We start from the raw sequence: 144,179 nt of genomic DNA on the forward strand, positions 1-144,179 counted from the left end.
TATGTTCGGATCGTGGAGGTGAGCATCATGGACTTAAATCTCTTGTCAAGTCTCATGGAATTCAACATCTTTTTTCACCCCCACACACACTCCACGACATGTTGCCTTAACTGCATGTTGAAATTGGACTCACTTTGTTACACAAAGCTTCCATGTCCTCTTCTCTTTGGTCTCATGCATTACAAATTGTTATTTACTTAATCAATTGGATGCCACTCCTATTCTTCAATATAAATTGCCCTTTGAGTCACTATTTCATACCACCCTATGTATGCAAAATTGTGAGTGTTTGGTTGTTTGTGGTTGGTAGGTTCATCAACTAGACATTAATAATGCCTTTTTGCGTAGCTATCTCCATTAGGAGACTTACATGTTACAACCTCTAGACTTCATTGATGTCACCAAGCCCACTCATGTATGTCGCATACAAAAAGCCCTTTATGGCCTTAAGAAAGCCCTATGGGCGTGGCACAATGAGTTGAAAGAGTTTTTAATTTCCTTCGGTTTCATCAATTGTTAATTTGACATTTGGTTGGTTTTTTATAATTTCAATTTCATCATCGATGTACTTTTTGGTGTATGTAGATAACCGTCACAAGAAGGTCTACCACTATTGTTTGAGAATTTTTCAAACACTTGCCTCTAAATTCTCTGTCAAGGACCTTGGCAATCTCGACTTCTTCCTAGGCATTAAAGTCATTCCCACATCACAATTTATCCCCCAATAAACACATATGTGATCTCCTTGAACACGCCAAAATGATTGGTATAAAAAATCTAATCGCATCTACGTCCACCTTAGCCAAGTTGGTTCTTATGAATGAAACCCTAAGGTGGTCATATATTCACTACGGATTGAGTTAATGTTAATAAAGATTAGTAGCAATAAGTATTCTCAATAGGGACACCATGATATCTCATGGTATTGAGACATCATTCCCCCTTAAGTGATTCTAAGGATATGTCATAAGAAAAACTATGATCATAGTAATTCATTTAGTGAAATTCAACATATGCTCTTTATAAACTAAAGTATGTTAATCAATCATATAATAAGAGAATTTGTAAGAATTGAAGAAATAATCTTAAGAAGTTGATAGTTATTGTACGCAAACTCCTTAAGAACTTGTATTTGTAATCTTACAAAGTAATTCTATCAAGGTAGTCCATCTCTTTTATGCATATATTTCAAGGTGATGCAATAGCAATACTCTTATTTGAAAAGGATTTGGATTAGATTTAGGCGTATATATAATGGAAGGAAAGAGGGAGGTTAAGCCACATCAAGGCGCATAGTTCTCATTTGACTTTAGTTAGCCGACCCTTGAGTACAAAAAACCTTAGAACTAATGTGATTTAAAAGAAGACAACGTATTATAATAGCATTATTTAAGGTTACACATAGATCCTGTAGGCCCCTTTGGTCCAATACAATATAGGCTTCATCACTCCCGACTCAATATAATGTAGGTCCAATCACTCTTAACCCATGCATTTTTATTCTTATTCTTATTTCTTCTTTATATCTTTTTTCATTTTATCTTTGTTTTTATTTTACTTGTACTTTTATTTTTATTCCATCTTCAATTTTCAATTTGCATTTGTACTCAATGGATTTGTTTTATCTTGATGGGTTTGTTCCCATTTCAATTAATTAATGAGCAAGTTTGGATTTTAAGGACTCGGCCCAATTCAATCGACGAATTTTAATACACAAAGCTTAGGCTTATTTATTTTATTTTGGATCTTAAAACTTTATTCTTAGATATTAGATTTATTTGGATATAATGCTTGAACTTGGATTACCTTAGGCTTTAATGTTTTATTTGCATAAATTTGGCCATAGGTTTTAGGCTTGGCATATAATCATTAAAATTACGCTTAATTAATTTTAACTATTTCATGTGGATCATTGGATTGAACATTGGATTTTAATTATTTAATTTGGGCCCTTATTGATTGGATTTAGAACATAGATTACAATCGATTTTGGGTTGGAGTACTTTTAAGTTAATTTGGGCTTTTCATTTGGACCATGGATTTGGGCCTTAGATGATTACTTTGGGCTGTGCTTTTGGTCAACTTAATTTGGACTTCCTTTAATTGATGGTAGTCTGATTCCAAGGTTCACATGCCAACTGCTCCCATTTTGTTCGTTTATGTTATTCATCGTATCTTTGTAGGCATCTTTGCATTATATACAATATTGGATTTCATTTTCATTGATTAATTAATTGAATCTTTATATTTCCCTCATTTCATTAGTAGATAGGGATGATAATGAAGTAAGTTTTTTCTGGTACCCACCTCACCCTACCCTGCCCTTAATGGGACGAGTTTGAAATTTAAATAAACAGATTAGAAGATTACATTGTCCACGCCCACCTTTCACCAATTATATATAAAATTAATTTTAAATTTTAATTTAATTTTTTACTTTCCTATTTTTAATATATAATAATAATAATAAAATATTTTTCAATAAAATAAGTTATAACAAATTATAATATTTAAATTATTTATAAATTATATTTATTTTAACATAATTTAAAAAAAAATTCAAAAAAAAGTAAAACAGGTGGGATGGAGCAAGTATGAGAATTTCACATATCAATCATACCCCATTTAAATTTTTAAATGGGACAATAATAGGAATTATTTTGAATAAATGGGGCGGGGTTGGGATGAGGGCGTCCCAACTCGAACCCACCCCATTATTATCCCTCTTAGTAGCGAGCAAATTGAACTTATCTTAGTAGATGTATCTTTATGTCTTCTTCAAATTATATTGCAGTTTCGCAACTACTACTTTATTTTTCTCTAAACGTTAAATACGTTTTAAATTTTCTTATTTTGTTTGTCTCTTTTTAAAATAAAGTAAAAATATTTATCTCTAGAGGTTAATTAGGTTTTTAATTTTCTTGTTCTGTTTTTCTCTTTTTAAAATAAAGCAAAATTAGGAATGACTTCAAGATTTTCAGAAATAAAAAGTATTTTCCAATAAATGAATAAATAAAATAAATAAAAAAAGATGCCTACCTATCTAGGCTAATTCATAAAATTATGGAAGCTCATCAAGCATGTTGGGAAGCTGATCATCAGCCCAACCCCACATAGAAGCCTACCTATCTAGGCTCATCCATCCCAGCTCGTATAGAAGCCCACAATTCAAAATCTATTACTTTGTCATCCAGATTTGTCACAGTTCAACATCATTTATAATTCTCCATAAATTATAAAGGGATTGTCCTTTTTCACACTTTGATTCAAATATTGGTTTAAATTTAGATTTTAAAAAAAAACAACTTTGAATGTGTGGCTTCAAAGTAGAATTTCTCAAATACCTTCCAAATATAACGGTCATCGGTTTTTATTTTTTATTTTAAAGAGATGTTCGCATAGCTATTCATAATTTTTTACATGCAGTTGTAAAGTACTATTGTAATTTCGAACTTAAACAATAAATGTTTTTCTTTGTATTTTAATCTTATTTTTGTTGTATCAATAAGCATTAATACAAGCATATTAATAGAAGAACACAAAAATAAAATGATTCATAAAGGTACATGAAATTCTTATGTGGTTTAATCAACTATACTTATATTAACAAATAAAATAAATCATTTCATTATACTATAAAAAAAACATTATAGGGATAAAAAACAAACACAATTATTAGGTCTCAAAATATCTTATATTTATATTTCGTCATTCTTTATATCTATATCATGAACCATTAGCCCTCTTACTACACTAGGTATCTCCATTCTCCCTCACATCTCTATTAATCTCATAGTTTTCACAATTCATCTTCATATCATCTTATAATTTTTTCCCTTCATGACCTAAAAGTTTTATAAAATTATTTCTACTAAACTACCTTATTCTATAAGGAATTTAATGATAATCACATATGAACTCTAGATATATTCTATATAATAATCTTCTTATAAAAATTAATATATACGAAGTAAGAATTTGTGACATTTCCAAGTTCCCTTATGAGTTACATTCGTAACTTAATGTCATATTCATGCGATGATATTCTATCTTTCTAAGAGTACTACCCAATCATCATCATTTCAATGACTCATAGGGTTTCCCTAATCTTAGTCTTTTTGGTTCTTCAGAATGATCGTCACCTCACCCAAGACCAGAATGATTATCCTTGCCAAATGAGTCTACATCCATCCTAAAATTCAAAGTGAAATTTATTATTTGCCCATTCCTAATTGTCCCATCTTAAATCAATTTTTCATTCATCTATGATACACATCTTCCTTTTATTTCTTGCTCTCCTCATGTCCAAGGTCCTGTCATGCACCAAAATTCCCTTCTTAGGTCATCATGAAAAAACCATTGATTGAACTTTTAACTACAATTCTTTCTACAATCCACTTTTATGTTTTATCCTCTTTACTTTTCCTGAAATCTTCAAATTAGGTTCTTATAGACATCTTCAACCAAAGTTCATCCCAACATCTTCAACCAGGCTTTTATATATATATATATATATAATATAAGTTATAATGCAAATTTTAACTATTTTATCCAATTTTTTTCAAGTATTTACTGAAGTGTCATATATTGCATTTAATACTTTTTAAAAACATTTTAAACCTATTTCAAACTATTAGATGATTATTTATTATCATAGATATATGAATATAATTGTAGACCCCCATTTTGGGACTCGGTTTCATGCATTTTTTTGTAGCGCATATTACCAAGTGGAGGGCTCTTAATGAGCCAGATGCTGCTTCCTGGTTAGGTGGTCAGTGAATCAGGTAGTGGGTTGGAAATGCAATGGGGTGGAGACACCTGTTGGAGGATATTCAGAAGAGCTTTTGGGCTGTTAGAGTGGAGTTTGGTTAGGCTTTCAAAGTGTGAGGGCCCCCCCCCCTCCCCTCTCTGACCATGAATCCCGACCAGATGGGACGCGCAGCCAGGAAGCTGAGGGCTGGATGCCGGCTGCAGCAGGCGTGTAGCAGCAGGGAGAGTGGTTGGGCAAGCCATGCTTGCTGACCAGTGAACAGTAGGGCAGAAGGAGGATACCAAAGAAAAAAAAAGAAGGGGAAAGAAAAGAGGAAAGATACCAAAAAAAAAAAGCAAAGAAAAAGGGCGGAAGAGAAAGGAAGACAAAAGGAGTAAGGGGGAAAGCATTTTTTTGGAGAGGTAAGAGAAAGATCAGTCAGGTTTGATTATCTCTTACTTTATCTTATCTTATTTTTTTAGGATCACCTTACGTTTCTTGTTGATATTCAGATGATGTTTTGATTACCTAAGGAGGCAAACCTATTTCTGACTTTTATTTGTTTGATCTTTGTTTTCTCCCGTATGAGTTGTATGTTGGATATATTTTGTGTTTGTGTGTTAAGTTCATTGAGATCCTCCCACCAGGCTTTTTTGAAAGCTCTTTTGGTCTTCGTGATGCAGAGCTTGGTTTTAGTGGTATTATATCCCCTTATACATTGCTCTGTTCTTCTTCTTTTTTTTGTTCTTTTTCTTTTTCTTCGCTTTTCCCCCCTATTCTTGGCATTTTCTGGAGAGGAGATTCGTTAGCTTGAGGGTGAAGCAAAGTAGCAAACTGCCTGGGTATATTTTGCAGAGTGAGCAGGGAAAGAGCTTGTTAGTTCGATCCAGTTTAACTTGTCCTAGCAAAGGCTTCATGTTCTCATGATGAATAACACAGTTACCACATGCCTACACCTTCTTCACTATTCGCGTCAACCATACCCACTTCCTCACTTAAACTTGCAGGAATCAAGCATCCTCCACCACGCCCATTTTCCTCTCATTCATTCTCCATCCTACTCCCTCACTTACATGGAGTCTCACGGGTGCATGCTATCCTTCACTCCTTCACATACCCATTAAAACCAGTCACCCAAGCCTCCATATCCATACAACCCACCAAACTCGTTTCTCTCTCTCCCTTGCACATGCAGACGGCCTCCCTTGCGACGCGCGACATAGCTCATTCCACCCGGGGGAGAATCCTGTCCGGCTGACATTCCACCTTCTTCGGATGTCTCACATCCGGAATCCTGTCTGGCTGACATTCCACTTTCTTCGGATGTCTCACATCCGGAATCCTGTCCGGCCGACATTCCACTTTCTTCGGATGTCTCACATCCGGAATCCATTCCACCTTCTCCAGATGTCTCACATCCGGAATCCTGTCCGGCTGACATTCCACCTTCTCCGGATGTCTCACATCCGGAATCCTACCCGGCCAACATTCCACCTTCTGCGAATGTCTCACATCCGGAATCCTATCCGGCCGACATTCCACCTTCTCCGGAAGTCTCACATTTGGAATCCTGTCCGGCCGACATTCCACCTTCTCCGGATGTCTCACATCCGAAATCCTATCCGACCGACATTCCACTTTCTCCGAAAGTCTCACATCCGGAATCCTGTCCGACCGACATTCCACCTCCTCCGGATGTCTCACATCCGGAATCCTGTCCGACATTCCACCTTCTCCAGATAACCCACATCCGGAATTCTGTCCGGCCTGCGTTCCACCTTCCTCGCATATTTCGCATCCGGCGCTTGACGCCGGATAGGAGAGGGGGTGATTCAACTTCCCCCGTCAGACATGTCCGGATCCTCTGATGGCGCTTACCCGGAGAGCATCCGCAGCCGACAATTCAAATTCCCCGAACAGCTTGACTCGTCAGACACTCGCGATTCGTTGAATCCATTTCCGCCCAGAATTAAAAATAAAAATAAAAAAAAAGCAAACTTCGATAATACTGACGACCAAATCTCCTGAACTGTCACTCTCTCTATGTTTCATCCTTATTTGTTTTTTCTATGAATAATCTCTCATACTCCTATTTCTTACATCTTTTTCAAATTCAAGATTTTAAATAGTTTTCCAATCCCTAAACCCTTTCAATAATTTTAGTTTTTTTAAATTCTCATCCTTAGGGTTTTAGGTCCTAAAAATCACATTTTTAATAAAAATTGGTTACCACTTTCTTTCTGGCAAGCCATTTTCGCACCTCCTCTATTTTAAAAATGTTTTGAAATAAGCAAAGAATCAAAATTTGTAATTCTGAATAAAGGAATTTAAGGATTTGGTCCATGCAAAAATAATCGGGCTTTGGTGGGGGCCCCACATACATGATCTTATGATCGATTGATTGATCTGATTGGTTGAGTTGATTATCATACATGATTTATTTATCCTGCTCTCTGACATGCGTGTTATTATTCCCTAATTGTGCACTAACCTCACTTCTTGATAGCGCATTGTGGCTCGTCACCCAGGTACGTATCTATTCCCATTCTGGTATTTCTATATGCATGTTTTGATTCTCATATGTGCATGATAGTTCAGAGTATTCATTGATTTCCTCATCAATTATCATGATTGCTTCATTTTAATAGTAGAAACCCGATTTTAGGGGCTTAGAGGGGTGCTACGGTTTTCACCGTACCTTCCCGATAAGTAACCTGACCTCTAAACCTGATTCGATTTTTCACAGACCACCTCTTCCAAAACAAAGAGTCACACTTAGGGTTTTTCTTTCTTATTTTGTTTACCCTTTAAAAATAAAACAAAAATAAGTGGCGACTCCAAGTCATTTTCTTAATCAATAAAAATCAATTTTTCAAATAAAAATTGAGTTTCGCCATCGAGTGGGAAACGCATGAGCCGAAATGCGTAGTCCACAAAAATAAAATTAAATATTAATATTATGTAAGCAAATGGGAAAATGTATAGAATTATTTATTTTTAAAATTAATATTAGGTAAAGCATCATAAATTTAAAATACAACCTATATTGAATTTATCCTTCAATATGAAAAAAAAAATACATTTATATGTACATATATACATATATATAAAAATACATGAATATGAATTTATTTATTTATTATCCACAATACATGATATAAATTTATTTTTCATTTATTAATGTAGAGAGTTACTGATAAACTCTTTTGTATAAAAATTTTCTATTATGTTTTTAAAAATATTTAGAAAAATTATGTTTAAAATTTTTTTCTATTATATTTTTGTAAAATATTTAAAAAGGTATATTTTATTATCTGAAATATATAAAATGATATAATAGATCATTTAATTAAAAATATGATATTAATTGATCAATATATAAACAAATATATCAATATATTATCCTATAATAGGATTATATTAATAGAAAATATGTAATAATATATTATTTTTTATGTTTCTTTTAATTATTTTATAATTTTTATAATTAATTTAGTTTTTATTCTTATAAATGAGATTTATTTTACAAGTTATATATTTTTTTAATTCAGGACTTTTAATCAGTACTTCAAACAAATTCATAAAAGTTATGGTAATTTTAATTATAATAATTTAGTGTTTTAAAATTAATATCAATAATTTAATATTCAAAAATCATTTTTAAGTTTTAATAATTAATCTACTGTTGTTTTTTAAATCACTCTTTCAATAAATAAGAAAAAATATTAAAATATTAACATAAATCATCTAAAAATTTCTGATAGTAATTTAATTTTAAACGCATTCTTATTCTCATGAATAGTAAAATAATAAAATAAGAATAAAGATAATTAGTAATAAATATTTCAAAATAAATTTGAAATTTATTTCTTTATAAAATAACGTCAATTAGAGGAAAATTTAAGGGAAAAGTCGAATTTGATTTACTATTATGAAAATATATGAAAAAAAAAAACCCTAAATTTTTTAAATTAGTATTATCTTCGTTTATTTAAAAACAATTTAAAATACATACACTTTTTAACGAATCAACTAATTATTCCCAAAAATGTCATTTTACTTGTCATGTCATTCAAATCAATTGATAATTAGACTCCATTTCTTTTAATATTTTATTATTATTATTATTATTATTATTATTATTATTATTATTATTATTTGTTATTTTATTATTTGGGATTTTTTTCTAGAAACAAACACCTCGTGGAATTCTTATTTTAGTTTCCTAAAAATTTAGAAAATATTGTGCAAAAAAAATCCTATTTAATAAGATTAATATTTTTTTATTTCCTAGAATTTGAAGAGAAAATATTGTCAAACAAAGCTTATTTAATCATAATTACCAATTCAAAAAGTAATAAGTTTCTTTATTAAATAATAAATAATACATTTAATAATATATATTTATTTTAATTATGATTAATTTATTTAATATAAAATAATTATTTATTTATTTTTATATTATATATCAAAGTACGACCATATTATAAAACATTTTATATTTGAAAAACTCTTACAACACATTTTATTCTCTATTATATTAAACAATTATTAATATTATATAACAAATACAAATTTATTATTGTTTTATTTATTACCAAGAATATGAATTTATTTTTAACTTATTAATACTAGAATAAACATTTTTTTTTCTCTTTCAAATCCCTAATTTATAATGTTTCTAGAGAAAAAAGAATTTTTTAAATAATAAAAAAACAATAATAATAAAATATCTAAAAGGAAAGGAAACATCTACATGACAAGTAAATGGATATTTTTTTAAATAATTGGATGATTCATTAAAAAGGGTATGTATTTCAAATTATTTTAAAATATATGAAAATAATACTAATTTAAAAAATTTAAATTCTTTTTTTCATATATTTTCATATTAATGAATCAAATCCCACTTTTCCCAAAAATTAATATATAAATATACTACAATTTTGAATCACAAAATCAATCCATGCAAAATAATGTTCATCACTTTAATCAACACTCAAAAACTAAATGCTTCATAAGAATGATGAAAGAAATAGAGACCATTGAAGAGAAGCATTAAACGCAAATCCGTCAAAGTGAAATGCTACACTAGAGAATGTTGAAGAGAAAAAAAAAAAGTAAAAACTCAATACAAAATCAAATGATGAGAAAGTGACGTGAGATAAATAAAAGTTCAATGCCCTACGGGTTGAAAATAGGGGATAAAGTTAAAATACATTAAATATGAAGTTGAAAAGAGATAGAATTCTTATAGTTGGAATGAAAAGACATTAAGAGATACGAATTGAAAATCACTTAGGTGAAAAGAATAAGGTGGTATTTATTTTTTGATTAAATAAAAAAAATTAAATTTTTTTTTTATTTAATTAAAAATATCTCATTAATATTAACCCATATAATTAAAATAAACTTGTTATCAATAAATTTAGTTTAATTATATCGATTAATGTTAATGAATTATTTTTACCTGAATAAAAAAAATCAAATATTTTAACTTTTTCTATTCAACCAAAAAACAAATACCATATAATTCTTTAAATCTCTTACTTTAATGATTTCACAACTATTTGCATGTTTTAATAAAATTCTATAAATAAATAAATAAAAAAGTTGTGAATCTATTTTAAAATATATATATATTTTTTTCAAAATCATCCGTTAAAAATACAATTTTATTACAAAATTATAGAGATTTTAGTGAGATGAAAAATATTACCTTTTTGATGACTAATTTTTTTTTATGTTTATTATTTAAATTTTTTTCATAATTCAAATAGAAGTTAATAAATCCTAGATTTGAAATTTATAAAATATGAATGATATTTGTGTATAATTTTTAATTAATAAACTGATAAAACGAGAAAGAATGGTCAAAAGTAAAATAAAAATACAAAGAATAAAATTATAAGTAAATTATGATAATTTTTTTAAGAGAATACATGAAGAATAAAAATATAAAATACATGAAGGGTTTAATAAATAGATTAGTTATGAAATATTATTATTTTTAATTAAATTATAATAATATTTTCAAAGAGAAACATTATCTAAACCAGAATTTTAAGTTGTTTCATAGGTTTACATTTTTAGAAATAGAAAAAATTAATAATCTATTTTTGTAATCCTAAAATTTTGATAATAATATTTAACTTTTCATATTAAAATTATTTTAATTGAATTATGATAATTTTTTTAAAGATAAACATTATCTAAATTTAATTATTATTATTATTATTATTATTATTATCATTATTATTATTTCTCTATAAATTCTTTACCGTATTTTTTGTTGTGTAATTAACATTATCCGATTTTCCTCCATTGGATTCAGTAATTTTATAAAATATTTTTAATATTTAAAAAAAAAATTAAATATTAATAATATTAAAAACACTTCCACTAATTATTATCGAATGCGATTAAAAGTGATAACAAACCTTAACCATGGAAAACAAAGGCTATTGGGTCCAACTAAGGGCCCTGGATTTGCAAATCAATTGCTAAAGAATTGAGGTTCAGTTGCCCTAACTCGATACTTGTTTTTTTTTTATGGGCCAAAAATTAAATTTGATGCGTGTATAGATTAGACTATAACTTTACAACTTAGCGTAGATGTAGCTTTACGATCAAGTATAGATGTGCTTGCGGTTATGCAGCTCAACTACTCATATGTAAACATCAAAATGTTATTTCATTATCAAATTATTGTTAGAACATATAAAATCATTTTTTTATTATTACATATAATTAAAAAATATGTTCCGCCTTTAAAATTGATAAATAAATAAATAAGATGGTATCAAAAATATTTAGAGTTTGTTTAATAATATTTTTATTCCAAATGGTTTATATTGTTTTGAGAAATCATCCTAAGGGATTTTTCAAAATTTTAAAAGTATTTTTTAAACTTTTCAAATATTTTATTTTTAAAAAAAATTATTTTTTTAAATTAAAAATATTTTTATAAATACTGTTAAACAAACTCTTAATATTTATAAAAATTTAATATATAATTAAAAAATAATTTATATTTTCCATTTTGAAAAATAAAAATAGGATGATAGAAAAATCAGTTCCAAAATTATTTTCAAAACTTTAATTTGAAAAAAAAATTAAGAAAACAAAAAGGTAATAAAATATACCTTCATTGGTAAAACTGCTTCAAATAATTTTGGAATTTTTTTCAGAAACATAGAATAAGATAATATTTTCTCATTTTATTCTTAATTAAAGTCTAGATATTTATGACTATATTATCATATATGAGCAATAAAGAGAGACATTTAATGAAAAGTGACAATTATGACTCCCTTAATTAATGAATTAAGGCTATTAAAAATATCACAAAACCCTCAAAAATAGTAAAATTGTTCATGTAAAATTACTAAAAAGTCCCAAGACTAAAAAAAAAGGGATTTCATATATTGAAAAAAAAAAAGAGAGAGAGATAATTCTTAAAAAAAATTCAAAATAAATAATTATGTTCCTACGTTGTCCAACATCCAAAGCTGGCGCGTGTTTTAAACTCACACGCGTCGTCTCCCCTTGTACTGTTCGTTCTCTCTTGTATATAACCTCTCCTCTCTCTTCTAAAAGTACCAGTTTCTTTAACGAAAATACTAAAAACCCAGTGGCTACATCCTCAGGCGATAACAATGGGCAAAAATTCCAGATGGTTCCGGCGACTGTTTTCCGGAAAAAAGTCAAAGAGCTCGCCGGCGGCGGAGTCTGTTGGGTCAGACTCAAAGCAGGCGAAGAACAAGAAGAAATGGAGCATCCTCGGATCTGGAAACGCAGAAGAAATTAAGGAGGAGCCGTCGAAGGAGGTCGAGACCCGAATATCGTGTGCAGAGCCCCAGTCAGGTTCACAAGTGGACGCGAGCAGGCACGCCATAACTGTGGCGGCGGCGGCCGCAGCGGTGGCCCAGGCTGCTGTAGCGGCGGCACAGGCGGCAGCGGAGGTTGTGCGGCTCACGAATAGAGGGAAGTGTAGCGGGAGCGGCGGCCGGCGGATGGACGTTGCAGCGGTTATAATACAGTCTGCTTTCAGAGGCTACCTGGTAATCATGAATATTTTTATTTCCTACAATGCCCTTAGATTTTGGAATTAATTACGTTACTTTACTTTACTTTAATGCATGGCTGTGTTGTTGGATGTTTGATTTGATGACTTAATCATTGTGAGCTTTCTTCTTCACATGACATTACATGAGGAAATGTGTAATTTTATTTTTTTTAAATTAAAAATATAATTTTATTTAAAATTTTCTTTATTTAGATATAATTGCTATTACTACGTACTGACGGCAACGAGGATTTTGAAATGATAAGGATCGATATGAATATATTTCGTATTTTTATTTTTAAATAAAAAATAATAATAACCTTATGTAAGATACAAAAATTTGAAAAAGTTGTGGTTTTAAAAACTATTTAAAATATTAAATCATCAGTAAAATTTTATCATCTCAAAATTTCAAATTTTTTTAAAGTGATTTTTAAAGGCATTAAATAAATCTTCTTCTTCTTTTTGTAAATACTCTATTTTTATATAAACTTTTTTATTTCAAAAACAAATATATATCCAAATTAACAAATACTAAATGTTTTTTAATGTACATGAACAAATCCTGTTTTAAAAAATAGTTATTTATTCTTAAAAATAAAAAATAGAATATTTTTATTAATTTTATAATAACTGTTTTAAAAAATAATTATATAAATATAAAAAATAATTAAAAATAAAATAATACATATAAAAGTTATTTTAAAAATATTTTAGGTTGTTAAATAGATTTTTATTTTATAAAACATTAAAAACAAATTTTAAAAATTGTATTCAAAAACCATTTTGGAAAACGACTACCAAACTATAATTTTATTTTAAAATTTGAAGGTGAATTATAATTTATATTTCATGTGAGATAGTTTGAAAAAGAATGTGAAGTACTAGTCCTTGTATGAAACAAAGTAAATAAATATGACAAGAATTGTAAGTCGGTGTGTAATTTCATTTGGAAGAAAAGGCATAATTCTTGGTGGTTGAGGGTCATTATTAGTCTTAGCTTTGAATTTGGTAAGAAAAGAAAGGAGATTTGGAAGGTGGTGGGGGCACTCATTTGTAGTGATGTGTGTTTTCTGCATCAAAGACTAGTCATTTCCTATTGTCCACGGCACACTCTTGCATCATCTATTTATTTCAACATTTTGAGGTCCATTTATTATGTCTCTCTACACCTCTTTCCTTCTACCAATCCAATTAGAATCATTAAGGTCATACCCAAAAATAATACAAACATTTCTCTAAGATGTGGTTGGGATATCTTTTAGGACTTTTTCCATTCTTTTGTCACCCAAGGGGGCTTTGGCCTTTGGGGTTTGCAAAAATGAAGTGGAGACCTTTTTTGATTGTTCCACCTACCATGAATAGATTTGGGTAGGACTAGATGCTTTGGCCCCACCTAATTTGTATTAGTCCTTAGTGCTTCAAACCAAATATTTAGAGTAAAATGGAATGGAATGGAATGGTAGTATAGATTTTAATTCCATGGCATGTTTGGAAATGGGAAGTGTTGATCATATCTGCAGTGATTATGGCATTAAAAGTGGCTTTAGGGTTATTGGGTGTAGTTATTTGTAAAGTCTGTCTCACCAAATTCAGTCTTGTCATGCTATGCCTTTCCTGCTTTCCTTTCTTTTACAATGCAAAGGCATCTCCTCCTGCTTTTCTCTAGTGGTTTTGGGCTTGTAAAGGGCAAAAGTTACACTGATTTAGTAAGAAAAATGCATACAAATTCTCAACCAAATAATAGGTATGTGTCTTTTGGGCACTTGAATCATTGAATGTGGCCTTACCCACCCATGCCAGTTTTTGGAAAAGCACTTATTTCACCTCCCCTTTTGAGACTGGATTCAGTACTTCTGGGCATTGGTTATTTCTGCAGCTAAGTTTTTGGCATCATATCTCTCTTTTACCTGCCCAAATTTGAACTCTGCCATCTACCCGCCATGAATTCATATCCAAAAACCATATTTATTGCAAAAAGAAAAAAAAAAGTTTTCATTGGTCACAAATTTGTTACATGAAGATCTAAATTTAATTAGGGTATAACAATGCTAGTTTTAAAGTCATGAATGGTCATCCAAATGAAAATTCTTAGAACAGACGATGTCGAGTCGTTGGTGCCCATCAATTAGTTTTTAAATGAAATGATTTTAATTTTATTTTAGTATTAGTTTATTTAACATATAGCAATGTCAATTTCAAGGTCAAAAATGGGTTACCCGAATGATAATTCTTAGAACAAATAAATGGGGTGTGATATTAAACATTGTATTAAGTTTAATCTATTGTCGTTGAATATCAATTGATTTTTATATTGAACCGTCAAAGTCTTATAATGTCATTTAGTATATTTCTTACATCAAACAAAGGGATATGATATATAATATTATAAAAGATTTAATCAATCAGATTTGGAATGAGATGGTCAAAACTTTTCATATTAGTTTTGAACAGTTTTGATCTCTAAGGGGAAAAGGGTGATCTGATTATTTGGGATAATGTGTAGGCAAGGAGGGCACTGAAGGCACTGAAAGCGCTGGTGAAGCTTCAGGCACTGGTGAGAGGCCACATAGTGCGGAAACGAAGTGCAGATATGCTTAGGCGCATGCAGGCGCTGGCCCGAGTCCAGGCTCGTGCCCGTGTCAGTAGGGCTCGTGCTATCTTAGAGTCCTCCCATTCAACCCGCAGATTCTCCCTATCCCACCACATGGTGAGCTCTCCTTTGTCCTTCCTTGTATCAAATTCAAGTTTTTCAATTTCCATTACCATTAGGCATGCCATGGCATTCTTCATTTAATGACACAGAGATGGGGTTCGAATCCAAACATCAGCGATATCTTCAACCGAGAAAAAGCGCAACAGGATTCCAGCTGGTTAGAGCAGTGGATGGAAGAATGTTCCTGGAACGACAGGAGGAGGGACTCTTCACTGAAAACCAGGGATCCTGATCATCATGATGATGAGAGCAGAGACAAGATTCTCGAAGTAGACACCTGGAAACCTGACCCCAACTCCATGGGAAGCAAAAGAATGCACCAGAAATCAACTCCACAATTTTCCAGCTACTACACAAAACCTCAAAAACCAATCTCATGCCAGTCAATGGGGAGGGCGCCCTCATCTTTAAGCTCACTTCAATGCCCGTTTGAAGTAGATGAAGCAGCTGTGTACACTGCAGACAACAGCCCACAAGCTCTTCCTTCTTTGACCAGGCTTGGAAGCAGTAGCGCTAGGAGGAGGAGTACTACAGCCTTGACCCCTCCAAGGACTGACAGCTCCACAAACTTCTTCTCGGACCATCCAAAATACATGGCTAATACGCAGTCTTCCCAGGCAAAGGTCAGGTCCCAAAGTGCCCCCAGGCTCCGGCTTAACTTCGACAAATTGGGTTCTTCCAAGAGATCCTTCCATGGATGCTGGGACCCAAACAGCAGTCCAAATAAGAGCATAATAAACAAAGGCCGATCAGGGTCAGGCTCCGGTTGCTTGGATAGGGTTGGAAGTAGTACTAGATTGAGGTGACTAATTCATGCCAGCATGCTCTTTTTTGTTTTCTTGTCGATTGAAGGCAGCAGATGGTAGAGTACATGGCATTTATGGATGGTGGATATGGAAATTATGTTAGTTGCAGAGAAATCGAACAGTTTCAAACATTAATATAGTGTAGCTGTTTCTTGTTTGATCTATACTGACCTAGTTTATAAAGCATTTTACTCTATGATCCTGCTACCATTTCTGAGAATTCAGTGTTGACTATGAAGCGATGTTGGTGACAAAACCATTACTTCAACATCAACTTTAGATTTCTTGTCTTTTGTTTGGAGTTTTCGTGGGGTAGAAGATTGAAGACATGTTTTCAGGTCGTTCCAAATTTCATATCCTCTACACTGTGGGTTCACGGAGAGGGGATCTTTCGGCTTGTTTTCATCTACTTTTTTATAGGTTTATTTGTCTCATCAGTAGCTTGTCCAGAACGGCTATAAGACGGGCCAAGTGACGAGAGAACACACCAAGCAACCAAAATCAAGCAAATGCAGCCTTGGATGCCGGGCCCTTTTAAAAAAATACCATAGTTTGTTTTATTATTATTATTATTATTATTATTATTATTATGATTTCACTGTAAAATATTAAAGATATTATTATTATTATTATTATTATTATTATTTTACTGTCAAATATTAAAGACTTCAATAAAATATATTAAAATTAAAAATAATAATAATAATATTTAATTTCAATAAAAATAGAAAATTATGAAAAAGAAATAAATTAATTTATATCAAAAATATATATATTAGAAAAACAAATAAGAGGGAAAAAATAAATTCTTGAACCTAAATAATGGCACGATTTATTCTACGTACAATAATGTGTTGAACTACTTCAACAAGTCTACATATGAAATATCCAGCATTTAATGTTTGTGCAACAATATCTACAAATTGTATCTTCAAAAAAAAAAATTAACTTATACTAAATTTGTCAAAAATCTTTTGATGCCCATTCATGTCTAGTGTTTTCTCCTTTTTGTCTCAATTTTTGGCCCCAAGCGACCAGGTACAAGACAGGATGAAAGCTCTAATGGAATAATTGTTCATTTTTTGTAGGTAATTTGATGGAAAATGATAGCTAGTTTGAATGATAGCTAGTTTTATATATTTTCTTAGAAAGCTCCAAAATACAAAGATATGGATCCCGTCATTTATGGCTTCTGCATTTATCAAATAGGTTCAAATTTAATAATATTTTATTTGAAGTTTAATTACTTCTTTTCCGAATTTTGAGCCAAATGACCCTTTTTGGCCAAAAATTATCAAATATCAGCATTCATCAAAACTTATATTCAATTTAGTCCATTATAGCTATGGAGATGTCATGTTCGTTTATTTATTTGTAATTTTATATCGACATTTTAAAAATGTGATTTCATATTTTGCATTCAATTTGTATTTTGAAAGTACAACTTTCAATTTAATTCAAAATTGAAAAACAAAATGAATGAGGTCCTAATGGGTAGCATAAGGGTTAATTTGAACAATAAATTCAAGAGGAAGATTAAAGATGAATTTTACAAATCTTTCTTTTCCAATCATGGTATATTAGTGAAATGTACTTTTTTCTAACAGATTCTTAAAAAGTATTATCAATAAGATAATGTCATGCATACAATTCAAATTTCATTACTTTGTACTAAAATTTCATTCTTTTATACAACATACAAGGTCTCGTTGTTTTATACATTGGTCTCATTTCATCATTTCTTGTCCTATTTTTTGTATTTTGATCACTTTCCTTGATAACTTAATTTCATTTGTTTGAGTTCGATCTCATATATTTGTGCCTCTGCTCAAGGTCCAAATTTCACCATACTAAATTCAATTTATTGTACCAAATTCAAAGTTTGGTAGATTTCAATTATGATACCTTATCATTTTCTCTTTCTAAAATTTAAGGAGAAATTGATATAAAATTATGTTTGGCAAGTGGGGATGCATCTCATTTATTTCACTTTACTTGATAACTTAGTTTCATTTGTTTGAGTCTTATCTCATATATTTGTACCTCTGCTCGAGGTCCAAATTTCACCGTACTAAATTCAAATTATCGTACCAATTCAAAGTTTGGTAGATATCAATTATGATACCTTATCATTTTCTCTTTCTAAAATTTGAGGAGAAATTGATATAAAATCATGTTTGGCAAGTAGGAGTAGATATCTCACTCATTTTTGTGTTCATTTTCATGTTTGGAGAGTTCAAGTGCAAATGAGAATGGAATCAAGAATGATTCCAATGAAGTATTTTGATTCAGTGGTGCAAGTTATTTTTTAAAATGTTTTTCAAAAATTATAAACTCAAAATCTTTTTTAGATAAGTTGTTTTTATTTTTATTTTATAAAAATTAAATTGCAAATTTAATTTATATAATATAAACTAGATTTAATTCAAGTAAATAAAAATAAAAATATTTTTAATTATAAATAAATTTAAAATAGTTTTTAATAAAATATGAATAGTAATATTATATTAAAATCATATATTATATTTTTTATAAATATTATAAAAATATGGATATTAATATTATAACAACAAAATTAATTCATTTTTAAATAAATAATAATAATTCAAAATTAATAATTTCTAATACTATTTTATTTTAAATAAAATTAATAAATTTTAATTTATTAAGATATAAATGACTCAAAATTAACATTTCATACATACATTTAATACCCAATTACAAATATGATATTCTGAAATTTTTTATTCAATATATCTATTATTTTTTATACTCATTATATATTTTTGAAAATTTTCAAACAATTTTTAAAAATTATTACTTAATTTGAAATTCTTTTCTCTAATAAAAAAATTATTTTTAACTATATCATTATTATTCATTCTAACTTTTAAAATAAATTATTCTTCAAACAAAAAAATAATCATTATACCTTACATTCTTATATTCATCCAAACACGAAAATTTGAAACACCAAATTCATTCTTATTCAAAGAGAAATAAAACTAAAAACAAAATATTCATTCTCATTCCTCGTTCTCAATGTACCAACATGGCCGAGAAGTATCATTCATATTTCACATTTATGATAAAAATTAAACTTTAAACTTTCTATGTATTTAAAAAAATAATATATAAAAATAAGATTTAACTTAAAAGAAATAAATGCTACTCAAATATCTCCTAACCCTGCAAGATTCCAAGCAGAAACCTAAATAAATAAGATGGACCGTCCACCACACTCTTGACTCTACCATCAATAATGGGAAAAAGAAGGTTGATTTGCAATTCTAAATCCAACAACTCAAGTACGGATGAATAATTGCAGTGTTGTTCAACGCCTATTTACTTATTTAGTAATGGAAATAAAAACTATTTTCAATTTTCCTAAAAAAGGAATGAAAATGGAAACAGTACGATTCATCATAAATTTTCAAAGTCAATTCTAAAATATGTTCCTCCATATTTTGCTTCTAAAACAAATCGTCACTTTCAAAGACACAAATCACCCCAAAATTAGAATCATTTTCAAGTTGTGATAGCTACGAAGAAAAGTAATATAGAACATATTTGGAGGTTGTTCTTAGATTTTGTTTTGTGGTGATTTTAAAAAGCGTTTTTAACTTAAAAATTATTTTTAAATAAAAACTAAAAACATTTTTAAAAATATGAAAATCATTTATAATGTTAAAAAAATAACTAACGGTATTTTTTAAAGAAAAATTTAATAAACAATTCTCTTAAAAAAATTAAAAAAATTTAAAAAAAAAACATTTTCATTGAAAACACTCTAAATAAAAACATTGAACTCACTTTTAATCATGTAAAACGGTTTTTAAATTTACAAAATATTTTTAATAAATTTTTATTAAAACCAAAATTTTAAAAATAGATTGTTAGATTTTTTTTTTCTAGGTATTTTTTTAAGAATATTTCAAAAAATAATTAAATATATATATATATATATATATATATATATATATATATATATATATATATATAAAACTTTAGAAGCTTTCATATCAAATGAAAGTGCATAATATTATAAGGAATAAATAAATAAAAACTATTTTGTATATTTGATATCTCAAACAAAATTCATTTCTATAAATAATTGAGAATTAATTTTAAGAAGTGTTCTTAAGAGTTATATTTTGAAAACTATTTTAAACAACATGTCAAATAACCCACTAATGACAGGTTAAATCAACAAAAAAAATTAATGGTTTAATATATAGTTTATGGATACATGGGAGAACTCTTCCAAATATAACTTGAAAGGTCAAGAGGGATAAATTTTTCTTTGCGTGTTGGAATATTTTTATTAAAACAATTTTTGACTAAAAAGAGCATGAACAATTCTTATAAAAATATTTTAAAATTATTTTATATTTAATAAAATATTTATAATAAAAATATCATCTTTAGAGATTTGGCCAAATATTTTTATAGAAATAAAGATAAAAAAGCATTTAGTATCAAGTGGACGTATATGCATGAAGAGGCATTTATAGTGCACTAATTTTAATCTATAGTTCTACAAGGTACCCAAATTTATAACATCATCAAATCCTCAATTTTACAAATATTATTTTGGTTTTCCCAAAAGCAAAAACAAAAACAAAAACAAAAAAAAACAAAAAATAGAAGTTGATTTATTTATTAAAACTCCTGCCCACTGCAGCTTGATACAAGCTTTTCTTATTGTGAGTCTCTGGCCATCAATCTGCTGTCACCCTTTCACTCATTAGATGCCGCACCATCCACCCTGCAAAAATAGCATCATCTTCTACAATTCATTGTACTTCTACTAAGATTTTTAAATGTCAATAGATAAGATGTTGTTAAAAGCATTTTTCAAGCATTTTCTAATAAAAATTTAGATTTTTATAAATATCTAAAAATTACTTCAAAATTTTAAAAGATTATTTAGCGGTACCATAATCACTTGATAGTTGATTCTTTCAAAAGTTATTTTTAAAAACCGAAATAAATTAAAAGTGTTTAAATCAAAACCGCTTTTCTATCGGACTTTGATTTGTTTATGTTCATGTCAAAACCTAGCTAGATCGAATTATCTTTATACTAATCAAGTAATAACTTTAAAATTATATTTGATTTTTAATAAAATTAAGAAAAAAAATACAAGAAAAAGAAAATAAAAAAGTAAAAAAATAGATTTAAAATTAATAAAATATTGTTATATGTTACTTTAAAGGCACTTTACTTATTTTAACTTTGTATTTTCATTATATTTAATTTTCTTGCATATTTTTTTATATAAAAACCAAAAAAAGAAAATCATTTTCCTTGAGCATGTTTCGTCAAAACCAAGGAGCTATGGACCTATTTGGGCCAGAAAAAGCAGGGGAAGCCCATCATGGGCCTACTCATAAAACCAATCCATGAATTATGAAGAGAAGAAAAAATAAAACCAAAGGGGTAGAGTAGAGAGAGAGTTACAAGTTGCAGTCAGTATTGGGATCAAGATTGAAGCCGAGAGAGATGCCACAGAACCCAGGCAATGTAGCTATGGCAGTAGCATTAGGATTGTAAGTAGCAATGAGGCCCATTAAGCACCGGCAAACTGATCGCCGGTTATCAATGGAGTCCGCGATGCTGTTGAGGCCCACCACAGCATCACAGCAAGGGGAGCCAGGGATGGGGTCTGGGGCACCGTAGGTGATGAAGGTGGAGCAGGCGGAGACCAGCGCTGTCACGGTACTGCAGTCTATGGCAGCCATTGTTGTTTGGGCCCATGATAGCACCATCAAAATTCCCATCACCTTCACTGCCTTCTGGCCGCCCATTTCATGAGAAATCACCATTCTCACCATCAATACTATTAGTTTATTGTCGAGTGAAATATGGAAACCTTATAGGGCTGATGGGATGGGTTGATAGGAAATGAAGAACGTGTGTTCTTCATGAAGATGGGATGAGTTGTCCAGTACAGACATGCAAATCCACTTTTGGACTCATTACTTAATTGGGCTGATCCACAGCAAAGCGGTGTCGTGGTGTAGTTGGTTATCACGTCAGTCTAACACACTGAAGGTCTCCGGTTCGAACCCGGGCGACGCCATTTTTTATCATGCAAGCACATTTTTTTTCCCAACTGAATAGGAATTAAAGAGTAATGAGATGGTGAAGCCTAATTCTTGTTGGTCATCTCAACAGAATTCAATAAGAAATCTTGTGTAAGAGCAAATACAACAGTAACAACACCCACTTATACATACATCAAAACAAGCCAACAACTTGAAACTTGGTTTAGGCTCTATCTACTGAAGCTATCACTATGCAATTTACACACTAGCAAAGATAGGGACAGGGACAGGGACAGAGAGAGAGAGAGAGAGGGACCCCTCCTAAAATTGAGTCTCATCGCATTTCCAGCTAGAGGTTGGGACACAGCTGAGGTAGTGACACCAATGGCAGTGTTCACTCCCATTCTTTCCCTTGTACAGCATCACTAATCCAACTGTAAATCTGTTCAAAGCAAGAAAAAGACGATTGCAAGTTAGTTTTCTATCATCAGAATTGATTTTGAAAGCAAAATATGACACGTCGTTTTTAATGTTCAGAATGTAACTCACCCTGCAATCAGCAGAACAAGAGAAACCAGCCAGCACACATATTGGTAGGCCTTGTATTTGGATTTGACACGGACATCAGCTGGAAGGTTCCGACCCTCTATCCACCCAAACTGAGGTCGAGGCATCAAAATAAAGCCCAGGAAGAAACCTGTCACGAACCCACCAATATGGGCAAAATTATTGACACGTGGCAGAATCCCAACGGTTAGATTAACCGCAACAATGACCAAGAGTGTGAGTAGTGCTGCAGCCTACAAAAGCAACAAACAAGGCTAATTATCTCAAAGGGTAAGGAGTAAGACAACAGTGGGCTAGATTGCTCACCCTGTTTGTATACATGGACCAGTTTGTAATAAGCTCTGAAAGCATTGCTCCCAAAAGCCCAAAAAGAGCACCAGAAGCCCCAACAGAGATGCTATTTTGAATAAATAGAGATGAAAGAACACTCCCTCCAAATCCTGACAACAGGTAAATTACTCCTATCCGCACTGCCAAAACGATATCCCTAGTCAGGCCAAATCAAGATATAGCTAACAAAAAAGAACCAGAGAAGGACTCTTACAAAGAAATTCAAACTAGGAGGATCATGTCAGAGTTACCATACCAAGTGCCGTTAGCTATGAGGCTCATAACATGGGAGTTCTAAAGAAAATGAACAAAAATAAAATAAAATGATATGGAATGGGAAGATAACAATGTCCAGAGGCAAGGGAGTCGGATCAGCCTAAGGTGAATGACAACACACTAAAAGCAAGAGAACCACATACCAAAACCAAATTGCTGTTCGAGTCGAATACCAATCAAGACCAAGCTCAACATGTTTACAAGCAGATGAATGATACCAGCATGTAACCAGATGCAAGTGACAAGCCTCCATCCTTGATGCTTACTGACAACTTTTTTCCACTCAAGAGCTCCCAACTTTTCCAATCTTCAAAAATAAAAACTCAATTTCAGTTCAACCTCCTTTAATGATAAGAGAGTTTATAAAGCTCATAGAGTAATGACTAAACCAATTTATAATTTTTTTTAACATCAGTTTCCAATCTATGAGATCGCACAAGACTAAAGTGTGCATTTGCTCACAAATGCCTTGCAGGCAGCAGGATGAAGCATAACAAACAAACAATAAACAGGTAACGTGAGGTAAAACATAAATTTCCACAGCTCTTTCTCCTGCATAATTTCTTTGTGAATCACCAAAAGTTCCAATTCATAAGGCACAGGGAGTCGTGAACCATGTTCAACAAATCACATTTACCTGAGGTTTGATACAATATATCCAAAACTTACAACCACCACCCAAGAAGACTTGATCTTTACTTGATTTACAGGTCCATTAGAGATATTTCATGAAATTGTCAAACCCAAAACCTAACTGTAATGAGAAATCAATCTAGCTTCTACCTAATCTACTTTTAAAAAAAAACATTGAAGTCCAAGTGTGCTCACTTGTTGAGGTAGTAGTCAGGAAAGAAGATTGATCCCAATAGATAATTGTAACAGAAACCAAAAATAACTAAGCCAAACCCACCTCATCAAACTCCCACCTCAAAACATGTAGGCCTTTCCAAGAAAATTCTCAAAGTGACCTTTTTTTAAGCACCTTCCTTCATGTTTCCTCGTGTTCTCCAAAAACCCATCAGAGGGTCTAATAAAAACAAATTAATTTTAAAGAAATAAAATTTTAAACCACACACTTGAGAGTCAAAAACCATGCCAAGAGAGATCCCATAAATGAATTTCCAAAAAACAAAGGGAAAGTAAGCAATGAAAGGTAAAACATCTGATCAATCAGGAACCCACAAAAGTCAGAGACTAAGAACCCCAAAACTCATGCCGGATCAGTACTAGTTCACGAATTATTAAAAACAGGGAATAAATCGAATAAGAATCTCAAATGCATACCAGATTGATCCCAACTTACCCTAAAAATCAAGAAGAACAGGAACAGGACCAACTGGGGAAAAATGAAACTATGGGTGTAAAATAATATCATCCATTGAGGTGATGATACCAAATTCATACCATGCAATCAAAACCAAAAAGAACGACAAGAAGCAGAAATTCAGAGATGGGTATCAAGAATCAATCATCAAGTTAAGGAAGAATTCCAAATTCATGTCACCCCAATGCCGAGTCGCAAATTTTCACAACAAAAACCAGAAAACCCACGAAGAGAGATCAAGCATCAAAGAACCATTCTACGGAAAAAAAAAACTCATTTCACCAATCATCAAATACACAAAAACACAGCCCAAAACTTCCAATCACGCAAAAAAAAAACATGAACCGAACACACCCAGAATCCATTCCAGAACAAACCCAATTACCAAATTCCCAAAATAAAACCAACAAAGACAAAAAGACGGGTATCAAAGAACTACTCCTCACGTCTTGGAAGAAGGGCCAAACAGAGGATTCTCCTTCAGAGGCTGAAACGAGAACCTCCCAAGAAACCCCGCCACACACTTGCCTTGAACCCTAGAATTCTCCTTGGGGCAATTATTAATATACATGGCAACGACAAAAACAGCAACGTTGGCCACGACAAACATGGGCACAAGCCATGAAGTCCATTGGGTCTCCGAATCTTCAATCACAGAAGACGATGTGTAGCTGCCTCCCCTGTTTTTGGCTCCCCTGCTTTCAAGATCTTCACTTGGAGGCATGGCTATTCCCCTGTTTTTTCACAATTCAACTATAGGTTTCTCACTCTACAACTCTTTCTCTCTCTAGAATACACGTGAGAGAAGAAGGATACAGAAGATTCGGTGCAGTTGGTGAAGGGTTTAATGAGAGAGAGAGACAGTAGAGAGAGAGAGAACAGAGGAGGAGTTGGTGTGATTTGGGGGGGTGTTTCAGTTTTCTAACCGCCGCAGTGAAGGAAGAAACCACTACATCTGCTGCGGCAGCTATCAGCATTCCCTCATATTTCAGCCAATGGGAGTTTGCCACATCATGAAAACGAAAAAGCATTTTTTGAGCATCGCAATTTCTGCCATGTGGCACTTATTGATTGGAAATCCATAACCCAGCCGTGGTGTTTGTAGCACTGAATCACTGGTGATCTACCTCATCTCCTACCGGGAATGTCCGTTTGCGATTAATAAAACAGTTTCGGGTGGAGGCTCTTAGATTTAAATGGAATGGAACGGGTCGGGTCGGGTCGAACTCATTTACCCGGACTTTCATATTAAATAACACATTTTTAGATTTTTAACATAAATTTCAAAAAACAAAAATAAAATATATTTCGATAACAATATTTCAAAATATTATGGGTTGTTTGGAACTATATTTTAGAACAATTTTATGTTTTTTAGAATAAAAAATACAAAAAACACATTTTCACAATTAAAAACTATTTTTTAATATTCAGAATAAAATATAATGCATTTTCAAAAAATATCTTTTAATTGTTTTATATTATGCAAATAAAATATTAGATATAAAAATTATTTTAAAACATATTTAAAAATATTAAAAACATTTTAGGTTTTCAAACAATTTTCAAAAACTAATTTTTGAAGACGTTATTACTAAAATAAATAAAGTGATAAAATGGAATTATAGTCATTAACGTGCCATTTAATACAATTTTGTTTTTACTACCTTAAAAGTTGATAGATAAATAATTCTTTACTTATGTTTCTAATTTTGATAAATATTAAACATGTTTGTTAATTTAATTTTGTTTCTTGTCTTCAAAAATTAAAAACAAAAATTTTGATGCATAACCATATTAACAACTACCAAAAGCACTTTTTTTAATTTTTAAAATATCTTTGATGAATTTGAACATATTTTTAGAGATAAGTATTTAATTTTACTTTTTAATTTATAAAATGTGTTTTTATACACCCCAATGAAAAAAATCTTAATTCGGGAACACAAATTTATAAAATACAAATTTTAAACAATAATTTAAAAATAATTAACATTTCGGGTACTATTTTTAACCATTCTAGATATTATTTTTAACCAATTTAGGTATTATCTTTTAGCTGATAAGTGTATGAAATTTAAATTATTTTTAAAAAAATTTTATTTTATGATTATTTTTATATGAGTGCATGAAAACTCACATATCGGTCATTGTGATGGTATACTATTTACAAATTCCTAAAATTATAAAACTTTTTTATCTTTAGACCCGTTTCACTTTGTATCTTCAATTAGAACATGTGTTAGGTGGTGTTTATTTTTTTGGCTTTTTACTGAAAGCAATTTGTTTTCAAAATTTAGGTGGTTTGTTTTTCTACTTTTTCATAACTTATTATAAACTTTTTACTAAATAAAAAAAACCAACAAATGTAGCTTTTGCTAAATAAAAAAAATAACATATTAGTTTTTCTTTACTTTTTAATACTTAATATTTAACACTATTAAACATTAAGGTTTTATTTAAAATTAAGTAAAAACAAACAAACACCACCTAACTTAGATGTTGACCATTATTCAACCACAAAGATATGATTTTGTAGTTCAACTAGATTTTTTTGTTGAGGTCTTTGAAACAACCTCTTCTCACCATAAAAAGCCTTTCTTTTTTGTTTTTGAATTATTTTGTCCAAAAAAATTTTTAATCAAGTTTTGATGATAACAAAATTAGGTTAATAGTATTAATGGTCCAATCAAATTAGTTATTTTTGTGTTTTCAAGATATTAAGGTTAATTCAATCCAAATCAAGGGACAATCATATTTAACAAAAACTTGATCATGTTGAAAATCTTTGAAAATTCATAAACCATTGTAAGATTGATTTTGTTGGTGCACTTAAGTTAATTAAAATATTTTTTGTTTTTAATTATTTTAAATTCATCCTTTATTTATTTTAAATTGAATTTTGTTCGTAAATTTGAAGGAGTTAATGTTTTTCAATAAATCCTAATTTAAATTCTTATAAGAAAATGTTTAAAGGGTATATGATGTGCTAGAAGCCTTCTCGAGGTTTCTCGATTAATCTTAATTTGATTTTGAATCTACAGATACACTCAAATCAATCAAGGTGTAAGAAAACCAATTGAATTGGTTGTGCACCTGAGGTCCAAAATCTTAATTGTTTTTTGCATTCTATTTATTAAATTAATAATTTGATTTTTCATATGATGTTAATTAGAATTATATATTATTAAGTAAATATTTAATTCTATATATCACAAATTATACTAATTATAATTTGGTATTATTTTCTCTTCTCCTCCTTGACATCTTTTTTTTTTCTCAATATAATTATTACTTACATAGTTAAATTAGTAACTTATGTATTCCATTTTCACTATTTAATTTAAAAAATTATATATGTTTGAAAGTTTTTTTATTTATTTTTAACAATAAAAAATAAAAAAATATTCGGTTGTTAATTTTGTATTTTAAAATTTAATACAAGAATCTTATTCTTTAAAATGAAAGAAAACTTATACTTTCTCATGAATGAAAATTAGAGTTAATGTAATTATTTTAAATTAATGTAATAATTTTTTAATTATGTTAGATATATATATATATATTAATTTAGTATAAATTAAAAATAATAGCATATTTCTAAAAAAATTAAAAAAAATAATAAGGACATAAAAACTATAGATAGTAAATTATTTTAATTATTTTTAATTAAGACAATGATATATTTAATCATTAAAATTTTTAATAAAAGACTTCATATATCATAGTGTCCTAATACATATTTTAATATTTAGTTCAATATTAATTTTTAAATAAATTTGGGATATTGTATATCAAATAATATTAAATCAGTGAGGTTTTAACACGTAAAAGCTAAATTAATGAACAATATTTATTTTATTTATGTAAATATTAATAATAATTTATTAAATGATTATAAAAATTAAAAGTATATTCTTAATCATTATTCTTAATTAATAATATATATATTAAATTAATAAATAATTTTTAGATATTTCTTTAAACTTATTTTACTTATATATGACAGAAATTATTTATAGTTTTTAATTTTTTTTTTTTTTTTTTTTTATGACAAACTTAGGTTAGCAATTCGAGCGGATGGTAATTTGGGCAGATTAGGTGGACCGGAAGGCTATGCACATCAAACCCATCTACTCGTCTGTCCAAGTCATGTCAAACACGGATTAGACCGGCCCAAATTGCTGGCCAGATGAACCACACGTAAAAGATTTTTTTTGTTTTTTTTTTTTCCTTACTTTTATAATTATACTTTACAGAAAGCGTTTATAAATTGACATCACATAAAGCAATGGAGGAGATGAAAATAGAGAATGGACAATTCAAAACGCGGTCGTTTGTATTTTTGACTGGAGAACAAGTGGACAGGGAGTCAGACGTCGCCGTGTGGAAGATGAGGTGGAGACGTCATGATGGAGTGAATGGTTGGCTCAGACAGTTGGAGTGGTTCTGTCGCTTACATCCTACTCATCCTTTCCCCTTTCCTTCCACCTGGCTATTTCTACTAGTGGTCCCCACCATATTCAAGTGGGACCCTATATCCCCCCGCTAGTCCACCAGTTAACTTGAACCACCCATTGCTTTTATTTTGAAAAGAAAATGGGAAATTTGTTTTTTTTTTTTTTTTTTCTCAAAAACTTGTGTCATTTTCATCTAATTGATGGAGGAGAATATAAAAAATTCAAAGATCTTACAATCCCATCTCATGTACCCAAGCTGGCATGATGCCACATTTTGTAAACGTAAACATCATTAACTGGTTTCACCAAGCATCCTTACTTTTTGGAGCCATGCCTTCCAAATCAACTGCCTCCCAACTCCTTTTCATGATGCCCAATACCAAGCGTGATTTTAAAATCTTAACCTAAAAGTACCTACCTTAATCCATAATCCATAACTTAAATAATTGAAGGTATGGAAAAGCATCTCGCATGTTCGGTTTTTCTCTTGTTCGAATTTCACACATACCACTTTTCATTATGTAAATATTATCCATTCTTGACATAATAATCTTTCACGATTTTAAAATCTATTTATATGATTAAAAAAAAAAGCCGTAAAACTTTTTTCTCTATTCAACTTGAAAGTTCACTGAATGATTCCATGGAAACCAAATCTACCCATAGCCTGCATATCAAGCTTCATCCATGATGCTAGAAACCCAATTCGTCTACCAGTTGTTGGAGTCCGACGGTAGAGTTGGTGATATCATTGAGCTCAAAGATGCCTCATCTAAGCATGTTGGGGTGAGCACCATCGGAAGTCCGATGTCTTCAATACACCAGTTACCGAGGAAAGAGATTGAAGAAGTGGGCCACTTGGCCGACCTAAGTGGGTCCGAATCCTAGAAAACCCGACAAAGGCCCTAGGCCCAAAGCCTAGCAAGGAGTTGTACGCCATGAGACGTGAAAATCCAGCCTTATGAAGATCCGCTATTGCTTTGTAACCCGAGTAACAGTACCCTGCCATACATCCCTAGATCCTATGTGAAATTACCTGTTTGCCTTCTTCGTCAGCAAAAACCTTAGAAACAACACATATGATTAAAGAAAGGAAAGATTTCACAACAGAGAGCATCTCCTAAAAATCCCTCCAAAACTGAAGTTGTAATCATTCGGATAGAATGCATAGTTGGAAGCAAAACAAGAACACAAGTCCATAAAAGAATACAAAACTCAACCACTTTCAACACAAATTCCACCACAGGAAAGATCCTACACAGACCTTAGATCAATCTCAATTCATACAAAATCTCCAGATAATGCCAAATATGAGTCTGTAATTGAGGCAAGAGGAGGGTTTTCAGCGCTTTCCACCTCCTCCTCCAAGCTTGGGGCCCTTTGGTGCAGCCCCTTTAGGCACACCCTTGCTCTGAGTTTTCTGCGTCTTGGCCATTACCTCAGCCTTCTTGGCTTTCTTTTCATCCTTGGTTTTCTTGATCCTCTCTTTAATTTCACTGCAGGTTACAGAATAATGCAATTCAGAATGGAAAATTTCGCCCACTGCTAAGTGCTAACAATAGGTATTTGGGAGACCCAGCAAATTTAGAAAGTTCAAGGAATGATACCCACCGGAGAGCAGCCTCCCTAGCAGCATCTCGAACTTCAGGTTTCTCGGTTCTTCTCTTCTGTATAACCTCCAATGTGGCACCCACTATGGACCTTGAGTATGGCTTCTTTGCGGTGCGGCGCTTCTTCTTAACAGCTTCTGCTGCAATGTCCTGAAAGTGAGAGCAGAAAAAAGAATCAGCTGAATTAGCCACTTCCCAAACAAATAGGGTAGAAGTGAAAATGCACTTTCACCCACAATAAAAAGGCAAAAAATGAGTTGATAGCCAAACAATTTTAAAATTTGATTACCTTCTTGTGCTGCTTTCTGTACATGGCTGTCCATGTAAGCTTCGATGGCTTAAGCCGGTTGTGGAAGTACCTCTTGCATTTAGAATTGGCAAAGAGAAAAACCTGATATAAATGAAACAGATGCTATTCAGTTACAGTAATTGAAGTAAAATTAAGCCAATACAGGGAAGCGTTTGAATGTAGGATATGCTCTGAATGATACATGCCCCTGACAGAACCAAATTGAAAATATCATCACATTTTACCTGGGAATCAGACCGAACAAATCTGATACCCTTACCAGGGTATATCTTGGCCCCACTGAAGCGGCAGAGTTCAGTCCTGAAATCCATAAATTAAAGTAATATAAGAGATTTTTTAGATGATTGATGCAATTATATTTTATCCTATTATGTACTAATTCAAGAAGGGCTGAAATATTAGCCACTTACATCTCAAGGCTGGAAAAAAAAACATGAGATAAAAATTAAGCATAAATGGGTGTACTCCGATTTAAGTCTACCATAATGTTCATATTAGAATACCAAGCTAACATCAACAGAACAAAGATGTTCTTTTCACCAAAACTACAGGCCATCCATACTGCACTCCCGTTCTTGATAATGTAGCACTTACACTCTCTCTCCAAGTTCTTGGTAAAGTCAAGTCATACTAGATTACTAGCACAACATTACACTCAAAAACAATTTAGTAGTCATGGGGAATAGTCTGATAGAGGAGAATTCAAGTAAATTTTTTCATCTGAAAGGAACTCATTCAGTCACACTCATCATAAAAATTGATGCAAACATGAATTACAAGTTATTGATAAACAAACAGTTACCAAAGAGGAACCTAGGTTGCGTCAAGCATCATATAGTCAAAATTTGGTCAAATTTGAACCAACAAGAATTTACAGCTTTGGTTCACCTCACTCCTCTTCGGGGTAGCAAATGCATTTAAAATTTACAGGGCTCATATTAGTAATTATGATGTTTTCTATAAAGTAAAAGGGTGTGTTTGGGTACCCATAGAGATTTTGGGTATTGGCACTTCTATAAGGTTTTTACAAATCAGTAATACATAATAAACCCTATGATTGGAGGTTTGCTAATGAGAGAGATGCATTGTGGAGGAGTGTAATTAGTCTAAAGTATGGCGTAGAGGAAGGGGGGTGGTGTACTCGGGATGTGTTGGGAAGAAATGGAGTTGGGCTTTGGAAAGCAATTAGGAAGAAGTGGGGGCTATTTGACGGCAGGGTAGCCTAACATTTGGGTAATGGGCAAAGAGTGAAATTTTGGAAAGACAAGTGGTGTAGAGATGGGCCTCTTTGTGAGTCTTTCCCTTCTCTTTTTTCCATATCCATGTCAAAGAATGCTTGGGTTTCGGATGTGTGGAATCCGGTTGGTGATGGGATTGGCTGGACTCCTCTCTTTGCAAGGGCGTTTAACGATTGGGAGATTATTTTGTTGGAACGGTTGTTGCAGAAGATCCAAGCTTTCAGGGTTCAAAGGGAGGAGGAAGATAGAGTGATATGGACAGCTTCAAAGGATGGGGTCTTCTCAGTTAGATCCCTTTATTCTATGATGGAACCGGGGGGTCTTTCTTTGTTTCCTAGTGAAAGAATTTGGAGGGCAAGAGTGCCTCCCAAGGTAGCTTTCTTTGCTTGGGAGGCTTCTTGGGGCAAAGTTTTAACTCAGGAGCAACTTCAAAGGAGAGGGTTCTCTTTGGCAAATAGGTGCTTCCTCTGTTTATCTGAAGAAGAAACAGTGGATCACCTCCTACTGCATTGTATCAAGACGCGGGTCCTATGGAACCTTCTTTTCTCTCTTTTTGGTATATCTTGGACTCTCTCGTGTTCAGTGAAGGCAACCCTTCTTGGGTGGAATGGAGGGTTTGTGGGAAAAAGACGCAAGAAGGCTTGGCAAATGGCGCCGTTATGTATTTTTTGGACAGTATGGAAGGAGAGAAATAGGTTAGCGTTTGGGGATGAGGACCTTTCGCTTCAGAGGTTGAAACATTCTTTTGTATGTAATCTTTGGTATTGGGTCAGGGGTTCCCTAGCAGAGAGTCATTCTTCTCTTGTAAGTTTTATAGACTGGATAGGCTCCTAGTTAGGAAAGGTGGTGTGTATACTCCCTGTATACTTAGAGGGCACCGATTTTTGGTGTTTCCTCTTTTCGTTTAATATACTTCTTTTACTTATCAAAAAAAAAATAATAATAAACCCTATGATCCAATTTCATGGGATAATAAATGCACCTAAAGAGAATGTGTTTATCTTAGTTTCAAAAAATCCTTAAACATTCCTTTGGGTGGTTAATCCTCCTCTAAACCAAACCCAAAGTTCATCAAGCTCATAAACCAGACCAGGATCTTCCTACTAAGCAACGGCAAGAAGCTGGAAACCAAATTGATATCCACTTATTGTATCCAGTCTAAACAGGCAGGCAAGCAAACTGTAAACCTCATGATGATGCTTTGGCATTCAAGAAAATCTAGAATGACATTTATCAATAAAGTACAAATGGATCTCCTACCCAACCAAAACTAATTATATAAATAATATTTCTTTGGATGAAATTTGAAATAACAAGCACACAACATTTTTTTAAAATTTTTTTTGCAATCACACACCAAACCAACTAAAACTAATTTTGGGCTACAACAAATCAAACAGGCATGCCCATCAATTAAATAGAGGCCAAAAAAGTGACCACCTATGGTAATCAAACAGGCAAAGTACATTTCTCAAGAAGGCAAAGGTTAAGTGGCTCATTGAAGGATAGATGGCTCAGATGCATCAAGAACAATTTTTTATTGGCCCCCCACATCAGAAACAATTTTTTGTCTGTTTGGTTGCTAAGAAAAGAAATGAAAATATCAGTCTTAGAAATTTCATTATTTCATAAAGTAGTAAACTACCCTCCAAGCAACCAAACCTAATGCAACTATTTGATATAGTTGAGTTGTGTTTTTCATTTTTCTGGATGCCAAATGCAAAAAACAGTTCCTTTTCCTTTCCACCATTTTCTCAGCCCGCAAAAAGGTTCAATAACTAATTATAGAGAACATTTCCAAGTCCAAAATGGGGTTTGATTAAAAATAAACAACCATCCAACCAACTGAGCCTGATGCAACCATTTGACTTGCCTGAGTTGGGTTTTTCATTTTCTAAATCCAAAACAACAAGAGCCATAAGACACATTTTCTTTTCTTTTCCCCCATTTTCCCAGCGGCCAAACAGAGGGTTCAATACCCAATATACATTAAAATCGAAATGGGGTTAATTACAGAACAAAACAACCCGCAATCTACTGAGCCCACTTCACGTAGTTGAGTTTGGATTTTCAATTTGTCCGTCTTTGCTTGGAAACCAAACCAATAAATATCCGAATGCAAACGTTTCATTTTCTTTTCCCTATCTTCTCGGCAGCCAAACAGTGGATTCAATAGGCAAAAATAGACTAATACATAACCCCCAACCAGGGTTTTATGGGGGAAAAAAACCTAGATTATTGAACAGCATGTCTGAACAAGAATACGACTTACAGATATTAACAAAACAATATTCTGGAAACCCACATAAAGCATATCAAATGTATAGAAATGTAAAGAAAAAATAAATAAAAAATAAAAAATAAATGAACTTACTTGAGAACCATGGTTAGTGCTGGCTGCCGCAGAAGACTAAACCCTAGAAGAGAGATTTCAAGCTATATACGAATCTAGAGACGGGATGGGCCGGCCGGAACCCACGTTGAACACAGGAGTTTATTGGGCTTCAAGGGGCCCAATAAAAGCATCTAATCTTATTCTCTATTTAGAATCCAAGTCCAAATGCAAGGTTGTACCTTATCTTCCATATGATTGCTGATTATTGGGGGCCCTTGTAAGATGGGGGTAGTGATTGACTCATCCTTGTGAATTTAGCCCATTGATAGGATCACATATATGTAACTGATTTCTTGATCTCATTTTCATATGATTGTTTATTACTATGTCTTCCATATAATTGTTGATGTTTTTAGCCTACCGAAGAAGAAAACTTTATTATTTTTTTTGTTATGAACCATTTTATTATAATATTATGCTTTTATTTCATAAATATTAATTTTTTTTTAATAGGTGTTTTTATAGAGAGTCTTTCATATCATTGAAGCAGTTTTAGTTAATCATCATTAAATGAAGATGAAAATATAAAGTTCGAGACTAAAAGAGCTTTAAGAAAACGATCAGTTGTGTTTTTACTTCCATTATTAAGTGACTCGTCTATTAATAAGCAACGAGTATCTACATCATCGTTTGCACATTCATTTTTTATTTTAGAACTTTTAGATGGTTCATTTAATATATCTTATAAGTTTATATAGATGGAAAAACATGGATTGATTTCTTTATGCCATGTATTTCGATGAAAATGTTGACTTGCTGATAGTAAGCATTTAAATGATGAAGAGAAAATGTTTGTTTTTAATGACTATTAGTCCAAATCATAAGAAGCAGTTAATTAAGAATAAATTTCAACACCTGAGTTAGATAATGCATAATATATGACATGTAGTACTACCATCTCGTCTCTTCAATTACCATTTTTAAAAGATGAAGTTCAATACTACATCTACACACCACATGTCAAATAGAACCCTATCCCAAGAGAATCATCCCACAATGTTAGCAACCACCTTCACAATATTCATGTAACCACATCCTATGTTGTGAAAAAACACAACAAAGAATAATAATAGAGATAAATGAATAAGAGAATGAAAATAATACATATAACCATTTACGTGGTTCGACCTGAAATTTGCATTTATGGGTGAAGACAAAGAAGAACTTCCACTATTGTTGAAGGAGATTACAACCTTACACCTCTCAAATCTACAAAAGAAAGTTTCATATAAGAAATTAAGTTTACAATGGACTAATATGTCTAAAAAAGATCCCATAAAATATTTCATTTATAATAAAATAGAAAACTCACTTACAAAAATATTTTGTATTAAGAAACTATCTATGCCTTTCCAAATGATTCAAAAATAGAATCTAAAACATTTTCCAACATCCTATGTGGTACTATAAATATAAAAGAGTCAATTGGAAGGAAAAACTAAATTGTAATTGGTAACTTTTATAATGCCAAAGGCTTTGAAGTAAAATTAAGTGGATAAAAAGTAGTGTAGATATTGCAAATGTGGCTTGCTTTGAGCATTTAAGGAGATTTTGCTCCATGAAGAATAAAAAATCTAGCATTAATCTTAGCAAATAATAAAAGCAAATAGCATTAGTCTTTAATCTCAACTTAGTGACTTTTTATGGTTTTAATGGTTGGAAGTAATAATGAGAGTAGCTAAACAAGTTTTTTTGGGATAAAAGCAAAAAATAATAATTTATACCTAATTATATTTTAAATAAAATTATGTGACACAAGCACTCATACTTCCATAGATATCACAATTAAAAAGCTATCAATAAAAATGGGAGAATTATGTTTTAGGGGTAGATGGACCCCCAAATTAACAAAACGTCTATGTAACTCTTCAAATTGAGCCTAAGACTCAATGAAAGTATGGAAATTGAGTTGAAGGATATTATCCTTCAGTATTTCCAAAAATGTCATTTGTTGATTTTGAGAAAAAAATTAATATTTTTGAAAAATACTTTTATTTAATTTAATATTTTTAAAAAATATTTTTGATTTAATTTAATATTTTTAAAAAATAATTTTATGTAATTTAATATTTTTTAAAAATGCTTTTATTTAATTTAATATTTTTTTAAAATAAATTTATTTAATTTAATATTAAAAAAAATATTTAATTTAATATTTTTGAAAAAAAAATATTTAATTTAATATTTTTGAAAAAAAAATATTTAATTTAATATTTTTGAAAAAATAAATAAATTTAATATTTTTGAAAAATACTTTTATTTAATTTAGTATTTTTGAAAAAAAAATTATTGAAAAAAATTATTTAACTTAATTTTATAAAATATTTTATATGTGTTATCGTTACTATTTCATATCCTTCAACTCAATTTAAAAAGTTATATGGACCTTTTGTTAATTTGGGGGCTCATCTACCCCTAAAACACAATTCTCCCAATAAAAATTAGGAGGAAATAAAAATTTGTATAACAAATATGGTATTTCTTTCTTTATGTTTTTACTTAATACCAAATGCAATTTGCTTTCAAATTTTAACTAATTATTTTTCAATTTTTCTTAACTTTCATCTTATTTTTCAATATTTTTAATTGAATATAAAAAAAATTAAAATATGTGATTTTTTTCTTAATATAAAAAATTAATTGATTCAGCAATGCATATCCCATTTTTGTACAGTAGGGTTATGAAAATCCACGAGAAGCTATTGGATATATCATATGTGTCAATTGTCATTTAACTAATAAACTCATAGATATTGAAGTTCCACAAGTGATACTTCCTCGTACCAATTGAAGCAATTGTTTGAATTCCTCGTAATATGCAATTGAAACAATTGTAATAACTTATACTTAATGGAAAGTTATAATATAAGAGAGTAATGCTATAAATCACATAAATCAAAATTTTAAATTTACTTCTTCAAATTGGCAAAAGAAAAAATTATCCTTGGTTTTTACAATAGTTTTCATCTATTTCATTGGAGAAGTAAACATAAAAAGTTCATTTGTATGTTTAGGGAAGTTTTTTTTGTTTTTTTCTCTCTCTCTCTCTCTTTTATTTTATTGATGGCTGGTGTAATTCAAGGATTAAAAACATCAAAGCAAAAGTTCATATAAGCTATGGAGCCATCTATTTATTTACTTATAAGAATTTCCTAGTCCTGTTATGCCTATTGTATGATAATAAAATACAATGTTTGGGTCCCCAAACATTGAGCAACCTACAAAGCAAATATTATTATAAAAAAATATGAAAAAAAAATTAAAATAAATTAATTTTATATATAATGACGATGGATAGGACAAGACAATACATGAACCCGCCTCAACTCTATATCAGGTTTTTCTAAAAATAAAAATCCTAAACACACCCTTAATCCATTTATTTAAATTTAAAATTCATCCAATTAAAAATAAGTGCCAAAAAAAAAAAAAAAAAAAAAACTTGCCTCATTGCTATCCTACCAAGTAGTTCATCAATTTTATTTTATTTTTTAAAATTCTTTATGCTATTGATTTATTTATCAACTTCATCAAAAGTTTTGTAGTTTCATTCGTGATCAATGTTTACATTTCTTATGTATAAAATTTTTCACAAAAAAATTATTAATTTAAGCATTAATTACACTATTATAGAAATGAATGTGAAAAGTAAATAACAAAATAAGTGATAGTAAGAAAATAAATTAACTTTTAATATTATTCTAGAATATTATAGGAAATAATGAATTCAAAATACATGTAAATGGAGATTTAAATTGGTGATGAATTGTGATTTTTTTTTTTTTGGATAAGAAAAAATTAATTCATACTTTGAAATACAAGGTAAAAACTAAATTAATAAATATAAAATATAAGGTAATAACTTAATTAGTATTATAAGATTCAAGATTATAACAAATATAAGATAGTAACTTAATTATTATAATGAGATTATATAATTACTTAAATATTGATATAATTTAATTACTTTATTGATGAAATTTAATAATTTAATGGTAATTTGAGAAAATCAATATTTCACATCAAGGTACCCCAAGAAGATAGCAAATAAGATATTAAGGAATTGCAATAATATAGCAAATTTTGAGCAAGCTATTAATTGACTTAATTAATAATAGTAATTTTACTTTTTAATTCTATATACCCACTTTTATAATTTTTCCCTTTTTCTTGAAATATTGTTTCATATCTCTTTTTTAGGTATGGTTTAATATAATTTTTACAATTATGGTGTTATTTTAAATCTTATCATTTGTGTCATTATGAACACTTGGTTTTCTATACAAATATTTCCTTAAGCAAAATTATAATTTACATGCAATAAATTAAATATATATATTTTTTTATTTGTGATAGTTCAATAAGGATATTTTTAAGATTTTGTTACCATTCTTTTTGCATGCAACAAGTTTCTCATACAACAGGATTATTAAAGAATATAAATCCAACTTTTAGTTTTATATCTTATATTGATTGTAACTATTTTCGAAAATAATTGTAAAAAAATAGTTTACGAAAATTGTTATCTAATTTTTATGGAACAAAAGTTTATTTGAAAAATTAAAATATTTTTAACCTGTTTTTAATGTTTTAAAAATAAAATTTATATCTAATGTTTTATTTTTAATCATTTTACATGTTTATATAATTATTTCTTAAAACATGTTTTCTATTAAAAAAATTAAAAAAAAATTGAAAATACCATGTTTTCTATTATTAGGATCATAAAATGGAAAATAGTTTTTAGTTGTCAAATATTTTTTTTATTCTAAAAAAATAGAAAACTGATGTTAAAAACAATTCCCAAATAGGTCATAACATTTTCTATCTTTTAAGAGTATGTTGGACAACGTTTTTAGAAAACACTTATAGCATAAAAAAGTATTTTTAGAAAAAAAAATTAGGTGTTTTAATAAGATTTAGAAATTTTTTTAAAAAAGTTTAAAAATTATTTATAATGTTTTTTTTAATAAACATTTGATAAGTGATTTTCTTAAAACCATTTATAGTGAAAACACTTTTATTAAAAACATTTCAAATAAAAATACTATCAAACACACTTTAAGTCTTATATCACGATAAGATATAAATATAATTTGAAATGTCTGTATAATTATTAAATTAATACCTAAAGATATTTTTTCGATAAATGTTTAATTTTACTGTCTAAAGGTACCTAAAATTTATTTATATTTAAATAAATATGAATAATATTTATTTTCATTCTTAATATGAAAATTCAAAAAAAAAACATCAAACTTGACCCAAAAAGTGAGTAGTCTTGGGTGATGAATAAATATGATTAAATCCCACTTAAATTGATTTTTTGATACATTTAATTTAAAATTTTGACTTAAATTAAAAGAATAATTTAGAAAATAAATATTGTGAACTTTGAAATAAATGGTGGAGGGTTGACATAATATACTTTAAAAAAAAGAAAAAAAACATATTGATTATTCCTTTTTTATTTTTTGTGAGTAACACCTACTGTTTTAATTGATAATGCTGACAAGGACTGCAGGATTTAGAGACGTTACACGTAGGAAACAGAGGATGTGCCCAAATCCCACTTCGGATCCTGCAAGACCCTTTCTGGATTTTTCAGAATCCCCTGTACCACATTGGGAAATTACTAAACTGACCCGACGTATTCTTAAAAAAAATTCGGAAACGTGTGGGTCCGACTGACATTTTCTGAGGTGTCATGTTTTGATTACAGGCTCAACGACTTGGAAAGGGAGATGGAATCCGTGGTCTCAGACTCTCAGCAAAGCACCAGGGGGGGCTCCCATGCGTTGGTCCACACGCTGGGGGCGCGTGAAGATAAAAATTTAGGACAGGTGTTTTGGGATTTTGTGTGGGCCCCCCTCACGCCACCACCTTCTCTATATAAAGCACACCATTTTCCTCTCCAATTTCCTCAGTTCTGATTTTCCATTTTTGTTGCGAGAAAGCAGATTTTGAGAGTGGATTTGCCAATGATTTTTGCTGCGAGAAAACAAAAACAAAAACAAAAATCAGAAGGCCAGACGTTTTGTTTTAAGGTTTCGTTTCGTTTCTCTGCAGGGTCGACAGAAAGTGTGTTGGAAAAACACTTTCCACTAGTGTTTTCTTAAGCCAGCTTCCCCCATCATCTTCCAGGTATAATTTTTTTGTTTTGGAAAATGATAAAGCTTGCTTTAAATGAGTTATCTTATCTGATCTACTCATTGGTGTGTTTGATGCTTACACATAATGACATGACAAATTTGTTTTAAATATTTTCTTATTAGATTTTTTATTGCTCAATTATCTGTTTGTTTGATCAACTTTGATCATAGCGTTACTATTTGATTTAATTGTTCATTTTTTTTCATGATTATAATAACATTTTCTATGGTTTTTTTTATTATAAGATCACTGATCTTGTATAACAAAACTTGTCAAATTTAAAATTTTCATTTTATATAGTCCATTTTAAAGATTTATAAAACTAAATTTTTTTTGTAAGGATGACAACGGAGGGGGTTTGAGACGCGTGAATCCCATTCCAACTTTGTCATGTTTATTCAAAATATTTCTCATCCATGTCTCATTAAAAACATTAAACGGGGTAGAAGGGTATGAAAACTTTTTATATTCACTCCATCCTACCTCATTTTAATTTTTTATTTTGAAAATTTGTTAATTATATTAAAATAAATATATTAATTAAAATATTATAATTTTTTATAACTTATTTTAAAAATGTTTTATTATATATATATATATATATATATATATATATATATATATTAAAAATAGGAAAATAAATATTAAACTAAATTAATTTTTGAAATTAAATTTTATATATAATGGGAGTAGAATAAGGCCGTATTCGGAACTTCTTTATTTAAATTTCAAACTTATCTTATTAGGAACATGCAAGAACCCAATCCTTAAATTTTTTTGACTATCTTGACCTTTTATTTAGATCTAGTTCATTATTATTGTGATTTTTTTTCCTATAAAAAAATACATTTTTTAGAATAATTATTACATCTAAATTTTGATTGGAATTTTCATGATTCTTTTCATAAAAAAAATACATTTTTTATGTTTAATTATTTTTATAAAAGGATTTGTCACAAGATAATAAAGTTTTCCATAAAAATTCTCTATAAAATAACAAATTTTCTATTAAAAAAAGTTCATTGTTATGTTACCTAAAAATTTACAACAATTGAGGTTATAAGACAAATGTCCGAAGCCTCTTTTTTCGAGGATAAAATTTATTACTATTATTATTACCATTTTTTGGGAAATGATAAATCTTTTAAAATAATTATTAAATCTAATTATTCAACAATAAATCATATCATTTTTCTTTAAAAGTTGAAAGCTTTTAAGACAAGTTTTTTAATAGTTAAAAAAATATAAGATTTGAAGGTGGGATATAATTTTTTAGGGTTTGGACAAATTCTTAAATATTTTAATGTTATTTATCTATATTTTGAAAAGTAAAAAAAAATGATTTTTTTTATTAATTTTCTAAAAAAAAAATATATATTTACACCCACTAATCACTTTATATAGCCACCTAAATTTTTTTAAATACCTAAAATACCCTCTTCATTATTATTTTTTTCTTTTCCAAAGATAACCTATTGGAAAATCCTTTCTTGAAGCTTTTTATTAATTATTACCACAAAATCATTTGAAATAAATTCAATATTCTTCTATATTTTTAAATTCACACATTAATATTATATTTGTACTATATGTTTAAGACTTATGATTTATATAAATTTTATTAGGAATAATTTAAAAGTAATTTAAAAATAAGAAATTTTGAAATATAAATTTAAAAATTATTCTTATTTTTATAAAATTATTTTAATAAAGTTCAATAATAAGAAGGTTTTTCATCTTCAAAAGATGAAATTTTGTAATATTAAATTGGGTTGAAGTTTACATCTGTCTCTCTCTGCAGATCCCAAAGTTTCCATGGAAGAAAAATCTGAAAATATATGATCTGTTTCTCTATCTTTTTCTGTATGTGACACAAGGATGTTTACTTTGATTGGGACTGTGGAAGAGAAAGGTTTGACCTTTCTCCCCGTACAATACTTTTGGCTTCCATTTTTCCGGGAAAGTGTGAAAGCGAAGATTTTTTTTTTCTCTGACAATGGAACGTATCCAGAAGTCCACCTACAGTGTGAATGTAGCGTTTCGGATTCTCCCCTTTTCTTTTTCTTCGCTTTGCTCGTTCATGGTCAACTCCAATGCCTTTCTTCGTTTTCTCCTTTCTGGGTTTCTGCTCAGAAACATGACCTTACCACGGAAAAAACTCCAGAGTTTGTAATGATGAGTCTTCTGTGATGATGTTCTAGGGTTTTTGCTTTTCTAGGTTTTGAGAGAGAGATAGTGTATTTTCTCTTCTCTCCTTCCCTTAAAATGGGTTATGTGGGGTTTGGAGGAAGTGGCTGAATCTGGGCAGTGATGATGAGGTCAAAGGGAGGATGACTGAAAGCGTGTAGAGAGAGTGGAAGAGGGAAGTTGGAGAGAGAAAGGGTTTTCCCATTTTTAGTCAGTTTTGGTGGATTCATCGGTATTGGTGGTGCAAGAGTGGTGGATGATACTCTTTCACGGGCATGACCACGGCCACCACCATCTCTCAGGCACCTCTCAAGCCTGTGTTTAGCTCTACATGCTTCATCTCCCTCTCTCTCTAAAATTTCTGGACAAGGGTCCTGTTTGAAAAGGTAGGAAAAGAAATACAAGCTATCATGATTTTGAATGTTTCTTTTATTTTCTCAGCAACCAAATGACATGTTTTTACCTTGTTGTTGCATATGATCGATTTTGTTCTTAGTATTAATGTGATATTGTTCACCAGTGTCCTGTTTGGGTGTCGAGAAATGGTGGCAAAAGAAGTGGAAACTTTTAAAAATTCCCAGTTAAATTTCTTTTATTTTGTCAGCAACGGAATTGGAAGTTACTTTGTTTTTGCTTCATGATTCTTTTGTTGCCATTACGTGTACTATAATGTGATCTTGTTCACCAGGGTCCATTAATAGTTCGAAATTTAATTTCTTGTAGTTTCTCAGCAACCAAACGGGAGGTTGCTCACTGATTTTGTTGTCAATATGTATATTTTGATTGTGATATTGTGCACAAGGGTCCTGTTTGGATTTTGCAGAAATGGTAGTAAGGGAAGTGCAGCAGACTATTAGTATTTCCAACTTTAATTCCTTTGATCTTTTTCTCAGCGACCAAAGGGAATACTATTGATATACCTATGACTGATTTTGCGCTTAATGTTTGTATCTTTAATGTGTGATATTATCCAGCGGAGTAACATGGAGGATCAACATGAAAGGGTTCCAGTGGATGGAAGAGTTTTAGTGGAGGAAAAGGTTCCAGTGGAGCAACTGGTTCCAGTGAAAAGGGTTCCTGTGGAGGAAAGGTTTCATTTAGAAGAAAGGGTTCCAGTGGAGGAAAGAGTTCTGGTGGAGGGAAGGATTCCAGTGGAAGAAAATTTCGATCCAAGTGTTATGGGGAGGATCAATGAAGATGGGTATGAGAGCATGTCTGGAAGTGGGAACTTAGATGGTGGATTGGAGGATGAGCAAGAAACCTTGGTACTTGAGAGGCCGGCCAAGAAACTGAAATACCATCGACATACTCAAGAGCAAATTAATGAGCTTGAAACGTATGATTTTGCAATCAGTTTTTCCTTTATTTATTGAGCTAAATGCCTCATTTGTTTGAATATGTAAGGTTTTTCATTCTTGTGTGGATTAGAAGAAACCAAAAAAGTTTATTTTTTGTGGCAACCAAATGGAGGCTAACATTGATGAATTTTGTTAATGGGAGTAATATTTCTTTGTTGTGATAGTTGCTTCAAGGAATGGCCTCATCCTGACGAGAAACAAAGGTTGGACCTCAGTAGGAAGCTCAACTTGGAGCCTAGACAAGTGAAGTTCTGGTTTCAGAACCGGCGAACCCAGATGAAGGTAAGTTGGTGTTTCAGTTTTCCTTTCGTACTTGTGGATTTTGTCTGTTGAGCAGAGGAATTGAATGTCAATCACTTCAACCAGAACCAGTTGGAGCGCCATGAGAATGTAATGCTTAGACAAGAAAATGACAAGCTTCGGGTTGAGAATGTTGCAATTAAGGATGCTGTGAGGAACCCAATATGCAACCACTGTGGTGGTGTGGCAATGCTTGGCAACATAACTATTGAAGAGAATCAACTAAGGGTTGAGAATGCCCAGTTAAGGGATGAACTAAGTCGGATCTGTGGCCTAGCAGAGAAGTTCTTGGGCAGGCCTGTCACACCTTTGGCGAGTCCCATTGCTCTACCAAGACCAAGCTCAAATTTGGAACTTGAGGTAGCGGGAAATGGGTTTGGTGGTTTAAACTCGGGGGGCACTCCCTTACCAATGGGGCCTCTTACTAGGCCAGGCATGATGGGTGTCGAAAAGCCCTTTAACAGCTCTGTGTTTGTGGAGCTTGCAGTGACTGCTATGGATGAATTGCTTCGGTTGGCTCAGGCTGATAGTCCCATTTGGATGACAAGCTTGGATGGAGGAAAGGAAACATTGAACCCTGTAGAGTACATGAGGACATTTTCTCCTTGTATTGGCCTGAAGCCCTCCGGCTTTGTAACTGAGGCTTCAAGAGAGACTGGTATGGTAATGATCAACAGTTTAGCTCTTGTAGAGACATTGATGGATGGGGTAAGCTATTTGATAGCTCTTAATGATTACTGTTCAATTTATTTGGTTGTTATAACAATCTATCTATGATTTATATCATTTATTTGAGATAAAACGCTTCATCTTTTTTACAATTTTCATCTTTACTCAACTTATCATTCATGACAAAACCTTGGTTGGTTTTTGAGGTTGAGGTTATAGTTGTGCAAGCTTTTATTACATCCTATATTTGCCATTAGATGCCTTGTATCTTGATTTCATTGGCTAAATCAATTTGTGATTTTTGCATTGCTAGTGTTTGTCTTAGTTTCTTGATTATATGGACTGTTGAGTTTTGAGATGGTGCAATACTAGTGGTTTTGTGTTTGCTTAGTTGTATTATTTGGCTTCCTTTGAATAGAGTCGATGGGCACAAATGTTCCCATGTGTGATTGCTAAAGCTTCTACAACTGATGTGCTATCAAGTGGTATTGGAAGAACTAGGCATGGTGCTCTGCAACTGGTTTGTTTTTTATCCATCATCTCTATTTTGTATTTCCCAGCTGCTGGGCCGAAATCATGAATGTATTATTTTGCAGATGCATGCTGAGTTGCAAGTTCTTTCACCATTGGTACCGGTCCGGCAAGTGAAGTTTCTCCGGTTTTGCAAGCAACATGGGGAAGGATTATGGGCTGTGGTTGATGTGTCCATCGACACTGCTCTAGATGGTGCGAGCATAAATTCATTTGTTAACTGCCGACGACTTCCTTCTGGCTGTGTCGTGCAAGATCTTTCAAATGGTTACACTAGGGTAAATTACTAATACAGATTATTTACTTGCAATTGTCACTTGTTCTTGTCTATTTATTGGGTTCTCATCTGTCAGGATAATCTCATCATCTTGCTATTAGTTTTCATATTACCATGAAAAATATGAAATGCACTAAAACAATGGGCCAGCCAAGTTCGAAGTTTTTATGATTGCAATGTTTTCTAATCGTATGGGAAGTGTTTTGTTCCTTGCTTGATGACAATGCAGTTTATAGTTGGGGGAAACGGATGCTGTGTATTTGTTTAATAGGACTTCTTGGCTTCCCAAATAAACCCTAAATTTGTTCTTACAATAAATGAATTACAATGATTCTGGATACATAATAGCATGTTAGCATATTCTAATTCTAATGGGCGAAATGCAGGTTACCTGGATAGAACATTCAGAATATGATGAGAGTGCCGTCCACTATCTCTACCGATCCTTACTGAGCTCTGGATTGGGGTTTGGCGCACTGAGATGGCTTGCCACCTTACAGAGGCAGTGTGAGAGCATTGCAATCCTTTTGTCATCAACCGTCCCCTGCGAAGATCATCCAGGTCTCTTTCTAGACCTATTGCCACATCACGTTTTCATTTCCCTTGCAAAAATGGCAATTTATATGATTAGATGATACTATCTATGTCCATGAATGGCAGTGCTGACACAAGCTGGTAGGAGAAGTCTGCTACAACTGACAAACCGAATGAGGGATAACTTCTGTGCTGGGGTTTGTGCTTCAACTGTTCGGATGTGGAACAAGCTCCATGTTGCTAGTCTTGGGGAGGATGTCAAGGTCATGACCCGGAAAAGTATGAATATTCCTGGTGAGCCTCCTGGAGTCATCTTGAGTGCTGCAACCTCTGTATGGATGCCTATAATGCATCAACAGTTATTTAACTTCTTGAGAGATGAGAGACAGAGGAGCAAGTGGGACATTTTATCCAATGGTGGGCCAATGCAAGAGATGATTCATATTCCAAAGGGCCAAACAAGTAGCAACTGTGTTTCTCTTCTTCGCCCTAATGTGAGTTAGCAACTACCATTTGAGAATCTACAATTCCCATGGCTCGTTACTTTTAGATGTTTGTTCATGTTGTTCTTTCTTTTTCACATGTCTTTGCAGGCTAGAAACCAGAATGACAACACAATGCTGATACTGCAAGAGACATGGGCAGATGCATCGGGCTCACTTATAGTCTACGCTCCTCTTGATGTAGCATCAATGCGTGCGGTGATGACTGGTGGGGATTCAAGCTTCGTGGCTCTCTTGCCATCAGGATTTGCAATTGTTCCAGATGGTTCTTCTGGTTATGGAGATGATTGGAGTGGGAAACTGGCCAGAGGTAGCAGCAACAAAGGCTCAGGGTCACTACTGACAGTTGCATTCCAGATATTGGTGAACAGCCTTCCAATGGCCAAACTCAATGTGGAGTCGGTTGAGACCGTGAACAGTCTTCTGTCCTGCACAATCAACAAGATCAAATCTGCAGTTTCTTCAGCATAAGCAGCAGGGTTGGTGGTATCAACCTTTCCTTTCCCTCCTCAATACCGCCTTTTTTTTTCCATTCTTTTTTTAAATATAGGAGCATAGACTAAAGGGTATAGAACTGTAGAATGAGGAAAATGAAGAGGGTGGAAATATTGAAACGAGGAGTTTTTGAGCTACTTGTGAGGGCTTTGCTTGATATGTAGACAATGTGGTTTTGGATATCTGGGGACGGGTTGAAGTTAGGAGCATGCAAAGGACAGTAACTCAGCCATGCCCCCTAGCTTGGCTCAGCTCTCAGTGCTCTTTTGTGGTGTGGGATGATTTCTCTCTTTTACTTGGGAAGAACATATTTAAATCTTAGTTTCATTTGTGCTATTTGGGATAATTTCTATTTTATTTGCAGATAGACTAGTTTTGAACTCCATTATGATTAGGGATGTTGAGGTTCTTTTTTGGGCAGTTATAGAGACTAAATATTTGGCATTAATTTATGTTTCGAATTTGGATTGAGATCTTAAATTGCTCGCTTTTGTCTTTTAAAGGTCCCATCGGACGTTTAGGTCTAATTGCTTTGTAGTAAGTTTGGTCATATTGTTCTGTATCTTGATCTTATTGTTTGTATCACGTCAATTCTTTTGTATCTTAGTTTCATTATTTGTATTTTTATACAACGGGATTTGCATATTCAGTAGATATCGATTAGGTATCTTAGAATTTTCCGATTTAAGTTATTACTATGTAATGTCTTTGCTTTCTCACTTGTAGGAGTTGGTTTTTTTTCAGGTATCTCATAGAGAATGGGAATCTATTCCCAAGTCTTGGAGGAGGCGATGACAAGATTTTACATGTGCTCTTTCATGTGAGATAATGTACCATGAATAGATTGATTTCCTTCTTATTTTTGGATATTTAATGACTATTTCATTGTTTATTTTACCGTTAATGTTTATGTATTACTCTGTATATTTATTAGTTAATTATATGAAAATTATTCTCAATTATTTGAAAACGCCCTTTAATTTTGTTAAAAACCAAAAAAAGAAAACGAGAAGAAGGATAAAAAAACGGCTCCAATTAGAGGTGACAGCTTGATACGATTCGTCAATATAACATGAACTCCATACGCTTTTTGCGGGTTTGAGTTAAGTATAAATGAATTTGAATCAAATCCGTGTTAATCTATATAAATTGTTTAATAAATAAGTAATTTTTTACTCAATTTGTAATCTAACCCAAATTAACCTATTTGATAATCTCGTTGTTAATCTAACTATATTTTTAAACCATTTAATCCATATTTGACTTATGTTAAATTTAATTTGTTTTTAAATAAATACTTCAAATGAGTCATAAACATGTTTAGTTGAGACAATAAATAATATTGATATATATAAGACTTAATTTGATTATTAAATAGGAGAATTTGATTATTAAATGAGTTACAGGACCTTTTACCTGTTAATAATTAGATAGTATTTGAATTTATGTTTTTTACATAATTATTATTTGTGTCGAGTTTGGATTGAGCTATATAATAAAATATCTAAGCATTAATGATACAAATTCGACTCACTAATATGAATTGTCACCCCTACCTTCAATGACCGACACAAAGGCAAAACAAATGATAACACTAAAAAATTTATACAATTAAAATATCTTTCATAAAAAAATCTTTCATATAAATTAGGGTTGAAATTTGAACAAGTTAGAAGTTTAACCCACATTAAATACATTTATCAATTAATTAGACCTATGTCAAAGTCAAACTAATCCGATGTAAGGTTGCAAATTTCTAACCCACACTTAACCCCTAGAAAATTGGGTTCCCACGGGTTACCGATGCTTATCAAATAAAATAATAAATAATTAATTTAAAATTATGTAATATAAATTATATTATAAAACAAGAGATTAATTGTTAAATATTTTAAAATAATAAAATAAATCATTTTTTAATTTAGCATAAACAGTTATACATAAACTCAAATTTCAACTATAAAAAATACTTTAACAATTAAATAAAAATGATAAACTCATTAATATAAGTGAAATATGATAAAAATTAGAATTTTTCTCATAATTTTATGTTTGTTCGCATTTGAGTAAAGCAATATATAATATAATTAATAATAAATAAATAAATAAATAGTAATGTGCTCATTTAGGTTTCGGTACCTTCAACTCATGCCAAATTGAGGTATTTATGTCAAAAATGGGTTATGTTTTAGGTCATCAGTCCTGGGCCCAAGCTCATTTCCCGGCCCGGCCCAGCCCAGTCCAGCCCACGACCACAACACCGCTGGTTAGCAAATTTCCATTGAAGCCCCGAAATTACTGAAAATTTCAATCACCTCCACTGTATTTCTGGGATTTACATTATCCTGCACTCCCCTGTAAAGATCATCATCGCCAAAACCCTAAACCCGGGAAACTCATTTCACAAAATGCCAATCTTCTACTCTTCACCGATCAACCCCCTCAAATCGGTGTCGTTTCTTATCCGAAGCCTCACTTGGACGAGACCCATGTCGCAATCCACCTCCATTCCCAAGAAGCTCCAGCGTGTTCGCGATCACGGCTATGACAACTACATGGAAGTCGAGAAGAAGCTTCGCAAAATCCTCAAATTCCAAGACCTCTTTCTCTGCCAACCCCATCAAACCCTCCCAGTCTCTCGCCTGGACACCCTCGCTCGTCGCCTCGACTTCAAACAACACGAAGCTGGTGCATTCATCCTCAAATTCCCTCATGTTTTTGAGATATATGAACACCCAGTTCGACGTATCCTCTATTGCCGCCTTACCCGCAAAGCCCACCTCCAAATCGAACAAGAAAATCGGGCTCTCAATGACCAAATTCCCGACGCCGTCACTCGCCTCCGAAAGCTTCTAATGATGTCGAACACGGGTCGGCTTAGGCTGGAACACATCCGAATTGCTCGGCGCGAATTGGGTCTTCCTGATGACTTTGAGTATTCGGTAATTCTCAAGAACCCCCAGTTTTTTCGATTGTTTGATGCCAAGGAAACTAGAAATAAGTACATTGAGATTGTTGAGAGTGACCCGACTTTAGCTGTGTGTGCAATTGAGAAGCTTCGGGAGAAGGAGTATAGGGAAAAAGGGATTGATGCCGAGGATATAAGGTTTTCATTTATTGTGAATTTTCCACCAGGGTTTAAGATTGGTAAGTATTATAGAATTGCAGTGTGGAAATGGCAACGGATTCCATATTGGTCTCCATATGAGGATGTGTCTGGGTATGATTTGAGGTCATTGGAGGCACAGAAGCGGATGGAGAAGAGGGCCATTGCAACGATTCATGAATTGTTGTCTTTGACTGTGGAGAAGAAGATTTCTTTGGAGAGGATTGCTCATTTTCGGCAAGCAATGAACTTGCCAAAGAAGCTTAAGGAGTTTCTTCTTCAGCATCAGGGAATATTTTATATTTCAACTAGAGGGAATTTTGGGAAGCTTCATACAGTTTTTCTTCGGGAGGCATATAAGAAGGGTGAATTGATAGAGCCAAATGATTTGTATTTGGCCAGGAGAAAGTTGGCCGAGTTGGTCTTGTTGAGTCCTAGGAAAGCAAATGTGGATAGGGAATTGGTTAACTATAGAAGGGACAGGGAAGATGATGAAATGGTGAGGATTCAAAGTGATTATGTTGAGAGTCGATTTGAAGGTTTTGTGGATGAAAACAATTTTAGGCAAGATGGTGAGAGAGGACGAGATTCAGACTTGAATTTGGATAGTGATGCTGGTTCTGATTTTTCAGATGAGGATAACAAATGTGAGGAAACAGTAGATGCTGAGATTTGATTGTGGATCTTGGTGGTTGTCATCATTTGTTGCCCTTTTGCATTGAAGCATCACCATGGGGGAGAACCACCCAACACACTGTCTAACACTTGGGTCTCCTGAAGAAGTATGTGACTTGGATTGCTTAATTATTGTGAGGCTCGTGGAAGAGGAATTTGACCATGCTTATTAAGAATGTATGAATGCAAGTGGACAATTGGGTATTTCCTTAAATGGTCAAAGCACCTGAATGAGAATTGGTTTATTATGAAGACATTGAATGCCTTGGATTTGTTCTTCGCAAAGTTGAATACTGTTTCAAGTTCGAGATGAAGTTGAGTTTTGATGCGGAGTTAACAGAATTTTGTCCAACCCATTTTTGCCATTACTTTTTGTATCAATGCCAAAGAAGTTCAACAGAGAAATTTTACTGATCTAAGGGAGTTGAAGTTAAGCAAGAAATCCCAGATCTGTTGAAGTGGTAATGCTCAGGCAAGCTTCCCATGTATTTCTGTAAGATTTGTCAGATAACTTGATCAAATTCAGATGAACTTGACATTTTGATGGCAAAGCATATGCTGAAAAGAGAATACATACATTATTCCACACATTGAATCTTTTGAGTAGTTTTAATTTTATTGATTGATTCTACTATTCTAGATACTGAACCTTTAAGTAGTTTAGCAATGAAATAGATCAGAAATCTCATAGCAGGCATTCAAAACTCGGAGAATGAGCTTTGAACTATGCATCTATGGGGGCTTTAGAAGTTAGAAGTATGGACAGAAATGATCAGTTTTCTGGAATAAATATACCTTCATAACTAAACCCTCTTTAGATTGAACAAGTAGAATCATCATTTATCTCCCAAGTCTTGTATGTTTTTAGTTTGCATTTGCCTTAATAAGTTGGACTCCCTTTTGAGATCAAGGTTGGCATTGCATGCATCTCAATTACTTTAGTGTTAAAGCTTTGTAATGATCTCTCCCAAGTTTCGATTGCAACACTGGTGGTATGCTTATTCAGTTATAACATTTGCTTTCTAAAGCTGAAGGGCTAAACAGGGTTTGTAATTGGAGTTATAGTATAAGTGAAATGTTTCATTCCTGGCTGGAAGATTTATTTTTATGTATTTTATTTTTTTTCATTTTCCTTGTCTTTTACGATTATTTGGTTGGAAGATCTTAAATTTTGGTTTCTCAGGTGAGTTTATTTCTATCTTTTGTATAGGCAAATGATTATGCATATAAAAGGGGTGTAACTCTTTATCACACAGAAGTATGCAGGAGCCATCTGTCACACCTTTCTACCCTTACCAACAAATCTGTCATACCTAATTAGCCATCCCTGGAGGAGCAAGGCAAGATCCAATACACCTCTAACAAGGAGAAAAGGAAAGGACCACAGACAGCTCACCCACACACATTGTAAGCTTCCTAGTGTCGGGGGAATTGAGTTGATAAACCAAAATTATTCCTAAAAAGTAAAAACAATTTAACATAGTTTTCCTTAAAGATGAACCAAAAGCCTAGTCTAAGGAATTTATAACTGACAATAAGTTTCGTCTATTTGCATTATGGAGCAATAGAGTGTGATCACCTCACAATTGTAGTTGGTAAGTATACTGCACTCACCAAATTTCTGGGTTCCAACCAGTACTTTACTCAATGATATTCTACCAAGTCAACTCGAACGCTCACTACATGTTTGGTTGCTCCTGAATACGCAATCTAATATGAGTTGCTAAGACATGATTAGAAATAAATACCATGAGAATCTTAGTTTGGGTGTACCTACTTTGGGTTAGTATAATCATAAGCCAAGTTTCCTTCCTTGCCACAGTTAAACATGCCTACCAACTTTGCTTTTTTCCTTTTTCCCATTGTGCTTAGTGTTCTTAGTCTTAACAACCTCTGGTTCCTTACTCTTTTCCTTCTAAATAGCTCTATTGAAGCCCTTGCACGAGCTTCCCTCTACTGTGTGGGCGAGCTATTTGCTCTTGTAGCTTCCAAGTGCCTGGCTTTGAGTTCTTGATGATGCTATGTCATCAAACGTTTTAATGTTCTTGTTGTGTCATATCGATCGTCATATGCTCTCACGAGTTGGGAAGGAAACGAATTCCAACTTGGACTTGTTGCTCATCAGTGAGATTATTTCCAGATGTTTTCAGTTTCTGAATCATAATTGACATCATTTTAAATGCTGATTCATAGTTTGATGAACACATCTAATAGGTGTCAAACGTGAGGGTTGACGAGCTCAATCTAGTAGCAGAGGTTCCATCGAACTTTTTCTTTAAGGGCCATTAGCATTGAGTAATTCGATTGTATGTTGGAAGGTTCACCATTGCCTAGGTTAAGGTTTCTAAAGAGGCTTTTGTGGAGTACTATGTCATAATCATCGTCGTCAAATTTCTCTCCCTTCTTTATGTCAACTATCATATTTTTCAAAAAATCTAAAAGAACTGTAATAGCAAGCTGGCCCCTCCTTTTGGCAAACTTTTATCGACACCCCCATGAGCGGTAGCCCGGGTTGGCCCGATGGGTTGTGGACCACAAATGAGGCCTAGGGACCAGTCTGTTCCTTATAGGGCTTGAGTCGGGCTGTAACCCAACGAGCTTAATCATCATTCCTGGACTCTAAATTGTCACTGTTTGGTCTTGATCTTCAATGAGCTTCAAGTATTTCATGGCAGCTACGCAATGTTCTCATTCTGAAGTGTTTGCTTACTCTAGTAGTAACCAGTAAATGCATGAAACTGATCATTCAACCCAACCATGAACCGTGGGCCGGTTTTGCAATACCCACTTTACTTGACAGTTGACAAACATGGTGATAGAAATCATTTTTGAATGCCATAAAAGGTATTGGAAATCCAACATGACCCTTTACACCATCAACCTCACTCTGTCCTCTGGCCCCCATACATACTAAGATCATTGCTTTCTTTTGTTGATTGTAGGTTGGAAGCCATTACTAGGTCACAAAGCCCACACACCTTCACTCTCTCTCTCCCATCATCCCATTAAACCTCAGTTATTAATGCCCCAAGGGATTCAAGTCGGTTCTGGTTTGGTAGGTCCAACTTAAAAATCCATCCCTGCATATCCCATCACCCTAACCCCATCCCACATCTACCCCACTTTTTTTTTCCATCAGGACCACCAAGTTGTGAAGGAAGATTACTGAGTCTCTTAGTACGGTGGGTTTAGCCTATATTAGGGTTTAGCCTGCTAACCCGTCAAACCCATCCAAGTTACAGCTCTGTCCTTGGTGGAGGATAGTTGTTTAGCAGCAGGTTTGTGTGAATTGTAGGTTGGGAAGAAGAATGATAAAAAATGATTGAGTTTGTAATTGCTTTGGAGGTGAGATTGCAGATTCAATTAGATGTGGGGACATGCACTTGAGTCCAAGGCACATCCACCATAACTGTGATTACAAAGACATCATTGATGATATTATATTCAAAATTGTATTGATTGCCAGCAACCATTAATCATCTCAGTGGATTCTAGACGTGTAAGCCATGTCATCTCTACCCCCTTCATTCATATTTCTTTAATATTGTTTATTTTTGACTCATTTGGTATATATATATATATATAATCAATTTTATTTAATGTATGAATAAATCTAAATTTAGAAATCTCTTTTTCTTAAATAATTGTCATGTTTCTTTTTTAGTACAAAAGCTTATCAGGCAATGAAATATAATCCATTTATTTTCTATATTTTTAAATATTTCTTAAAAATAATTTTTAACTGTAATATTTTATTTTTGATTATTTTTCATTTATAAATAATTATTTTTTAAAACAATATAAAAAAACAAAGAAATTAGAAAACACTCTATTTTCATTCATTTAGCCCTAAGAAGCAAATACTTGGAAATATTTTTTACTCTTCTAGTGTGCACTCTTAGCCACATTTAACCAAATTTAAGGATTCAAAAATTAAGGTGTGGACCCCGCATTTCTGCTCATGCGTTCCCCACTCGATGGAGAGCTCGATTTTTATTTTGAAAAATGATTTAATTGGTTAAAAAAATGACTTGGAGTCGCTACTTATTTTTGTTTTATTTTTAAAGGGTAAACAAAATAAGAAAGAAAAACCCTAAGTGTGACTCCTTAGTTTGAAAAAGGTGGTCTACGAAAAACTGGATCGGGTTCGGGGGTCAAGTTACTTATCGGGAAGGTATGATAAGGATCGTAGCACCCCTCTAAGTCCCTAAAGTCGGGTCTCTACTAATAAAATGAAGCTGACATGACAATTGATGAGGAAATCAATGAATACCCGGAACTATCATGCACATATGAGAATCAAAGCATGCATACAGAAATACCAGAATGAGAATAGATATGTACCTGGGCGACGAGCCACAATAAGCTTATCAAAAAATGAGGTTAGTGCACAATTAAGGAATAATTTCGAGCATGTCATAGAGCAGAATAAAATCAATCACGCATGGTAATTCAATCAATCAATCAATCAATCAATCAATCAATCATAAAACACATATGTGGGGCCCCCACCAAAACCTGTTTATTTTTGCATGAATTAATTCCATAAATTCCATCATTTGGAATTACAGAATTTGACTTTTGCTTATTTCAAAACAATTTAAAATCATGGGAGTTATGAAGGTTGCATGCCAGAAAGGAAAATGACATCAAAATTTATTGAAAATGAGATCTTGGGAACCTCAAGAAAATGCTCTAAGGATGAAGAAAAATGTAAAATGTCGGCCAGACAGAATTCCGGATGCGAGATATCCGGGGAAGGTTGAACGTCGGCCAGACAAAATTCCGGATGTGAGATATCCGGAGAAGGTGGAACGTTGACCGGACAGAATTCCGGATGTGAGATATCCAGGTGGAATGACGGCAGAGAAGAATTTCTGGTGTGAGAAACCCGGGTGGAATGTCGGCGGGGAAGAATTCCGGATGTGACATGTCTGGGTGGAATGTCGGCGGGGAAGAATTCCGGATGTGAGATACCCGGGTGGAATGTCGGCGGGGAAGAATTCTGGATGTGAGATGTCCGGGTGGAATGTCAGCGGGAAAGAATTCCGGATGTGAGATGTCCGGGTGGAATGAGCGATGCCACGTTCACAACTCTTTAACTTTATCACAAGACTTCAAGTCTATAATGTGCTGGAAATTCCCATCTCAGGAAACCATCGTCAAACCATCTTCTCCTACTATACTGTTTTTGCATATAGCATCTGAACCAGCGCCAGAGGCAGTAACAGGGGAAAACGACAAAACAGAGTACAAGTAATTGGAGCAAAATGAATACATCTAAGCCTCATGTCATGCATCAATCAATGGACTCTTCCCAGCAACTCTATGCTCCCCTGTTCTTAGTTTCTTCCTCTAGTTCAACCAATACTTTTTTTTTTCTCAAAACTCTTAGAAAAACTACTCTCTCTCCCTCAATGCTGTCCTCCCTTCCCTTCAGAAAAAAAAACCTCCTCTCTTCTTTTTCTTTCTTTTCCCTCCCTCCTCGCTTACATGGAGTCTCACGGGTGCATGTCATCCTTCACTCCTTCACATACCCATTAAAACCACTCATCTAAGCCCCCATATCCATACAACCCATACCTATCCTTCATGCTACTCATAACCACGTTCTACTTTATCTGGATGTCTCACATCCGGAATTCTTTTCCGCCGACATTCCACTCGGACGCCTCACATCCGAAATTCTTCTCCGTCGACATTCCACCCGGATGTCTCACATCCGGAATTCTGTCCGACCAACGTTCTACCTTATCCGGATGTCTCACATTCGAAATTCTTCCCCGCCAACATTCCACCCGGATGCTTCACATCCGGAATTCTTCTCCACCGACATTCCACCTGGATGCCTCACATCTGGAATTCTGTCCGGTCGACGTTCTACCTTACTCGAATATCTCACATCCGGAATTTTGCCTGCCTGACGTTCCACCTTCTCCGGATATCTCACATCCGGAATTCTGTCCGGCCAACGTTCAACCTTCCCCAGATATCTCGCATTCGGAATTTTGTCCGGCCGACGTTCCACTTTTTTCTTCATCCTTAGAGCATTTTCTTGAGGTTCCCAAGATCTCATTTTCAATAAATTTTGCAACCATTTTCTTCTCGGTATGTAACTTTAACAACTTCCATGATTTTAAAATGTTTTAAAACAAGTGTGAATTTATTTTCATAATTCTTAGTGAAAGAATTTGTGAAACTAATTCACCCAATAGTAAACGGGCTTTGGTGGGAGCCCCACATATGTGACTGATCAATTGATTGACTGACTGAGTGACTTGATTATCATACATAATTGATTTATCCTGCTTTTTGATATGTATGCTATTGTTTCTTAATTGAGCACTAACCTTCCTTCTTGATAGCGCATGGTGGCTCACTGCCTAGGTACGTACCCACTTTCACTCTGATTAGTGTCTACGCATGTTATGATTTCCACATGTGCATGATTTATTCTGAGTATTCATTGATTCCCTCATCAATTGTCATGATTGCTTCATTTTATTAGTAGAGACCCATCTTTAGGGACTTAAAAGGGTGCTACGGTCTGTACCGTACCTTCCCGATAAGTAACCTGACCTCCGAACCCGATCCGGTTTTTCGCAAATCACCTTTTCCAAAATAAGGAATCACACTTAGGATTTTTCTTTCTTATTTTATTTACCCTTTTAAAAATAAAACAAAAATAAGTGGCGACTCCAAATCATTTTTCTTAATCAATTAAATCATTTTTCAAAATAAAAATTGAGCTCGCCATCGAGTGGGAAACGCATGAGCCGAAATGCAGGGTCCACATAAGGGTTTATTGGTAATTGTTTTCAAAAATAATTTTAAAAAACAGTTTTTGAAAACCGTTTTTTAATTTATGAAGAACAAAAATCTATTTGGAAGCCGAAAATGCTTTTTAACCTGTTTTTAATATTTTTAAATATATTTTAAAAATAAATTTTATACTTAGTATATTATTTTTAATTATTCTACATGTTTATATAATTATTTCTTAAAATGACATTAAAAAAACAAATGAAAATAATAAAAAATAATTAAAAAGATGTTCTCTAAAAACATCTTAAGAGCAAAAAATAAAAAAATAATTTTTATTCTGTATTTTTTATTTTAGATAGCATAAAACTGTTTTAAAAACAATTCACAAACCGGTCAAACCTTAATAATTATTTATGATGATATTTTTTATTAGGATATATATATAAAATAAAGAATAAGCAATACGAAGAATCTTTAATATTTTGTTGTAATAGAATAAACTTATAGGTAGAATTGATGTGAGTAGTGATGGCAACAACTCCAACAAATTGATTAATAAATTGTTTGCCACCCAGGTGTCCAAAGGTGATGGAGATTGAATTCTATAAAAGTAATATTATTTAATTTATAACAATAGTACAGCGGTTGCTAATGAGTGATGACCATGTTGGACACATTTTTTTTCTTCTTTATTTTTGTCAATGCATGTTACGTAGCACTTGGAAGGAACTAATTCATTGCACTATTGCAATGGTTCGACTGCACTTCACCCAAATGACGTAGGAAGAACAATAATTCAACTTTAATGACACATTCAAATGTTCCATTTTCTTATTTTGACAAATGATTCTCTTTCTATGGTACATGTTTTTCATGGAAAATATGGTCTTGTATAACTTGGAATATAGATGAATGTTTTTATCGCTTTGTCGGGATATTCTTGAAATGTATTTTTTTTAAAATAATGTTTTCCTTATATATATATGGTTTTACTATTAAAAAAAATTAAGGCTCCTACGTGCAAATAAAGAGAAACAAAATTTGGATTCAGGGGAAATAAAGATCATGAAAAGATAAACATAATTTAGATTCAAATGAAATGGAGACCCGCATATAGAGAGATAATATTAAGAAAAGAAAAAAATATTAAAAAAATGTTTTTCTTATATGTGGTTTCACTATAAAAAAAATTAAAGTATGTACTCACACATTTCCCCTAGTATATAAAGAGAAACAAAATTTGGACGCAGGAGAAAATGGAGACCACATATGGAAAGATAGATAAAATTGTATTTAAATGAAATTGAGAGAGACGACTTGAACACAAAAACCCCTCGTCAAATCAAGTTTTAATATTATATTGAACTATTAATTTTTTTTAAAGCTTAAACTTAAAGGATTGAGGTTCGATATGTATATCATGCTTCTTAACAGTTATCAAATCTCTAATATAATAAAAATTGTTTTCTTCTTAGATATTTTTCTCCGGCTGATGAACGAGAACAACCTTTTTTAATAATATAATAAAATTAATTTTAGTGATTGTGATTATAATGATTCCACACCACATACTTAAAAAAAGGGTGGATATTCCAAAATCCTAAGATGCAAACGGATTTGGAGTCGCATTCATATTGTCAATAATAGACCTATAATAATAATAAATTGCAAAAAGACGAAGGAATAAAAGGGCAAGTTGCCCACCTTACACTCAAGGTAACCCTCTCCAATTTTGTATTGCTTCCATTTTTTTTTAAGCCATAGAAAATGATAGTCTTTTGCTTTCAGAAAAATTCTCACCAAATTGATATTGCTTTGAGGAAGAAAATGAAGCAATCCTTAAGACTATTTCTATAATACCCGGTTGCAATTTTTTATTATTTTAATTAATTAATTATATAAAAATTTGTTCTTTAATTCTTCATTGGGTTGTCTCACAACCCACTAATTTAATTATTATTATTTTTTTTGTGAATAATTCCTATAATCATAGTGTTTTATAAAGATTGTAATTTCAATTTTAACAAAATTTGTCAATTGTATGAGTATGTTGGCCACGTATTTAAATTTAATAATTTTTTTGTTCCAAATCAAAATGATGGAATGCATAAGCCACTTTTAATTCTGGTTAATGTGGGATTATTGTCATGGAAAAACATGATGCTTTTTTTTTTTTGAAATTTTAATCTACTTTTAAGAAAAATAATATTGGCTCTTGGAATTAAAAAAAAAAAATTATGGGAAAAAATTCTCCACTATTTTTAGAGCAAAATTTTATTTAAGAGCTTAAATATGAAAACCATATTTTTTTTTGTATAATATAAAAATTATCAAAGTAATTTTCAGGGCCTGAAATTTGAGGAAAAAAAAAATCTCAACCCGAGAGGTTTGATATTTTCCCCTCTAGATTATAAGAAAACCTTAGGGCTTGCTTAGTAACCGTTTTCGAAACACATCTCTAATTGATATTTTGTAAAATAAAAATATGTTTGAAAACTTAAAATATTTTTAATTTTTTAATATTTTTAGGCATATTTTAAAAATAATTTTTATATTAAATATTTTATTTTTAACCATTATTAAATCATCACAAGAACTAGTGAAAACAACCATATTTGGTTGTTAAACATGTTTTTTTAGTTTTTCTGTTATGAAGAGCATAATCCTATTTTAAAAAATAGTTATCAAACATATCTTTAATTATTATAAGACTATTTAAGGCTATGATTGATTCATAAAAGTACTAAACAAAGAAAAAGTTATTTAAAAAAACAATTTTCTCATATTTGATTTTACTATATAAAAAAAAAGTTAAATATAATTAAACTTATAATTTTTTTTTATATTTTTTAAAATTATTTAATCTTCGTATAAAAAAGTTAATATAAGTAAACAAAATTGAAATGATATATAAAAATAATTTATCAAATTTAAATTTATTTTTTTAATTTTTTTTTGCTTTTTCTTTTCTCTTAATTTTTCTAACATTTTATTTTCCTTGTAACTTTCTTTCAAACTTTTCTTGTTTTGCCCTCCCTATTTTAAATTATTATTCTTATTCCTGTTAACTTATTTTCTAACTCGAACACCAACTTAAAATAATATATAAATTTTGAAAAAAAATGTATTCGGAAGTTTGCCAAATTGTATTTTCTAAATTTAAAAATATTTTTTATTATATATATATTTCCGTAATTTTTTTTAAAAAGTTTTCTCATAATAAATAACTCTTTAACTTTACTTTTCAAAACTCATGATTTAGATGATATTAGTAATTCAAATATTCTTCAATCAATTATACAATTTTTCTTATTATTATTTTTTGAATAAAAGTTTTCTACAACAAAGATCTTGTGTAGTTGCAAAAGGAGCCCATAGTTTAATGACGTGGCACAATATGATTGGTCTACGGACCTCTGAAACTCTTTTTGTAATGCAACCAATGGGAGGGTCCACACCCCACCAAACCAAGACCTAATCCTTTGCGTGGCAATCGAGGTAATTCATGAGAAAATCTTGGGTGTATATACTCACACCATTGCACAACGTACTCCTCGAATCATAACTCGAACAGTAACCAGGACCACTGATGATCCTCTACGTGTTAAACTAGTCCACGTGTCCAACGTGCAGACATGATCACCCTGATCTTCGGGCCGCCTGATTATTTCTGAAAAAGGTCGCACACGGAGACGGACTTTCAGGGTCTGTTTGGGTGGTGGGAATTTTTTTTGTTTGGCTGTTTCTCATCCACTAGTTTCCAAGAAAATAATGCCGTGTCAGGCTTAAAAAGGTCAAAGATCTCCACATCCCCTGATTCGAAATTGTCCTCGCTCTGCTTCATCTATAAATTAAACATAAATTTATATTTCATAAATCACAACCATTCAAAGTAAGAAAAAAAAAATGGCATTAATCCCCTCAAAAGTAACTAATACCTAAGTTTAAAAAAAAATAGAATATTTTATTTATTGGATTTTACAATATTTCGTTTTATAAAAATATATACTCATGACTTTAAAATATATTTATATAATTAAAAATAATTGATTCAATTTAGAAGCTTCTTCTCATAATCAGGATCATTAATTAGAAGATTTCACTTGAGAATCTATTTGGATGTAGAAATTTAGAAGCTTCTTCTCATAATCCGGATCATAAATTAGGAGATTTCGGTTGAAAATCTATTTAGATGTAGAAAAATCATTTACAAATTGGAAAGAAATTAGAATTATTAGTATTAAAATACGAGTGGTTTAAATACAATGTATGATGGGGAAGGAGATGAAAAGTAAATTTGAAGGAAAAAAAAAAAAAAAAAAAGGTACCAAATTGGAGAGAGGGCAGGGAAAAGAGTTGTAAAGTGAGGGAAAAGTGGGGACACCCAAACAAGGGTAAAGTTTTTACTTCTGGGCCGGTTCTAATTCTGAATCTCTTCATACCCACCAATTTTTTTCCTCCCAAAAACCACTCACTACTGCACCTCAGACAAAGATTCACTACCACCACCACCCACCCTCCCGCCACCGCCGTAGCGGTGCCATCATTGCCGGTTCTCTCTTTTTATGGTATAATTTTATCTCTGTTTGTTTTCCTGATTGTACTACATTTTTTTGGGGCCAAATTCTATGTTTTTCTGTGGTTTTTTTTTTTTTTTTGATTTTTTTTTCAATTGCAGTTGACCTAATTCTCTCAAGGGAAGCTAGAGAGAGAGAGGAAGACTTAGAGAGAGAAAGTGGTGGTTTGAGAGAGAAATGGGGAATTCATTTGGGTGCTCGGCGTCCGGCGAACGGCTCGTCTCGGCGGCCAGAGACGGGGATTTGGTGGAAGCCAAGATGCTTCTTGACTGCAATCCATGTTTAGCCAAATATTCCACCTTCGGTGGACTCAATTCGCCTCTCCATTTCGCAGCCGCGAAGGGCCACAATGAGGTCGTTTTCCGCTTCTCACTCCTTTGATACTCACTGATTCATCGTTTTTTTGACCCGGTAAAGTGTTGTACTTGCGTTGATTTTTTTTCCTGGTTTTGTGTTGTTGTTGAGTAGATTGTTGCTTTGCTGCTGGAGAATGGAGCTGATGTGAATTCCAGAAATTACTGTGGACAGGTATGATTTTCACCCTTTTTGTGGGTGTTTTTCTGATCTGGGTTTGCTTTACCGTGGTCGATTTTGATGGCAAAATGACATGATGTGTTTCAGTTTCGATTTGTGATGAAGTTATTGTGAGAGTATCTTTTCGGGATTCTGTTTGATATCGTAGCTCGTTTCGTAGAAATAATCTGATTGTCTTCTTTTTAGAGCAAAGAATTGATGGATCTGTGTTGAATCTGATTGTGGACTGGTTTTTGTTTGTAATTGTATTTGAAGACGGCATTGATGCAAGCTTGTAGATATGGGCATTGGGAAGTTGTTCAGACTCTACTGCTCTTCAGATGCAATGTGAGTTTTGGTTTTTGATGTCTTCACCTATTTGTTTTTCTTTAGTAGTTGAAACCTAAAGCTTTTTTTGGTTTCTGAGAAAAACTAGGAGAACAAAGAGATTAAAACTTACAATCTTACCATTTTCATTATTCTGCAAATTGCATAACAACCCAGTATAGAATTTGGCTTATCTGATGACAGTTCTCTTTTGTTTTTTTTTATCCCTTTTTTGAATAACCTACACAGAATAAGAAATGAGCTTCAAAGTTTCCATTATTTTCTTTTCCTTAGCTTTCTCAATAGCCAAATGGAGGAGGATTAGTGTGAATCATTTAATTCTTTGTAATTGAGAGGTAGCTGACTACCAGTGAGCCACTAGGCTGGTGATTGGTTTTTAAGGTCTTTGTTTCTGTTATTTAAATTTATTTCTTAAGGGTTAATTGGTTTTAGTTTATTACCACAAGTGTTCTTTACTTTTAGGTCACAAGGGCAGACTACTTGAGCGGAAGGACAGCTCTACATTTTGCAGCGGTAAATGGGCATGTAAGATGCATAAGACTTGTAGTGGCTGACTTTGTCCCAAGTGCTCCTCATGAAGCTATAAATGTTCAAAATAATGGTGATAGAGGTGACGGTTCCAATTTAAAGAACAAATATGATCAGAGGTATGTAGCATGTTTCTATTTCATTTTTTTTTTCTTTCCATTCTGGACTGATTCCTAACTTATGTCAATAACAAAACTAAAATATAAACATGGACACTAAGAGTTATTATATGCTAGCATTCCTGATTTTTGGAAACTTACTTTCAAAATTATTACAAGCATCAATAAGTTGCATTCTGAATAAAAATTTATGAACAACTGATGCCTTATGACATGGTGCCACAAAGTTGGCCTTTGATGATTTTGTAAACAGGGGTTGCAACCCTTGTAACTTCTGATAGATTTATTCCTTAGAGAGAAGCTATGAGGAGTTTAATATATGCCCAATTTTAGTGATTTTCTGCTTGCTTCAGAGTTATTTCAAACTTGCCTATTAAAAAAACCAAGTGTTGTTAACTGTTCATTGTCGAATTAATTTATCTTACTGCAGTGCTCTGGCCAAGTTTGTAAATAAGGCAGCTGATGGGGGTATCACTGCTCTTCATATGGCTGCATTGAATGGGTATTTTGATTGTGTACAGCTCCTACTTGATATCCATGCAAACGTGTCAGCTGTGACTTTTCACTATGGGACGTCAATGGATCTAATAGGTATGCTGTTTCTTTATTCTGAACAGCTTTTATATATTTATTTATTTATTGTATTTCTTTTTCTTTTTCTTCCTTTTTTTCATTGCTGGTCATTTTCTGATCTCAACTGCTACAATATATATATGTATGTACATTTATTTCTTCTGTAGGAGCAGGAAGCACTCCTTTGCATTATGCTGCTTGTGGGGGAAATTTAAAGTGCTGTCAGGCAAGAACTATTATAACTTAAACTGTTTCTCTCCCTAGTTGTGTTTTATCACAATTTGAGATGATGTGTTCTTATTTCTGCAGATCCTCCTTGCAAGAGGTGCCAGTCGGTTGACTTTAAACTGCAACGGGTATGATCCTGCAGATGGATGGTCTTCTGTTGTTTGCTTCTGTGTTCATTCATGTAGCTAATGTTTTGTTGCTGTAGGTGACATTACTAATTGAAATCTGCATAACTTTTCAGGTGGCTGCCTCTTGATGTTGCCAGAATGTGGGGCCGTCATTGGCTTGAACCATTGCTGGCACCCAATTCTGATTCAATAATACCAGTGTTTCCTCCTTCCAATTGCCTATCTTTGCCTCTCATGAGTGTACTTAATATAGCAAGGTAAATTTTCTATTGACCATATCCCTTGGTGCTAATAAGGTGAAAACTTATGCTTAATACTTCAAAATGAAATATTGAACTCTAAAGACTTGAAAAGGTAAATACTTTAATGCTTGGCTTTTATATTTTATGTCAAAAAAATATGAGGGGTAATTGATAACATTTTTGCTGGATATTATGAAGTTTTATATTACAGAAAAAAAAAATGGGACACAATTAAATTTGTTAATACAAGTTATCATATCACGGTGGAAAAGGAAAAAGAATAAAAGAAAAACGAAAGAATGGGAAAAGATTGAGGAGCTGCAAATGGATTATTCTGTCAAAGAAAGAAAAATAAAATGTAAAAGCTCACTTGGTTCATGAAGGGCAGGGTGGGGGGGTGCAGGGAGTTCATAAGCTCTCTTGTTATTGCTGCAAATACAAGGCAGAACTTGCTTATGTGGAGTTATGGTAGAAGAATTTGTATGAATTCATGGTGCTGCAATGTCCTCGGTATCCTTTAAGGAAATAGAAGATCAAGAACATGTTGCATCACTTGTGTGTGTGATGTTTGGTTAAAATGCTAACCTGCATCAAACATGCCTATCAATATCACCAAACTATGCCAAACCCAACCCAAGAGAATTCTGAAACCGCACCAAAAGTGGTGGGTAACTCAGGGTCCTATGGGTTCCCATGGGATTTTAGAGGTTATCAAACAAAAGGCTCATAATGGAATCTCTTAACAAATAAAATACTTATTTGAAAGCTATAAAATATACATCATATTATAAATAGAATTTTAAAAGCGAAATATATCTTAAAGTAATAAAATATATTATTAGTTACTAATTTAATATAAATGAGAACTCTCAATTCGAGTTACAATATTTAAAAATATTTTAATAATAACAAAAAATGATGAACTTTTTAGTCTCATATAATTAAAAAAATGAAAAAGATGAGTTCTTTCATTATACTTTGTATTTTTTTTTTATATTTTAAATAATATGATAAATGATATAGTTAAAAAAATAATAATATGCGGGTTTTGAGTTGCTTGCACGGTTGCACCTTTTTTTTTATAGGTAAATTTTTGCCCTCATTGGGACTTGAACCTAGAAGCTCCCACAAACCCTCTCCATCCCTCTTACCACTTGAGCCAGGCCTCCAGGGTAGGTTGCTTGCACCTTCAACCTATGTCAACCCTAATATTTTCAAGTTGGTATTTTTCTAACCCTAACCTAACCCTAACTTGTTCACACCTTGCTCATGCCAATTGAAACCTTGGGTTGAACAGGTTGGACTTGCCTAAGTTGTTGCCCTAGATGTTCAAAGAGGATGAGGATTCAAATACCATGTTCTTCTAGTAGTTATGAAATTATTATTGCTTCCTTTGTGAATGAGGTCTTAAAATTTTAAATTTATTCATTTGGAGTGTATGGAAGGAAAGGAAATAGAAGAAGAATGTGGAAGAATCCAAGGCCCTGTTTGGTAACTGTTTTTGAAAATAGGTTTATGTTTTAAAAAATAAAAAAACAGGAAAATACATTTGACACCAGAAAATAGAAATTAGTTTTCTATTCTTAAAAGTAGAAAATAGAGTGTTTTCAAAGAACATCTTGAAGTTATTTTTACTTGTTTTTTGAGGGTTGTTTTAAAAAATAATTATACAAATATAGAGAATGATTAAAAATAATATACTACATATAAAATTTATTTTTAAAAATATAAAAAATAGGTTAAAAACATTTTAGGTTCTCAGATAAACTTTTGTTCTACAAAACATTTGGAGAACATTTTATGCTTTGTGGCTTTTTGCCTTTTATTATTCTATTTCGTGCTTATTTATCAAAAAAAAAAAAAAAACATTGGAGAACATTTAAAAATATTGTTCTCAAAAACTGTTTTTTAAAACTGTTTTAAAAAATAGCTACCAAACAAGCCCTAATCCTCTCCTTTATAATAGAGTTTTTTCTCCTCACTTGTTGGAGTTCCTTTTTAGAAGAATTTATCCATTGATTCCTTTTCCAACTTGCAAGTGGTGGCATGTATTTTCCTATTAATCCATTATTGAGCATAATTGGCTGCCTATTGAAAACAACCAAGCAAGCAAGGTACAATTAGTGTTCATGGGGAGCTTGGGACTGTAAAAATGTTCCTTGTGAGCATTGAATCTTTGGAAATTTACACCTTTCTGGGGGACCTGAATCACTTAAGGCTTGCTTCTGCAGCTGTGGCACCTGCATCATTCTCACACCTTTGGTTCTGTCTTTATGTTATTTTTCAATTTGTGGAGGTTTTATGATAGTTCATATTTTGTTTATGCTTCTCAATGTATAATAAGAAAGCAGGCTGGCTTGCTTGCTGAGAGTTGTGTTATATCAAAGAAAAATTTTATTGACCTGAACTGTTAATGAATTCAACACTAGATGATGTTTTATGAAAATTTTCTGCAGAGAGTGTGGGTTGCAGTCCTCAACAACCTCCTCTGATGAAACAGATATTTGTGCTGTCTGCCTTGAGAGAGCATGTACAGTGGCTGCTGAAGGTTTGTTCTTCTTTTGCTTTCTAACATGGCTAATTGCATTTAAGGTTTGCCTGGTATGCTCAATTCTATACAATTTGGTTCTATTTAAATTACTTCGACCCTAAATATGTGGGAAGAACCTCAGATTATCTGCTCTATCTACATGCTATATTAAGTGTAGTCCTTGATCTGGAAATCTGTTTTGTGGTGATTTTAGTCATTCATTGAGGACTTTTATTGCTTATTTTATTTGTGGTTGATACCCCTGTGAATTTTTTGATGAGTATTTGCAGCAATTAGAGTTAGGATGTGGATTAGAATTGAATTGGTTCCACAAAAGATTAGGATTAGGATGTTGATTAAAATTGGATGGGTTCCTTTCTTACTATTTATTTGTGTAAATTATATTCAAAAGACAGCCAACTGAGCCAATTTATGGAATTTATAAGATTATTATTATTGGAAGGACTATAGTTTCATTAACTGAGCTAACTATGAAGATTGATTTAGATTCTAGACTGCTTGGACAAGGAAGAATTTGAAATGCAGAGAGGTCTATATAAACTCATGAAGAGAGGGCTATATATTTTCATCTCAATTCTTTAATGGCAATAATGATCTTCTCGGGGCAATATTTCCCTTCTGGGGGTTCCTTGAACAATTGAGGCACACAAGAAGCTAATTTGGGAAATTTGTGTGCAGTTAATGTGGTATATCAGTTGAAAACTTAAGTGAACAAAAATCGGAGCAAAGGACATAAGTAGAATTATTTAACTGGGAAGGAAGAAGTTATAACACAATCTGTAAATAAGACATGCTAATGTTGTCAACATAAATTTATATGAAGAAATGGATTTTCTTTTTCTCTGATTAAATATGAAGACAGAATATTTCTTGATCCATAGGCGTGTAATAGAAACCAATGAGAGAGTAGTGTAGAAGGCTAAGCATGGAAACAGCAGCAAGAAAATGCAATAATAATTGAGAAGATATATGATTCCCTTGACATAAGCTGAGCGAAATTATAAGATACATCTCTTCTTACAGCCTTAAGCAATGCTATTTTAATCCTTCTTCTTGTCCATTTAGTGCCTGCACAACAAATCAATTATTAATTTTGAATTTGTTGGCTTTGTTGCATGTCCTTGTTCCTTTTCTTTCTTTCTTTTCTTTTTTTTTTTTAACTATTGACCAAAAATAGAATAGATAAACAGGGAATATAGTAGTCGAATCAACCATGGAGAGGATGAAAGGAGCTAGCCTTTCATTTTGTATTATCAAGAGCAGTTAGCATTACCATATCTGAAAATTCTCCTATAAAATCATTGGGTGTTTGTCAGTTATACAACACTTCCCCACCTCATCTATTCATCTCTAACTTTGGTCGAAGTTTGCCTAAATCCACCCCTTCTAATCAATTTTTCTGGTGGTTCTTTCAATTATCTAATAGTTATCATTCTCCATTATTTCATAGTTTTCACTCCACCTTTTACTGAACTTACAGCTCATATATTCTGGCTCAGTTCTGCTTATCCTAAGGCTGCCATTCCACCATTAATGTACTTTGATCAAGTCATTGGTACATTCTTCTTTTCTAAAATAGACTATATTTATCTTTGGGGAGCCATCTTACATTTTCTCCTAGTTAATAGGGACCTTGTGAATGTCTTTCTTTTAAGCCTTTACATCAATCTAGCACTCAGAGTCCAGCTCAATGCTCCACCTTGCTGGCATGAAAGCCCAGTTGATTTCTTATTATATTTTCTTAGTTCTTTGTTCACTTGACATGGAAACTTGGAAAAGAGAAGAAAATTTGGATTTATGTACCCAATCCAACTGTTGTGGTTATATGTTTGTTATTTTCTTCTGTTCTCTTAACAACCAAAGAAGCACCGAGTTTGTCTTTCTTTAAGAGATTAGCTGTAAATAGTTTACCCTCAGCTTTCTTCAATGATGTACAAATATGAACTAGACTTCTTTTATTTATTTACTTTTCAATTTTTTTTTATTGAAATCTCTTTTGGATTAACTATTGAAACCATGAAAATCTTATTCTCTTATTCTCCAATCTTCCTTACATTGGGCACTCTTAAAGCAATTGTTCAAAGCATCTAGCAATGCAATCATTTTCGTATTTACTATCACACTAAATAGTTATATAAATTTATTTATACTTTCAGGCTGTGGTCATGAGCTTTGTGTAAGATGTGCACTCTATCTTTGCTCAACAAGCAACATCCCATCCGAAATGGTGGGCCCACCTGGGTCCATTCCATGCCCTCTATGTCGACATGGGATTACCTCTTTCGTCAAATTGCCTGGTTCCCCAGCAAAGGAAATCAAACTACACCTGTCTCTTGGCCTCTGCACCCCATGCATGCTGCACCCCCGTGAATCAGACCGGCCATCACCTGCATGTACTCCCGAGATCCGAAAGAATCGTGTGGCTTCAGTTTCTTCAGATATTCTCTGCCCTGTCTCTTGTAGCCCATTTCCTTCTGTCACCATCCCTTTGTGCACCTGTGATGATGGCCCCTGCCCATCTTTTGAACCCCGGGAGGTAGAAACACAAGATGAGTCTCCTCGTCGTTCACAAACCACATCAATAGATCAGGATAAAATGGAAGGAGCAAGACTGGAAAGAACAAGCTGTTCAAGCATGTTTTGGGGCAGAAGAAGCTGTAGCAGGGAGCATCAATGCAACTCCGAAATAAATGCTTGACTGATTTGGTGGATGATCCATTCTGATTTCCTACTCAAATAGAATTTTGAAAACAGCAGTGCTCTTCCTGGTGTTGTGGTTTGATCTCGCAAGTCTCAAACACTGAAAATTTTTAAATCTGTGTTTGCTTCCGGTTCATCTTGGCTGGTTACATAGTGGTGGATCCAGGTGTGGGATTACATCATTTTGCCCACCATTTAGAGTACTTAAGATATTTAGAAAGGTTTGTAAAGTTTGTCTGTTGAGAGTATAGTTTGGCTGTAATTGAATATCATCTAAAGGACAAATATTTTGCCCCAAAATCACATTGAGCTTCTTGGGTATTAATTCTTTGTTTTGGTATTAGTTTGCTAATTGTTCTCAACATTAGTCTTTTTCTATTTATAGCAGAAAAAATGTCAGCATTGATGAAGCTTTTTAGTTCTATTTTTATGTTTTGGATTAGAACAATTTGCCTAGGAGGATGCTAGGGGAAATCTATATGATGGCTTTGGTGGTAATTATTGGGGATGGAGAGCGTTACTCCATGATATGATTGGTGGGCTTTTGAAATCTATACGGTTAACAAGTTTTTCACAGGTTACTTTGTGAAGTATGATCTTAATATAAAAATGGGAGTGAAATGTTCAAGAGAGGAGTATGGGGGTGTTTAGGAAGTAGTCCTCTCCGTGGCAGTTATTTCTCTAGGTGTTGTAATTCATGGTGTACTATCAGGGATTTGGATGAAAGAGAAATGTTGATTGTTGTACAGTGATGAGTTTGAGCTTTATTTGATTGTGAGGAAGCTTCTGGGGCTGTTTGAATGATCTAAATCATGACTGAAGCTTCTCAGCAAATTGCCCACAAGATTCTTGGATTTTCCTCAGGTCACTTTGTAGAGAACCCAGATTGTTTAGGCAGTTCGTTTCTAGCAACAACTGTGGTGGTCTGTGGTAACACTAACTTTGAAACAGGAGCATGTAGGGAAATTTTGGTTGTCAAAGAAAGGCTGTTACTATCTGAAATTGATGGTTTCATCCACCGAAGGTCCTCTACAGGTTCCATTCCTAAAAAGGTTCTTCAGGTTTGGGCACCACACCAGGATGCACAGCAAAGAAGCCGATCTTAGTTTGATCTCTCATCTCATAGCCCAGGTTGTCCAGCACTGATAGGATTTCAGTAAAATCTTTTAGTTTAGCAATATTTGTGGAGCCAACTGTCCAACAAGAACTTATTTATGTATGGTGATAGAAAAGAACGCAATGCAGGGAATCAATAGTGCTAACACTCAACTAGTTTCAGTGAAGAACCCTCTCCTCAACTATGAATGGTCCAGATAGAACAAGCGAATAGAATTATTCTCGTTATCATTAAAACCCCACAAATGTTGAACCTGTTCAATATTATTGGGTGACAAAGATGGTCCCCATCACAATCTCAGTACACAATCATGGGTTGCCACGCTACTAATTGCAGGAGATAGCCCTGCTGGGATCTGCATCCATCAGATTCTTAAAGAAACCTAAAAAGATTCGGGACCCACGTGTCCCAAAACCTGGTAGAGAAACAGTTACCTACCTAACACCCTAGTACAAGTACAGTACGACCTCAAAAGTAAACACACATGCAAACCCTAAAATCATGAGAAATGCTACTCAATAGCATTCTCCTTATCCATTTGGGAGTCATCTTCTTCTTGCTGCAGTTGGTCTCTGTGCATTGAAGTATACTGCTGCCACTGGCGATCCTAAACCGTTGTCTTCTGCAAACTTCCTTGTGTTGAAATGGTCTCTTGAAGCTGGTGGCATCACGGTTTCTCTTCCTCTCTGCTTAAACAAGATGAACGCATATCTGTGGATGCCAATTACCGGCTTTGGGGGCTCGTAGCTCACAATTTCTTTTCCTGTTTGGAATGAAAGAAAGCTGGGTTTAAGCAAAAATGGCCCGCAAACAAAAGGTAAATAGAATTGAAGATCAGAAACTCACCAAAGGAAGCATCAGTGGTACCGGGAATGTCAGCCACAATCCTGGAAAATAATTGTTGTATCTTTAGAATTTTGAGAACCCCATATGATGATTTACATGTTACTTCAGTTTGTGATACTTACCAGTGAAGATGTTCTTTAAGGTATGGATCACTAGGGCTTGGAGCATCCGGGTCTGTCATGATCTAATCATAGAAAAACCAGAGACAGTTTAATAGAGAGTAGTTCTAGTGTTTGATAAAAAGAGGAAAATAGTACATTGTTATTAAAACTTACTAGGGTATAAGCAGCCCTTAAGTCTTCACCACCAACCTCCACTCTAGGTTTAGCAGTAACAACAGAGGGCATCAGCTCATGGCCATTAGCAACTTGCTTATTGGAGTTGTAAGTGACACTCATTTTCACACTTGGGGTGAAACCATCCACTACATCTCCCACCACTCTCCCTACACTGAGAGGCTCCATGTTCCTGGACATAAAAGGACCAAATGGAGAAGGTGTGAGATAGAGGGAAAGAGGTTCTTAGCAGTTGTTTTTTGGTATATTGGGTGCAAGAGTACCAAAGGCTTTTTATAGACATAGAAAGAAAGGGACGTACAATGGAGAGAGCTTGGGTTAGAAGCTCAAAGATTCGGAGATGCTCCAACATACCAAGAAGGGCAAAGGTTTTCTATTTAGGGAAAGGAGAGGTTTGAAAAGTTTTTCAAACTGATCATTGTCATTGTAAAAAAATTGGAGAGAAGGCCACTACAGCGATGGGGTTGCTGAGTTTTTCTTAGGACATCCCACACAAAGCTTAAAGCTTTACATATACAATAATATATGAATAATCTGTCTTGTCTTTGGCTTATTGGCTCAGGGAGAATAGAGAATAATACAACCTTTCCCACTTTAATACAATATCTTTGTGCAAATGGGAATTTGCCTTTTAAGGTGCTTCTCTCCATACACATGCTTTCTCACATGAAAAAGGAAAACTATCTTATCAACAGGCTTGGGAATTGATCAAACGTGTAGTTAATTTAACGGAAGGCAAAAGAGAACTGCAACTTTGTTATCTTATTACAGACTGAGGCTTGGGTTGAAATGGTATCAGGATAAGCGTAGATTACGAACTGTACCATCTTTATGTTTTCATTGGTCTATGTGAGTGATGAATCAAAAAATTACTCTTCTTTTTATCAAACATGAGAAAGTGTCCAATATTTGAAGTAAAGAGGTCTCTTGGAATTTTACCAACTTGGAAATTTGTCAAATTGGTATTCCAAATGATTATTCCTTGTGTCTCGTGCCAGAAGGAAAGATTTTCTATATCTGTAGTTGGAAATTGTTTGGTTGTTGGGTCCTATAATTTTAGGATTTAAGTGATTAATATATAGAAGTGGCTTACCATTTACTCCATCAGCCTTTGGAGAATTTTCCGAAATGTGGGAGAGAGGATAGCATTGGAACTACCAGGCTAGAACTAAACTTTTGTTTACTTAGGTTCCAGAACATCTTTTGGGACCTTTACCTCATTTGCCAATTGTTTTGACTGCACTGTACTGAATCAAATTAACAACGGCTGCCATAATTCCAACTTGCAGAGATTCTGCCTTTTCATTGCATATATTGTTGTTTTCTCATTGGATTATACCATTTAAGCATGACTAACTTGATTATTGTATTTTTATTTTAAACCATGAATTTTTTGGATTTACTTGAAACTATCTAGTGATTGTGTTTGGAATTTATCATATCTTCAACCGAAAGATTAATACTAGTGAGAATTGACAAAGAGAAGAACATCAGTGATAGAGTGAAGATGCCTGCCCTCACACCATAAATCATGAGGATTCCTGGAACTTGCTGTATGATATTCTTTGTAGAGATGAAAACAACCCTTTTTTTTTCTTTTTTAGAAATGAAAATGACTTAGCATGCATAAAAACCCTACATATACCTACCAAAACTATTGATTACTTCCCTTTATTCATTCACAACAAAGTGGGCCATAACTTTATCCTTCTTAAGATGAAAGTGATTGTTTATCAAGATGATTGCAATTACATATATCCCATTAGAAATTCGAGAACTTTATAAGGAAGAATTATGATGGGAATCACTCCCAGAAACCCAATAAGAAAAGGAAGAGAAAAAATAGTTAAGCTGTGAAGAATCAGATGGTACAGTATAAAGAGCATTCTCTTTCTGGATATGTCACAGAAATGTGATTGGTGGCAAACGGGTAAGGAAGCCAGGTCTTGGGCACAACTTTAATGGAGGTAAAAGATAAAGACCAAAGGAATTTTGAGAGGGTGCAGGCACTAAACTGAAGGGTCTGAGTCCATTCAAATGGAATAAGCCTCTCTTAGATTGACACGTCTTAGAGTTTGACACGCAGGCCTTCTCCTGAGTCCCTCCTCAATCATCTCAGCATAAATTCAGGGCAATTTTCCTTTTGCTTTGCTTTTGTGTTGGAACACCCTTTTTATAAGTCAAAATTGCCTTACGTGTTCTTTTCTTCAGCCTGCACCTATAGCATTTTCTTCATTTTTTTCCTTGAACTTTATTTCTCAAATTACCATAAAAAAAAGAAAAATTATATACACAAGAATACTTACGTAAGAGCCTAAGAGGTGTATTATTTAACATTATCTTGGACAATGGAAGGGGGAGTAAGATGATGATGATGATGATGATAATAAGAGCGGATCGACTTTAAAGGAGAGAATCAAGTAGCATAGTATATATTAGTAGGAAGAATGCAGTGAGTAATAACAAAGTCTAAGATTCTTCTCTCAATTGCTGTCTCAGTGTGAGTAACTTTGTTAGTAAGTGGAGAAAGGGTAACCCAAGTGTGAGTATGAACATGGACACATGTCCCCTACCCCAATATTTGGTCCCCACCCCTTTTCACCTTTAGAAGCTTTGGAGATTTTCTTAGTAATAACAACCAGAATCTTCCTTTGGTTTCCCTTTTTTTTTTTTCTCAAAACATCAATGTCATGCTCTCATATTTGATAGGTTATTTTACTTAGATTTTCTTCCCCATTTCCCCTTGTGACTATCAATCTTTCCCCAAGTTCATGTCCAATTTCCTTTTTTTAACTCTTCTACTCCTAATTATAGCTCTACTTTATAATAGTGCCTGCAAAAGACGCTCGGAAAGAAGGAATGATAAAGTACTGTTAAAGAGGATTAGGAATAAGGAGCTAAGGCGGCACCACCCGACTGGCCCACAGTGTTAAGAGTTGGAATAAATTGTTTACAATTATTTAAGGGAATTCTAATTAATACAATTTTATGTGAATTAATGGATCATTATAATGGAGGAATTGGTTGAAAACTTTGTTAAATATGTAAGAGATTTAGAAAAGGATTAGTATGATGTTTATTAGTTTAAATTATGGAGAAGTGGTCCCAGACAATTGCATTATGACTAGAATTGGTTGGATGATTATAGAATAATTATCTCAATGACAACTATTTTAAGATTTGAATTAATGATGTGATAGACTGTCATTGATAGAAGTAGAAGTGTAAAGCATGATCATGGAGGAGTGAGCAGGTTGTAGAAAGAGGAACTCCAACAATCTAAGAAGAGCTGACAAACCTTTTACATTCATCATTTAGTTGCCAATTACATAGTCTTTTTGTTCTTAATTAGAAGTAGGGTAACTTAGTCAGAATTTCATCAAGGGAAACCATCTTTCATTTGTTCACATCCCTTGGTTCTTAATCAATGAATTGATTAAGAGGGTACTATCTAGTCTTTATCATGTCTGAGGAGAAGGGCTTTTATCCTTTTTTTCTCGAGGATTTTTATTATCTTTATCAAAGAGTTAGATCAATATCAAAATATTAATTTAGTATGAATTTCTCTAGTATGACTATGCCACATTAGCAAATAGATGTTATCCAGTGCATACATCAACAAAGGGTGAACATTAGATCAAAATTCATGCTAAAAAGTACTCTATAGCATTAGGTGTGGTCTAATCATTGCAGTGAGTGATGGCTCCAAAGGTTGCTATGAAGTTCTACAATGGAGAATCAGAACTGGGAGATGACCCAAGTAGCAGTATCCAATGCAATATAATAAAGTAATTTCTCAAGGTGAATGAGCCAGTAGGGTTGTGGTACAATCAATGTCCATTTATATAGTAACATCCATCTGTTTATTTAATCAACTCGTATTAGTCTAGTCTATAATTTAACTTAGGTGAGTCAATAGTAAATTGACCACCCATTATCGTGACCAATTTAGTCTTTTATGGTTTACTTTTAGTGTTTCTTGGTCTTGGCTTTAGTGGAAATTCAAAAAATTTAGAAGTTCTACATGCAAATATAGAAAAAAAAAAAACTCATATGCACAATCATTTTGATGAAAAGAGAATTCAGCAACACTCACCCAAACACATCACTCTTTGTTTAGTGGAATTAGAGTATTTTGACTTGGTGGCTTGTTCCTCAAATTAGACTAGATCGATGCTCTTGAGCACGAAGTTGCCCTAACACGCTAACATATCACACCAACAAGTCTACCTTAAATTAGTACCACTTCTTATCAAAAGATCGAAGCTTTTGCCATAACATCTAGTTTTCGGCATGCCCGCTACAACAACTATTGAGTTTACCAAATTAGCATTGGACTATGCCTAGTTTCTAGAACACTAATTGGGACAACTACTAAGCTTGACAAACTATTAAGCTAAGATTCACGTGCCTTAGGCCCAAAAGATACTTACATATAGGTCCCTCTAAAAAAAGACAAATGAAAGATAATAGCTAAAATTTCTTATATGCAACTACAATACTACTAGACAAGATAGACTAACCACCAAGAGTAATTGAAAGAATCTCTAGAAGGACGATGAATATCATGATTGAAATAATGGACACAATAATAGCGTCAATGGTATTTACCTTATCAGCCTACTTGTAGCTAACCCTACCACCATTGTCGTAAGAAACATTATTCCCAAGGGAAAGGGTACTTTGATCGATTGGGTTGTTTTAAGAAAGAATCATCTAAAGATATATATTATAGTCTTAAATATTAACTAATGAAAATGACAACTAATAGTTTCATTGGAATTACTTGAAAAGGGAAAGGGTACTTTGATCGATTGGGTTGTTTTAAGAAAGAATCATCCAAAGATATAAATTATAGTCTTAAAGAACTAATGAAAATGACAACTAATAGTTTCATTGGAATTACTTGAAATGAAATTTCAAAATTCTATTCCTTAAATTATGACCAACAATGTGAAGAAATTTAGTAATTTGTTCTTCTATGTTATTATGTGCACTATTTCTAAGATGACCCATTCCTCGAAGTTTATTTACTAGTTTTGGAATTGCATCCTTTCATATGCATAGTTGATTATGAAAATTATCATTATCCATTATTGTAAGTCTTTTCATTAAAGCACGTTGTTCATAATCTCCTTCATCGGATATTGACCTCTCCAAATAGTTTGCATAATGATATATACTAAAACAATAATTGTTGCATATGTAACACTTTTTTGGTTCATCAATATTAGGGTCTTAATTTTTAAGGCCAATGTTAATTCATATAATGTCAGTCTAAGGTATACATAAATACAAACAAATACTAGGAACATCCACAAGGCTCTAGAATTTAGTTCCAAGAAGAACCCACCCAATAAACCATCCATGTAAAGCTCTAGACAATCAAACAAGAAGAAGTAGGGAACCATCATATCCTGACACACAATATTCCTAGTGAAGATTATCATCAGAACAAGTACTTAAAATTTTCAACTTCTTGGAGAATGTTTTTGTAGGAAACTTTAAATTGATAGGGAGTTTTTATAGAAAAAGAGACATACATTTCATTTAAAATAAATATAAGATTTTTCCCTTATTTGATTCCCCATGAAAAAGTATAAGCATTTAGGTAAGCTTTCTAAGAATATAGCAGAGTCATCACAAACAAGTTCAACATTGTAAACAAAAGATAACACTGCCCTCAAAATTATATCATTTTTTTTGCTTTATGAGCTTCAAGGGGCATAAAAATAATCATGGCCCATGACTACATATGATAATTTACAGAGATGAAGAAGCTTGTAAGAGAAGGTCTGTGAGCTTTGGTTGATGTTATTGATCTCAGTACTTGCACCAACAACACTTAACCTGTGGTTTTTTGGGGAACTGGTTAAATCAACTAATATGAACAACCAAAGAATTAAAAAGTGCAAACACAAGGGAAATATTAAGATTCAATTATGAAGGGAAACATCAGATTTTTCATATCTGTAAAATTTGGATTTCTAGATTTCCACAAATTGAGAAGCAAGCATGAAATCAGGCTTTGTTGAGTAAGTCCCAGATATATAAGTGAGTTCAACTCACACCTGATTCGAGCATATTTGCTAAATTTAAAGAATAACATTTCAAAGAAGATAGGTTTTTGGAGACATTAGAAGGTGGTTGGAGCGATGGCGATGATCATTGAGAGCGGTGGGAAGAGATTTGGTGGAGAGGAGTTTCGGTGAATAAGAGGATGTGTGAGCCCAATAAATTTTCCCATAATTTTTTCCTTCCTTTTCACGCATATTTTCCTCATTTATCTTTCAAGTAAAATGCTAGGAAAATATTTTAATATTTTCATTAGCATTTGCCTTCCCTTTTTTCTCATCATATTTTCCGTGTCATCCAAATTAAGGAAAATGATGTTCCAACATTTTTTTCCTCTTCCTAACATTTTATTGGAATTAAACATACCCTTCAGTTTTATTTGACAATTAATTTATAAAATAGGTTTCTGAAAAAAAAAAAATGAAAAAGTGCCCAAGTGGTTTGATCCAACCCAACCCAATAAATGAGGAAAATAAGGGGAGCGGTTTCTAAGAGTTTTAAAACTACTCAAAAATTTTCACTATTAAATAAATAAATAAATAAATCTTCAAAAGAACTCTCTCTCCCTGAAATATTAAGGGTCTTGTACAGTGAGAAAAGAATGATAAAAGAATGATTCTCATATTCGTAATTTCATTCATGACTTGAAGTGAGAAAATTGGTCAAAGAAACAATTAATTGAGATTCTTGGATATTTTAGAAGGTAACTGGAAGCATTATTTTTTTATCGTTTGATTTTGGATATTTGTTTTGAGTTCATGTCCTAATAAACGGATCGAAAACATGGAGAATACATTGGAAACATTGATGAGATATTCTGACATTTATCCTTATGGCTTTGATGGGTCTCCTCCCAAGTTTGAAAGGCGCAAAGGGCGGCCCTGTTTAGAATAAATTTGCTCCTACGATCTGACTCCAACCCACCCAATTGAAGGTTGTTAGGTCTGCACGGATTCCATTGGTGTTTTTTCCTTGTAAAGCCCAAACCCAATCCTATTCAGGCCTAGATCTGGGCCAGTGCTTATGACCCAGGGAACATTTCAATTGGGCCAGCCCATGCACTATAAGGCAAAGGCCCTTGGGACTTTGCCACAAAACCCTAAAATGGCAAACAATGCAACCAAACATAGTTATTAAAATTATTTAAACTCTTTTTATCTTTTATGGGTTCCTTTCCAAGGAAAAGAGAGAGAACCCAAATTACTATTCAAGCTAAATTTAACTTTTAGACCCCCCTAAAAATGCTTGTGATATACCTAAAGACAAGAATGTGAGGTTGAAAGATTTGATTTATTAGGGTTCTTAAAGGCACCAAGGCACTACCATCTCCTTTGGGCTTATGGACTAGACGTCGACACTTGGGCTATGAAATTACCAAAGTTAAAGCCTCGTTTGGGAGACTGTTTGAAGATTTAAAAAGATTGGGTGACAATAAAACATTAAAAACTCTTTCAAATGAAAGACATGATGATGATTTGACCCACCAGGCAAATGGATGCAACCAACGGTCAAAAACCAACCACAAATGGCCATAACCCACCGGATGTAGAGACGAGACGACACAAATCACCATCACATTAATAAACAAAGGAGTCTTCTTCACCTCACCTCAGCCATCTCATTTCAATCACTTTCACCATCACCATCACCCCTCATTAAACGCAGCGTTTTAAAGTAACCTTCTCCCCCTCATCAAATCAAAACATAACTCCAAATAAAAGCATGTAAATCACGAGAGCGACAGAGATGGAAGGGTGAAAGCGGAGAAGGAGTGCTGTAAATAAGGCTTTGCTTTTGTCACGCAAAGTCACTTCACAATCTTTCTCAATCTTCTTTCTTTCTTTCTTTCTTTCTTTTCTTTGCTAAAGCCTAAAGGCCGTAAATCTGTGGGCTGTGAAACAGTCTGAAACTGCCATTTACAATCTCAAAGCGTGCACGTCACAGTGACTCCATACCCAAAACCCAAAGCCAAAAACCCCGTTAAAACCCTAATTGGGTATCCCATTTCTCACTCACTTTCCTCTCTGGTTTCCTCTACTCTGCCTTCCTCTTCTGCTGCCTGCTTGCAATTTTCATGTCTACACTTTACATCCCCACTTTCTTTTTTTCTTTTTTTTTTGTTTTTATGTTTTTTTTTTCTTCTTGGACACTTTTGCCCCTCCATTTTCCTTTTGTTTACATGGTTTATCCTTCTTCTCTGGCAGTGTCAAATATTAATATTAATATTACCACAGTGAGACAGTCAGAAAAAACCTAAAAATAATGAAACAGGGGTATAATCGTCATTTTAATTACTTGGCCATGAAAATCACTTACGGAAGTCGGAAACCGCCAACTCTGATTCTCTGAGTCTTCTGTCCTCCAGTTTCTTCCCTTTATCACTGTTGCCAAACAGGCCCGGTCATCAGAACGTCAGAAAATGCCAATCTTTGAGATTCCCCACGCGCGTGCCTAAATATTATCCATCACGCGCCTGAATGCAATCCGTGGAGTACCCGTGCCCACGTGCTCCAGAGCGCGTGGAGTAAGAAATGCTTAGAGCAGTAAATGAAAAGTGACTATTCCCCATTTTCCCACGCTTTTCTCTCTGGACAAATTTGTTGGAATGAGTATAAAAGGCCAAAACTTTCCTTAATTAGCAAAAGAGGTCTGGCAGTAGCAGCTTTTTATTTATATGCTTCTAAATTTTTTGCATCTGTGCCCTTTGATTTTATTGTTTTTCCGCATGGCCCTTACATTTATATGCTTTTTTTTGTACCAAAAATACTATTTAAAGTATTAACTAATTATTTATAAAAACATATAAAAATAAAAATAGAGCTTTATATTATCTAATTTTAGATTTTAAAGGGGAAATTATTTTAAATATTATATGGTTGAATTACATTAATTAGTTTAGAGAATTAATCCAATCCAATATGCTATTGAGTTATAATAATCCATTTATATTTCTAATGAATTTTGAAATTTCTCTTTTAATAAATAATTAATCATTTTATATGATTCTAACTTTTTTCTTGTATATATAAATATAGAAATCATTACTATTAATATTTTTTTTTTAAAAAAAAAAATGTATTTGAATGACAAATTTGTTGGAATGAGTATAAAAGGCCAAAACTTTCCTTAATTAGCAAAAGAGGTCTGGCAGTAGCAGCTTTTTATTTATGCTTCTAAATTTTTTGCATCTGTGCCCTTTGATTTTATTGTTTTTCCGCATGGCCCTTACATTTATATGCTTTTTTTTGTACCAAAAATACTATTTGAAGTATTAACTAATTATTTATAAAAACATATAAAAATAAAAATAGAGCTTTATATTATCTAATTTTAGATTTTAAAGGGGAAATTATTTTAAACATTATATGGTTAAATAAAATTAATTAGTTTAGAGAATTAATTCAATCCAATATGCTATTGAGTTATAATAATCCATTTATATTTTGTCCCATGAATTTTGAAATTTCTCTTTTATTAAATAATTTATCCTTTTATATGATTCTAACTTTTCTTGTATATATAAATATGGAAATCATTACTGTTAATATTTTTAAAAATTAAAAAAAAAATGTATTTGAAGGAAAATTTGTTGGAACTCATATAAAAGGCCAAAACTTTCCTTAATTAGCAAAAGAGGTCTGGCAATAGCAGCTTTTTATTTATATGCTTCTAAATTTTTTGCATCTGTGCCCTTTGATTTTATTGTTTTTCCGCATGGCCCTTACATTTAAATGCTTTTTTTTTTGTACCAAAAATACTATTTAAAGTATTAACTAATTATTTATAAAAACATATAAAAATAAAAATAGAGCTTTATATTATCCAATTTTAGATTTTAAAGGGGAAATTATTTTAAACATTATATGGTTGAATTACATTAATTAGTTTAGAGAATTAATCCAATCCAATATGCTATTGAGTTATAATAATCCATTTATATTTTGTCTAATGAATTTTGAAATTTCTCGTTTAATAAATGATTTATCATTTTATATGATTCTAACTTTTCTTGTATATATAAATATAGAAATCATTACTATTAATATTTTTAAAAATTAAAAAAAAAAATGTATTTGAAGGAAAATGTAGAGAAAAGATTGGCCTAATTATGAAGATGAAAATGATAAGAACACTTTAAATCCAATTGCCTATACTGAATAACCCACAGTCATTCACTCGCAAAATTCCAAAATATAAAAATGGGGGGTGGAAGAGACAGGTCATGTTACTGAGAGGTCTCATCAGCCATGTACATGTACATGTGCATGTACAACAGTACAACATGATATCAGCCCTCTTCCTCTTTGGATGCAGCTGCCAATGCCATAAACTGGCCGACTATGGTAATGTTTTTGTTTTTTATGCTTCTACTTTTCATATTTCATAATTCCAATAACTACTCCTGAGTCCTGACTCAGTCCTCACCCCACTATATCACTTTCATCAGGGTCTGTCTCTCTGCCCCCATATTTGTTCCTTTCTCTTCTCTCTCTCTCTTTTTCTAATATCCCCAAAATATACTCTTCTTTCTGTCCACAACCCCCATACCACTAACTTATTTCGCCATATGTTCATTGTTTATTTATGGGTTCCACCATTGCACCCACAAATATAAAATCATCATTGTAGGGAGACAAATTTTATTTTATTTTTCCACTTATTAATTGCTTTTATGTCAATAATGAACTAATAATATATTGATATAACAATATAAATAATTTAATAAATAAAATAAAATAAAAATCATAATTATTATAATTAAAATTAATAATTATTATCATAATAAATAAGATAATTATCTTTAAAAAAAATCAAAGAATAATATCAAAATAAAATTCTCAAAATTATAAATAGAGGTTCCTCTTATTTAAAATGGTACTTCAAAAGAGCAAAAAAAAATTGAAGAGCTATTAAAAAAATTTCCCTCAAAAGAATTTAAAATTTTCTTCAAAAAAAGAAGACTTAAAGATATTTTTTGTATTTGAAAATTGTATGATCTATTATTTATTAAAGAAACCCATTTTGATTCAAAATTAAGCATTAAATTACTTAGAAGAGTGTTGTCGAGAATAAAAGGTACATCGAAGTTTGTTCCTTCAAATTATCAAATTTACAAATTCTATAACCAATTTTATTTATTTGAAGAAATTTGTGTGTACAATGGTCAATTATTACTCCATTGTTTAATTTTTGACATGAACACCCTTCACCATTTCATCCTTTTAAAAAGAACCCTTTCACCACAAATTAAGAACATATTCAAAGTGATTTTATTAGAGTTGGAAGTGTTTTATAATATGTGAAAATATTTTTCCCACGAACAAACACAGTGAAACACACTGCCAAAATATCCAAACAATCACTGTCATGTTTATTTTGACTGTTCACAAAAATCATAGTTCCATAAATCTTGGATAGACTTTAGAATGTTGAAGGTGGGCATGTGCATGTGTGACATTCAAGTTTTTAATTAGTTTTAGTTATATTTAATTTTTTATAGAAAATTAAATATAAAAAAGTTTTATTTAATTTTTTTTTAATATTTTTTAGGAATTAAATATAAATTATGTGACTGGAGTTTCAAATTCTACTTATTCCACTATTAATGGTACGAAAAGTAGGGAAGCATGTAATATTAATTTTCGATGTAAAGGAGCCTATGGTTTGTTTTGTAGTAGAGGAAGGTGGCAAACAGGCTCTTAGAGTCCAATTTCTCCAACCAACATGCATTAAAATGGCAGTCATAAAAGGGAAGATATTTGAACAGACTATCTTCCATAAAGAGGAAGCTCTCTCTTTCTTAACCCATTCTTCAATTTTCCTAGTGATCTAGAAAATCTATAATTTCCCATTTTCTTTCCCACTTTCTCTTCATCTTCCTAAAGCTTTCTTATTCCAATACACAGCCTTCACTCTCTCTCTGACTGTATGATGATGGCGTTTAAGCTTGTGTGCTTTCATCTCTTTGTGTTTCAGCTTCTTTTCTGTGTCTCCAACGCCATTGCTGACCAAAATGGAGAAGACCCAGAAGCCAAACTACTCATTTCTTTCAAAAATGCTCTTCAAAACCCTCAAATGCTCTCTTCATGGAACTCTACCGTTTCTCGCTGTCAATGGGAAGGTGTGCTTTGCCAGAACGGCCGAGTCACCTCACTCGTCCTCCCTACTCAATCCCTCGAGGGTGCTCTCTCTCCTTCTCTCTTTTCTCTTTCCAGCCTCATTGTCCTCGACCTCTCCGGCAACCTTTTCTCCGGTCATCTTTCGCCGGACATTGCCGGGCTGCGGCGGTTGAAGCACTTGTTACTGGGTGATAATGAACTATCGGGTGAGATTCCTCGTCAACTAGGTGAGTTGACTCAGCTGGTGACTCTGAAACTCGGTCCTAACTCGTTTATTGGGAAAATCCCTCCGGAGCTTGGAGACCTGACGTGGCTGCGGTCTCTCGACCTCTCTGGCAACTCCCTGACGGGAGACCTGCCGACTCAGATCGGAAACTTGACCCATCTCCGGTTACTTGACGTCGGCAACAACCTTCTCTCAGGTCCTCTCTCTCCAACTCTCTTCACAAATCTTCAGTCTTTAATCTCTCTTGACGTTTCAAACAACTCGTTTTCCGGAAATATTCCGCCGGAAATAGGTAACTTAAAGAGCCTGACTGATCTTTACATTGGTATCAACCACTTTTCCGGCCAGTTACCACCGGAAATCGGTAATCTTTCGAGTCTGCAGAACTTCTTTTCACCATCGTGTTCCATTAGAGGTCCATTGCCGGAGCAAATCTCTGAGCTGAAATCACTGAATAAACTTGATCTTTCCTATAACCCACTCAAGTGTTCGATCCCAAAATCTATTGGGAAGTTGCAGAACTTGACAATACTGAACTTTGTCTATGCCGAGCTCAATGGTTCGATTCCGGCGGAGCTCGGAAAGTGCCGGAATTTAAAGACATTGATGCTTTCTTTCAACTCCATCTCCGGGTCATTGCCGGAGGAGCTTTCAGAGCTCCCAATGCTGTCATTTTCTGCTGAAAAGAATCAGCTATCAGGGCCATTGCCTTCTTGGCTTGGAAAATGGAATGGGATTGATTCCCTTCTGCTTTCAAGTAATCGGTTTTCTGGGAGGATCCCACCTGAGATTGGGAATTGTTCTATGCTTAATCACGTTAGCTTGAGTAATAACTTGTTATCTGGTTCAATTCCGAAGGAGCTTTGTAACGCAGAGTCGCTAATGGAGATTGATTTGGATAGTAATTTTCTTTCTGGGGGTATAGATGATACGTTTTTGAAGTGTAAAAACCTGACCCAGTTGGTTTTGGTGAATAACCAGATTGTTGGCTCCATACCTGAGTACCTCTCAGAGCTTCCTTTGATGGTTCTTGACCTTGATTCGAACAATTTCACGGGTTCTATACCTGTGAGTCTGTGGAACTTGGTGAGTTTGATGGAGTTTTCAGCTGCAAATAATCTCCTGGAGGGTTCTCTCCCACCAGAGATTGGCAATGCGGTTGCGTTGGAGAGGCTTGTTCTTAGTAACAACCGGTTGAAGGGCACAATACCTAGGGAGATTGGAAATTTGACATCCCTGTCTGTTCTTAATTTGAATTTAAATCTGCTTGAAGGGATTATTCCAATGGAGCTTGGTGATTGCATTTCACTCACTACATTGGACCTTGGAAACAACCTTCTCAATGGGTCAATTCCTGATAGAATTGCGGATTTGGCACAGCTTCAGTGTCTGGTTCTTTCTCACAATGACTTATCTGGATCCATTCCTTCAAAACCATCTTCTTATTTTCGTCAGGTCAATATTCCTGATTCAAGCTTTGTTCAGCACCATGGAGTATATGATCTGTCCTATAATAGACTGTCTGGTTCAATACCTGAAGAGTTAGGGAGCTGTGTGGTGGTGGTGGATCTTCTACTCAGCAATAACTTTCTTTCAGGAGAGATTCCAATCTCTCTCTCCCGGCTAACCAACCTTACAACCTTGGATTTATCTGGGAATTTGCTGACTGGTTCCATTCCATTGAAATTGGGCTACTCTCTTAAGCTCCAAGGCTTGTATCTGGGGAATAACCAGCTCACTGGCACCATCCCAGAAAGCTTAGGACGATTGAGTAGTTTGGTAAAGCTGAATTTGACAGGTAATCAGCTGTCCGGTTCAATCCCATTCAGCTTTGGGAACTTGACTGGGCTCACCCACTTTGATTTAAGTTCCAATGAACTTGATGGTGAGCTCCCTTCGGCTCTTTCGAGCATGGTGAACCTTGTTGGGCTCTATGTGCAGCAGAACAGGCTTTCAGGTCAGGTCAGTAAGCTGTTTATGAATTCCATTGCATGGAGAATCGAAACATTAAACTTGAGTTGGAATTTCTTCAATGGAGGATTGCCAAGGTCTTTGGGCAATCTATCATACTTGACCAATTTGGATCTTCATCACAACATGTTTACTGGGGAGATTCCCACGGAGCTTGGGGACCTTATGCAGCTTGAGTATTTTGATGTTTCAGGTAATAGGCTTTGTGGGCAAATTCCAGAGAAGATATGCAGCCTTGTCAATCTGCTTTACCTGAATTTGGCCGAAAATAGATTGGAAGGCTCTATACCTAGAAGTGGTGTTTGCCAAAACCTATCCAAAGATTCACTGGCTGGTAACAAAGATTTGTGTGGAAGAAACCTTGGTTTAGAATGCCAATTCAAGACCTTTGGTAGAAAATCTTCATTGGTAAACACCTGGGTACTTGCAGGGATTGTTGTGGGATGTACTCTCATCACCCTAACTATTGCTTTTGGTCTTCGGAAATGGGTTATCAGAAACAGCAGGCAAAGCGATACAGAAGAGATTGAGGAAAGCAAATTAAACAGCTCTATAGATCAAAATCTCTACTTCTTAAGCAGCAGCAGATCAAAGGAGCCTCTTAGCATCAACGTGGCCATGTTCGAGCAGCCTCTGCTAAAACTGACTTTAGTCGATATCCTTGAAGCCACCAACAATTTCTGCAAGACAAACGTGATTGGAGATGGAGGCTTTGGAACTGTCTACAAAGCTGCTTTACCTAACGGAAAAATAGTTGCAGTCAAGAAGCTAAACCAAGCCAAGACACAGGGTCATCGAGAATTTCTGGCAGAAATGGAAACTCTAGGTAAGGTCAAGCACAGAAACCTTGTACCCCTGCTGGGGTACTGCTCTTTTGGTGAGGAGAAGTTTCTAGTATACGAGTATATGGTAAATGGGAGCTTGGATCTATGGCTGAGGAACCGCACTGGGGCTCTTGAAGCCTTGGACTGGACAAAACGCTTCAAAATTGCAATGGGGGCGGCTCGTGGGCTAGCATTTCTTCACCATGGCTTCATCCCCCACATCATTCACCGCGACATTAAAGCCAGCAACATCTTGCTGAACGAAGACTTTGAGGCGAAAGTTGCAGACTTTGGGCTGGCGAGGTTGATCAGTGCCTGTGAAACTCATGTGAGTACCGACATAGCTGGGACGTTCGGGTACATTCCACCAGAGTATGGCCTAAGCTGGAGGTCTACAACAAGGGGGGACGTCTACAGTTTTGGAGTGATTCTGCTGGAACTGGTTACTGGGAAGGAGCCAACAGGACCTGATTTCAAGGACTTTGAAGGAGGGAATCTAGTGGGGTGGGTGTTTGAGAAGATGAGGAAGGGTGAGGCTGCAGAAGTGCTGGATCCAACGGTTGTGAGGGCGGAATTGAAGCACATAATGCTTCAAATTCTGCAGATTGCTGCAATATGCCTATCTGAAAATCCAGCTAAAAGGCCTACCATGCTTCATGTGTTGAAGTTTCTGAAAGGGATCAAAGATGAGTGAATGTACAGTTAAGTGTTTTGTCTTTTTTTGTGCTTGTATGAAAAGATGGTGTGCTAATAACACTGTAAAGTAGCTAAGAAATTTGAATTTGGTAAACAGCTAGTGCAGTTTCATTCTCTGATCTTCCTAGTTCTTGCTGATTTACTTGGATTTGTTTTTTAGCCTTGTGGCAGTCATGGGCTGCCCTTTGAGATTGCCATGCAAGGCATGGGCTGGTGATGTATTCTATATGTTGTTGATGGGTATTGGGGCTTGTTTGTTTGAAGGTATTTTCTGAAATTTGTTTTTAGAAATTGTTTTAAGGTAGTTGTATTTAAGAAAAAAAAACTTGTTTTGATTAATAAATTTTAGTTTTTTTTAAAAAATAATTTTTATTTTGATTTTGTAAAGAAATTATAAATTCAATTTATATGAATATCAATTAAATTCAATTCAAGTCTTACTAGAATAAAAATAAAAATAAAAATAAATTTGTAGTTGTAAATGAATTTAAAATAAATATTTTCAATAAAATATGAATACTAATATTATAATAAAATTATAAATTGTATTGTTTATGGTGGATATTATAAAATATGGATATTAAGGCATAATTGATTTTTTTAAATATTTTAACAAGGAACTATTACAATAGGTTTATTAGAGGGAAAATGTTCAGCTACATAAGCTATACCCATAGAACTCTATGTCTGGAATTTTATATCTTTGGATGAGGGTATAAATAAAAGTAAGGTATAATAATGCAAACAAACTATATTAGAATAGAAATAAATGAGACATTGAGGCTTTGTTTGCTAACTGTTTTTTAAAACAGTTTTAAAAAATAGTTTTAAGAATAGTTTTTGAAAACTGTTTTTTGATGTTTTATAAAACAAAAGTTTGTTTGGGAAACTAAAATATTTTTAACATGTTTTTAATATTTTTATAAATAATTTTTATGTTCATAATTTTATTTTTAATTATTATATATATTTATATAATTATTTTTTAAAAATAACTCTTAAAAAATAAGTAAAAATAATTGAAAATAACTAAAAAAATATTAAATATAAATACTCTGTTTTTTATTTTCAAAAAACAAAAAAAAATCATGAACAGAAAATAAAAATAAAATTGATAATAAAAAAATAAAATATTGAAAACAGTTTTTGATAGTTAAATTTGTTTTTTAATTTTAAATTTTAAAAAATAAAAAAAAATATTTTTGAGAACAGTTGAAAGGGGCTGAAATAGTGGTGCATTTTAGATGTAGTACCAAAAAGGTACCAGCCACCGGGTCCAAAGAGGTGCCAGTGGATGCCTCAGCCAAAGAAAAAACATGTTCCAAGGAGATTAGGTATTTTTCTTTGTCATAAAATCAATGAAAATTTATTTGATAGTGACCATTGTTTCTTGTTTCTTTAATTTTCAACATTCAATTGTTAAAGCCAACCGTAATAAACAAGAATTCAGAGAGTCAAGCATTCGTTTCTTTGGAGTAGATAGAAAATTCTACAAGCCCTAGTTGAGAATTCTCCATGGTTAGTAGCTAATAATATCTCACCTAAAATGTAGTTGGCATTCAAATCTTTTTTGACCAATGTTTTGGACTAGAAATAGTTTCTAAGTGTACTCTCCTTATCACTCTTAATAGTTATTTCTTGCAATAATGCATTATTTGTTTTTTTTTTTTTGTTAAATTTTTATTACAAATAATTTGTTTCGAGGTTCCAACTATTTTATTTATTTTTAATTTATTACTTATTTTTTTAAAATAAAAAATAAAAATATTTAATTTTTTTAATGCTTAAAGTAACTTGGTTGGATTTTTTTACTTTTTAAACTACTTAATACTTTAACATTATTAAAATTTATTTAATTTTAAGTTTTATTTAAAATTAAAAAGAAAAAAAAAAACATTACCAAAAACTAAGAACAATTTTAGAGCATCCACTCAATCTCACATCAAACTATGAATTTAAGTCATGAATATGTAACATGAGTTGTAGATCATTGAGTTAAGTTATGAAGAAATCCAATCTAAAACCAATAAGAACAAAATATGAGACAATAAGATGATATCATTTGAATAGAAATGAAAATAGAATCAAAATAATAAAGAGTTACCGAATGTTATACTAAAAATAGGAAACATGAAAATAAACAGATTGAGGCGGATATTATAAAGGCTTGAACAGATGTGAGGATACTTGACGGATTTTTGATAAGAGTACGACAATTTAAAAAAATAATTCCTAAACTACCGTTGTAGAAAAAATAATTCAAAATCACTGTGGAAAAATTAATTCTAAATCTATTGTAATTTTTATCAAGTAAGAGAGATAACGTTATTACCTTTTAAAATCGTTTCTTTGAAAAATGATTTATATAATAATTGATTACAACAAATTTGTAAATAATAATTTAGTAAATCAATAACAAATTTGTTTTTTATAAACACATTTTTCACATAAAATTGATAATAATTTTTTTTAATTGCAAAGCAAAAGAAACAAAAAATATTAGATAAATATTATTTATCTTATAAAAAATCAATAGCAAAGTAAAGAAAAAAATTGAAGATTAAGAAGAAAATATTTTTTAAATCAATATCTAAATATTAAACATATGTAGACCCCCTTTAGTGGTGAGGACCCGGGGGGGTTTGTTTTTGTTGAATTTTCATTATCTTGTTGGAGGGGTAGGGGACCCCCAGCTGAGTTTGGATGTCGTCTGCATGAGACGTGCAGATGGAGAGGGGCAGAGACGCCAGCCGTGCTAGTGGTCAGAGATGCCAGCCTTGCTAGTGGTCAGAGAAGCCAAGCTGCTGACTGGTGAACAGGAATTGGAGGGTTGGCTTGCTGAAGAAGACACCAATAGGGGGGATTTCTGGGAGAGAGAGACGGCCCAGAGCATCCAGCTGAGGAAGATAGCTTCACGGTTTCAGCAGTTTCGTTGACATTGGAGGTGGATTTAAGGCGTTTGAAGCCGAACAAGGCTTTACGGGAGAAAGGTATTCTCGGGTATGAACACTCAGTATTTTTTTTCATTTTTTTCTTACTTTTTACTTTGTCTGCTTCAGGCTCATATCCGTTGCTTAAATGTGGGTATAATTGGCCATATGTTCATTGCTATTATCTCTTTAGATTGTTGTGCTCTGCCTAGATGAAACATGTTGCTCTTTCTGTAGTTTTTGTATAAATGCGGTTTGGCTTCATCTTAGCTGCCTGTGATATGCCCAGATTAATGTTTTTGTTCTTGTGCCCATCTAAGTTCCTTATTTACCCATAAGCTCATTGATGTCAACGCGGGATGAGACCTATTTTTGTGATTCTTGGGTTTGTGTGATGCCCTGTTTTTGGGATGTTCTATTGTTGTGGTTTCTTTGTCCCGGGCCCTCATTCAAATCTAGAGACCATATGGAAAGAAACCCAGGTCCGGTTATGAACTCCCGCATGAATATATGCCCTGAAGCTGAAGCGTGTTGTCAGAGAACAAAGTTCTTCTTCTCTTGATTTGATACCTTTAGTTGGGAAGCCATGGATGCATATGGCAGAAAAACCCAATGAGGAAATCGTGTTCAGTCTGGATTAAAAAGATATAAAATATAAAAAAAATGAATGAAGAGGAGAGATGCAAGCAAAGAAAACACGACATTTTTTTTTGTGGTTGGAGAATGAGGATGGCATTAATTCAGGTTTTGCTTATGGATCCAACTATTTTGTTATTTGATGGACTCACCGATCATCTTGATTTAGAAGCTAGTGACTGGTTGGAGGAGGCATTGATGAACCCGGACTGTATCTTAGTTGTGGTTTCCCACTCCCTGGATTTTCCGAATGGTGTTGGAGGTCCAGACGTGATCATATCCATTTTCTTGAACTCTCGGAAATGCAGGGTTTGGGGATGAGAAGTCATGCAAATAGGACACCTTGCTGCCTAGCACCACAAGAACCTCATCTCTGGTCTTCTGCCACTTCGCAAGCCATGAACCCCATGTACATGCGGTCACCATATATCAATACATGGCCAATCCCTTTTCTCATTCTCCAACTTCCCGTCAAGCTCTCCACACTTCAGTCACTGTTCACTCTTTGTTTGCTTACCACCTTTCAATTATTCCTCTCCATTAACCATTATACCCATTTATCTCTCTAACCATGCACCCTCCATGCATAGTCACTCCTCCATCCCTTCAACCTCTCTTTCATGCACAAGGTCATCATCCTACTACCCATTCCATTTATCTCATCCCATGTCTTCCATATCCATTCATTAACGTCCATATACCCATCACCACACACTCTCTCTCTCTCTACACCACGGGCCTCCCAAGCCCATCATCCATACTTCATTTTTCATCCCATACATATCCTCATTTAACTACACCCCCCTTAAACCCATTCCTCTCTCTAAGCCTTCATTTTTTTTCTCACCACCTTTTCTCTCTCATCACCACACCATGCACCCTTCATGACATTTCCCAAATACCAGCCAAACCCATTTCTCCCCACTCTTGCATGGCCATGCCATGCCCATTTCTCCCTTATATCCATACCACCAATCTCGTGCATACATCTTCCTATCACCTTCATACTCATATCTCATCACCCATGCCACCCATGTACAAGAATATAAACCCGTTTCCCGTTTCTCTCGCTACCCGCTTTCATTCTTCTCATTTCTCCATACCACCAACCCTCATGCATGCATAATCACACTCACCCCCCATACCCATCTTCCCTACAACTCATACCCATCCATCATGCCAACCATCTCTATACCCATCTTTTTTTTTACTCACCACCATTCTCATCCCCCCCATACCCATCTTCATACCCGTTTCTCTCTCTAAGTCATCTCCATGCATACCTATTAAACCCGTCTTCCATCCTCCCATCTTCACACCCACTACCACCGAGCCTTCATTTTCTCACTAACTCATTCATTTTATACTCCCTACCCGGTTATCTCTCTACACCACATACCCATTTTCCAAATACCCATCAACCCACCTTTGCATGGCCACCTTTCTTGGCCCACTTCCAAAGCCCACCACATACCCATTTTCCAAATACCCATCAACCCTATTTCCTCCACCTTTGCATGGCCACCTTGCTTGGCCCACTTCCAAAGCCCACCAATTTTAAAAATTGTTTTTTTTGAAAATCTAGTTTTTAAGTAATTCAACTCTCTAATATTTCATCTTTAGTTTCTTTTTAGGTCTTCCCGTATTTACATATTTAATAATTATTATTTTTGCGATTATTCTTATTCTATTTATTCATTCATTTATTTTAAAATTCCACCGTCAAACAATTCCAACTTTCCAACTTTCAAATTTAATCTCCAATTTAAAAAAATTCCACTATTCACGTTCATTTATTTAATTATTATTTTCGTCATTATTATTATTATCCCATTTATTTATTTATTTTAAAAAATTCTATCTTTAAACAAATTTTTTTCAAACTTCTGATTTCCGCATTAAATTCCTAATCCCAAAATTTCCTATATTCACATTAATTTATTTAATCACTAATATTTCATTCATTTATTTCAAAATTCCATTTTAAATCAATTCTTTAAAACTTTTGATTTTCGAATTAAATTCCTAATCCCGAAAAATTCTCACATTCACATTAATTTATCACTAATAGTTTATTTATTCATTCTAAAATTCTATTTTAAACATTTCTTTAAAATTTCCGACTTCCGAATCTAATTTCCAATACGAAGAAATTCCAAAAATTCCGTTCATTCGTTTAATCATCACTTTCGTCATTATTATTATTCTATTTATTTTATTTCAAAAATTCATTCTTTAAACAATTCCAATTTTTCGACCTTCAAATCTAATTTCCAATCTCAAAAATTCCAGCATTCCCATTCATTTATTTAATCATTATTTTCGTCCTTATTATTATTATTCCATTTATTTATTTCAAAATTCCATTTTTAAACATTTTTTTGAATCCCAATTTCCGAACTTAATTTTCGATTTCTAATTTCTTTCAAGTTTGACATCCTAAAATTCCAACTCTTAAATTTAATTCCCAATACTCCAATTTTCAAATAAATTTCAAAAATCCAATTTTCTCTCTAACAGTTTTAATTCTCTTCGGGTTTCAAATAATCTTTGGTTTCTCTTGATTTTATATAAGCACGAATGCTATTTTCATAATTCCAGAATAATGGAATTTGTGGGACTAATTCGTGCAAAATAGAATGGGCTTTGGTGGGGGCCCCACATATGAGATTTCATGATTGATTGACTGATTGATCGATTCATTTGCCATGTGTGATCGATTTACTATGTTCCTTGATATACATATAGTCATTTTGCGTTTATTCACTAACCTCATTCCATGATAGCGCATTGTTGTTTGCTGCCCAGGTACGCATTCACTCATTCTGATCATTCACTATACATATTCTGATTCTCATATATGCATGATTGATGTGAGTATCCATTGACTTTCTTATTCGATTGTCATGTCAGTTTCACTTTATTAGTAGAGACCCGAATTTAGGGACTTAAAGGGGTGCTACGGTCCGTACCGTACCTTCCCGATAAGTAACCTGACCCCCGAACCCGATCCGGTTTTTCGCAGACCGCCTTTTCTAAAATAAGGAGTCACACTTAGGGTTTTTCTTTCTTATTTTGTTTACCCTTTTAAAAAATAAAACAAAAATAAGTGGCGACTCCAAGTCATTTTTCTTAATCAAATAAAAATCAAATTTTCAAATAAAAATCGAGCTCACCATCGAGTGGGAAACGCATGAGCCAAAATGCGGGGTCCACACATAATTTATATTTTTATATACATTATTTTTGATAAATATTTCAATAATCATAATTTTTTAATATATTAAATTTAGTAAATAAAATTAATTAATTTTATAATATATATTCATAATAATTATATTATTAAAAAATATATCATTAATTACAAAACTTATAAGGAATAAAAAATGAACTTTTTTTAGGAGGAAATAGTCTTCTGAAGAGACAATTTGGCTCAATTTTTTTTTTCTTTTTTAGAAAATCGTTTCTTCTCGAGATACAATTTCTCCCAAATTATTATTTTTAAAATTTTTTTAAAGAAAATTATATGTCCAAGAGATGATATCTCTTTTTTCTCTTTTTTATATATATATATATTAAAGAAATCGTCCCTTTCGAGGACTTTAGTATGTAAATTTAAAAAAAAAAAAATTTTAGAAATCATATATTCAAAAGACCATTGGTTTAAAAGAAAATAATATTCTTTTTTTCATCTGATAAAAATTATAATAGATTTGAAATTGTTATTTTTTATCACTAAACTACTATAGTTTAGGACTATTGAGAATGAAGTCAATATAGGCTGCCCTCTCTGACTAAGACAAAAAACAGAGCTCCTACAGATTAAAAACCCAAGGACAAAAGGCAATGAAATATCATAGAGACAAGTCAAAAGACGAGGCAGTAACCTAGAAAACAGACAATGACTAGCTTATCATAAAGAAATTAGCCACCTACCATGTGTTCCAAGTGGAACCCATGGCCTCGCTCCTTGCATGTGGGCTCTCAGTAAAATTTCAGGATCCACGCCTGCACCAGATATCCGTAGGGATTCCTTCTCCATAAATTATTTTCTACTTTCCATCCTCATGCAATCATGCTCTTATGCCTGCCCACCTGCCTCCCCCCCCTCCCTTCTTATTTCTATGGATTTAACAATTTTGAGAAACAAATCCCCATATTCCATAAAAAGAGCAAAAAGAAAGACTTTAATATTAATAAAGTGCGTTTCAAAGTAGGTAATCTATACTTGCACGTCTAAGACCCTCTATAATAACTTATATTTTCTCAACAAACCATCTCCCAACCATTATATTTATTCGCTTTTAATGCTCTACCTCGTAGTGTAAATAGAAAGTATTGTGTTTTGTCTGGTTTTAACTTGTAACTGGGAAAGGGTTTGTGAGTTGTAAATATGAAAATCCAAAGACAATTCTAGAATCTAAACAGAGGTTTCAGGTTATGAAGTTAAAAAAAAAAAAAAAAAAACCAAAAATCCTAATTTCCATTTTTTTTCCCTAACGGAATATGCCCTAAAAGGTTTCGCGAACCACGTGATTCATTTCGCACGTGCCTCTCCTTGTACGGGCACTAAAAACAGCTGGCTGATCATCTACATCACGCGTCTCTACAACTACCGGATTGTGCAGACAATAATCTGCCGGCTCAGATTTCACCTCCGACCAAGGCCGTTGGAGTTCCTGTACCGGATCCGGGTCTGCCACCAAACCCACCCTCTCCTTCCCTCGCACGCTTCGCCCCAATGGCAACACCGAACAATCGAGGAGTCATTTCTTCCTCTATCATCATCTCGCTGGAGAACTGCTTCTCCGGGAACCGATTCAGAGGTTTGTCCGTTTGCGAAACATTTCCGAAAATATTGTTAGTATAGTTTGACGATATCAGAGCGAAGATGTTGTTGCAAAGAGTCTTCATCCGGTTAAGTTCTCGATTAAGCTCCACGTTCTCTTTCCTTAATCTTTCATTTTCATCTATCAGTCCGGCAGTATTACTGGTGGCATGTGGTGTGGTCGTGGTCGCCGGGGGCGAGTTCGACGAGATCAATCGTTCGTCAGCACAATTTGACGACGATACCGGCGAGATCGGGGCCGTCGAAGAGATTCTCCGCCGTTGTATGTCGCATAAAAGGCGTTTTTCGCCTCGGCGAAAGCAGTCGTTGGAGAATTCCCATCGATCAGGTACGACCTTTCGAAATCCCTAGAGATTCGAAACAAACAATTGAAAAACGCGGAATCCACAGCGAATGGAAACCGTGGAAATAGGTTAGGAGAAATGGACTCACGTAGGTGTTAAGTTGTCGAACGAAGCTGGAGAAATTGTTGTGCTTGAAGTACTTAGGAAGCAAATCTCTGGCCAACACGGCAGTGTTCCACACGACGAAAGCAGATCCGTCTTCATTCCACGAAATCACATCGTCCACTGTCCGATCCTCAACCAGCTGATAGGTTTTCGTCAGAAACGGCGTCGGAAGAGATTTCTGTGACTCGCCGCCGCTCTGCTCCACCGGTGGCCTAGACATCACCGGAGTTTCCAATAAACCGGAAACCAAAAGAATAAGGAAAAAGAGATATACTTTTCTGGAAATGGAAGATGATGGATTTGGAGAAACAAAGAGAAAAGAAGACGGTCACAGATATTGAATGAGTGGAGAGAGAAAAGGGAATAGGGGCTGTGGATTTGAAGGGAATTCTAGAAGATTCAGGAGAGAGGGAGAAAAGACGAGAAAGTGAGGGAGAATGAAAGGATAAAAGAAAGTAAAGAAGCAACAGGAAGTCACGTTACGTCTTTTTCCAGAAACTTCCCTGGTCGTTTCTCCATTTATGGTGCGGACACTCCTGAATAAAGTCAAATCCCTAACAGTAAAAATTGCTTCTATTTATGGTAAACTTCTTCTCCTTTACTCCATTTTCAATTACTACTTTTTTTTTTTTTCCTCCTTCTAATAATATATATTACCTTTTACTATTTCAATACCAGTCAAAACAACTTTTCTATTTATTCCCTTCTAATCTTGTAATTTTTAAATTATTCAGGTAAAATAAAAAGAGAAAATGGTAAGAGAGATGCATAATAAAAAAATTAAAACAAAACAATATCATTGATTCACTGTCACTAACACTTTTTATTCTATTTATTCTTACATGCATAAAACCGTCATATATGGGAGAATTTTAGAGAATAATATACAACAAAAATTGGAACAAGTAATGTTTTTCATTTTTTAAACCAAGAGATTAACTTTCTATCGTTCTAAATGTGCATTTCTAAGAACTTGATATTGATTTGGATTGATATTCCATCTTTTTATTTTGACGTGTATTGTGATTTTCAACACTTCCCATCCCTCTTAAATTGACATCTATCTAACTTGAAAATCAATAATGAAATGGTGTAATGATTAGGAGATGTTGTGAAGTTGCTAGCAATTACTTAGTGGAAGAAAGATACATGGTTTGAATAAATCACTATTGAATCCTTTTAGGTATGAGATGACAATTGATATTGATGTGTTTAGTGTGCTTACGGAAAATAGGATTGGTAGTGATAGAGAGAGTTGCTTTGTTGCCATTGAAAAATGTTGTATGCTTTATGTTGGAGACACCAAGATTCACAAGCAAAAAATTTAACCAATTGATTTCACAAGTAGTGACCATCCCTCGGTATTTAGCTTCAATCAAGGAACATGAAATAGTAGATTGCTTTCTTGAAATGCAAGAAATTGGTGAATCCCTAGGAAAAAAAAATACAATATCTTGTGATGGAACAACATAAATTTGGATAACCAACCCAATTGAATTATTGTAGTGCTAGACGAAAGAGAGAAGAATTCCTTGCCCAAAACAATCTTTGAGATGATGAAACATGAATTGTTATAGTAGGGTGAGGTTGTCATGGTTTATTTGACAATTGTGTTATCACTTGAACACTATAGGAGATGTTTGGCCGAGAAGTTGTCAATTATCCATTCCAAGATGATGTTCCACAAGGCAAAGGCAGGCTTGGAAGCATCCAAAGCAAGAAGGCCAACCAAAAGTTATCATATGTTTTTCTTTTTTGAACTTTTCTAAAATCAAACACAACATAAATAGAAATTGATTATAATAAAAATTTACTCTTATATTTATTATACCCACTAGTGGAAAGACAAGAAACTAAAATAAAAGAAGGGTAATAGAAGAAATAAAGAGAAAAAAAGAAGTAAGATTAGGGTAAGAATTATTTTTCCCTTTCTTACAAATATTTCTTAATATTGCAAATAGATTTATTTGAGGTGTTCATTGATGTGGATTCTTTAGATAGTTTAAGTACACTTAGAAGTAATTATTGGTATTAGGTGATTGAATTTTATATTTGGGAATTAAAATACTTTTATCAAAGATAAAGGATGATTTTGATATTTTTTAAAAATAATTAAATAAAAACATACTTTTCGCATTGCTGGTATAAAAACCAAATTTAGATGGAGTTGATTTAAAAGTTTTACTCAAATATTTTAAAAAATTACGTTTAACGATTGTTTTAAAAGTGTTTTCTCTCCTAAATAACAATAAAAGAGTGCGTCTAATAGTAATTTTAGAAAATGTTTTTAATTTTCCTAATACTTAAAATTTTTTGTCTTTTAAGAATTAAAGGTGTTATAAACACTTTCTAAAATAATTTCCAAATATACAGTTGGTTAGATAATGATTTTAGGAATCACTTCTAACTTAAAAAGTGTTTTTGAAAAAAAAAATTAGGTATTTGATAAAATTAGAGAAACACTTTTAAAAATTCAAAAGATCACTTGTAGTTTTGAAAAATTACTTATAATGTTTTTTGGATAAACATTTGATAAGTGATTCTGTTAAAAATATTTTCAGAGATCATAATTCGATTTGTTTGACAGTAATTTTAGGAAATGTTTTTAACTTTTTTAATATTTGAAAGATAAAATATTTTCATGTTAGAAATACTAAAAACACTTCTTAGAATCACTACCGAACACACTATTCCATTAAAAATACTTTAAGTAGAATTACTATCAAATGTACTTTAAAAGTCCGTTTAGTAATGATTATAGGAAGAGTTATTAAGCCTAAAAAGTGTTTTAAAAAAAATCAAGTGTTTAATAAAATTTAGGAAACACTTTTAAAATTTTGAAAAATTACTTGCACTATTGAAAAATATCTTGTAATGTTTTATAAAGAAACACTTGATAAACAATTCTTTTAAAATCATTTTCACTAAAAATAGTTCAAGTAAAAACACTATCAAACACACTCTAAGAGTGTGTTTGACAGTTTTTCTACTCAAAATGTTGTTCATGATTTTTTTTTTAAGGAAAATTACATATTAAGTGTTTTCTTAGAAAATACTATAAATAATTTTTCAACATTAAAAATGATTTTTTAAAATTTTAAAAATATTTCCTAAATTTTGTCAAATACCTAATTTTTTTTTTCAAAAACATATTTTAGGCTAAAAGTGTTTCTTAGAATCAATGACAAACGAACTCTAAGTACTTCTTTATGAAGTATTATAAATGATTATTATTATTATTTTTTTAACTTTTAAAAATGTTTTTGAAATTTTATCAAACCCCTTATTTTTCATCAAAAACGTTTTAATACTAAAATTATTTTCTAAAAACACTGCCAAATAGACTCTAAATAGGTAACAAAAGATTTTTATTAATTACTAAATTTTGAAGTTAATCTAAATAGCAAATATATGGTATACACCTAAAAGAGCCAAATGATAACAATCAAACTAATAGCAAATAAAATAAAAGAAAAAATAGTAAGAGAAATGCATGATAAAAAGGTTAAAACAAAATAGAATTGATTCACTATCACACTTTGTACATATATTATATTTATATTTATATTTCTATACATAAAACCATAATATTCATAAGAATTCTAGAGAATAATATACAACAAAAATGGGAATAGGTAATGTTTTTTGTTTTTTGTTTTAAAACTTTTCATCTTTCTAAATGCCTATTCCTAAGAGTTTGATATTGATTTTGATTGATATTCCATCTTTTCATTTTGATTTTGATTATGATTTTAAGAAATACATGATAAAAAGGTTACAACAAAATAGTATTGATTCATTATCACACTTTGTACATGTATTCTATTTATCTTTATATATATATATATATATAATATTATAGAGAATTCTAGAGAATAATATATATATAAAAATAACAATAAGTAATGTTTTTTTTTTGTTTTTTTTAAACCAAGGAATTGACTTTCCGTCTTTTTAAACGTGCATTCCTAAGAGTTCGATACTGATTTGGATTGATATTTCATCTTTTCATTTTGATGTTGACTGTGATTTTCAATACTCCCTCGTGCCTCTTAAATTGACATGTATCTAAGTTGAAAAATCAATGATAAAATGGTGTAATGATTAAAAAATATCGTGAAGTTGTTAGCTAATTACTTAGTGCAAGAAAGTTAAACGGTTTAAATAAGTCCCTATCAAATCTTTTTAAGAAGGAGATGACAATTGATATTGATGTGTTTGGGGTGCGTATGAAAAATAGTATTAGTAGCGATATGGAGAGCTACTTTATTTTCATTCAAAAAAAAAAAAAAAAGTCGTATGCTTCATATTAGAGACACCAAGATGAGTAAGCAAAAAATTTAACCAATCGATTTCACAAGCGTGACCATTATTTGATATTTGGTTTAAGTCATAGAATATGAAATAGTAAATTGCTTCCTTGATTTGCATGAAATTGGTGAATCCCCAAGAAAAACACAATATCTTGTAATGTAACAACATGAATTTGGATAACCAACCCAATTAGATCATTTTAAGCATTTTACTCTATTGGTAGATGAAGAGAGAAGAATTCCTTGCCCAAGACAACCTATGAAATAATGAAACACGATTTACTCTAGTTAAGTGAGGTTGTTATGGCTTATTTGACAATTAGGTTATCAATTAGCCGAATAGTTGTGAGATAGAATAATTTGCCAATTATTTTCCAAGATGATGTTCCATAAGGGTAAAGAAAGGCTTGGAAGCATCCAAAGCAAAAAGGCCAAATTCTTCGACAATTTAGCACGAAAAAATGCTTCGTGGCATGGATTGCATCAATATTATTAGCTTCAACAATAATGTCATCAACATATACAAGAATTGCAATGAAGGATCCTTTGTAATCTTAGTAAATAATGAATAACAAGCCTTTTATTACTTGTAAGTTGTAACCAATATCTAGTCATTTTGATGATGATTTAGCAAATCATTGACTAGAAGCTTACTTAGAGAAGCCAAGAGGCAGCAGCATATAAACTTCTTCATCAAGGTTCCCATGGAGAAAAGCATTACTCATGTCTTGGTGGGGATGCCAATTTTTAATGACCGCAAGAGCAAGTAAGCAACACATTGATACAAGTTTGACAAAAGGTGCAAAGTCTCTTGCTAGCCTAAATCCTCCTACAAATCTTAATACTTCCCATCAGGTTTATATTTCACCAAGTAAACCTTTTTGCATGCAATTACCTCTTTTTCCATTTTTAGATTCTAGAATTGGACAAATTTTAGCCAAAAATGATGTTCCAAGGTTTAAAATGTCGGATATTTTGTCGAATTTTCGACTATTTTATCTCTGTGTCACGGATCTTTTAGGTTATGTTTGATTCCCAGAAAGTATAAAAAAAAATGCAAAAGAAAATGATTTTCTCATGTTTGGTTTCACTATAAAATTTTAAAAAATAAATTAAATATAATTAAAATTAGTTAGAAATTTATACATTTTAAAATTATTTAATCTTTATATAATAGAAGAAATTAAGTGAAACGAGTTTGAAGAAATATATAAAGATATTTTTTAAAATTTTAAATCTATTTTTTATTTTTTTTCATTTTTTCTTTCCTTCCACTTTTCCTCTTTATTTTCTTTCCCTCACATTTTCCCTCAAATTTTTTCGGGATATGTTTGATTCCCGAAAAATACTAAGACAAGAAAAAAAATGTAAAGGAAAATGATTTTTTCATATTTGGTTGTCCTATGAAAAATATCAAAGAAAATCAAATATAATTAAAACTAATTAAAAACTTACATATTTTTAAATTATTTAATCTTTATATTAATGAGTTTAAATAAATAAAATGAGTTTGAAGTAACAAAAAAAATAATTTATCAATTTTTAATCTATTTTTTTATTTTCCTTCACTTTTTCGTTCCTTCTACTTTTTCTTTTTATTTTCTTTCCCTTACATTTTCTTTCAAATTTTCTAGGAACCAAACATATATAAAGTTTGATTTTCAAAATTTTGGATTAGGGCCTTGGCTGTATAGCCCAAGTGCGCTCCCAGTACACTTTCCTTTTAAAGCCCGACCCAACTCGCTATACCCCACCCAAAGTGTGGTTGCAGGGCTAAATATTGGTTTTAAGTGTTGTGCTTGTGCACCGATGTGGGATTGAATTTCTAAGGGTGAAATGAAAAATAACTTGGTTTTTATAGAGGGATAGGATTAAACCAAGATCTCATGTGTAAAAGGGAAGGGTTGTACCACCAGGCCAATTGTAACAAATTGGACACACTCTATACATATATATTCAAATTATGAAATGTATATATCCTATATTTATTTATATTATAAATTATATATGCATCAATTAACATATATTATAAATTAATTTTAATTATCATGTATTTTGTATAATAATAAAATATATAATAAATCTAAATTTATAAATAAAATTATTAACATTTTAAATTAAAAAAATACTTATATATATATATATATATATCATCTTTCTCAATATTTTCTTGAGCGGGAATTGATCAATATTTTGTATTAGAATATCTTAATATATGTGTAAAATTATGTTATCAATATATTTATAAAAATTGATATTTTCATCCTCGGATGTTAATGTATGATAAATGATTACAAATAGAGTATGAAACACTTACAAATGGAGAGGAAGATGTTAGAGATGATAAATCACATGAGACTAAGGTGTGATGATAATCTTGGAGGTTGTCCAATTGTAGGTGGCCTAATAGATCAAGTAAGGATTAAAGATGTAGTCATGCAACAACCAAAGCACACTATCTTAGAATATTGTGGGGTCTTGACACAACATTTTTGTTAAAACAATAGAGAAAAGTGAATAAAGGAAAGGTTTAGGAATTATTTGTATGTTTGACTCTTGCTTAGAGTAGTCTATTTTTGAAACTCATTAAACTTTTTAAGACAATTTTGTCTTAACTAAACAAAGTTATTTTTTTCTTTTTCTTTTATCTTAATAAAAAAAGTCACTTCTTTCTCTTTTTAACCTTTCACTTATTTTTTTTTTTAATTTTAAAAAATAGGTTTTGTTTTATTCATTTTCCCCCTCTTATTTCTTAAAATCTTCTCCCGAATTGTTTCTAAAAATTGAAATCAACAACATAAAAATCACTTAATTCTGATGAGAAATTAATATAAAACAAATCCACAGAATCTCAAAACTAAGGGTTTGTTTGGTTCCTATTTTCAAGAACTGATTTTTGTTTTTGAAAACAAAAAACACATAAAACTTGTTTGGGGAAATGAGTGTGTTTTTATTTTTTTTTGTGTTTTCCGTGTTCTCAAAAACCACTTTTTTAAGAACAATAAAAAAATATTTTCATTATTTTTTCACTATTCAAAGAATAAATTATTTTTCGTGTTTTTCCTTAATTCTTTTTATGTTTTCGTAGCTGCTTTTTATGTTTCCACAAAGATGAGCTCCACCCAACTACCACACCCCCATCCACAAACCCTTTCTTCTTCCTTAAATTATTGAAATTAATATACTTATAAATAGTTACAAAATCATCATTTGTTTAAAAAAATTATAACTTATGTAAAAATTTTAAAATGGAATAATTTTTTTAATTTAAATAAGTTGTGCATATAAAAATTATTTATATATTTATAATATCAAGTTAATGGAAGAAAACACTTTATTAATTAAAAAAATAACTTTTAAATATATTTTTTATTTTATTTATTCTAAAAAACTTTTTTATTAACTCAACCAAACATTTTTTTATATTTTTGAGAATAAAAACTGTTTTACAAAATTCAGTTCCCAAATACAATTTTTTTTTTTTTAAAACACAAAAACCTGTTTTTAAAAACTATTCTCAAAAACTGTTTCTAGAACAGTTTTCAAGGGCAGCAATCAAACAGGCCTAAAACTTAAATTTTGCTACATAATTTTTTTTTCTATGCTTCATAACTCATCAAATTTTTAATAAAATTAAATGCCATAACTTTTCGTAAATTCCTCTTTCAAAAATGAAAATAAACAACATTAAAAAAACATAAATTTACTACAATTATAGCAAAACTAAAGAAACTAGCCATCATCAATATCCATTGTTTTTTTTTTTTTTAATTAGAACTGTAAAGCATAATTCACACGTTCATAAATATCTACTAAAATCAACCATTCTAATTAATTTTGAAAAATAAAAAAATTAATATTTAATACTCTTTCTCAAATTAAGAATCCCAAAATTAAGGAATGTTTCCACTTTCCACAATGAAATACATATTTTAATAACAAATTCATAAATTCAAAGGAGCATAATTATAACACTTTCCACAAGCATTTACTTAGAAAATTTCTAACATTTTTTTAACAAAGGAGCATAATTATAAATCCTATTTATCATCCAACTACCGGTACCCAACTAATTATGTAAGTAATCATCGAGGAAAAATGTATTTTACTTTTCAATTAGAAATCAATCCCAAAGGAGTTCGCTATTCTATGTGTGATACCTCATAGTTTAAATGAATGTTTTTCTCAATATCAGCTAATTCCCAATGATTAACAATAGAAAACACTATGAAGGACCACCCTCAAACTCTGCCCATATCACTGCCAAAAGCAATCAGATCAAAATCAATGTCCTACAAGCTCCAATATGTGACAGTTAGAAACCCCATCCATGGCTTCCAATCCGAGGAGCTGACTACACCCGCCATGGCGAGCCTCAAGTAATCCAAGGATTTCCAATGAAAAGAATCGAACCCGAGACCATGTGCCTCTACCACACATCTTGACACCCAGGCCATGCCTAGAGCGATGTTGGAAGGTCATTATTGTCATAAACTTGAACTAATGAGGAGAAGATTGCTACAATGGCTCAAGTAGTAGTCGACTTCATTCAGTACCATGAGCCAACCAGCAGCTCATGAGAATTGTCACACGATCAGAATCATATGGGATTATCTGAACAGCTAGAAAACTTGTTATTCAATAGAATTTTACACCATTCCTCCTACAGAACTTATGGGGATTATTAGAATCATGGGATCATCTAAACAGCTAGAAAACCTGCTATTCAATAGATATTTTACATCACCACTCTTACATCTCTTATGGGGGTTATTAGAATCACGGGATTATTTGAACAGCTAGAAAACCTGCTATTCAATAGATATTTTACACCATCCCTCTTACATATCTTGTGGGGATTATTATTGAGATCGACTTCAAACCAGTATACCTAGTACTTGCCATATTTCTAAAACTGTTATTATATCTCATGATATCCAACTTGAGCCGAAAGTATTTTGTAATGGTCACTGAAAAACATATGGCTTCAATTAACTACATCTTGAAATGAGGATCAGGTATTCAAAGTATCTCAGAACAATAATGGTGTCACCCCCTATCAGGTTAAGACCAGAGATGCTCAACCAAAAACTTGGAAGAACTAAGTTGCAGTAGCAGGAAAAAGACAAAAAAACGTCATTTGCATACTTATAAAGCCTACGTCTTTATTTACTTGAAAGTTTTACAGCAAAATTACAAAGTAGTTAGCTTCATCTCTGATCCTATATTTTATGATTCTTCTAAATACACAAACTCGAATACAAGTTTGAAACAAAGTAAATTGACATATACACACATTATAACAGCCTCTACATTGATCACAATTCTTGACTCCACACATCATAATTATATTTAAAAATTTACTACACTATTGAAACATGTTTGGCATGCTAACTACTGATAGGTACAAGTTTACATATCAAAGAATATTTCATGCTAAAGAGGAAAGACAGAAAATTTCTTTTGATAAACTAAAATGGCAAAATGTGATTCAGGTTTCCAACTAAAGATGATTTATGAAGTAATGGTTGCAGAAGTCCAAGAAAACACTATAGGGAAAGCATGATTTATGTTTCCAACTCCAATTATTGGGAATAAGACGTTTCATGACAACGCTCCTGATTCAGACTCTGCTACTAGTAGTTGTTTGTTCACTCACAAAATGAAGAACGGTGGAAGGGTTTAACGAATGGGAAAATTCTGCAACAAGTTCACCTTCAGGTACTCGCTGTTTATAGTTCAATTATTTTAGCTCCTAGATCAAAGTTTTATCTCAAATGCATCTTTCAAAAGCTCTTAGCCTTTATTCAATTTGTCATCAACATAAAATTCATATATGCAACAAACCAAACAGAGCATGTCAAGTGTAAAATCTCTAAGGAGTTCTTCATTGTTGTAAGTTGCAAGTCATCAAACAGATAAACGGATACAAGATCAATACAAGCACAAAACTTATCAAAGGAACAAATAAAACCCAACTCAATGGCTGACTATTTTAGGCCAAGACAAAAAAATACAGTGTCATCATGAAACATACAAAATGCCACGCCGATACAACAAAAGGCTTGCTGAAGTAAAAATCGCCCAAACAAAGACAACCCACCAAGCCAATAACAAAGCAACCTCTTTAAAAGAAGCAGAGCAAGGCAGTAAACTACTTATGAACTGGAAATTTTCAAATAAGTTACTCTCAACCTGAGACAAGCCAAGAAAGAGAAGTACCAGTGCTGGCGGTGCAAAAAACTGCAAAACTACAAGGCAAAAGTAGTGATTGTGCAGAAACACCTTTGCCCTGCTAAAATCCAAGTCCGGAACCTTGCTAGAGTGCAATCGCTGGTACCACGACAACACTGCTTCATTCAAATACATTTGCAAGTTCGGGCGCAAAGCCACAACTTGCAAAATCCCCGAAAGCAACAAACACCAAACTCTAAGCTTCTCAAAATCTGATTGGGATATACCCAAATTCTCAACCAATTTGTCAGCATTCCCGATTGCTTCTTTAGTATCACTATTGTTTACATTGACAAGGACTGCTGTCATTGGTTTAATCCAGAGCAATGCTGTGAACACAATTAACAGATAATTAACATAAAGGATCACTCTAGCAATCCAGCCACATGAAATTATTGACAAATTCCATCGAAGCTGATCAGTTCCAATCCAAAATGCCCGAGCACACTTGGTTGCAGGCATAAACAAGAAACCCGAAAAGCAGCCCATCAAAAGAGCAACAGAAATCCTCCCAAACCCATCAATTGATCCAAATTTAACATCAAAAACTGAGGGAGCCAATTCACAACAAATAATAAACCCTAACAAAAACCCCAAAAACCCCATACCAACACTCAATTGCTTCTCAGACCTCTTCGACGCCGATTTCTCGAACGATACCTTTGCGAGAATCACAAACACTTTACCCACACCCACAACCCCCAAAAGCACCGGAACCAAAACCTCATTTCCCAAAACCCCAGAATCCTTCGAAACACTTAAAAAAATCTTAAGCAATAAACACAAAACCCCAACAAGAGAGAGCCTAAAAGCATCACAATACTCTTTGAAATAGATTCGCGTTTCGAGATGACCCTCGTCCAGCTTCAACCTGAAGATCTGAGCATTGTTTTCATCGAATTCGTACTTCTCTTTGGATTTGCCCCTCTTTTTGAGCTCAAAACTTGAAGAATCCGAATCGGGTCTTCGAATAGCTGCTTTGATACCCTTGGAGTTGTCAACAGCATCCGGGTGAATATAAGTGAAGAGCCCATGAAGAAAAAAGATTGGGATTTTGAGCAATTTGAGAATGAGGGTGAGTGTTAGACAGAGTGATGTGTATAAGATCAGATTTTTGTAAGAAGTTGCCATCTTTTTTTGAGGGTTTGAAGACAAGAGGAAAACAGATCTCTAAGGCTTGGGATGCGCCATGGAGGCGGCTGATACGGACAGAGAGAAAAGCTTGGGTAGCGTTCTATTCAAGAAGGCCATATATTCGCGCTGTAAGTCTACCTATATCAAACCTGGGCTCTAATAGTTTTTGAAAATCATTGCACGATGTTTTTTGTGTTGTGGAACAAAAGTTTTTAATACTTTTAAATATATTTTTAAAATAATTTTCATATATATATAATTATTTTAATAAAAATATTTAAAAGATAATCCACTTCATTTGTAACTTGAATAATTATTTTCATATAGTCATAAAAAGAATCCATTAATTACGAGATGAAATAGATATACAATTCTTTTTTTTTTTTTTTTTTTTCATATAACTTCATTTCAATAAAGAAATATTTTATAAATTTGGGTAAACTATAAAACTTGATTATATATATTTTAAAATTGGACATAAATAGAAAAATTATTTTTGACTTTTACCCAAATATATTCACATTAAGAAACAAAATTAAAATATTTAAAAGAGAGAGGTGTGGAAGACTTATTAGTATAATTGTCTATATGATTTATTTAGTAATTTACTAATATATTAATGTAGCTGCAATTATTTACTTGATATAAATAGTTTTAACTACAAAGAATTAAATGACAAAAAAAAAAACTTAAAAAAAATGAAAGGGAAAAAAGTATCCTATTTACTAGATGTGTAATAACATGAAAGGAGACAAATAATTTTACTAATAATTACATGCTTAAAATAGACATAACTATCATTGTCAAATAATGATAAATGGAGTAAATTAATAATTCTTTGGTTAAATGAAATGTATCATTAAATGAAACAACTATTAGCGCATTTTGATAATGATAGGTCTTGTGGTGAAAATAATATAGAAAAATCATAATTTTGTGTACATTGATCTTACAAAGTTAAAATCATAATTTTAACCTAGAAGAGAAAACATGAAAATAATATAGAAAAATAGTTGACATTCGACTGATACTTGGAAATTAAATTGCAAGACTAAATGCAATTTAACTTTGTGTACTCACAAATTTCTCTTTTAGAAATATTATTTGTGGTCAAATTAGATTTTTATTGATTTGAAAAATGACATGAGTACAATCTCTATTTTGCCTTCTAATTCTTGTTTTTCGTAGTTATTAATAAAGTGTTTCAAAGAAATTTGATTTTGAATAGCTTGAATTTAATTTAGGACTTGACTTTGTTTGGTTATGAGTGTTGACTTGAATCTTGTATTGTCTTAAGTCTTGAAGTGATTTGAAACTTAGTTTAACTTGGACCTTAACTTGATGTGGGTGTTACTATCACTTAAACCTTGGTATGACTTGAGACTTGATTTAACTTAGACTTTAGTATGTCTTGAGTTTTTGCTTGATTTAGGTCTTATTGTGACTTGAGCTTTGTTTTGATTTAAACAATGTTGAGTGAGAGGTTGAGCAACTTGATCTTAGATCAAAGAGGTCATTTGTAGATTTTGATCTTAAAACTTAAACATAAGGCTTTGAAGATCTTATAAATTTGAAAATATTTTAAAGAAATTGAAGATTCATTGAAGTTTCATTTGAAGATTTGGAAAAACTTTGGATTTCCTTTCAATAACTCTTCCCCAACTTTCGTTTTCTAATTTGTGTCTTGAAAGTTTTGATATAAGTTCTATTTGTAGAGATTGAAAACACTACATTTGAATGGTTTTATGATTTCTTAAAAATATTATTCTTTTAATTTCTTTAATCCAATTTTTTCCCAGACTATTTTTTAGGTTTTTTTTTAGAAGATTCTTATGAACATGCCCTAACTTTTATTTAAGTTATCCTTTTAAGTTTTCAACTTAGCAGACTCTTTCTATACTAACTTTTGTAAAAACTACTTTTTTTTTTTTTGGATTTTTTTAATCTTGTGAGCATATCTTAACTTTTGTCTTAGTTGTCTTTTTAAGTTATCAACTTAGCATACATTTTTTTTGTACCATACACATTTGAATTCATGTAGCCTAGAAAGCAATTTAGAGGTGCATCACTTATTTTGATTTTGATCTTAGAGTGGTAAATGCTTGTTCTTGGAAACTTGTTAATTAAAGGCTAAAGATGACTTATTCTTCACCAAACTTGTATATAACATTCTTCGATTGTTTTGTATAATGGAAAAAAATCCTTTGAATTTATCCTTGATCTTCACTCTTGAAAGTGGATGAATGACATTTTTTTTGTCATGTTTGATATTCTTCTATGGGCTTGTTGAAGAATGTTTAAAGTTTGATATTAACTTTTGTAACTTCATTTTTCTATTAGGCTTTAGAGTCACATCTTCTTCTTATCATGTTGAAAAAAGACACTTATGTTCAAAAGAAAATCTAGATAATTTAATTTACAATATCTAAATTTGACTTCTTTAGTTCAAGGAATTTGTTTCTTTGATTTAAAAATTGATTTTCTTAATTTAAGGAATTTATCTCCTTAATTTAAGAAATTTCCTAAGAATTTTTTTAATTAATTTTTTTTATCACTATAGTTTAAGCTCATGAAAGCAAAAAGTAAGTGTTTTTAAGGAGCATTATAACTTTTCACCATTAAGTTATATTAGATAGTTCAAGTATATTCATAGGTCTTATGTTATTAGTATTAGAGAATTCATTATAATAGATTTTCTTTCTATTTTCAAATTCTTGTGATTAGTTGTAACTTCCTATTTTCTATTGTAATTCTCTAATTCTAGGATTGTTTTCTATTTTTGTTGTAATTCCCTAATTCTAGGTTTGTTTCCTATTTTTGTGTTTTGGGTAAATTGTTTCCTATTTTTGTGTTTTAGGTTTGTGTGTGTGTATATATATATATATATTCATTCTTAATCAATGAAAAAGTCAAGCCATTGTTTCTCAATAATTCTCTCTCTACTTCAACATGGTATCAAGAGCCTAATCTTCTTGGGCATATATATTTTTTTTTCCCTTCTCCTCAATGGCTTCTAGTGCATCCTTCTCTTCCACTAACGATCCTATCACCATCCAAAACTTCCAAGATCCTCAATATCCCCTCCTTACAATTAATCTCTCCAATATCATCAAATTGTCATCCACCAATTATCTCACATGGAGCCTTCATATCCAATCTCTTCTTGAAAGTTATGATCTTCATCACTTCATTGATGATGCTCATACTCCACCACCACCCATCATAACCGTCATTGGTGTTGCATCCCCAAATTCGGCGTATACAACCTGGAAGCGTCAGGACCGTCTCATCTTTAACGCTCTCCTTGGTGCTATCTTTGTTTCACTACAACCGCTTATTGCCCACACCACCACTGCCCTTGATGCATGGCAAACCTTAGCCAATACCTATGCCAAACCATCTCGTGGCCATATTAAACAATTGAAGGAACACTTAAAGCGGTGTACCAAGGGCTCAAAATCAATTAGTGAATATATGCAGACAATAAAAACTCGTGCTGATGAACTTGCCATTTTGGAGAAGCCAATTGATGATGAGGATCTTATTGATTGGGTTCTTGAAGGACTAAGTGATGAGTACAAATCTGTCATTGATGCAATTAATGCCTATGACACGTCAATTTCTTTTCCTGAGCTCCATGAGAAACTTCTCAACAAAAAAGCATCTCTTCAGACTGCTCAACCATCTCCTCTATCACTACCATCAACGAAAAATCCTACAACCTTCCGACATCGTCCAAATTGGTGTCCATCAGCCACCACTCCATAACAACCAGGGCTTACCATTGCGTTTTCTTCTCATGATCAACGCCAACTCAAACCTTATTTGGGTCGTTGTCAAGCATGCGGTATTCAAGGACACATTGCCAAGGGATGCCCAATGTTTCGGCTTGTCACTAATCAACAATCCCCAACACCTCGTCCTCAAGACACCCAAGGATACCGCCCCTCCACACCCTAGAAACCACGAGCCAATCATGTTGTTCTCGGCAACAACACTACTCCTACTTAACTGCTGGATAGTGGAGCATCTCACCACGTTACGTCTGACTTGAGCAATCTCTCTCTTCATAGCCTGTATTAAGGATATGATGATATCATGATCGGCGATGGATCGACCCATTCCATCACACATACCGGTTCTACCACCATACCTACTTCTTCTCGCACCTTTACTTTACAAAACGTCATTTGTGTCCTTTCCATGCAAAAGAACTTAATTTCAATTTATCAATTTTGCACTAATAACCATGTTTCTATTGAATTCTCACCCTCTGCTTTTCAGGTGAAGGATCTACACACGAGGGCAATCTTTTTGATGGGTGAACCTAAGGATGGTGTATATGAGTGGCCGACTACATTCCCTTTTGTTACCTCTTCACCATTGCTTGTTTTTTCCAGTGTTAAGACCACTTTGTCCAAGTGACACTCTAGACTAGGTTATCCACAATTTACTATTATGAAAAATATTGTCTCTAAGTTTTCTTTACCATTGTCTAGTCCGTTATCCTCTTTTACCCATTGTAATGCCTGTTCATGTAATAAAAGTCATAAAAATCCATTTTCTTCTTCTACCTTAACCTCATCCCATCCACTTGAACTTCTATTTTCTAATGTATGGACCTCTCATGTTTCTTTTGTTGATGGTTTTCAGTACTATGTTATTTTTTTTTTTATCATTATACACGGTATATTTGGTATTATCCCCTAAAACGGAAATCTCATGTGTATGATGTCTTTGTGCGCTTCAAGGCATTAGTCGAAAACCAATTAAAACACCGAATTGTTACCCTCTATTCAGATAATGGTGGTGAATATCAAGCCCTTGATAATTTTCTCTCCACCAATGGTATATCTCATCTTACTACACCACCACATACACCTGAACACAATGGTATTTCCGAACGACGTCATCACCATATTGTTGAAACCGATCTATCTCTTCTCACTCATGCATCGATGCCTCTAACTTTTTGGACTTACGCCTTTGCCACTGCAGTATATCTCATCAACCGTATGCCCACACCCATACTACATCTCTCATCTCCTTTTGACAAACTCTTTGAGTTTCCATCCAACTACACTAAACTTCGGGTGTTCAGTTGCTTAAGTTATCCGTGGCTTCGTCTTTATTCTCAACATAAACTTGACTCTCGTTCCACTCCTTGTGTTTTTCTTTGTTACTCTTCAACAAAAAGTGCCTATATATGTCTTGATCTGTCCACTTCTAAAACTTATATTTCTCGTCGTGACAAATTTCTTGAAAACACTTTTCCCTTTACCACTCATCAATCCCATCTAGCTCATTCCATCCCAGAGCTCACTTCCAACTGGCTTTCACCGGTCCAAACTCTAACCATTTCAAATGGCTTACTCAATACGCCTCCACAAAGGGATTCCTTGTGTCAACATCCGTCCCAAAATGCCCAACCAGTCGACCGCCCCTCCTCACCAATCGACCATTTACCATCAGAACCACATAATTCTGAGACCTCTTCCGCTTCAACCACACCTCCATCCACCCATCAAAATACCCATCCCATGACCACTAGAGCCAAAAACAACATCCAAACCCCTAACCAAGATGAATCTCACTGTTGTCCTTTCTCGACCATCAAACATTGAGCCTCATACTGTTAGCCAAACCTTAATCGATCCCAAATTGAGACAAGCCATGAATGATGGATTTGATGCTCTTGTTCGGAATGGAACTTGGGAGCTTGTTCCATCTACTTCTATGTAGAATCTTGTTGGATGTAAGTGGGCTTTTCGTGTTAAACGGCTTCCTGATGTCTCTATTGATAGGTACAAAGCCAAATTAGTTGCCAAAGGTTTTCATTAGCGACCTAATGTGGATTATCATGACACCTTTAGTCCGGTTGTCAAGCCAACAACAATACGACTTGTTCTAAGTCTGGCAGTCAGTAAAGGTTAGCAATTGCGACAATTGAATGTTAATAATGCCTTTCTTCAAGGCCATCTTTCTGAAGATGTCTACATGACCCAGTCTCCGGGATTTGTTGATAGAGATAATCCAACACATGTATGCAAATTAAAGAAGGCTATATATGGACTCAAGCAGGCCCCACGGGCTTGGTATCTTGAACTTCACCAATCCCTCATTGAGTCTGGGTTCACAAACTCTCATGCAAACACTTCTATATTCATTCTCCACTCAGGTGACATTACTATGTATCTACTTGTTTATGTGAATGACATTATTATCACAGGTACTACCAACACCAATATTATTCAGCGCTGCATTGACCTCCTGACACAAAGATTTTCAATAAAGGATCTTGGCGTCTTGTCTTACTTTCTCGGCATTGAGGTTCTTACCACCCCATCTGGTGTGTTGCTTACTCAAAGGCGCTACATCTCTAATCTTCTTGCCTCGACAAAAATGTCTGGTGCAAAACCTGTTGCCACACCACTTGTTACAGATGGAAATCTCATACTTCATTCAGGTATAGTTATGACTAACTACATATAATATAGAACCCTTGTTGGTAGTCTATAGTATCTTTGCCTCACTCGCCCAGATATAACATATGCTGTTAATAAGCTATCCTAATTCATGCATTGCCCGACGTCTGAACATTGGAATGCTGTAAAACGACTGCTTCGATATCTGTGTGGGACATTGACTCATGGATTATTTCTTCATAAGGCAAATACACTTTCTCTTCATGCCTTCTCAAATGCAGATTGGGCTAACAACAAAGACGACTATACCTTTATGAGTGCCTATATTGTTTATCTTGGTCGTCATCAACTTTCTTGGTCATCCAATAAATAACGTATAGTTGCTCGATCATCCACAAAGGCTGAGTATCGATCAGTTGCCGCTACTACTTCAGAAATCAATTGGATTTGTTCCATTCTCATAGAGCTTAGCGTCACTCTACCTACACTGCTTGTTATCTATTGTGACAATGTTGGTGCCACCTATCTCTGTTCTAATCCAGTCTTTCATTCGCACATGAAAAATATGGCAATTGATTATCACTTTATTCGGGATCAAGTTCAATCAAGTGCTCTTCGTGTTACTCATGTTTCCTCAACAGATCAACTTGTCGACGCTCTTACTGAATCTCTTCCATGAAGCCACTTCCAAGAATTACGGGTTAAGATTAGCGTCTCCTCCGGAGCTCCATCTTGAGGGGGGATATTAGAGAATTTATTACAATAGATTTTCTTTCTATTTTCAAATTCTTGTGATTAGTTGTAACTTCCTATTTTCTGTTGTAATTCCCTAATTCTAGGATTTTTTTTCTATTTTTATGTTTTGGGCTAATTCTAAGATTGTTTCCTATTTTTGTTGTAATTCCCTAATTCTAGGTTTGTTTCCTATTTTTGTGTTTTGGGTAGATTGTTTCCTATTTTTGTGTTTTAGGTTTGTGTATATATATTCATTCTTAATCAATGAAAAAGTCAAGCCATTGTTTCTCAATAATTCTCTCTCTACTTCAACAATTAGTTGGCTAAACATTTTTAGTAATGACTTGTTTGAATGAATAAAACTTCAAATTGTAAGTAGCTTGTGTCCATTCTTGCTCACTTGAAAGAGACATTTTTTTTGGAGCATGCAAAATGCAGAGATATGAAAATAGTTATAGTTAAATTTGATGTTGCACTGTCTTCATCCTCATCAGTGACATTTTTTTCCCCACTAGTGTCATCTTCAAGTTCTTCAATGTACATATTTTCACTTGTGTTAGATTTTATACTAAGCTTTCTATCATGTGTTTGTCTAGCTAAGTTTTTGGCTTGATACTTCACAAGATGTAATGAGTTCCCAATGCGTTCATTGAGTTCAAATTTCTATGGAAGAACTTTCAAATGTTTTTTATTTTTTATTTTTTTTGTGGCAATTAAGACTTAAATTCCCCCGCTTGTTGAAATAATCAATTATCAATTCACCTTTTTGTTATCTAGTATTTGTGAGTTCAAACATGCTAATGGTATGAGGAGTCCTATAGAAGCAACTAAGGAACTCTTTTTCCATTTGTTCCCAACTATTTACGTAATTGGCTTAGGATTTATGTACTATCAAATGCATATCCTTTTAATGAGTGAACAATTTTCTTGACTAAAAGATCTTCTTTTATTCGAACATTATTGCATATTTCCACAAAGTGAGCTACATGTTGTTTTAGGTTTTCCATCAAAATATTGAAATTTTGATGGTTGATAACGAATTGACATCTACATTAACCTCAATTCTTCATGTATATGTTTTACATATATGAGAGAAAGATGAGATCCACCATCCTATGTTTCTTTTAGTGCCTTTAATATTAGATATTTTAGTTGATTTATGGGGAGAAACTCATTTTAAGAGACTCAAATATTTTCTATGGCATCCTTTCTTTTAGGACAAATTTTCAGGTTATCTTAAGATCCCTCTTGACATGGATGTGTGGCATCATTTCTTGGTCTTACTATGAGTTAAAGTTTGTGAGAAGCTGCATTGATCTTGACATCATGCTTTTGATTAGTTAAATGCATAAATATGATATCATTTGTTATCTTCTTAGTTAGGTAAATGCATAGTATGCCTCAACTTAAGTTTAACCCACACGATGTATGCCTTTGGAGTTTCCCATTTTTTCCCCATTGATTCAATGTGTTTTTACACCACTTTGCCTCAAAGTACACCTTGAAAATGCCTCTGAAAACTTTATTAAAATCATTGTTTCCTCCCTTGTATTACTTTTATTTGGTGAGATCCAAACTTGTTAGTTTGATGATTATTGTTGAAATCTACCTTTTAGTGAAAAGTTATTGATAAACAATAGCCTCTAGTTTTTACTAGGGAAGAACTTGTTGTAATTCATTACTTTATAAGATTTTTGTTGAAGTAAGTTTTGTAATTTTTCATTTCATATAAGGGGTTTTCCACACAAAATTTTGGGTTTGATTTTTATATGGTTTATTAAGTTATTCTTCATGATTTACTTGTTGACTATTGCTTGGTTTTCATATGCCCATTTACATTCACAAAGAATGAATAATAATTAACTTGTTTCCCTATGATAGTCCTACAATTAGAATTATCTTATTTGTGTTTTTTTTTTTTAACAAATTGTATTACAACTAAAATATGGGGTTTGAGTCGCAAGGGTATCAAAAGAATGCAATACGGCGATTCCTTGGGAATTGGTGACTTAAAAAGATGGTTTAGGTTAGCTATAAGCCTCAAGATGAGAAAAACACTAGAATTTGTATGTTGTGTGATGATTAAGCGCTATGATTAGTGTGATGTTAAATTGCATAAAAAAGGTTCGAGTCATAGGAACATCACAACATATATACCTTGAGGTGGGTATTAGTATGCCTCAAGGTAATTATGCCTTCAAACGCCACAAAATGACAAGTAATACACTGAGCTTAAAAAGCAACAACAAATTAAGGTCAAATTTAAGTTGTAGAAGCGTCTTATTAAGAGAGGAATTAAACCTCAAGATGATAACGAGACCCTCACTCTATGAGCCTAGAAATGAGAAAATACTGGGATAGGTGAATTGTGGGATGGTTAAATCGATCGTGAAATAAATATGATATCAAACCAAATAAAAGAGGTTTTGTTTAATGTCATTAACAACCAATTTGCTTTTAAATAAAATAACTAATGATAATTTGAATCTTTGTAACATGGTAATGAGTTTTTCGTTGAAACCTGAAAAAAAATAAAATTAAACCACCATAAAGAATTTTGCGTCTTAAAGACCTCAAAGTTCAATAATAAAACATTATAAATCAATGTAAATAGTTATAGCATTCGAAAAAGCTATAAATTAAACTACCACAAAGTATTATGTTCTTTAACTATTCTAGGGTTCAATGATAAACATTCTAAATCCATGCAAATATTCATAGCATGTATAATCTTTCCTGTTAATTTTCCCCTTTTGTAAGAAGTCTATTACATTTTCCTTTTAATTGACCCTTTTATGTAAGAAGTCTATTGTATGGATGAGGTTAGAAGGAAAAGTTTAAAGCACTAGCAAGCCAATATCCATATCAGCTTTTCCTTTATGAAAGAAGTCTATTGTTTGGATAATGTTAGAAGGAAAATTTTAAAGCATCAGTAGGCCCATAGAACAAGCCAATATCTATATCAGCTTTTCCTTTTAATTGTCCCTTTATGAAAAAAGTTCATTGTTTGGATAGTGTTATAAGGAAAATTTTAAAGCATTAATAGGCCCATTGGAAATCATAAAAGTGCAATGGGGGCTTGGTCTAAGGAATTTTATTGAATTTTGGAGCATTGGACTGATTCAGATATTTGGATTGATCCAGTCAAGGAGTTGGACCCCCTAGGCTCCTAGCTTTACCCTATTATGCAAAACTGTCACACACAATATCTATATATATTAATTTTTTTTAAATCAAAATTTTATTTTCTTTCATTTTTTCTCCTCATTTTCTTTTTTCTATGCTTTTCCTCAAATTTTTTAGAAATCAAGTATAACCTAAAAAGTCTTTGTAAAAGTGATTTTGAAACGAGTTAAAAACCGTTCGTTGAAAATATTTTCTTATAAAAATTAATATTTTATAAACTTTTAAAAATTAGTTTTGAAAATTTGGAGAATTTAATAGACTTTTCACTTAGTAAAATAAAACAATACTAACAAAAATAAAAGTGTATTTGACGATGATTTTAGAAAATCTTTCTAATTTTTTTAATACTTAAAAAATTAAACGTCTCTTAAAATCACTATCAAACGAATTTTAAATACAAAAAAACGCTTGAACTAAAATTACTCGGCTTCGATTCTTTATTCGGATATGGTAATTTGGTAATAGAGGGCTTTTTCACTGCTACTTCTAATAAGTGTATTTTCTCAAAATAATATATAATTTTTTTTAAAAAAATTCTATAGAATATACTGATTCAATAGAGTGATGTTAATCAAGCATGAAGGGCTGAGACACCGGGTCAACTTGGGCTTACTATGTGGGCCCCAATCGAACACTGGGCCAGGCCATACCCAAGCCCAAATCCAAGATCTTAAAGTTACAAATATTTTATAGTTTGAAGTGGTCCAATACCTAGGTAAAATTAACTATAAAATATAATCTTAGGCCAAAATAATAATAATAATAAAAAAAAAGCAGTTTAATGAGACCCTCAGGTGCTCTCTAATTGACTTCATGCATTTATAGCATGTGCCTCCTTCAATATTTATTTATTTTTTGAATTTTGTTTGTTTTTCCACATTCATATAATATACTATTATGAAACCAAAATATTATAAAATATGTCTCCTTCAATAATAGTTAGTAATGGTGAAGGATGAGAAGAAGAAGGGCCAGAGGATGAGTGGAGGGTTCAATGGGAAAGGACAAATGAGTTTACTGGTTTCAACAGTGAATTGAAGGCCCTGATTTTCTTAGTTTATCTTTGATCATGTGGTATGTTTCTTCCATTGGATCCTTCGACATCCCACATGAAATATCAACATGCAAATTTTGGCACTTTTAATATAATGCTTTATTTATTTAATTATATCATATATAATAAAAAGGTACAAGTTCTTGTACTTTTGTTAACATTTTCACTTTTGGGGATGTTTGATAAAATTTGATACTTCTTATTACTTAAGGATTTAAGTTTATTTATTGATTTAATTACTTAATTTTTTACTTTAAGAATTAAAAATGTTTGATAAAATTAATTTAAAATAATCAAATTAACATATTTATCCCCATAAATTATAATTAAGGTAAATGAAATCGAGTAATAATGAAGATCATAGAGTAGTAAAAAGGATCATAAAGGTAATTAGGGTAGATAAAGATAAAAAGGTAATATGAAGATATAAATTTAAGAATTACTTAAAATTACTTTTCACTTTAATTCTTACTATTAAGTTATTTTTATCAAATATACTTAATTTACTTAATGAATTAAATTAAATTATTAAGTCATTTTAAGTTATTAGGTTGATTTATCAAACACGGATCTAGTTATTCTAGTAACTTGAAAAATTATTCAATTTTTTTTAATATTTATTTATTTTTTATTTTTGGATGGTTGAATATTAAAAATATAAGAAGTATTGGGTCTTCTCTTAATAGCCATGTTTGGTAATGAAAATAAGTTCTATTTGTAAATTTATAAACTAAAGAAAATAATAGAAGATTAAAGAGATATACTTCATTACATGCTTTCAAAATTTTATTTCCAAATTATATTCAGAAAATGAGACATTTTTATAAAAAAAGACAAGAGGAAAAAAAGGTTTTACTTATCAAAAAGAGGAAAAAAAGATTTCAAAACTATTTTTGTATTTTATTTATTATTTTAATTATATATATATATATATATATATATATATATATATATATAAAAGTTCATTATTTCTATACGATAATCTTGAAAATGTTAGTAATTGTTTTTAAAAATATTTTTTTTGTTTTTTAAAATAAAAAACAAGAAAACATGTTTAATAAACAAAAACTGATTTATATTTTATGTTTTTAGGAATAAAAAGTACAGTGTTTTCAAATAATATATTTTATTTGTTTTATGTTGTATTTATTTATTTTTTGAGGATTATTTTAAAAATTAATTATATAAATATAAAAAATGATTAAAAATAAAATATTAGATATAAAAATTATTTTTAAAAATATTATAACAAATTAAAATATTTTAAGTTTTTAAATAAATTTTTATTTTATAAAATATAAAAAATTATTCTTAAAAATTATTTTTTTTCAACTATTTTTAAAAAACAATTATCAATTGAGGCATAACCTCTCAAGTTGTGGAACAGGCATTAAAAAACAAAAAAGTTAAAGAATAATAAAAGAGGCTAAAATGATGACAAATTTTCCAAAAAAGAAAGCCATCATTTTGTTGGTAAACCTTACGTGTTGATGTTGTGCACTGCAACTGCATGGAGCCTCGAAGGGCATACATGTAAATTAGTGGTAGTAGCAAGGTCAGTTTATTAAGACAACAAAAAATCATATACCTCATCTGGATATGGGTAGCTTTCACAGGAAAACTCACAAGATCTTTTTCCATATTTTGTTTTAATATTATTTTCCAAATTGCCAGGAAGGATTTTCTAAATTCATCCACAAAAATATCTCACTTTGTCGAGATAATTTTATCTCTCTTCAGATATTTTCGTCCTCCACCTTCCCTACTTGTACGCGCTCGAGTACGTTTCTTTTCCTACTTGCCACGCGTTAGACTACGTAAAAATCTATGTTTGATTCGTATAAAATGTAAGAGAAAGAAAATATAAAGAAAAAGTAGAAGGTAAGAAAAAACGAAGAAAAATAAAAAATAGATTAAAAATTAATAAATTATTATTTTTTGTTATTTTAAATTTATGTTATTTATTTTAATTCAATAATATAAAGATTAAATAATTTAAAAATATATCAGTTTTAAATTAGTTTTAATTATATTTAATTATTTTTTATATTTTTTATAAGACAATCAAATATGAAAAAATTATTTTTTTTTGGTATTTTTTTTCTTTCTTTAGTATTTTCTGAAATCAAACATAACCTAATTGTTTATCAAATTTTTAAAATTTAAATAATATTTTTACATTAAATTTTATAGATGTAAGAATAACTTTATGGACTTTCATACTTTATTTTTATAAATATAATAGGAAATAATTTTGTTTAAATTAATTATAGACATGTCTTATAATTCCTTGTATACAAAAATTTTATATGGTATATAATATTAGAGATGACAATGGAGGGATATTCTTTGATACTTATTTATCTTAATTTTATGTGACGAGTTTGAAATTTAAATAAATGAGTTAAACAGATTTTTTTATAAATGATAGGATAAGTTTGAAGCAAGTTGGTGTGTTGTCTTTTGTCATCCTCTCCACCTTATCTCATTGATTAAGTATAAAATTAATTTAATTTAATTTTTATTTTTTTAGTTTTAATAATAATAATAATAATAATAATAATAATAATAATAAATTACTTTTTAATAAAATAAGCTATAAAATATTATAATATTTTAATTATTTATAAAATATATTTATTTTAATATAATTAAATTTTGTTTTAAAATAATTTTTAAAAATTAAAATTTTTTTTTAAAAAGAAAGTGAAATGAGACGGTGCACACCCATATTGTCCCATCAGGTCTTGTTTAATTTTTTTAATTAGATAAAAATGAGAATTATTTTGAATAAATAAGATGAGATAAGGATGAAGCGATATATCCCGAACCTGTTTCCATTATTATCTCTATGTAATAATGTTATTTTCTAGAAAAACGACATTGGAACATGGAGTTAGATGAGTGTCTAAGATCAAAGATGGCTGGACCCCATTTATTAGTTTTGGGATAAGCAAAGGTTCCAAGATGGATACATTATATTAGGCGTTAAGTCTTTTTATATACCTGAGAATGGTTAAGCCTTGATTTTCTTCTTTTTTCTTACCTTTTCTTTTAACAACTGGTATCAGGTCATGAGTCTGAGTCCGAGTCGTAAGAGTAAATCTTTTTTTCCTGTTCTTCTAACGAGTGGTATCAGATCATTCAAGTCCGAGTCGTAAGAGCTGCATCTTTGGGGAGCCGCATGTTAGAAATGTAACCTCCGGATGAATGCATGTAAACCTTCCACCAAACCCAATGATCATATAATTTTTTTTTTTTTAAAAAAAAAAAGAAAAAAAATGAACCCATTTCTCTACAAGGATGAAGAAACACATTTCGAAATTAGCTCATATTTGAAAGCTATTCTTCAAGATAGTTTTTTAGTTCTAAAGCAAAAAATGGTAGTAATTTTTTTTTAATTTATAAAATACCATTAATAAATTTTTAAAGATTTTTTTTATGAAAATAAATTATTTTTTAAAACAAATTTGAGGCTATTTTAATTATTTTTATAAATTAATTAAAAATATAAAAAAATATTTTTCCTATTTAAATTATCAAATATGATTTTATTCTAAAAATAATAAAAAATTATTTTTAATAATCATTTAAAAAAAAAATGATTTGAAAACATTACCCACGTACATCCCAAATTTTTCGAAAGGTGGGGGAGCAAGAGCCGGCAGGCCCTCTCTACGATTATTGTTATACGACACGTGTCAATCATGCATAGCGAGTAGTTATAATGAAGACTCTCATTACAACCACATAGCCACCTGCAACAAAAAGCCAGCCACCATAGCTGACGCTATAAAAGGTTGAGACCCAGAAACCCCCCGATCTCACTCTAAGGTTTTCCAAACCGCGTACCTATTTAGCGGTTTTCGGGCACCGCAGGCGGCGTTTCCTTCCGGCGACCTCAGAAGATAGGAACCAACAAGTTTCGGGGGCGATGGATTCGAACAGATCGATAAATCCAAGTGGGTATTGGACAAACGAAAAGCACGTCCAATTCCTCAACTCCATGGAAGCTTCCTTCGTTCGGGCAATGTTCGAGAGCAACGGTCATCCTCTTCCTCGTCTCGACCGTTACCTACCAGACACGTCTGACTCCACTCTAGATTTGAAAACTCACCCCACGAGAAGATTTTCCACTCCAGGTATTCATAGTTAATTCATCTGCAGGCCGCTCCTAACGATATTATATTTTCCACATGGGTTGTCTTCTCTCTCTTCCATGCCGCGACGGCGCATTTTAGCGCTGAATCCATCATCCTTTGACACTGCTTTTGTGTTTTGGATCGTGCAACGGAGTGCAACTGGGGCATGTTAGACTCTGCCGGAATTTTGCAGAGAGGTGTTTGGATGTGTGCACGTAATTAGAACAACAAAAACCGTGTTTTCTAGCAGTAATGCTGTTTCTTCATACTAACAAAAAGCATGTTCTTCTCAAATCTCAAGTAATGTCTACGACCATGAGAGACTTTCACTTGAAAACGACGCCGTCTCAGTGATTACACTCATGGGTGATGATTACTAGACAGTATTGCGTTCAAGCCTGACCATGAAAGATGGGTTTTTGGGGTTGGGGTTGGCATCCAAACGCCGCCTTAAGAATCTTGACCTTGAGAATATGTCATAAAGATTGATTTTTTTTCACTCATTTGGCTGAGATCTTTTTTTGGGTTTAATTGCAGTAGGTTCAAGAGCCAGGAGTTACCGTGGAGCTGACAAGAAAGCTGGCAGACCACTGTCATCTCAACCGTACAATTCTTCACAGGATCAGGTTAGCATCACATTAATAATATAAACCCTGTAGCACCGTATCACATCATAAAAATTTAACTCTTTTCTTCTATATTTTAATTTATATACTGCTTCATAGAAATATTATACTGTTTTAATGCATGGTATTTGATAAATGATAAATTAATTTAATGACGTGTCATATGTCCACATCTTTGTGGAGTGTGACATCATAATTAATTTATAAATTTTTAAGGTTTGAAGGTAATTTATTAGGCTTTTGAAAGTATTTTTTATATATAATGTTTTATTTTTAATTATTTTTTAAAATATCTTTAAAAATATATGGGAAAATATTTTAAAAAAAGTTTCTTATTTTAAGAATAAAAAGTATAAAATAAATAAATTTTTTTTAATAAATGAGAGTTTTATTTTTTATTTTATCTCCTTTTAGCTAAAGTTTCGTATAGTAAAAGGTTGAAAAGTTTGAATATGAGAGGTGAAAGTGCAAAAGAATGAAGCTGGAGGGGCAAAGTGGACTTCAACCCTTGATGTGTAATTGCATTACTTTATGTATTTTTTATGAACCTTTAATTAAAGAGGAGTGTTTTTTTTTTTTTTTTTGGTCCACAGGTGGTCCCACAGCTTGAAAGCAGAGCAGGTGATAAGGCTTGAGAGAGACCACTCCAGTGTCTCCATCTCTACTGCTAACTGAGAAAGATTCTTCTTCCATTAGGGCTTCCTTTTATTTTATATTTTTTCTTTTCCTTTCTAGTAAATATGGCAGTGCTGGTGATTTTCTAGGGAAAATATCAGTTAGAGGGCATTTGGGTGATTGAGAAAAAGGTTGAAGATGATGTTTTATCACTAAAATGCATGCACTCCAAAGATGGGAGAGGCCCTACTAGCTATCTCCATCAATCGAGAATGTTGGAACTCTATGATGTAATATTAATTTATTAGTTTTTTTATTATTAGATATTTGTTGTGAATAAATAATTAATTACTTTAATTTATTTGGAAAAATTTGTAGGAGGAGATAATGGAGCATAGGGAAAAGGACAAGGGAACAATTCAATTTATACATCCAATCACATCCTTATCTTGGTTGGTTACTCATTCTTTTCACGTCCAAACCAACAAATAAAGAGACTTAGGGATGGTGATCTTTGAGGGTTGGATGGGGCGGTTGGTTAACTCGAGCTTAATCCATATATAAAACTTCCAAAAATTCTAGGATATTGAAGTACCATATAAAAGATCTACTAGGACCTATTAAATTTTAAGATTTAATCTTCATAATTTAATTAGAAAGGAGATAGATGTCGGTAAGGCAAAAGTTTGATTAATATCGATGTGTTTGTTTTTTTCTAACTTTTTGTTAAAAGTAATTTGCTTTCATACTTTAAGTTATTTATTTATTTATTTTAAATTTTTTTATAATTTATTATAAATTTTTGATTGAATAAAAAAAATCAAAATAGTTGTTTGATAAACCAACTTAATAACTTAAAATAAACTAATAATTTAATTTTAATTATTTGATAAATTAAGTATGTTTGATAAAATAACTTAATGATCTGACTTAAAGTTAAAAATAATTTTAAGTAAAAAGTAAAAATAATTAATTAATTCTTAAATCTACTATTCATTTTACCTTTTTACCTTTATTTATCTTATTTAACTTCACGATCTCATTTGTTACTCTAGGATTTCTATTGTTACTCAATCTACTTTACTCTATTTATAATTTATGAAGATAAATATATTAATTTGACGATTTAGAATAAATTTAAGTTAATTTTATCAAACAATCTTAATACTTAAATTAAAAATTAAGTAAAAAATTTTAATCTAACAATTTAAGTATAATTTAACTTAAAGTCAATTCAAGTTATTAAGTAATAAATATTAAATTTTATCATCCACCCCTAAAATATTAGACTTTTTCTAAATATAAAAAATAACATGTTAATTTTTCTTTACTTTTTAATATTTAATAGAAATAAAATATTACAAAAATAAACAACTTAATACTATTAAACACTATTTAATTTGAAGTTTTATTTAGAATTAAGTAAAAAAAACACAAACACTACTTTAGAGGATGTTTGGTAAACCTTAATACTTATTAATTAATGACTTAAGTTGACTTTACGTTAAATTATTATTAAATTGTTGACTTAAAACTTATTACTTGATTTTTACTTTAAGTATTAAGGTTATTTGGTAAAGTTAATTTTAAATCATCATTTGACACATTTACTCATATTAATTTAACTAATATTTATTTTTATTAATTTTAAGCAATAAATTTATTTATTAAACACCTATATTTAAAGTATTGTAAATGCATAAGATAATTACAAAATATATATTTACTATAAAAGATAAGTTGTGAATGTGGAATTATAGTTGTAAAATATACTTTTACTAAACATGGACAATTAAGGTAAAAGAGAATTAAGATTAAGAATAAGTGAGTATTTGGTAAAATTAACTTAATACTTGTTACTTATTTAAGTTAAATTATTTTTAAGTTGTTGACTTAAACTTATAATTTATTTTTTATTTTAAATATTAAAATTGTTTGGTAAAATTAGCTTAAAATTCATTATAAATAATCAAATTGACATAGTTACTTTTATTAATTTTAACTAATATTTATATTTTAACAAATCTTAAGCAATGAATTTATTTTTTAAACATTTAATGTAGATATATAAGGTAATTACTAAGTTGTGAATATAGAATTTCACTAAACATGGGTAAATGATGTAAAACAATTGAGATTAAGTTAACTATTTTGACTTAATATTTAAAATTATTTTTTACTTTAAGTTGTGATATTAAATTATTTTACTAAACATACTTAATGACATAAATTAAATTATTAAGTCATTAAGTTACTTTATCAGACACTATTTTAGATTCATACTACATCTTACACTTCATTAAGCACTTAACACTCCAAGATAAATTAAAATCTTTTCAAAATTGGATGAAACATTTTCATATGAAAATCATACTTGTTTTATTGCTATTTATGCTTAAAATGGTTTTCAAACTTTCATATTCAAATGAGTGTTAAGAAGTATAAGTTTTAACTTAAAAATAAGAGTTTTTGAAGTTTAGGACCAAGGGGCAATTGAGTCCCTCACTCAAATGGGTGGTCGTCAACTAGAGTGATGGGTTGTGTCCCTTAAGTGCTTTAATGCATAATTAATATGTTAGTGAGTTGTGATGACCTTTCCAACTCAATTGAGCAATCAACTAACTGGTTCACTTGGGACTCGCCCAAATAGTCACCTGTAGTAGTGCACTAATTATGTCTAATTACTAGTTGGTGGTTGATCGGACCCTCAACTAGGACTTTAAGGTTTTTGTTTCCAACAACTTGTTTTCATCCATTTTATATATAAAGGTCTATAAACTCTCATTTATGATTTAATGACCATGAATTTAATGTCAATCAATGAGTGAGTGTTTTTAAGTGCCTTAGTTTTATTTGTATGTAATTGACTCAAATAATTGTAAACTAGGAATTTTCATTATTTGTAGTCTTATGAGGCATTTCCAACTGTGAGATCACTTGAAGATTTCAAGAGCGGGTATTGCTTGAGAGAGTCCATTGAAATCATAATCCAAGGGCGATCGTTTGAAAACTTTGGTTTTGAAAGTCTTGTGGTTGTAAAGGGTCCATTGGAACCATAATCGAGTGTAAAGTTTGAAGGCTTGGGTTAAAAGCCTTGTTAGTGGAACCCTTAACGTGGTTAAGCTTGATGAGAGTGGATATAGATTGGGTTGCATAGAACTATTATAAAACCTTGTGTTTGTATTTCTCTATCCCTTAATTATATTTATTTTTGCATGCAATTGCTCTTTCATAACCCAACTCACCCTCTTTCGGTGATTAACTTTAGTTGATTAGTACATAATCCTAACATGGGTATCAAAGTATGAACTCTAATATGGGGTTTAACTACCTTAGAGGAATAATTAATCAACCATATTCACCAATAATAGACAAAATTTCAATTTCTAAACTCTTATTCTCTTACAAACATGATTATGCTTATTAAAAAGCAAGAGTGAGTTAGGGCCTATTTGGTTGGTGTTTTCAAAAACTGTTTTCTGTTCTTGAAAATAAAAAATATTAAAAACTTATTTGGTTGAGAAAGTTGTTTTTGTTTTTCTTGTTCTTTGTATTCTCAAAATGACACTTTTTAGAGAACAAAAAAATGTTGTTTTCCCCGTTTTTTATTGTTTGCAGAACAAAAAAAAAGCCATAAGAGAACAATTGTTCTCCGTGTTTTTTTTCTTCCTGTTTCTCAGTTCTATTATTCAATTGAGATCTGAGTTTTTTATTTTTTATTTTTTATTTTTTGTATTTTTTTATCACGTGTTGTTAGTTTTTTTTTTTTTTTTTTTTCTTGTTTATATTTTCCCGTTTGGATGTTGAGAAAAGTGGGGAACGAGAAAGAAAAAAAAATTCCTGATTTTTCCCGTTTCTCAGTTTTGATTTTTCTTGAGTTGTTTTGTTTAAGAAAAACAAAAAACCTGCTTTAAGGACATGGAAGATAAAGAAAACGAGTTGCTTATTGAAAGGGTTTTGCAAGTGATTTTTTTCTCAGTTTTGAAGAAGATGAGAGATTGTAGAGAATGAGGGTAGTAATATGTAAATAAGGTAGTAATATTGGGTAAAGACTTTTCTCAAGATTGGAATGATTTGAGATATTTTTAAGGGATATGAGGGTCATTTGTATGGATAAAATGGTTGGTTAAAAAAAAAATTCATATATAAAGTGAAAATTTATTGATCAAAGCATATTGATTGGTAAAATATATTGGTCAACACAAATATAACACCATCTTCAGCCATGGGAATCCATTGGAAAGTGACCATCTTCAAACTTCACTTTACTTGCATTTATTTTCATGTCCTATTTATTTTATTTACAAGCTTGTTAGGTGAAAATCAGTTGTAAAAATTAAATTAATTCTTTTTAAAACTTTTTATCTCATCTTAATAGAATATACTATAATTTTTAATAAAATTAAAGATTAAATCAAGAAAAAAAATGTTAATAAAAATGATTTTATCATGATTTATTTTAAAAATATATAAAAAATATTTTTATTTTAAAATTAATCAAATGTAAAATTAATCAAACTATTATCATTTTTATTTACTTTTCTTTCATTTTCCCCCAAATTTTGTTTCAAATTTTATAAAAACTAAAAAAAAGAGTATTTAAAATCTAATTAATATCAAATCTATTTTTAAAATTTTAAAATGAAATATTTTTTTTTAATTTAAATGAATTGTGTATATAAAAATTATTTATAAATTTATAATATAAAGTTACTTGAAGAAAACACTTTATTATTGGAAAAAAAACATATTTCAAATATGTTTTTTGTTTTACTTGTTCTAAAAAACTTTTTTATTAACTCAACCAAACATTTTTTTTGTTTGTTTTTGTTTCAGTTCTCAAACACATTTTTTTTTAAAAACACCAAAAACGATTCTTAAAAATTGTTCTAAAAAACTATTTTTCAGAATAGTTTTCAAAAACAACAACCAAACAGACCCTTAGTTTCTAAAGTCTACTGATTTTGATTTATGGGAAGTCATTTAACATGGATATCATTTTCCAACTAAAATTGAAAATAGAGTGTCCATTCCAAAACCTAGCTACGAGTGGGATGAGGTAAACAAAATAAATACATAATTAGATGTTAAAACCATATGGTACTTGCATTGTGCATTGATAGAAAAGAGAATAATAGGATCTCCTCATTTGAATCGGCCAAAAATATATATGAAGACTCTTAGAAATAACTCATAAAGACACTAATTAACCACTCATAAAGACACTAACCAAGTTAAAGAGTCTAAATCACTATCCTTATGCATAATATTCATCATTAAGTATTTTGAATCTATTGGTAAAATGTTTGCTAGGTTCATGAAGATCACAAATGAATTTTAAGCTTTGGAGAAGATGTACACCAAGGTGGAGAAAGTCATAAAGATCCTAAGGTTTCTACCAAACAAATATGAAGCAAAGATGATGATAGTTCAAGAAGCAAAGGATGTTACTAAGATCCCTCTTGAAGCACTCATTGGGTCATGTATGATCCATAAGATCAACATGAACAATCATCAATAGGTTGAAGAGAAGAAGCATGACACAAAATTCAAAGCTTCAATAATTGATAATGAATAGGTGGAAAGTGAAGGTGAGGACTTTGATATCATCACAAAGAAGTTCATGAAGTAGAGAAGATCAAGGGGATAACATCTCATTCAAAGAAAAAGTTCTCAAGTGCTAGCAAGAAGAAAGTAATGGTGACAATATGGAGTGCAAATGATAAAGAAAAGTGTAAAAATGAAGTTTCAGCATATACTTTATGATTTTAGAGGATCATGAAAATGAAGTAAATTATAATCCTAACTATAATCTTTAAGATACTTTTTAAGAATTACTGATCTTTAAAAACATGGTTTGGAAAATGTCTCTCTAAAAAAGAAAGTTTCCTCTTTTCAAGATAAGCTTAATGAGCTCAAAAAGAAATTTGAAAGTGTTGAAAAGATAAAACATCATTTGAAAAAGAAAATGAGGTTTTGAAAAACAAAATTCACAAAATTTTAAATGGTTGCATGACCTGCAATATGATCTTAGCAAGTCAAAAATGTATTTTTGATAAAAATGGATTAACTTATTGGCTATATAAAAATAAAAGGTATTATAAAAACTATTTTGTGAAAGAGGCTTCAAGTAGTAATCTAAATACCATTTTTAATTTTTGTGGAATAAATTGTCACATTAGAGGTATTTGTCCTTTGAGAAAATCCCCCAATGTTGTATATGGTTCTAAATCATTTTGGATTCTAAATGAGAGAAAAGCTAACCCTCTAGGACTCAAGAAGAGAGGAATATAAGGTTACATAAATTTGTTTTGTTGGAATCCAACCAAGAAGAAAGGAAGATGTCCTCATTTTGGATATATAAATGTGAAAAGGTAGATCATTGGTATTGGTAACTTAATTTCGTAAACACATCTCTTCCTTTTTGGAAACATTTTCTTGGTTATTCATTCGATTCATAAAATTTTAAAGTAATTTTTGAACTATCATATAAACACATCATAAAGAATTTTCAAAGTTAATCAAATCATTTTCATGGACCATTTAAGTGACATGTTTCTTGATATTAAAAAATTTTAAAGAATTTTTTTTATTTATAGAAAATTGAAAGAAGTATCTCTTGGTTACAAAATGGGATATTCAAAATTCATAGAGATATCTATAATACTTGATCAATCTAATCATCCTTATTGGGAAACTGTCGAAGTGGTAATGAGTTGGGATTTAAGAAAAATATTGATAAAGCTTGGCTCAACAACAACAAAGAATGAAAGAGAATGTAAAGTTAGATAAATAATGAAGAAAACTCCACATAAGAAAGAGTAAGCAAACAAAGAATATTAATGAGAAGAGATAACATCACTCATTATGAAATGATCAAATTTGTATAAGGGGGATAAAATCCTTTGCCCTTCGCATAGAAATGCTTCAAATTGATTTAATTTGCTCTTTTTATGTCATTGAATTGAAATTTTATTTTTTTAATCATAAAACAAAATTAATAATTGCTGGATGATGGTCGTGCAAAGAAAAATTGATATATCATTTTGATAAAATTGGTATTGTTGTTAGTCTAAGGTTTCGATTAAGAAGAATATATATATTTTTAATGAAAAAAACCCTTAGAAATAGGATGCTTATGTCCTTACATGTTTTAATGATATCATCTTATACATAATATGTGTTGTATTTTGTTTTAGCAATCTTGAATGTTGATGCTATTTATATTCATTATACTATTTTAGGATCATATACGTATGCATCTTGTTTAATATCTTTATTCGTCAATTACTAATTGCTCTTTGTGTTACTATTTGAACACCCTTAATATACTTAAATTCTTAAATTGGATATTTTCTTAAATAAAAATAGACCTATATTGAAGGAAAATATTTTAGCAACCATGATTTTGTCAACATAAAAAATAAGGAGATTTTTAGATTAAAGTTTAATTAATCTCAATTTTGATGATAACAAAATAAGATTCATATCTAATGATTTATATTTAAGTGTGTTAAGTAATTTTTTTTTAAAGAGGAAATAAAAATATTAAACCAAAAGAAAATTAAGAAGGAGGAGAAAACTTCAAAGAGATGTTCCAAGTTCATTAATTTAAGATCTTTGAAAGGCTATTAGTGCATCGGGTTCATGCATTGTATACTTCATTAAGCACCCAATACTCTAAAACTCATCCAATTGATCTCAAACTCGTGTAAAATCTTTTCAAAATTGAATGAAGTTTTCATATGAAAACCACAGTTGTTTTAGTTCTACTCATGCATAAAAATGATTTTCAAACTTAATGACTGTTAACGAGTACAAGTTTTAACTTGAAAAACAAGGTTTTTAAAGCTTGGGACCAAGGGACAGTTGAGATGTGGGATCAACTGGCAATCAACAGGAGTAGCTGATTGTGTCCCTTAAGTGCTTCATTGCATAATTATTATAGTGAGTTATGGTAATTTTTCTAGCTCAACCTAGCGGGGTCGACTGGTCTACTTAGTTTATATTTGCCAAAATTTGTAAAAAGAGACTACAACCTAATTTATCATAACCAAATTTGTCCCCCTCCCTTCTTGGATGTAAGGACAAAAATATCTTGATATATTTTCGAAATATCGCTTATCGGACGATGCCAACAAGAAACATGGAATGCAAATATTGATCATCTGAATTTTCGGATATTTTATCTACTTTTTGTCAATCTATGGACAGTATTTTGATATTTTATCGACATGTCAACATTATCACCGAAAAATCGATACCATGTCAGCACCCTTTTAATGTTAAAATTTTTGGCATTAAAAGCCTGACCCTGATACATGTGAGCTGTAGTAGTCCTTCTGAGGAAGGAGCTGAGCATGATTGAACCTAACGCAACCCATTTTTTTGGGGGATATTTTCTTCTCGGCTTCAAGCCTACAATAGACCAACCATGCCCTTCTGTCATAATACGAGTGTGATACACACACGTGACACTTTTGACAAGAGTACAATAATTTAAAAAATTATTCTTAAGTTACCGTAGTAGAAAAAGTTATTTCAAATGTGTGATAGTTTTTGCAAGGTAAGAGAGAGACATATATATATATATATATATATATATATTTAAGCAAAATCATCTTTTGAAAAGACAATTTTTCATTAAAAAAAAAATTTAATATTACAAAAAATTGGTAATCCAAACTAATTTAAAAATAAAAAAAGAGACGATTTCCTATTTAAAAAAAATTAATATTACAAAAAATTGGAAATCCAAACTAATTTAAAAGAAGAAAAAATTCAAAGGGAAAAAAAAATCAAAAGGGAAATTATCTCTTGAAGAGAGATTTCTCATTTAAAAAAATAATATATAAAAAAACTCAAATTAAAAAAAAATCAATATTACAAAAAATAATTTTTTTTAAAAAAATCCCAAATTAAAAAAAAAAAATATTACAAAAAATTGGAAATCCAAACTAATTAAAAAAAAAAAATTTCAAAGGGAAATTTACCTTTGAATAATTTTTTTTAAAAATTAGTTTGGATTTCCAATTTTTTGTAATAATAATTTTTTTTAATTTGGAAATTTTTTTTAAATTTATTTTTTGCAATATTAATTTTTTTTTAATGGGAACGATTTTTTTATTTATTTATTCGTCTCTTGATGAGAGATTTCTCATTTAAAAAAATAATATATAAAAAAAACTCAAATTAAAAAAAAATCAATATTACAAAAAATAATTTTTTTTAGAAAAATCCCAAATTAAAAAAAAAATATAATATTACAAAAAATTGGAAATCCAAGCTAATTAAAAAAAAAAATTTCAAAGGGAAATTTACCTTTGAATAATTTTTTTTTAAAATTAGTTTGGATTTCCAATTTTTTGTAATATTAATTTTTTTTAATTTGAAAATTTTTTTAAAATTTATTTTTTGCAATATTAATTTTTTTTAATGGGAACGATTTTTTTTATCGGAAATCGTCTCTTCAAGAGACGATTTCCCTTTTGATTTTTTTTAAAAAAATTAGTTTGGATTTTCAATTTTTTGTAATATTAATTTTTTTTAATGGGAAATTGTCTCTTGAAGATATGATTTCCTTTTTTATTTTTATTTTTAAATTAGTTTGGATTTTCAATTTTTTGTAATATTAAATTTTTTTGTGTAATATTAATTTTTTTTAATGGGAAATCGTCTCTTTGAATTTTTTTTTTTTTTGGATTTCCAAGGGAAATTGTCTCTTAAAGAAATGATTTCCATTTTAATTTTTTATTTATTTATAAAATCGTCTTTTCAAAAGATGATTTTGCTTAAAAATTTTTTTATCCGTGGACTCTCTCTCCTACATGACAAAAACTACTATACATTTGGAATTACTTTTTCTCCTACGATAATTTAAGAATAATTTTTTTAAATTACGGTACCCTTGTCAAAAGTCCCACACACGTGTGTGTGTGTGTGTGTATAACATTTTTTTGGGGATATTTTCTTCTCGGCTTCAAGCCTACGATATACCAACCATGCCCTTATGTCATGATATGCGTGCGATACACACGTGTGTGTGTATATAACACTTCCTTTTTTTATTTATTTATATATATTCTTTAATATATTATAACCAAATACCATATTTCCTTTAATATATATCAATTTCTTTGTTTGCTTGATTAATTTTATTCAAAAAACTTATTAGTTAAGAAAAAACTTAATATAAAAGCAAAAATAAGATAGCTTATACAAGAAGTTTTTTGACTTATTAGGAGCTCTATAGACTTTAACAAAACTTTTATAATACCATCTTTGTTCCTTTATTATTATTTTTTTCTTTAAATAAAATTCCAAACCAATCCTTTTAAAAACCTAAATTATTTTATCTTTTTATCATTCATTTAATGCAAAGTACAAAATATAAATTTCTAGGATTTTTATTTTATTTTATTTTATTTTATTCATCCTTGCATCTGTCTCACTTCCATAGCCTATGATTTAGGTATTAGATATCTTACTTAGTAGTCTCAGATTTAGGCATAAGATTGGAGCTATGATAAGTGTTAAGTTCGTGAGATTTTTATGGTAATTTGCACAATATTTCTTGAGTTATTTTGTTTGCCTAAACTACTTTGATTTATTGGTCATATGTAGTTTTCGTACTCCTTTATTGAGTAAACACATCACATTTAATATGAAACATACAAGTCAACGACAAGATTTATGTGAGGACAATTATCAACTCTCATTTGTTAATACAACCATTCAAGCCCAGTACTCCTTGCTTGTGCCAGGAAAAGACAACCTCAACCACTTCAAACGAGCTATGAGCCTACCAAGATTGAAAAAAGTATATGTAATTTAATAATTCTAATAAATTTTAAAAACCCATGACTAATGACTAACATTATTAGACATCCACAGGCTAAGGCGGTAGTTGGATATAGTTTTGCCGTCTTGATTTAATTTGTATTTAAAATAAAAATTATTTAAAACTCTTAAAAGGGATGTGTTTTAATGAATGCATTTTATTTTTGTTTTTTCATGCTTTATAAATTCTCAAATTTAAGAAATAAAAAGTGAAAATATAACAATAAAACTATTTCTTCAAAAATTCAAAATTTTATTGCTTTGAAATAAAAATTAAAGCAAAACTAAAATCCAAAAATTATATTCAAATTTCACTAATCTTTTACTAATTAATTAATATATATGTATATTTCATTTGAAAAAAAAATATAAAAAAAAAATAAATATCGATGATGATGATGATTATTATTATTATTATTATTATTTAGCTATTTTAGAAAATAAATCTGTTCTAAAAAGAATTGGTCATCCACTTTGGGGCGGTTCGAAACTTGTTCGTATGCACATAGAGTGAATTTACACTTAGCCGGATGAAAATGATCAGATATTTGTTGAATTACTTTTTGAATAAGAACAACGAGACGTGATGTAATCGCGAGGAAGAAAATGAAATGGTATACCAGTTATTGGGTTGTTGAGGTTACTACTTCAAATTCAGAAATCCAACTTTGAATGGCTTTGATTTCATTACGAATGAGAAAGTTGCTCGCAGCTTCCCACGCGTGGAAAAGTCATTGGCTATGTATTAATTTCCAGTTAGTGGCCCGAAAAGTCTTACTATATATAGCTATATGTATAGAATATTCATACAAGCCGTGATCAGATTGAGTGCGCTCTCCTTCCTGTGTTTGCATTCATCATATATGGGTTGGTGAAGGACAGAAAACAACACAAATGCATAAACATACACGCATCCAAAAATAAACTGAAGCACACAAACTTTGAAGTCAACTACTCATTCAAATATCCATCATCATTTATTGACTGCCACCGGATGAGAGTTGTTGAGACACTGCTTATAAATACCCAACACTCACACCCAGATTTCTCAACCCAGCTCCAAGAACGCTTCTCTTTCCTTCCTCAACTTAATCTTAAGCTTTCATTTCAGTACGTAGCTGGCATCAATGGCTTCAGTTGAGGAAATTAGAAACGCTCAACGTGCCAAGGGTCCGGCCACCATCCTAGCCATTGGCACAGCTACTCCCGACCACTGTGTCTACCAGTCTGATTATGCTGATTACTATTTCAGGGTCACTAAGAGCGAGCACATGACTGAGTTGAAGAAGAAGTTCAATCGCATATGTAAGTATATTCATTCATTAATTCTTATATCCATAACACTTGTATGCATATAAGAGTGTGCGCTATCAGGTGAGGCTCACCTCCAAGTGAATGAATGTTTCAAGCTTTCTAGAGTATAGCTTTTAGATAAATTACTTCAGGAAACTTGAAAATTGTTTTACTTCAGTAACCAATATTCTTTGCATCTTGCTGTAATGGCTTGAAGAGCTGTTCTTTGAATCATGTAGCATTGCTAGCTATAATTAAGAATAACCTTTTATACTTTTTTCAATGTTAAATGCTGGTTGATCATCTTGAACATATACCATATGACTTGTTGATTGATAAAACTAATGTGTTCATGTTACTTCTTTTACAGGTGACAAATCAATGATCAAAAAGCGTTACATTCATTTGACTGAAGAAATGCTTGAAGAACATCCAAACATGGGTGCTTATATGGCTCCATCTCTTAACATACGCCAAGAGATTATCACAGCTGAGGTACCTAAGCTTGGTAAGGAAGCAGCATTGAAGGCACTTAAAGAGTGGGGCCAGCCAAAGTCCAAGATCACCCACCTTGTATTTTGTACAACCTCTGGTGTAGAAATGCCTGGTGCTGATTATAAACTTGCTAATCTCTTGGGTCTTGAAACTTCAGTTAGAAGAGTTATGTTGTACCATCAAGGGTGCTATGCAGGTGGAACCGTCCTTCGAACCGCTAAGGATCTTGCAGAGAATAATGCAGGAGCACGAGTTCTTGTGGTGTGCTCTGAGATCACTGTTGTTACATTTCGAGGACCTTCTGAAGATGCTTTGGATTCTTTAGTTGGCCAAGCCCTTTTTGGCGATGGGTCTGCAGCTGTGATTGTTGGATCAGATCCAGATGTCTCGATTGAACGACCCCTTTTCCAGTTAGTTTCAGCAACCCAAACGTTTATTCCTAATTCAGCAGGTGCCATTGCGGGTAACTTACGTGAGGTGGGACTCACCTTTCACTTGTGGCCTAATGTGCCTACTTTGATTTCCGAGAACATAGAGAAATGCTTGACTCAAGCTTTTGATCCACTTGGTATTAGCGATTGGAACTCGTTATTTTGGATCGCTCATCCAGGTGGCCCTGCAATTCTAGATGCAGTTGAAGCAAAACTCAATTTAGATAAAAAGAAACTTGAAGCAACAAGACATGTGTTGAGTGAGTATGGTAACATGTCAAGTGCATGTGTGTTGTTTATTTTGGATGAGATGAGAAGGAAATCATTGAAGGGGGAAAATGCCACCACAGGTGAAGGATTGGATTGGGGAGTATTGTTTGGTTTTGGACCAGGCTTGACCATCGAGACCGTTGTGCTGCATAGCATACCTATGATTACAAATTGAGTGAAGAATGATAAGAAAATTTATATACAAGCCATGTCTTATTGTATTAAGGAGGTGTTAATGAAGATATATACATATATCTGCAAAGCTTGTAATAATCCTACAATAATTTATTCCTATCATAAAATTGAGGGATTGTAATTTAGTGATCGTTGGAGATTGTAGAGACCTCAAGTTAAAAAAGTGAGACTTCAAGTTCTTGTCATTTTATATTCTTGAAGTTCCCTTGAAATTTTTAATTTTCTATTCTCATAAATTCCATTGAAAAGAAAGAAAGAATTATATATATAACATTGATTTCAATTTTGGTAATGTAACTAAGAAATTTTCACCTTAATTTACTTTGCACTTGTTTGAATTTTGATTGAACACAAATATAATTACAAATTTTCTTATAATAAATTATAGTCACTCCTAAATGTTTATGCCAAAGCCTAGTACCCTAAATTATAGTTTATGTGTAACAATAGCAAGAATACGGTGAATAAAGGTAAATCTCATCAATGGGGAAAATGTCTCTACATAATCTATTCATTCTCTTTGGGTATAACTTTTTTCCATTAAGCGAGTGTGGACTCGTATTTTTCACGTGTGCTCCGACTAGATCGGCGAGACTTGCTTTTATTGGTGAAGAACTTAGTTTTGGAAAAGTCGGAGTCACCACTTATTTTATTTTATTTTAAAAGGGAAAATAAAACAAGAAAGAAAACCCTAAAGAAGTGACTCCATAGTTTTTTTTTTTGGAAACACGTGTCTTTGAAAAACCCGAGTCTTGGTTCGGGGATCAGGTTACCTATTGGGAAGGTACCTTTAAAAGGTAGCACCCCTCTAAGTCTTACAAAGGTCTCTACTGACTAAGTTGAGGGAATTGGGGCAATTAATTGGTTGGTTGAGGCTACCTAGGTAGACTAAGGTGATTTTTTTTTTTAAATAGTATGCTAAACAAGAAAACCAATCACAAATCATAAAGAAGATTTAGAGAGCGTACCTAGACTGCTTCTTAAGCGCTATCACAAGACATCAAAGTTAGTTCAAATAATATATCATCCAGCATGTGCTTTATTAGAAATAATCAAACAAGGAAACAATGTATCAAGACACCCAAACACTATCAAACATAGGTGCGGTTCACAGTGACAATCATATTCATAGAATTTAGAAGGTAGGTGATAGGGGGTGTACCTGGATAGCATAGATAACTCATAACATGCATCCACGAGACATGAGGGGGTTAAATAATAAATAATAAAATAAAGAAATCCTAGCATGCTTGTTATTTAATTAGCATAGCAAAAATGATCAAAGTATACGAAATCATCAATGATCACAGTATAAAGAATCATCAATGATCACATACATCTTGTATATAATTCCTAAAAAAATTGATGATTTTGATTATAGAAAGTAGCTAAAGTGGCAGGAAATGTGAGTTTTGGAAAGATTATTTTATGTAGGGGTCTCATCAAGTCCCCAGTTAATATTCACAAATTTAACCTGTGTATTCCCATTAGCTTGGGAACACAAGCTCAAACCTATGTTGAGAAAATAAAATTTTGGAAACTGAGAAAAAGGAATACAACTTGGATAAAACTAAGTTGCATATTTTTTTAAAAAGAAAGTGAGATCTTTGCACTAAAATCCTAGAATGGATTTTTATTATTATTTTAAAAAAATTGTTAAAAGATTTTAATTCCTTTGAGAATGATTTTAGGAAAGCAAAAGGAACCATGTGATTTGATAAATCCATAACACAGGACACAAAATGAAGATTTTTCTTTTTCTTTTCATTTCTAATTTAAAAGGGGTTTGAAAACAAAATAATATCAACTTGGATCCCCTTATTGGCTACCTTTTCATTTGGGATCTAGGAGCCACATCTTTGATGGAGAATATTCATTTTTTTTTGAAAGAAAATAAGTTATTTTGACATAATTCAAGATGTCAATTTAAAAGAGCTCTTTTCTTAATAAAAAGGTTTGAGTTCAAGACTTAAAAGAGTTCAATTAAAAAATAACTAGAATTGTCGACTTGAAAACATGGAAAAAATTTAACTAAAACCTAAATCCTAAAAACTAAGTGGATTCAATCAAAGTAAAAAGTTATCAATTTAAAGACGTGACAAGAATTTGACTAAAACTAAGATTTTAAAATAAAAATAAATAAATAAACAAATGAGGTCAATCCAACTAAAAGAAACCACTAAGAGGAAACATAGATTTAACTAAAACAAAAATTCTAACCAACTTAATAATTGCAATGATCAATCAAACTCAGGAATTATCAATTTAAAAATAGGCATGAATTAAACTATGACTACAATATAACTAGCATAATAACTATAAGCCTTAATATTTAACTAATTATCAATTTGGACATACCACATAATTATCTAAAACTAAATTTTTTAACAAACTTAATAATTAGCCTAACTAGAGTTATTAATAAAGACAAGACATGGCTAAAAAACAAACTCATAAACAAAATGAAATCAACCAAGAGAATTAAAAAGTGCAATATGAAGTTAATGATATGGAATCAAATGAATTAGCCAACCAAAATTCTAAAGATATTAAGTACATGGACTATAGTGAAACTTATAAAAACTAACACCGAGATATAAAAAAAAGAACTAACGAAGGACTAATACACCCAACAAATATAATTATTAAGGATACAAATCAACAAAGGAATCGTCAAATTAATACTAGAGAAAAATAAGCAATGAAGTAGTAGGAAATCAATGAGAACTAGGTAATAATAAAACCAATATCTCAAGACTTTTAAGCCACAAACTAACAAAAGGTAAATGGAAACTAATAACATAAGATTTGAAGAAGATTATTGAAGAATCACGGATCCTAAAAATAGATAAATATGAAAGAATCAAGGTGAGATTAAAAGGATGACAAAGAACTAAAGATTACATTTTGCTGTTGCGTATTTCTTTTAAAAATTTGGTTGCTTTGATTCAAAAAAAACTGGTGCCCTTTCAATTAAAAAATTTAGCGACATTCTTACTCAAAATACCTTCTAGTGCTCTCTCATTTAAGAAATTTGGCGTCATTCTCACTTAACTGACGCTCTTTTATTTAAAAATCTGGTGGCTTTCTCAAATATTTTGGTGCTCTCTCATTTAAAAATCTTGTGGCTCTCTCACTTAAAGAAAATTTTTTTCGTGCACTCTTATTTAAATATTTGGTGGCTTTCTCAAATATTTTGGTGCTCTCTCATTTAAAAATCTTGTGGCTCTCTCACTTAAAGAAATTTTTTTTGGTGCACTCTTATTTAAAAATCTGGTGGCTTTCTCAAATATTTTGGTGCTCTCTCATTTAAAAATATGGTGGTTCTCTCACTTAAAGAAAAAATTTTGGTGCACTCTTATTTAAAAATCTGGTGGCTTTCTCAAATATTTTGGAGCTCTCTCATTTAAAAATCTGGTGGCTATCTCACTTAAAGAAAAATTTTGGTACACTTTTATTTAAAAATCTGGTGGCTTTCTCAAATATTTTGGTGCTCTCTCATTTAAAAATCTAGTGGCTATAAATTTCATTCTACACCAGCCCTGATTTTAAAGCAATATCAATCCACATTTTTTTTTATTTCACAACAGTTTGACAACAACCCATATTTCATGTATAAATCATCTTATATTCGATCAAAGATACGACCCAAAATTTAAATAATAACCAACCTTGATTCTAAGCTAATCCAACTTGAAAATCTTACCCAATATCAACCTAAATGCTTGGCTAAATAAAATTCAGACATGTCTCAAAATGCAATGCAGAATTTTGGTCAAGTTCAATCAAGTTCTCCAAACAAACAAAGCTTGGAATTAGATATTATGAAATGTTAACACTATTAATCAAGAATTCTTAAATCTAAAATATTATCACACAACTGAAGGAATATAAAAAATTTGTAAAAAGTAAATAAATATAATCCATCAAAGTTCTAAAAAAAAAAAAAAATCAAAACTTAAAATTGAAAATAAATAACAAACTAATGTGTTCAAAATTTACCTTTGGTAGAGGAAGAGAAAATGTTGTTGTTTGGCTGTTGGTGAAAAAAAGTTGTTGATAGTGAGTGTTCCTTCAAAATTTTTCTAGTGTGTACAATGTACAAAAAAAATACATCCTCTTTTTCTATCTCCTTTGATGGTACGACTCTTTGATGCAGTAGTGCTTCCCAAAGCTTTTCTGGTGCGGTCCATCT

General features: G+C 32.0%; 13 protein-coding genes, 1 long non-coding RNA gene and 1 other non-coding gene across 23 annotated transcripts; 9 read left to right on the forward strand and 6 right to left on the reverse strand.

Annotated features, from left to right (window-relative positions):
* The first annotated feature begins 12,292 nt into the window (after window positions 1-12,292).
* On the forward strand, window positions 12,293-16,553 carry LOC104882151 (protein IQ-DOMAIN 24). The gene is made up of 3 exons (XM_010664207.3): window positions 12,293-12,816; window positions 15,328-15,531; window positions 15,627-16,553. The coding sequence occupies exons 1-3, from the start codon at window positions 12,412-12,414 to the stop codon at window positions 16,341-16,343; spliced, it is 1,326 nt and encodes a 441-aa protein (XP_010662509.1). The 5' UTR covers window positions 12,293-12,411; the 3' UTR covers window positions 16,344-16,553.
* Window positions 16,554-20,878: 4,325 nt separating this feature from the next.
* LOC100246951 (putative non-specific lipid-transfer protein 14) lies at window positions 20,879-22,196 on the reverse strand. The gene is made up of 2 exons (XM_002279147.4): window positions 21,807-22,196; window positions 20,879-21,111 (listed from the first exon to the last, which is right to left on the reverse strand). Exons 1-2 carry the CDS (start codon window positions 22,178-22,180, stop codon window positions 21,084-21,086), a joined length of 402 nt encoding a protein of 133 aa, XP_002279183.3. The 5' UTR covers window positions 22,181-22,196; the 3' UTR covers window positions 20,879-21,083.
* A 158-nt stretch (window positions 22,197-22,354) lies between these two features.
* Window positions 22,355-22,428, forward strand: TRNAV-AAC (transfer RNA valine (anticodon AAC)). The gene has a single exon. It is a non-coding gene; the product is annotated as a tRNA-Val (tRNA).
* A 63-nt stretch (window positions 22,429-22,491) lies between these two features.
* LOC100241825 (RHOMBOID-like protein 2) lies at window positions 22,492-26,048 on the reverse strand. The gene is made up of 5 exons (XM_002279041.5): window positions 25,337-26,048; window positions 23,710-23,873; window positions 23,267-23,430; window positions 22,943-23,193; window positions 22,492-22,835 (listed from the first exon to the last, which is right to left on the reverse strand). Exons 1-5 carry the CDS (start codon window positions 25,612-25,614, stop codon window positions 22,715-22,717), a joined length of 978 nt encoding a protein of 325 aa, XP_002279077.1. The 5' UTR covers window positions 25,615-26,048; the 3' UTR covers window positions 22,492-22,714.
* Window positions 26,049-30,468: 4,420 nt separating this feature from the next.
* LOC100246956 (large ribosomal subunit protein eL24) lies at window positions 30,469-34,991 on the reverse strand. Of its 2 annotated transcripts, XM_002279012.5 has the most exons (5): window positions 34,883-34,991; window positions 31,495-31,570; window positions 31,250-31,351; window positions 30,962-31,110; window positions 30,469-30,846 (listed from the first exon to the last, which is right to left on the reverse strand). In XM_002279012.5, the coding sequence occupies exons 1-5, from the start codon at window positions 34,891-34,893 to the stop codon at window positions 30,693-30,695; spliced, it is 492 nt and encodes a 163-aa protein (XP_002279048.2). In that variant the 5' UTR covers window positions 34,894-34,991; the 3' UTR covers window positions 30,469-30,692. The 2 variants fall into 2 exon arrangements, with proteins under 2 accessions (XP_002279048.2, XP_010662508.1); XM_010664206.3 differs by lacking the exon at window positions 34,883-34,991 and having other exon boundaries at window positions 31,495-31,581.
* A 5,837-nt stretch (window positions 34,992-40,828) lies between these two features.
* LOC100267477 (homeobox-leucine zipper protein ANTHOCYANINLESS 2) lies at window positions 40,829-48,880 on the forward strand. 7 transcript variants are annotated; one of them, XM_059733746.1, is made up of 10 exons: window positions 40,829-41,047; window positions 44,218-44,579; window positions 44,766-44,883; window positions 44,968-45,609; window positions 45,989-46,090; window positions 46,167-46,379; window positions 46,765-46,939; window positions 47,039-47,406; window positions 47,506-47,901; window positions 48,655-48,880. In XM_059733746.1, exons 2-9 carry the CDS (start codon window positions 44,227-44,229, stop codon window positions 47,884-47,886), a joined length of 2,352 nt encoding a protein of 783 aa, XP_059589729.1. In that variant the 5' UTR covers window positions 40,829-41,047; window positions 44,218-44,226; the 3' UTR covers window positions 47,887-47,901; window positions 48,655-48,880. The 7 variants fall into 7 exon arrangements, with proteins under 7 accessions (XP_059589729.1, XP_059589730.1, XP_019081402.2 ...); XM_059733747.1 differs by having other exon boundaries at window positions 44,974-45,609; XM_019225858.2 differs by lacking the exon at window positions 40,829-41,047 and adding an exon at window positions 42,849-43,629 and having other exon boundaries at window positions 47,506-47,894.
* Window positions 48,881-50,208: 1,328 nt separating this feature from the next.
* On the forward strand, window positions 50,209-52,279 carry LOC100245174 (protein ROOT PRIMORDIUM DEFECTIVE 1). The gene has a single exon (XM_002274021.5). It carries the CDS (start codon window positions 50,319-50,321, stop codon window positions 51,690-51,692), a length of 1,374 nt encoding a protein of 457 aa, XP_002274057.2. The 5' UTR covers window positions 50,209-50,318; the 3' UTR covers window positions 51,693-52,279.
* Window positions 52,280-62,769: 10,490 nt separating this feature from the next.
* Window positions 62,770-71,288, forward strand: LOC100252095 (E3 ubiquitin-protein ligase XBAT33). Of its 2 annotated transcripts, none has more exons than XM_002278879.5 (11): window positions 62,770-63,024; window positions 63,135-63,387; window positions 63,502-63,561; window positions 63,823-63,894; window positions 64,357-64,541; window positions 64,972-65,132; window positions 65,282-65,340; window positions 65,424-65,470; window positions 65,584-65,727; window positions 68,169-68,260; window positions 70,420-71,288. In XM_002278879.5, the coding sequence occupies exons 2-11, from the start codon at window positions 63,211-63,213 to the stop codon at window positions 70,959-70,961; spliced, it is 1,539 nt and encodes a 512-aa protein (XP_002278915.1). In that variant the 5' UTR covers window positions 62,770-63,024; window positions 63,135-63,210; the 3' UTR covers window positions 70,962-71,288. The 2 variants fall into 2 exon arrangements, with proteins under 2 accessions (XP_002278915.1, XP_019081765.1); XM_019226220.2 differs by having other exon boundaries at window positions 62,838-63,024; window positions 65,288-65,340.
* A 1,337-nt stretch (window positions 71,289-72,625) lies between these two features.
* Window positions 72,626-73,402, reverse strand: TFL1C (protein). Its single transcript, NM_001281004.1, has 4 exons — window positions 73,202-73,402; window positions 73,049-73,110; window positions 72,927-72,967; window positions 72,626-72,843 (listed from the first exon to the last, which is right to left on the reverse strand). The coding sequence occupies exons 1-4, from the start codon at window positions 73,400-73,402 to the stop codon at window positions 72,626-72,628; spliced, it is 522 nt and encodes a 173-aa protein (NP_001267933.1).
* Window positions 73,403-85,023: 11,621 nt separating this feature from the next.
* LOC100260549 (leucine-rich repeat receptor protein kinase EMS1) lies at window positions 85,024-89,254 on the forward strand. Its single transcript, XM_002273942.4, has one exon. The coding sequence runs from the start codon at window positions 85,226-85,228 to the stop codon at window positions 89,129-89,131; it is 3,906 nt and encodes a 1,301-aa protein (XP_002273978.2). The 5' UTR covers window positions 85,024-85,225; the 3' UTR covers window positions 89,132-89,254.
* A 7,798-nt stretch (window positions 89,255-97,052) lies between these two features.
* Window positions 97,053-98,650, reverse strand: LOC100243443 (heat stress transcription factor B-2a). The gene is made up of 2 exons (XM_002273878.4): window positions 97,981-98,650; window positions 97,053-97,895 (listed from the first exon to the last, which is right to left on the reverse strand). The coding sequence occupies exons 1-2, from the start codon at window positions 98,215-98,217 to the stop codon at window positions 97,344-97,346; spliced, it is 789 nt and encodes a 262-aa protein (XP_002273914.3). The 5' UTR covers window positions 98,218-98,650; the 3' UTR covers window positions 97,053-97,343.
* Window positions 98,486-99,825, forward strand: LOC132252693 (uncharacterized). Its single transcript, XR_009464461.1, has 2 exons — window positions 98,486-98,579; window positions 99,631-99,825. It is a non-coding gene; the product is annotated as an uncharacterized LOC132252693 (long non-coding RNA).
* Window positions 99,826-108,170: 8,345 nt separating this feature from the next.
* On the reverse strand, window positions 108,171-109,868 carry LOC100248574 (uncharacterized). The gene has a single exon (XM_002273845.4). It carries the CDS (start codon window positions 109,673-109,675, stop codon window positions 108,335-108,337), a length of 1,341 nt encoding a protein of 446 aa, XP_002273881.1. The 5' UTR covers window positions 109,676-109,868; the 3' UTR covers window positions 108,171-108,334.
* A 14,992-nt stretch (window positions 109,869-124,860) lies between these two features.
* Window positions 124,861-126,785, forward strand: LOC100241934 (uncharacterized). Its single transcript, XM_002278466.5, has 3 exons — window positions 124,861-125,220; window positions 125,758-125,846; window positions 126,440-126,785. The coding sequence occupies exons 1-3, from the start codon at window positions 125,013-125,015 to the stop codon at window positions 126,479-126,481; spliced, it is 339 nt and encodes a 112-aa protein (XP_002278502.1). The 5' UTR covers window positions 124,861-125,012; the 3' UTR covers window positions 126,482-126,785.
* Window positions 126,786-138,333: 11,548 nt separating this feature from the next.
* Window positions 138,334-140,169, forward strand: LOC100262321 (stilbene synthase 2). Its single transcript, XM_002278447.5, has 2 exons — window positions 138,334-138,605; window positions 138,964-140,169. The coding sequence occupies exons 1-2, from the start codon at window positions 138,428-138,430 to the stop codon at window positions 139,962-139,964; spliced, it is 1,179 nt and encodes a 392-aa protein (XP_002278483.1). The 5' UTR covers window positions 138,334-138,427; the 3' UTR covers window positions 139,965-140,169.
* Window positions 140,170-144,179: the final 4,010 nt, after the last annotated feature.

Source organism: Vitis vinifera, chromosome 16, assembly GCF_030704535.1.
Source record: "Vitis vinifera cultivar Pinot Noir 40024 chromosome 16, ASM3070453v1".
Classification (NCBI taxonomy): domain Eukaryota; kingdom Viridiplantae; phylum Streptophyta; class Magnoliopsida; order Vitales; family Vitaceae; genus Vitis; species Vitis vinifera.

Bases quoted from the DNA above. Each gene is read 5' to 3' on its own strand.
- LOC100241825 (XM_002279041.5), bottom strand. From the start codon at position 25,614: ATGCCTCCAAGTGAAGATCTTGAAAGCAGGGGAGCCAAAAACAGGGGA. The intron at 23,431-23,709 runs GTATGTGGTTCT...TCGTTTTGGCAG, and splicing joins CGAACAGCAATTTGGTTTTG to TGCGGATAGGAGTAATTTAC. The intron at 22,836-22,942 runs GTGAGTTACATT...TGCTTTGAACAG, and splicing joins CTTGTTCTGCTGATTGCAGG to ATTTACAGTTGGATTAGTGA.
- LOC100245174 (XM_002274021.5), top strand. From the start codon at position 50,319: ATGCCAATCTTCTACTCTTCACCGATCAACCCCCTCAAATCGGTGTCG.
- LOC104882151 (XM_010664207.3), top strand. From the start codon at position 12,412: ATGGGCAAAAATTCCAGATGGTTCCGGCGACTGTTTTCCGGAAAAAAG. The intron at 12,817-15,327 runs GTAATCATGAAT...GATAATGTGTAG, and splicing joins CTGCTTTCAGAGGCTACCTG to GCAAGGAGGGCACTGAAGGC. The intron at 15,532-15,626 runs GTGAGCTCTCCT...TTAATGACACAG, and splicing joins TCTCCCTATCCCACCACATG to AGATGGGGTTCGAATCCAAA.
- LOC100243443 (XM_002273878.4), bottom strand. From the start codon at position 98,217: ATGTCTAGGCCACCGGTGGAGCAGAGCGGCGGCGAGTCACAGAAATCT. The intron at 97,896-97,980 runs GTGAGTCCATTT...TCGAATCTCTAG, and splicing joins TTCGACAACTTAACACCTAC to GGATTTCGAAAGGTCGTACC.
- LOC100248574 (XM_002273845.4), bottom strand. From the start codon at position 109,675: ATGGCAACTTCTTACAAAAATCTGATCTTATACACATCACTCTGTCTA.
- LOC100262321 (XM_002278447.5), top strand. From the start codon at position 138,428: ATGGCTTCAGTTGAGGAAATTAGAAACGCTCAACGTGCCAAGGGTCCG. The intron at 138,606-138,963 runs GTAAGTATATTC...CTTCTTTTACAG, and splicing joins GAAGAAGTTCAATCGCATAT to GTGACAAATCAATGATCAAA.
- LOC100241934 (XM_002278466.5), top strand. From the start codon at position 125,013: ATGGATTCGAACAGATCGATAAATCCAAGTGGGTATTGGACAAACGAA. The intron at 125,221-125,757 runs GTATTCATAGTT...GTTTAATTGCAG, and splicing joins GAGAAGATTTTCCACTCCAG to TAGGTTCAAGAGCCAGGAGT. The intron at 125,847-126,439 runs GTTAGCATCACA...TTTGGTCCACAG, and splicing joins ACAATTCTTCACAGGATCAG to GTGGTCCCACAGCTTGAAAG.
- LOC100246951 (XM_002279147.4), bottom strand. From the start codon at position 22,180: ATGGTGAGAATGGTGATTTCTCATGAAATGGGCGGCCAGAAGGCAGTG. The intron at 21,112-21,806 runs GTAACTCTCTCT...CTATTTTTGCAG, and splicing joins CCCAATACTGACTGCAACTT to GGTGGATGGTGCGGCATCTA.
- LOC100260549 (XM_002273942.4), top strand. From the start codon at position 85,226: ATGATGATGGCGTTTAAGCTTGTGTGCTTTCATCTCTTTGTGTTTCAG.
- LOC100252095 (XM_002278879.5), top strand. From the start codon at position 63,211: ATGGGGAATTCATTTGGGTGCTCGGCGTCCGGCGAACGGCTCGTCTCG. The intron at 63,562-63,822 runs GTATGATTTTCA...TTGTATTTGAAG, and splicing joins CCAGAAATTACTGTGGACAG to ACGGCATTGATGCAAGCTTG. The intron at 65,471-65,583 runs GTATGATCCTGC...ATAACTTTTCAG, and splicing joins TTGACTTTAAACTGCAACGG to GTGGCTGCCTCTTGATGTTG.
- TFL1C (NM_001281004.1), bottom strand. From the start codon at position 73,402: ATGTCCAGGAACATGGAGCCTCTCAGTGTAGGGAGAGTGGTGGGAGAT. The intron at 72,968-73,048 runs GTAAGTATCACA...ATTATTTTCCAG, and splicing joins CTTAAAGAACATCTTCACTG to GATTGTGGCTGACATTCCCG. The intron at 72,844-72,926 runs GTGAGTTTCTGA...CATTCCAAACAG, and splicing joins TACCACTGATGCTTCCTTTG to GAAAAGAAATTGTGAGCTAC.
- LOC100246956 (XM_002279012.5), bottom strand. The intron at 31,111-31,249 runs GTAATCAAATTT...TCTCACTTTCAG, and splicing joins ACAGAAAGCAGCACAAGAAG to GACATTGCAGCAGAAGCTGT. The intron at 30,847-30,961 runs GTGGGTATCATT...TGTAACCTGCAG, and splicing joins GCTAGGGAGGCTGCTCTCCG to TGAAATTAAAGAGAGGATCA.
- LOC100267477 (XM_059733746.1), top strand. From the start codon at position 44,227: ATGGAGGATCAACATGAAAGGGTTCCAGTGGATGGAAGAGTTTTAGTG. The intron at 46,091-46,166 runs GTTTGTTTTTTA...ATTATTTTGCAG, and splicing joins GGCATGGTGCTCTGCAACTG to ATGCATGCTGAGTTGCAAGT. The intron at 46,380-46,764 runs GTAAATTACTAA...GGCGAAATGCAG, and splicing joins TTTCAAATGGTTACACTAGG to GTTACCTGGATAGAACATTC.